The sequence below is a fragment of the Polypterus senegalus genome, chromosome 5 (assembly GCF_016835505.1).
Source record: "Polypterus senegalus isolate Bchr_013 chromosome 5, ASM1683550v1, whole genome shotgun sequence".
Taxonomy (NCBI): Eukaryota; Metazoa; Chordata; class Cladistia; order Polypteriformes; family Polypteridae; genus Polypterus; species Polypterus senegalus.
In genome coordinates, this window is record NC_053158.1 from 140169018 (window position 1) to 140313196 (window position 144179).

Below are 144179 nucleotides of genomic sequence, written 5' to 3' on the forward strand. Positions count from 1 at the left end.
TTATCTGCTCCTAATTAATTTAGCAAGTAATATTTATTTTTATTTGTGAAATCAAATACTTAAATGGCAGAAACTGTGTTCTGTAATTTTATACAGCTGGGAAGGGATGACTCAAAGAGTCACGTTACCTCTGTATCATGTGTCTGGCGATGGGCATATCGATTGTGAACAACATTATTGAGACTTTGTGAAGACAGTTAAAAAATGGAGATGACCACAGAAAAAAGAAACTCAAAATGGTATTACCAGAAATTGATGAAAAATATGAACAATCACAAAAACAAATGTTCAGATGTTCAGATTTCAGGTTTATTTCACATAGCTGCTTTTGAGTACTATGTTCATTTGGGTTTCCAGATCTTCAGATTTTGCTTTATTTAATGTTTGAGGTTACAGTTGTTCCTTTGGCTTTATGCCACCACTTGTGTAGTTTGGATTATTTAATTAATTTATCATGTTATGGATTTCTGCCTTTGACCTTTCTTAGTTAAAATAAGTTACAAATTATTAAAAAATACCTTTTGAAAAGATGGTGTTCAATGTGTTTCTAAATTCAGTGCAATTTTTTGCAAACAGAAAGGAAAAGAGTCACTAGAAAGAGTTGGGGTGCCACCTGGGAATCTCTGTTTAATGGATGCTGAACAATAGAAAAGGTGGAATAATCAATAGAACAGAAAAAGTAGAGTAAAGTAAAAAACTGTAAAGTTTGCAGTCCTTCAAGGGTCCATTGCTCCATATAGTGATGCTTACTTACTGTTTGGTCTTCTTTAATACTAGAATGTCGCAACTAAGGTTAGTAACAGTGTTGCAGACCTTTCCCTCTTCCCATGCACTCACCAGTCTCATGTGTTTGACACTGTGGTAAGGCATTTTTAAGTGTGTTAATAAAAACTTGCTGTAAAGGAAGTTATCACAATCCAATTTTAGGGCAAGAATATTTACTGGAAACAAATTTTCTATTTTGCCATGTTATTGCCATGTTTGATTCAACATTTACATGCAAAGTAGCATTATTTACAATCTGTATGTTACAAAACAAGTACCACAGCTGACTCAGCAGTGAATGTGTGCATTAGTCACTGTGTCTTGCATGCACATCTTTTGTGTCTAGGTTTGAAGTCTTGCTGACAATTGGAAGGTGCCACTTTATAATTAGATAGATAGATAGATAGATAGATAGATACTTTATTAATCCCAAGGGGAAATTCACATAATCCAGCAGCAGTATACTATGCGTATAAAGTTTGATTGTTTATTCTCCAGATACTTGATTTTATGAAAATTACACATTTAATACTTTATATTTTAGTACTGCTGCCTTATGCCTTATTATAAAGGCTCATGTTTGAAAAATCCAATTCAACCATAGAAAGAGCCCTGTCAGTATCACTTATGTAATGTTATATATCTAAATAGGACCAAGACAGATCCAATAATCATCACTACCATGTCAAATGTCATCAGAAAATGAAAACATCAATGGTCAGAACAGCACAGGATTCTAAACAATTATATGCCTTATTAAGACTAACAGGTTCAACCCCAGCCTAATTTGAACTTAACAAAAAATAAATAAATGAATGGAGTTATTTCAAATCAAAGTGCTGTTAGCAAGACAGTATGCTAATAGTCTATATGCTCTTATCATTAAAAAATAGATAAATTTTGCTCATATTAACCACTATGCCACCAGTCCACCATGTATAAAATGACTGACACCATGCTACATAGGAATGAACTCCCTAAAGTAATTAGATCTACAGACTCAATTTCTCTAAGTATTCTTTTAAAAGGCAGCTTAAAACACATTTGTTCAGGAAGTCATTTAACTTACACTGACATTCTTACATTTTCTCTCAGTTCACTACCTCTATCCAGGTTCTTGTTATTTAATTGCTTTTCAAACTTTGTTATTGCCATCAAGCACTTTGTACATCATTCATGTTTATTGTTACTTATGCTAATCCTGAATTTTGTTTTTCATGTACTATATTTATCTTCTATTTGATGTTTAACTCCTTCATGGTAATTTTTAACCAGCTGTATTTATTCAAAATGTTTTCTGTTTCTTTTTATTATTCTCTTTGATAATAGGAAAGATGCAATATACTGTAAATAAAATTTATTTTTTTTATTAATGCTAGGGTGATCCTTCACTGACTGAACTTAAAGTTATTCCTGATGCAGACATGTTGTTCAGGAAATCTGTCTTACCAATACAGTACTACAGACCCAGCATACATCTTATCTAATCAAGTGCAAAATATAAAAGGTAATTGTGTTATAGAAATAATTGCTACAATTTCATCAAAAAATAGGAAGAACAAGACATGCATTTTTTGTACAAGACAGTATAGCTTTGAAATTTGATGTACCACTCATTTCAAGAAAGAAAGACAAAATAACAACATGCTCCATAATACATGAGTTCCATGAGGACACAGAGTGTGGGGCTTAGAGGTTAATTAAGTTCCATATTGTGAATATAATTATGATTAGGATGAGCAATGGTAGCCCATTTGTATAGACAATATTTTCAATATATGCATTGTAACACACTGGTATCCTGAAAGTCATAATCTTCAAAAAGACCATAAAAGAAGGTACCTTCCCCATAGATCCATAGATGTTGTATCAGGGAATTGAAACTTTATAAGTTGTCATACATTTTGACTTATCAGATTTCCACTTCCTGCTTTGAGACAGGCAAATAAGGGTACATTGGCCTATAGGGTCCAAACATCTTACATGGCACAGATAGTTTAAGTGCATTGTTGGCATTTTCACCATAAAATTTACATAGGGAAGAACTTTTTGTGTAGGTTAGGGCTGTGAGGAAAGTAATAATTCATTGCTACTGGTGTTTTAGGTTAATGCTTGAGTATAACATTAAATTTACTCAAAGACACTGTAATGATTAGTTTTAATTTCAGATAGATAGATAGATAGATAGATACTTTATTAATCCCAAGGGGAAATTCACATACTCCAGCAGCAGCAAACTAATAAAAAACGATATTAAATTAAAGAGTGATAAAAATGCAGGTAAAACAGAAAATAACTTTGTATAAAGTTAACGTTTACAAAAGGGTGGAATTGAAGAGTCGCATAGTGTGGGGAAGAAATTATCTCACCAGTCAGTCTTAGGGCTATATGTAAAATTTTTAAAGCATTTACAGGGGTTTGACACCCAACAATGTCAAATCATTTCATCATTTCATTGCCATGATCTAGTGGCCCACTGTTTGGGGTCTTGGAGGTTGTGACATGTGACTCACTGCTGCAACAATATAAAGAGTGGCACAGTGCATTTCGAAGACATCTGACTTTTCAGATAAAACCTGAGAGCAGCAAGTGTGTTTCTTTGCTTGACGTTTAGTGCACTGATCCTGAACAACATTTAGGTTTCTCTGTAAGTTTTGGTGAAAGATAGAATGGGTCTTAGATTTAGAATTTTGGTTTCTTGGCTACATTTTGTCTGCTGGTCTCATAAATTCCCACCTGTCTGCTGTTTCTTTCTATTCATGTGACAATGTCACATGAAATAGTGGGAGACCAAACAAGGAAAAAGGTCATGAAGAAATGAGGATGGGCACACAGGAAAATATAAGTCAGTTGTCGTCTTCTATTACAAAAAACTATTATTAAAATCCTAGGGTGGCCTAATTAGATATACTGTAAATATCACTCCCATATCTCTTTTTAATACCATTTTTTGAAAATAAGAATAAACATGCGGTTTTTAGGCTATGTGGGTTTTTGGCAATTATTCAGGATTCTGACTTGTGCAACATTTGTTCTGGCCACATAGCACATTATAGGAAGGTATCAATCTGGAAATATAAAATATGTAAATTGACCAATACATACTAGAAAATATTGAGAGGTGAAGCTGAAAAAGAGATAACATTAATAGGTCACAAAGATCATTAAGGAATGTGCTGCAAGAAACACTTCAGATCTGAAACTGTTTTCTTTATGCTGATGACAGTCTTTAAATATAAACTGGGACAGATATGAAACAGCAACACACTGTATAATGATTAACAATTCTCAGTGACAAGAAGGAAACATGCTTGTGATGTGTGAGTTCGACAGCAATTTTTTTAATATGACCTTTTCTTATTTTCCCTTTTGCAGCTAAGTACCCTGATAGAAATGAATTTCAGAATACAAAGACCTACAAACTGTTTATTTTTCATCAATAAGGCATGAAAATATAAATTGTTGTTTTTGTACATTCACAGTCATCACAGCACCAAGTTTTTTTAATGCTGATAGCCTATGTTATGAATGGTCGGTGGCATCATGATAACTTTAAATAAATAAAAACGTCAAACAAAAGTGCAGGCTCCATTTGGGCGTGGGTGGTTGAACAAATGCGCTTCACTCCAGGGACGGATGGGGGTACCTTGCTGATTGTAAAGGCATGTGCGAATGCGAGCATCACTGCCTCGGAGGGAGTGGCAGATTCACTGCGTCCCATTAGAGTAGCTGGAGATAAAAGAAGCTTGCACAGCAGAACAGGTGGTAGGACGAGGTCAAAGAAAGAAAGAAAGAAAGAAAGAAAGAAAGAAAGAAAGAAAGAAAGAAAGAAAGAAAGAGGCTAAAGTGAATGAAGGCAGGTGGTTTGGAGTAAGCCTCAGGGCTACAGGAGCCTGAGTCTGAGGAAAGGGCAATCCTATTGCGCGATCGCCAGGGAGTGGGAATGGCCTGACATGCGGTGTCTCCCACAGATGGACAGGGACAGGAGCAGTTGCTCAACAATGAAGACCTAAGTCTGGATATAATGGTTGACTGCACCTGTTGGTTGGGTGTCTCCTCTGTTGCCAGATCGCATATGGGGTAAGCTGAGAAGATGTTGGCTTGTAGAAGGCGGCATTGGTGCTTGTGAGTTTTAAAGAACTGTCTCTCGGCTTTTAACCTAATTTTTAATGGATTATTTATTTATGGATGGTGTGTCAGGAGGCTGAGGACTAGACCCAGCCTGGATGCCTGAAAGGACCGGAAGGCAATCTATACGTCCCACAGGCCACGTGGGGGAAACCGCCCTGGATAGTGAGGGGATCACGGGGAAGGAGCAGGGAGGCTAAAACCCATTGGGGACCGTGGCTACTGCCAGGGGGAGTCCCAAGCTTCATAAAGCCCGGGAGATCTGCACTTCCGCCAAACCTAGGAAGGTAGAGGAAGGGCCTTCTAGGGATGTCCGGGGTGCTTCCGGGTGCTCATGCGGCACTACCGCCACACCAGGAAGTGCCGCCAGAAGAATGTCTGCGAGCACCTGGAGCATGTCCAGGTGATTATAAAAGGGGGCGCCTTCCTACAGTAGATAGGAGCGACAGTAGGGTGCTGGAGTAGGACAAAGGTCCAGCGACGGAGAGAAGAAAGGCGGCCCATGGACATTTAAAGGCCCGTATTGGACGGTGTTTGGTGCTGGAGCATTGTGTGTGGGGTAGGACTTTTTATGTATTGTAAATATATTCATTAAAAGTGTGTGGCATTTGACATCTGGTGCCTGTCTGTCTGTGCTCGGGCTGTCTATCACAATGAGTGCACTGCACTTTTAAATCACTATTTGACTTTTTCTTTTAATAAAAGCATTATTTCAATTTTGCACCTATCCCTTGCATTGTGAGTGTCCTCATTTGCCTGGCTAATCCTTGGTTACATTATTGACAGTGGCAGGATCAAGAGTCTACCAAAGGCAAACACGATCATGGAGCCAACACACACCGTCAAAGCCTACAGCGGATAGCCTAACATAAATCTGAAATGTTATGTAACATTATATGTCATGATAAAGAGGTTTTCAAGAATACTGTGAGTTAGATTAAGTGTTCTATTTGCATTACCAGCAGTAAAAGCTTCATTTGTATTCTTGCAAATACAGTGGTACCTCTGGTCACGACTGTAATTCGTTCCAAAACTTTGGACGCGACCCGATTTGGTCACAACCCAAGCGTAATTTCCCCATTGTATGTAAGTATATATTTTTAAAGTACAAAAATAGTTAATTATACCATAGAATGTACAGTTTAATAGTAAACTAAATGTAAAAACATTGCATAACACTGAGAAATCCTTGAACAAAAGAGAAAATTAACATTGTAAGAGTACGTGCTAGATGCTTTCGAACTGCTCGCTGTAAACACTTTTTATTATGAGTTTTAAGCACAGGGAAAAAAATTAAATGCCACTTCTCTTGCCAAACTTTTCAAACCATTCTCTACTGGCTATAAATGCCTCATCTTTGCCACTCGAAGAAGGATTTTTTTTTCAGCAAATCGTCATGAATCTTCCTGGCTTTCTCGCATATGATCGCCTTGCTTACGTTATCCCCTGTAAGGTGTTTCTCGTTTAACCACATTAGCAGCAGTTTTTCCACCTCTTCTAGCACTTGAGGCCTCTGCTTGGTTGACATTGTAACTCCTTTTGCAGCTTCAGCTGCTTTGTTAGGCCCTGTATACGCAAACAAAAGAAAATGGAAAACAGAGAATGGGAAATCATTGGCACTTACGAATGTGCATAGGGAAACTGTCCGCTTTTGTTCACCACCAGAGTGTGTGGTCCTGAACAGATGCAAAATTTTGGCAAACTTTTCGGTCAGAACCCGATTTGTACGTGTTCCAAAATGTTCGTGACCAGAGGTTCTACTGTACTCCCTTTGTTTTATGTGTTAACATATCTTTAGATGTTTTATTGTTGTTTTTGTAGAGTTTGAGTTATTATGTTTCACATCTTTATGTTTTTCTGATGATATGGTATGTGATTTTGTAATAGTGGACTGTCCCTTTAAATGTACTGATGTTGCTTGTTTTTGTGGGTGGAGCCCCAAGAGAAACGACCAACATGATGTCACCACTCCTGAGCCCTTTCTCAGTTTCCCTCTATGTTTGTTTATTATAATTATGGCTTTGTTACCCAGGAATGACCAGGAGTGGGTGTCAGGTGCTATCATCAATGTGACAGCTTAAAGGTCTGCATTGTAAACTTTCTAGTTACCTGAGATTGCAGAAAAAAAAATTATTTTTGTTTATGTGTGTTTTAATTAAAGAATACTCTGTTATTGATGACTCTGCTTAGATTTTTTGACTTAGGATTTCTGGTTTGCATTTGTGTTTTGATGATAGATTGGACAGACTTTTGGTTTAGGACATTGGCTCAGCATTCTTCTGGTTGCTCATATTTCAATAAGCTGCCTCCTCAAGTTAGCATGACAGAAATCAAATAACAGTAAAAAATAAACAAAACACAAAAAATAAAACAAATCAGTAAAATGTTCAAATTTGTGATGCGTTACTTTTAATACTAAAAACTGAGATATTCATAGTTAAAAAAGAAACAGAACAGTATATAATTTACTCATCTTTTTTTTTTATAAAATTTTTCTATTACAAGGTCAAGTGGTGCCAGAAATCTCAACAGCGCCAGGAGCGAAACAAGAAGTCCCTCTTACTCCCAAATGGAAAACTAGGCAAATGCAAAGATAGACAATGATTTATGTGCTAAATGGCACCTCACAGTAATGGGGCCTGTCTATTGTTGATGGTAGTCAAAAGCATACAAAAGGCAAGCAACGCACCTCAAAATGACAGTCTGAATAGCAGGCTTCAGAGGAACGTGGATGGGAGGGGAAACAATGGGTTGAGAGAGGCTGAGACACATGAGGATATCAAAGAAAGGCTTTGGATGAAAGCTGATGGTATACATAAGGCAAGAGATATCTAATATTAAATCTTGTTTAATTTATTCTGCTACTTGTCTTTGACAGGTAACATATTTAGTATACAATAATAATGTTGCAGTAAACAGTGTAATTAATTCTATTAAATATTGCTTTAAACCAGGATTTAAATGTCAAAATTAGAGTCTACATGTATGACATTTTATGATTGGATCTTACTTGCATTTTTTTTTTTGGTTTTCCAAGTTTTAATTCTGAATATATGCATATACATACAGGTTTTCATAGAATCAAATTCTGGTGTTTATTTTTAGTCTGGAAATAATTTTGAGAGGGTTGAATTTTTTTTTGCTTCTTTAGCAAAAACATTTTGTTTTTCCAGTGTAATCCACCATTTTGTGAAACAGTTGCAGTGTGTGTTGTCACCATTGTAACAAAACAGAAAGTAGCACTATGCACCTACAGGTTAGCAGAGTTCATAGATAATATCAATACCTTTGGGTTACTGTGTAACTTTGTGGTTTAATTTCACGGTTAAAACATTATGAAATTGTTTCTTGGAATACATTTTAGGGTTACTGTTTCTGGCTCAGGATAGGATGAACTTTTGTTTACTTAATTTTAGTGAGTTAAACAACATTACTTCTCTCAGTCACCTTCAATCAATTTCCGTTGCTTATTTCTAATAACATAAAAACCTTTAAAGAAAAGATAAAGAATCCAAAAAGATACAGAAAAAATCAAAAAAATGTAAAAATATTGGTTTTGTTTAGTGTTCTTTGCTTCAGTAAAATTTTCTATCATTTTTATAATTTTTGTATGCTTGGGGTTATGGAGTTTTTATTACGTTTCACCAGGTGATGTCAGTGCAACTGTATTTAAAGTGGGCTCATAATGAAGATATACATCCAAGATTTAGGATATTATAAAGAACTTTCAGATGTGTCAATGGGGGTTTCATTAAAATTAAGAGCAATTTCTTACATTCCGCTTGTGAAATATGTTTTTTTTTTTAATATAAGTTTAGACTCACAAATATTTTTTGACTTCCCAGAATTTAATCTGCCAAAGACCCTGATGATCTCTTGTACATCCTTCTCCTGATCTGGTACACAGCGTTTCTTCTGACTGTTTCTGCCAGACAGTACACATGCTTAGCTAAGGACCTGGGCATATGACATCACAGCAGCATGATCTCATGGTTTTGTGGTCAATTTAATTACAGGGAATTTTAGTTGTATGCGCAATAATTGTCTGCATTTTGCTTAAAAGGAAATACCTTTATATTTAGTTTCAGTCTTTCTGGCAATTTCTTTTCAATGATTTTTTATTAATTTTTGGCTCTTATTTGTTTCGTCTTTTACTGTCAATCTGGTTGCTGCTCTGTAAGATCACTGTTGTAATAGAATCATTCTGTTTAATATAAAAACCTTTGACCAACATTTTATTAGGAGATCAAAACTACCACAGCAGTTAACAGTGTGATATAAGAGATATATGCATTTCAGGCAGCAATGATGCTGTAACAAGATATGATGAGACATTTTCAGAAGGGCACCGCTTATTAGGCATTTTTGTTAAGACAAATGATATACATTCACATGACAACTAGCATAAATGGCTTACAGAGTCGTAAGAGGGAGCATAAAATATAAGGAACTGCCAATAAACATGCTACCTAATTTGTAAATGAGGCCTTGGTAGAAGGTCAACAGGAAGCTTGAGGGTTAGGATGCAGAAAAGGATGCCTGGCATAATGACAATCCAGGGATACAGCTCTACTCTTTTTCTACAGAGAGGAAGTTTGTACTTTGGTTCTCCTTCAGGAAATGCCATTACTTTGAGGGGCTAGGGTTGAGGGTCATTGAGAATCAGAATAAAACCAGAAACCATCAGTATAAGCTTTTTAAAGAATACATACAATAATTGAAGGCTGACCCATGCTGTCCTAAAGTGACAGCATTATTAAAAATATTATATAGATGAGCTGTTTAATTCATTCCATTGCCAGGGTAAAGTGATGCCTTATTCCTTTGTAGATGACATGGGGTCAAATGTCTACAAGTAAAGAAGGTGAATTTGGATGATACAAGTGCATCCCTACACATAAGTGTCACCTTGAGGCATATCTGTTCTGTTGAATCATCTATGAAAAACTGCACTTATAGTATTCTTCATTGTTGTTCCTCTTCCAGCCTTTTATTTACATTTATTTGGCAAGCTGGGACAATAAACAACTAGGATTTAACTGAATCTGTAATGAAACACATATGTACAGCTTCAAAAACACACCCATGAAGTAAGCCATATAAGACTGTTTAACATAAAAAATGTGTTATTAGACAGATAATAAAACCCAGAATTCACCGTTTCACCATCATAATATACTGTGCTTGGTCATTTCTTAATCTTCAGAGTCAACAGCAAAAAACTTAAAATTGCTGGAACAGACAGTGGCTAGGCAGCAATCCCATTTAAGGCCTCATTCAAGACACTAACAAAACACCAGTCATGAGGTTATTATGATGCTATACTCCTGGAGGCTGTAGGGACTAACCACAGTCCCCACAACCTTAAACTGGATTAACTGGGTTACAAACTAGATGGATGGAATTCTAAAACTGCCAAGAATTATTAGAACAATATGAGTAAAGTAATTCCAAGTACTGGTAATTCATGCATTTGTATTAAATACAGTATTACATCTATTGCAAATATAAGAGGTGTTTTTGTCACAAAAAGTCATAAACATATTAAACTGTCCCAACCAAGCACTATCTTTAAGTGAATAACAACATTTATTTCTATAGCACACTTTCACACAAGAAGTGAAGATCAAAGTGTTTTAAACTTATGTCATGCACCTTGAGCATGGAAGAAGTGGCATATAAATAAAATGTATTATTATACTGCACGACTTCTATTCATGGGTTATGTCAGATTTGCTGACTGTAGCTGATGATTGCATTGCCAGATTATGTCAGTTTAAGTGACTGAAAATCACTGAGCATATCACATTTACAGACTGTGAGATAATCGGCCCGGACACAACCAGATAGACACTGGCAGTTCTTAAAACACACATGTTTATTCATAATACAGTCCCCAAGAACCAAGTCTCGCACACACACAGTGCTTCCAGCACCAAACACCCTTGTCCCTTGTCCTTGGAAGGTCTTTCCTCCACCTTCCCAGGTGTGGCAGAAGTGCAGATCTCCTGGGCTCCACTATGCTCAGGGCACCCCCTGGCGGTGGCCACAGGCCCCAATGGGTTTGAACCTCCTTGCTCCGTCTACATGGTCCCTTCCTTGTCCAGGGCGGTTGACCCCTCATGGCCTGTGGAACGTATAAACTGCCTCCTGGTCCTTCCAGGCATCCCGGCTGGGTCTGGCCCCCAGCCTCCTGCCACAAGACTTACCAGTGCAGTAGTATTCCCCTGTTTTTCTGACAGCCAGAAGTGTGCTGCTTAACAGAACAGGTGCTGTACAAAGGGTAAACAGGTACCCCAAGTTCAGTCACAATCTTGTCCCCTTTTTTCCCCATTATGTCATGGTACATAAAACATAAGCTTTTAGATAGATGAACTGATAGATAGATAGATTATCTTTATAAGGTCCAAAACACCTGTGTCCCTTATACCTCATTGCTGCATTCTATGTATTGTACTTTGGGCCGAGCATTCATTAAGTGTCATGTTTCATTCACACAGGGCCTGTCCCTACGGTTAAAGACAAAATCAACCCTGTTAGATTTTATAGGAGCAAGTTGCAGAGTAGTTAGAATGAGTCGCTGGGTATGTTAAACCACACAACCAGCTTCATGGGAACGTACCACCAATTATGTAAATGAAACAAATGAAAATTACTGGAAAGGTTGCATAATGTAACATAGCCTTTACAAGAGAAAAAAGAATTAGAAAGAAATTAGATAAATAATAAATAAAAACTAACAAGTCAAAAAATCAAATTGATCATATACTGTACATTGGGAGGCTCAAAAATAAGCATAACTTAGGTTTCTTTTAACCACAACGAGTTTTAAAGTTTTTTTAATAGGTATAATGGTAAAAGTCAGAATCTGATGTGATGGTCATTTGGCCAGAGACCAGAAAAAATAAAAACTCCAGCCCATTGGATGTTGTAGACAATGAACCTGGGGTCTCCAATGCTCCAGCTTCCTGGGTCATTCTACATTACATAAATATAATAATGAAAAAAAACATTATTCTATGATCTATTTTATTATATTTCTATAGTGCCTATCAAAGCATAACAAAAATAATGGTTGAATGGTTACTATATAATTATGAAGAAAGTATTTCCATTATTCAAAAATATGAAGTAACACCAAGGAAATGTGTGAAACAAATTTAGAAAAAAATATTTTCAGAATTGGAAAAAACTGTTCTTAAAAACATTTTTAAGAGAAATGTTAAAGCTGCTTTTGGCAAACCTTTTATTTTGCACAGTACATATAATCCTTTATAATTTAGAAACAACTCATTACGTATGCCCTCAATGCCCTCCAGCATCCAAAAAATACAGGCTGGTATTCTCAAGGTGAGAAAATATGTTTCTGAGATGCACCATGAAAGATCACAACTTTAATTATTAACCTGAACCACTTTTTAGAAGGCATCATAATTACAAAAGTTTGCTTGTGGGAAAATAGAAAGATGTATTTTTTTAATGTATATATTTTTTAAAGTCTTACATTTCTCTAAATAGTCTGATCTAAATGCTGTATATTGCTGTAAACCACTAATAGTTCCTAAATTCTCAGCTTGCTTGAAGGCTGCCTATCAGGCAGCCTAAACATTTAAAATATAATTTTTAAAATATTAGTATGTGTTAATCTCTTCATTGCTATCACATTTGATTACACAGATTCAGTAAAATGCAAACAAGATTACATTTTAATGGGGAAATTTCTGCAATGTCTCAGACTCATAGACAATTACTGCTGTTAATGGAACAGAGATTTTAATTGACTAAATTCCAAAATCTTAATTGCTTATTTTTCCTTAAGCAGCTTCCGGATAGCAGTAAGTGCTAAGCTACTCCAAGGTTAAAATACATTTGGAAAATGTTCTCAGATAAAGAAGATAATAAAAAAATACAAATTCCTGATGTGTCAGAGTGAAAGCACTGCCAAGCTGAAATGCAAGGGTCTCAATGCCGGTTCCTGTGCAGCCGTGATAGCTTCAGGTTTGTGCTGCAGCTAATTTTATAAGTGAAAGTCAGTATTGTTAATGATATGTTTAGCCATCGCTGTTAAAAGTAAACCAAATAGATGAGCCTATGATGTCCTAGATCAGCATTTCTCAACCTTTAAGTATTTGTGACCCGTGTTTTCATAACAGTTTTAATTGCGCCCCCCTAGCATTTTTTTGAAAGGAGCCCACTAATACCAATTTGTTCTTTTTTAATTAATGATATATCATAGATGCATATTTTCTTCTACCTACTTAATTTTTATTGACATTTATCTAACTCTATATTAATTTTTCGAGTATAAGTGTGTAGTTTACGTTAATTTGTTTTGGTTTCAATGGATGTATTTTTTCATATTTTTGATTCTTGTTCTTTTTTTTTCAACATCTTCGCGCCTTCCTAGGGGGGCCTGCCCTACAGTTTGAGATCCACTGTCCTAGATAATGGAATATTAGGCAGACTGCAGTTTGTGAGGCTCAAGGACTGTGTCTCTGATATGGATGTGAGCAACACCGGAGCACCAAAAGGAACAGTCCTGTCTCCTTTTGTATTCACTCTGTATACTTCAGACTATAAATATGACACCAGGTCATGTCACTTACAGAAATTCTCTAATAATTCTGGACTAATGGTCTATATAGATAAGGGGAATGAGACAGAATATGGAGGTCAGGTGGAGGACTTTACTGCTTGGTGTAAATATAATTGTCTGCAACTTAACATCAGCAAAGTCAAAGAATTGGATATTGACTTTCATTGCACCAGAGAATTTCTATGCAGGGGTCACTATTCAGGGAGTGAAAGTGGAGATGGTGCAGTCCTACAAGTACTTGTGGGTCCACTTCAATGACAGGCTGAACTGGTCACGTAACACAGAGAGACAACAGTAGAAAGGGTCAAGCAGACTCTTTTTTTTCAAGAGACTGTGCTCATTTAATGTGGGTAGTCAAATCCTTTACACATACTACTGTACAATGTGATGGCCAGTTTGATTTTCTACACTGTGGTGTGCTCGGCTGGTAAAATCACTCCAAGAGAGACCCATCGAATCAACAAACTAAATAAGAAGGCAGGCTCGGTTATGGGATGCACACTGGACCCCCTGGAGGTAATAGCAAAGAAGGGAATAAAAACAAAACTTAGTGTCATTATGAACAATACTGCACACCCACTCTCTGACACAATGACAGTGAGTATTTTCAGCCAACTAATTATTCAGCAGAAGTGTGTCAAGAAACACTACTGGGGTTCACTTATAATAATGGCAGCATGTCTTTATAATGCCTCATCTTAGCCAATTTCTAAGTTTTCTTTCTTTTTAGTCATTCCAGTGCATATTTGAGAGGAGGCATGTTGCTTTTCATAATATAATATCATTTATTTATTGATTTATTTTCTGAGCTCTTGGGAAAAAGCCACATTTCTCACTGGAGATAAATCAAGTGCTATCCATCTGCTTATCAATGTTGCCTTAATGGTGTCACTTGGTAGTGCAAAGCATCTGCCATTAGTGGTAATTAGCTACTAATTTAAGAACTGTCTGACAGGAAACCCTACAGCCACAACTGTAACTAAGCCTGAGCCCCCCAGCTTAAAAAAATGAGCCAGTGAATACAAGCCTTTCGCTTTTTAAGTGCAATGAGACATGTGAACGAACACCTCATACACCTGAGATTAGCTGATTGTTAAATTTATCTTATTGCTCAATGGACTATGGCTTTAAGACGATCACCCACGTTAATCTCAGCCAACCGGTCACGCGTAGTATCTTGAGTACACGGCAGCTCGCTCTGATGACGGATAATCACGCGGAGGTGCAACTCAATACAGTTTTCGTGCCACCTCTTCTTTGGGCTGCTTATTACACGTGTGCCTTCTTTTCGTTAAGAGTTTGTTAGAAAAGTAGAACAAAGTAGAACATTCAGAAAAAAAATGACGCTTAATCCAAATCTGACACCTTTTGTCAACATCAGTAGTGTTTAATACCATCCCCTGGTAGTAAATGCCATGGCATACACTTGAAGGCACAGTTTCTAAGATATGCGAAATATTCACTTCTTAGCTTGCAGCCAGAGTGGAGAATTACGGTGTCTGATTGAAAAGGGAGCTAATTGGACTTAAGAATTCATAGGGGGCAGTAAAGATCACCACTTATAGCTGGCGGTTTTTTCTTTTGGTTTTCCTTTCTTTGAATGAAGAGTTTATGCTGTGCAACAAAAATGAAAACGCATTCAAGTTAAGTTGTGCTGCAACTACGGGAAATACGAAACTGACGATTTAAGGCTCAATGGAGGACGAAATGACAGGTACATCATTAATAAAACGCCGTTTCTGTGTGTCAAGCCGGAGGGTGGAGAACGACCTGTTGCGCATCCGCTACTGGAAACGTCTATTGTACATCTGTTTATTTTTAGGTGTTACAGAAAAGCGGAACTGTACATGTTTATAAAAATCGGGAGGAGGATGTTTTGTAGATTGTGTTGTAACTGATTTTTAAAGCACTGACGTAAAATTGCGCCTTGCATGTTTTGAATGCTCTTTGTACTTGTGCAGTATGTTTAATAACTCGTTTAACTTAAAAATTAGAAGATTCGCTTTTCCCTCAGAATGAGTGAAATGCCTTTTAGAATTTACTAAACTATTTAAATTCTCCTTTTCGTCCTATTTCTTGAAATTTTCTCAGATGATCTGGCATTCAACTTTTTTTTTTATTGGCTATAGGATTCCTGGTGTAATGTTAAGTTTGTTTTTTTAACTCTGAAAGGAGGGCCTAGTGCTTCGTACCCCCTAGATCTAGCATCTCTGGTTTGAATCCTGCATCTGGTCATTGTCCGTGTGGAGTTTGCACATTCTGTTTTATCTCTGTGTGGGATCTCCTCTGGATTCTTCTCACACACCCAAAGATACATGTTGGTTTAATTGATGATTCAATATTGGAAGTGTAGGCCCTGCAATTGATCAGTCCAGTCCACTGCGTCTCCCGTCCACCTCCAGATGCATGCTGGGATAAACTGCAGTCTCCACAGCCTTCACTTGTATTAAGTAAGTGTGTATGTATGTATGTATGTATGTATACACACACAGTGCATCCAGAAAGTATTCCCAGTGCATCACTTTTTCCACCTTTTATGTTACAGCCTTATTCCAAAATGGATTAAATTAATTTTTTTCCTCAGAATTCTACACACAACACCCCATAATGACAACGTGAAAAAAGTTTACTTGAAGTTTTTGCAAATTTATTAAAAATAAAAAAATTGAGAACGCACATGTACATAAGTGTTCACAGCCTTTGCCATGAAGCTCAAAATTGAGCTCAGGTGCATCCTGTTTCCCCTGATCATCCTTGAGATGTTTCTGCAGCTTAATTGGAGTCCACCTGTGGTAAATTCAGTTGATTGAACATGATTTGGAAAGACACACACCTGTCTATATAAGGTCCCACAGTTGATAGTTCATGTCCGAGCACAAACCAAACATGAAGTCAAAGGAATTGTCTGTAGACCTCCGAGACAGGATTGAGGTACAAATCTGGGGAAGGTTACAGAAAAATTTCTGCTGCTTTGAAGGTCCCAATGAGCACAGTGGCCTCTATCAGGTGGAAGAAGTTCGAAACCACCAGGACTCTTCCTAGAGCTGGCTGGCCATAAGAAGTGAGCAATCAGGGGAGAAGGGCCTTAGTCAGGGAGGTGACCAACAACCCGATGGGCACTCTGTCAGAGCTCTAGAGGTCCTCTGTGGAGAGAGGAGAACCTTCCAGAAGGACAACCATCTCTGCAGCAATCCACCAAACAGGCCTGTATGGTAGAGTGGCCAGACAGAAGCCACTCCTTCGTAAAAGGCACATGGCAGCCCGCCTGGAGTTTGCCAAAAGGCACCTGAAGGACTCTCGGACCATGAGAAACAAAATTCTCTGGTCTGATGAGACAAAGATTGAACTCTTTGGTGTGAATGCCAGGCGTCACGTTTGGAGGAAACCAGGCACCGCTCATCACCAGACCAATACCATCCCTACAGTGAAGCATGGTGGTGGCAGCATCATGCTGGGGGAATGATTTTCAGCGGCAGGAACTGGGAGACAAGTCAGGATAAAGGGAAAGAAGACTGCAGCAATGTACAGAGACATCCTGGATGAAAATCTGCTCCAGAGCGGTCTTGACCTCAGACTGGGGCGACGGTTCATCTTTCCGCAGGACAACGACTCTAAGCACACAGCCAAGATATCAAAGGAGTGGCTTCAGGACTACTCTGTGAATGTCCTTGAGTGGCCCAGACTTGAATCTGATTGAACATCTCTGGAGAGATCTTAAAATGGCTGTGCACCGACGCTTCCCATCCAACCTGATGGAGCTTGAGAGGTGCTGCAAAGAGGAATGGGTGAAACTGGCCAAGGATAGGTGTGCCAAGCTTGTGGCATCATATTCAAAAAGACTTGAGGCTGTAATTGCTGCCAAAGGTGCATCGACAAAGTATTGAGCAAAGGCTGTGAATACTTATGTACATATGATTTCTCAGTTTTTTTTATTTTTAATAAATTTGCAAAAACCTCAAGTAAACTTTTTTCAGTGTCACTATGGGGTGTTTGTGTGTAGAATTCTGAGGGGAAAAAAAATGAGTTTAATCCATTTTGGGAAAAGGCTGTAACATAACGTGGAAAAAGTGATGCGCTGTGAATACTTTCTGGATTGTGTGTGTGTGTGTGTGTGTATGTATATGTGTGTGTGTGTGTGTGTGTGTGTGTGTGTGTTTTATTTATTTATTTATTATGTTGGTTTTTATACATTATTAATGGTTCTGGGCTTCGCTCAAGGATTCCACTATTTGCTGAGATCATATGTGAGGAGTTGGGGCCCAGGAATCATTTAATATATTGTGGTGGTTTCAATCTATCTTGCACTCCAACCTACCGTCCGAGTTGGTCTTTACAGATTACTTCTCCAGTGCATCTTCAAAGCAGCAGACTCTGCAGTTGTCTTCCAAATTCATGATGAAAGCAACTTCAACTTATTTTTGTATAGCGCTCTTCACTAAGTGCAGCCACAGATTGTTGTGAACCATTTCTGGTTGAAATACAAATCTAGACTATACTAATTAAAATGCATACAGTGGTACACAAATGCCCATTTGTTGAAACACACACAGGACAAGGCAGAAACTGCTTAAACACAGATGGAAACCAAAACCAGTGACCCATTTTGCTAGCTCAACCCAAACCACCCACTTAACCTTTTTAATAAATCTGTCTCCCTCAACTGCTTTCTGCAGAGCGTTCATGCTTCTATAAAGGTTTTTTTACCTATTTGTGTAATGTTTTCCTAAATACGCTTTCATTTTGGCAGTGTACTATGACGAATCATCCCAGCACGATTGGAAAATCATCAATGTAATTCCAATAGCAATATAAACTATGAACTAGTATCTTGCATGATTGAAAATGTAATTTAAAAAAAAAAGTAACTTCCAGCATGTTGTGTCATTGTCACTGGCATTCATATTCATGATTCCCAGTTGCAGATGCTTATTCTGCATTGCAGCCTCTGTTTTTTGGATCTCCTTCAGTTATCTGTGTTTGAGTCTACTTATGTTTGTGTTCAAATCATGACTGAAGATCCACCAGGCTTTTAATTATTTCCCTCCTGTTCACTTGTATAGTAGTTATATAACTAGAGTGTTATATTTGGCCATCAGCTGTGATGTTTCCTCCATTTTATGCAATGAATGTGTTCAATTTCTAAACCACATTTTGAAGGTACTTGCTGTTAAGAAAGTTATGACAAATTCTAGGATCCTTGGTAGTTTGCGCTTTCTGTACGGTGTATCTTTTATTAGTGTTAACTGGAAAATATTTGATATTTTGTTTTGTCTGCTTATTGCCTTTTTTTGGCCCTGTATAACATTAACTGATTATTTTTGGAATGGAAGCAACATTGCACTACTCCAGCTATGGAGCCCACTGTGACTGTCAATTAGAATCCTACCATTTTAATTAGGCTTTTTTTTTTTTTGTATCAAAAAATAAATTACACATTATGCAGCTGTTTACTGATTGAAGGAAGGATTTGTGTGTTAAATGAGTAAGAATTCTATCTTTCTTGTGGTTTTAATATTTTGCTCTTTAATGTTCTAGTTATTGTATGTCCTTATTTACTAACCGGCATAAAAGGGGAACATTTTTAACCTTTAGTGATTCAGAGTTGTTTGCACAGGTGTCTGTTCTGCTCATCAACTTATCATGATCAGAAGCAGTTTAATGGAGCAAACTTCACAAAACAGTGAATGGAAAAATGAATGAAAGTATTTAAGGATTGGGGTTAAGATTGTGAACTTTTCATAAATATAAATCTCATGCAATGTTTGTAAATGTGTGAAATAAGAAAAGGAAAAAGGCCTGCTGGTTAAACAATCGCATCAATTAGCAGTAAAATTACTTGCTGATTCTGAGTTGGAATTAAAGTCAGCTGCACAGTAGGCCCCTAGGGTTGATCTTATGAATCGTTGCATTTTTCAGTGGTGGAAGGCTTTGAACCATAGAAGCACATAGATTTTGTTTAAATTACTATAAAATAGTGGAATTACTTTACAAATTTATAGACCTAATACTTGAAGTATGATTAGGTGGGTCAACAGGCAAATTTCACTCTAGAGATGGATTCTTAAACTCTGATCCTGTGGGCCTCATTTATAAAGTGTGCGTATGCACAAAAGAGGCTTGAAATGTGTATGTGCACTCACAAACATTGCAATAGTTAAATGAACTTGTTACAAGAACATGCTTATATTTACAGCAACTCTGACACATTAGTATGAGAAACTGTGATGGCAGGTTGTGAAATGACACCCTTTGATAAAGTTGGAAACTTTTTTTTGTTTACTCCTTCTTTGCCATATGCAATTTTCTTGTATTAGAAATTTGTCATTTTTTTTAATACCCCACCTTACTTGAACATTCTGGTTTATTTTTTGTGACTTCTCTCATTGTGTTAAGAATCCTAGTTTGCTTGCAAAAGCTATATATTCACGCTAATCCGAGACAGGCTGCGGGCCGATGGAAGAGGGAAAGTCTGCTAAGAAAACAAAGTTGTTCTAGCACACTGGAGGAAATGTTTGAGTTGACATTAAGGGTGAGCATGTTCATTGGACTCTGGAAGACTTTTTAGCTTTCGCCTGCTATTAGTGTCAGATTAAAACCATAGTGTAAGTTTAGTTAATAACTGGTCCCTAGTTTATTAAACCGTGGCATGAGTGCATTAATAACTGCTGCATGTGAATGTACTCTGTCAAAACAAAATGACTAATTTTGTCTGACTAAGCTTATTAACACCAACTAAAAAAATAAACTCTAGGGTCCCATTTTTTTTTTTTTTTAACTAAAGAAATGGGATGCTAGTTTCTTCAATGAATATTCATTTATATGCTTAGCAAGGTCTAACTGAGGAAAGAACTAGTTTATTAATTTTTCTTTTCTAAACACAGAAATTGAAAGTTCAGTGCGGACAAGGATGCTGATGGAGAGACTGCATTCCAAATTTTCAGAGAAGTCATGGAATGAAACGCTCTATATTGTTCACAGATGTTTGGTAAGGATTTTGATAATTCTTGGCAGAGCTGTAGGTAAACTATGATATCATTTGACTTGTTTGAGCAGGCTGCCTTCAACACCCATGGCATCCATATATCTTCAAAACCCCAAAAGCTTCTAACCATTCTGATAGGTGTCTGGCCAAAACAATTTGTAGTCCAATGTAATGGTTATTCCTGGCTCCTGCATATTCTTTAAGGATAGTGTTTTCGATGATGCACCTTGATTTGGCTAATGCTGTGCAGTAGACTTCTGAAAGTTTCTGAACATTTTAAATCTGAAGTTTTGTTCTTTTCAAAGTTTTACTAATCTTCTATCTTGGGCTATTTATTTTGATTCAATCCTAGACACCTATGTACTCACATGTTCTCCTCTAGGAACACTTTAGAGGCTCCAGGAAACCTAATAGGCAACTATTTACTGGATGGGAAGAAACCTAAAGTAATATAACTTTAATTTTAACATATTAATGACATTATAGTTGATTTTTATTATCTTTACTGAAAAGTTTTGGTGCTGCACTCTTGGTATGACCATAAACTTGCTGAATTAAACCCCTATAGGAAAAAGACAGCACATATAAAGAGTACAAAAATAACTAAGTTTTGAGCATAATCAAAAAAATACCTGTAGCAGTTCTGGCCCAAAGGTGTTGGGGAAGGAAACCAAGCAGGAATATCAATATTTGAGGATGATTTGGAGACGAAGAAAAGATTCATATTGAATTTTTTTTTTTTTTTTGATGCCTGCCTCATAGAATTGCCTCCTGTACTTCTATAGAATTTTCACATTAATCTCTCTTAAAGATCAGATATCTCATAATAGGACTTGTAACAGTCGTATTTAGTTATTTTGTATAGTGTCCTAAGTGACCTTGTTTTCAGTTTTTATATACTCCTTTATTGTGTGTCTCAAATTTTAGCTTTTAACCTTTTATACATTTTACTATCTTTTATATCTATGCCCTCAGGTTTGTCATGTAGATAGATACTTTATTAATCCCAAGAGGAAATTCACATGTGGTGGCGGAGCAATGCGCTGTATCAGTGCATGCTCCCAACTCTCTCTCTCTCTCTCTCTCTCTCTCTCTCTCTCTCTCTCTGGTAATGAGAGAGAGTTAGTTTTAATTAGTATTGCAGATATGCCCAAAATAAGCAAAGTAAAACAATTGTGACAAAAATCTTGTTATAGTCTTAAAACCGTGCATCCTCCGTCCATAGGCAACTTTCAGTCTTCTGTTTTGTCCAACTTGATCTTTGCTACCACAAGGCTTTTGAATGGAGTATTGAGACAGGTAGCATGCCTGTGGTTCTCTTTGATTTGATTCTGCTTTGCACAATATCAAAACTGGGAAAATGTATGTAGTAAAAAATTGCTTCATAAAAGTTTTGTTCCAAATTCTGATACCTAAAGAAACAGCGTCTAAAATCTAGGATAATTTTATCACTATGAGAAAAGGTTGTTGCTCTCAAAATTTGTGAAAATCTGAGCATAATTTTTATAATCTCTACTTCCTCTGTGTGTTGTTGGGTTTGGTGTGTTTTTTTTGTTTTTTTTTTGTTGACCTTGTGGACAAAATCTAAATTTTGTTGACATTTCTGCTGTACTTTTGTGTGAATTGGTTATGAAGCCAATGTGGAAGTAGTGTGTGGTGTGGTTGGTTTTTATACTGTAGGTAGGTAGGTCGTAAGCAGTCTGTCAGGTGTCTGTTAATGGTGGTAATATTTTTTGGTGGTGTTACCTAGTGCTACGAACTATTGACTTACCAGATGAGCCTATCTGAAGGAATATATCTACCAACTGTAACAGGTCTGCACTTAGTGTGATACTACAGTGACTCTGGTCTGCACTGATTTACTAATGTATTTGCTGAGCCATTCCTGATGAAGCATAACTCTTTGCTATGTGGATGCAAAGTGGGCTTTGTTGTCTGAAAATACAGCATTTTTCAGTGAGGAATAGATTAATGTATATGTAAATAGACCAACAGTATATTCCATAAAAAGGTAATTTTGGATTCTGGAAATGAAGTAAAAGGAGTTTCTGCCAACTAAAACTTGAAATCAATACCATATTACTTCAAGATGTGGTGATATAATATTGTAGGGTAGACCTGAAAGAGAACACCCTAAATATATATTTTTTGAGCAATGAAATGTAGATGATCATTTCAAGTTTGTATACACAGTACAGTGAAATTCAGACTTTCATGTCCCCTCAGACAGCTGACAAAATACAATACAAAAACACAAGAATATTTAGCATTATTTTTCATGTCCTGGGTCCTTGCTTCATGGAGTTTGCATGATCTGTCTATGTCATGCGTAGGTTTCCTCCAGGTGTTTTGGTTTTCCTCCTACAGTCCAAAGACTTGCAGGTTGGTGAAATTAAATTTGTTCTAGTGTGTTTTTGCTTGCTTGGTGGGTGGTTCATGTGGGAGTGTGTGTGTGGTCACCCTATGATGGAAATAAGGTTTTGCTGGTGTAGAAGACAAGATGAGAAAGTGTAATGTCATGTAAATAAGTAAATGGGTCTGGAGTGGGGGATGAGGTGGTTTTTGACATGTGGTGCAAAAGACAAAATATTTGAAGTAGGGTACTGTAAAGGGGATGGAGTCAGTGAGGTCAACCATAATGACAAAAATGTGGTATATGGAGGTCGTGGTGGATGACTTGTGAAGCATAGGTGTTCTATTAAAAAGGCTAAGGATGTGACAATTGGTGGAATTAAATTTGGGTTTACCCAGGATAGCCTCGTTTCCCTAGATATGTTTGCAACCTGGATGTCTTATTTTTCTTTTATTGAAAAGTGTGTGTGTGTGGGGTTGTGGGGTTTTTTTTTTTTTTTTGGTTGCTGCAAATGTTGGGGTAAGTTTGTTTTGCTCTGTGTGTATATTTCCTTATTTCATGTTTAAGAAATATCAATAGTTGTGTTTGAACAAAATTTTATTTTGATGCCTATTTGAATTCTATTATCACACCTGTACCCAGCACTGACCTCCCCAGTTTAATGCTGGTTCATTGTTTCTGTAATATTTCAGGAAAAGCCCATTGGAATGTTGGGGTCATCAGTAAATCAATTATTTTTGAACTGCGTGGCAAGTCTCCAAAAATCTTTAAATGGTAAAATGGTATTTTTGCTGGGGGATTGGGTTTCTATCTTTGCAGTTGTTTACCTTTGTTCCAAGAAATATTTTGTTACTTTCCTGAGCTGCCTCTTGTATAAGATTCATTTTAACCAGCAGCTCTGTTTTAATGAGGATATGTATTTTTTGTTTTTTTTAAAGTTACTTCCTTTACTGGCATTGTAACCAGACTGGATGCTATATCAAAACTGCAGGGGTGAGTCATTTCCTACATTACGTTTTACTTTTATTTTGATTTGATAAATTTAACTCTAATATGACAATGGTGTTTCTGTGTTTTATAATAATTCATTTTCTGGATATATATGTGGATGGGGGGGGGGAGAGAATCTGAAATGCACATGAAGTATTTTGTTATCTTAGGCATATCATCTGATATGATTTTTCTATCATTTTGTTTTAGTTGTTCACAATATAATTGGTAAATACACCATCACCATCAAAAGTTTGTGCATCTCTACAATGGAAAGTGTCTGTTCCTGCATGAGCAACTCTATAGGACTGCAATTTGTTTAGAGATCCGTGCTCATTTCCTTCCGAGAGCTTGTGCTTTCCCAGCAGAAAGTATTCAAAATTATGTAAACAAGCCAGTCATTTGGTGTCTTACATGCTTTTAAGAAAAGCTTTAGTAAAATCAGTCTCTCAATCTGCTTCCCTGAGGAAGGAATAGAAGCTAATAGACTTGAGACATGTAAGCAGGGATGGACTTGGAACAGAGAGAGCCACTGGGCTTTGAACCATTGTTTGGTCCCCACCAAGGTGTTCTGAGTGAACTAGTATGCAATGTCAAAGCTTAAGAGTCACTTAAACTTGAATAGGCAGTACACAAGAACAGCAAGTAGTGTAAAAGTATGCAGTAAGATTATGAATAGCAGTAAAAGCCTTTGACATTATGAGTGATAGAGAGGAAGAGTATGCAATGCCAAAGCTGCAAATTATATTTGATAGCCACCAGAGCACAGTATTCCATGTCAGATGTTAAAATCAAAGAAGATATGATCCATTTTCACTATCTAGTTGGAGAGAGGAGAGGGCTAGGAAAAATATTTAAAACTGTTATTCTGCCACCTTGGTTTCACAATATCTGGCATCTCAAGTGGCTAAATTAAATCTAGGGGAAAAAATGATTGGATTAAAACCCATTGGCAGTCGTAGGTTTTCAGTGGCTGGCAAATTCTAATTACTTTTGTCAAACTACCAATCAACTTTATCTGTTGCTCATTTTTTAAACAAAATACAAACTCCTTACAAGTAAGTTGAAGTGATTTATTTATTTATTTTTTCACTCCTGATCTATATACAGCAAAGTTCTCCGGTCCTGGAGGGCCACATTGGCTGCAGGTTTTCATTCTAACCGTTAATTTTTGACAAGTGTGTGTGTGTGTGTGTGTGTGTTTTTTTTTTTTGCTACTAATTAACTCTTTTCCTTTCACTTTAATTGATTTATTCCCCTGAATTTCTTCATTTCTTTCCTTAAATGACACCCAAACAGAAGCAAAATGTGAAGTGAGTAAGCCAACAGAAGACCAACTAAGTCAGGCTCTCAAACTCCAACCAGTTTAATTCCACCCAACTGCTTAATTAGGTACTGATTCTTGTTGTTAGTTTAACCCATTCTTTAATTCTATGGGGTTGTTGCTGCTCTCATTGTGCAATAGCATACATTTCTGAAATCTATTTTCTATTCTCTAAGAGTGCTGTTTAAAATGTTTTGGTGACCTGAGCAGATGAGCATTCCTGAGACCGTCCTCTTTATCAGATATTGTATGATGGACACTGTTTACTGATCGCTTTGTATCTCATTGTTTGGATGCTAATTTTTAAGGAAAAAAAAACAAGGGGTCTGAGTGTTCAAGAGCAAGTCATTTCAAATTAATTCAAAAGAAGTTAATTAGCAGCAAAAATGGTCACTAATTAAGAAGGGTTAGAATGAAAACCTGCAGCCTTCCTCGACCAGAGTTGGGGATCCCTGATATAGAGGAAGGTCCATAAGGCATTTCCAAAAAAAAAAAAAGGATTTGTTGATCAATACATTTGAAACATGCTTTTGAATCGTATGCAATTAGTGCAAAGAAAGCCAGCAGCTCATTATAAGCTATAGCCAACAACGTGAGCACCCCGTAATTTGGTTTCAGTATGCACTCATTAACAAGTTGCTGTGCACATTGATTTGGCTTTCAAAAAATTACAACTAATATGCCACCAATTATTAACAGCTTGAAATCCTGTAAACAATCTGCATCTTTCTTGTTCCCTTTGGGATATGCGATTGGCAGCTTTGAAAGTTGCCCAAAGCTGCTGTTGCAGCACAAATCATACAAAATGGTGTGTCAGAGTTTACCATCTAAGCAAAATCGTCCTCTTCTTAGGTTTTCACAAGCACTATAACATAAAATGCTGTGGATTGGGGAAGAGCTATCACTATTGTAACCTGGTAAATCATTTTCTTCTGCATGCACTTTTTGTGATAACAAACCCTATTCAACTAGCCCTGCTGTCCTTCAGCCACCCGCTGTCACTACCTGCAGCTCACTAAAGAAGCATAAGCACGGATGCGACTAGCTGTGAACAAGTTCTCGCAAATGACCGTTAAAGAGAACTTGATCATCCTGTTTAGCCACAGGATTATTTCTATGAAAAACAACAAAAAATTCATAGATTTATGGGATGGGGGGTTAAATTCACTGTAGTTTTGGGTGCTGAATTCAAAAAATGAAAAACATTTCTTTCCATTATGTAAATTTATCTGTCAATTTTTTTTTTCTCATTGATTTCTGCAGTATAAATGTTTCATTTTCACGATCATTTGTTTGAATTTTTAATATTTTCTAGTATTCTGTTTAAATGCAAAACAATTATTCAATAATAAGGTCAGAGTATTGCTGGACAACACATTGATAAGTCATAGCAGTATGTCTAAACCTGTCATTCTCCCAGCAGTGGTACACTTTACTGAAATGTAGCAAACATACCTCAGTGTGACTCCGTCATTTGATCAGTGCATTAGTAAAGGATTAGGAAAATTTTTTGTTTTATTGTTGTTAGTTCATATTATGGCCACTGAAGTCTGTGTGAGCATCCCTTGTGTGTTAAGATTTATGAGAAGTTGGTAGTAATAAGAGAGAGTGAACATAACAGGTTTTGTGAAAAGCTTATTACACCTACTTTTGGAATAAAACTTGCTGACCCAGGATAAACCAGTGGACCCATTTCAGTGTCTGCTCCATTTGTGTTGAGGAACTAAGACAATTGGCAAAAGGTAAGTAGAAGACACTTGCATTTAGTATTCTGATAATATGGTGTGAACTGAAATATTTATTGTGACAATCATTGGTTGTTACAGCAAATTTCAAGGATATAACAAAAAAGAATCAGACTTTGTTAAATCTTGGTTTTTCAATCAGCAAAAAGTACTTTAGGTGATAATGAAATTTGTCCCAACATGTTCTAGGAATGGACCACAGCTGTTTACTCGGGATGAGCCAAGTGATTTAGTAAGATCTAGGGCTTCCCAAAAATGCTGCAGAGCTCTTGGAAGCTCCTATATGTGATGTGATATGTGATTTAAAGATAATGTTATTAAATCTAGGCACAGCTCTTCCTTGGTACTGAAATACAGAAGAGTTTGTGAAGAAAGCTGGATCCTTAGTTTATTGCACTGACATAAATGCCCTAATGCAGGTACTTGGCAGAGATTTCAATGCCTAAGAATGGAAGGTATTTATGGACTCCTCTAAAAGAAGCTTTGGAGTTCTTCTTCATATTAAATACATGTAGAAGCCTGTTGCTCACTCTGTGCTTTTGAAACATATACTCCAAGTTATCTTAATCTTCTCAGATGAACTGTAATGATGTAATGTTGGGTCATGGGTGGGAACCTGAAAGTTCTGTATATCTTACTGGGCCAGTAGTCTGGACCTACAAAATTCTCATGTTGTCTCTGTGTGAGATCATAGAACCAATACTTGTATGTTTGATTCAGAAAAAAGCTACAGGTTAGTGGATCCTCAAAGCCCTGATAACACTGCATCATATTAAACTTTTAATAAGCAGTTTGTCAAATCCCTATCAAAAGATGGATCCTGTTTTACTAATTTGTGGCAAAAAGCCTCCACGTTTGTCTGAGTCTAAATTGAAAGCGGGCATTTTTGCTAGATCTGATATTAGAAAACTTAACTATGCAGAAGTCTGTGCATGTAAGTTAAAGCTAACTAGTCTATGTATATAACATGTAATTTTTAGTTTGCTAGCCCAAAAAATGCTTCAGCACATTTTGGTTCTTGAGAGTTAACAAGATAGAGAGAGAGAAATAAATACATCTTTCGGCACATCTTTAAACTTGGAAACCTTGCATGTTGTGAACTTGTAAAGACTGCTTGCTTACAATGAGGACTTATGGTGTGGAAGTCCCTTTTCATTTCTTGTGTACTGTGTAGGCCTTTACCAAATCATTTTCAGTGAATAATTTTAAAAAGAAAAAAATCTATTACACTTTTGCAATGTATGTACTTGTTTAGGAAGATCCAGATTAAAGGGGTTTAAGTAAAAAAAATCTGTGTTCCAATTTAAAGCTCCATATAACAATTGTGATAAGTAACCTTTATCAATGCAACAAAACTTAAGACCATTTGAAGAAATGATTGGTTGCAAACTTGAGACCTGTGTGGTTTTTTAATTGCCAGGTCACTTCCTCCCTGTATGAACTTTGCACTCTTAAATGAGTGTCTTCGTTCAACTGGTTGATCTAAAGTGGCCTGTAATTTTATGCAATGCACAGCAGTACTTCCTCAGATAAACTGCATTTTGTATCTTGAGTCTCTGCTCTGTGTTCATATAAATAAATATGTATTTTTTTTTTTTTAAATAGTTATTTTGTCCACCTGCAGTCCTGTGCTGAATCCAAAGAAATGTAAAGATTAATGTGCCACCGACCTGGTGATAACTAAATTTTCTTGTTTTAAAACCTACTTTGTATTGCATATCACATTGTATGGACTACAGGTCACCGATGTGATTACCAAAGTGTACAACACACTAATACTTAAAATGTTGACTTTTCAGTTATGGCCTCCACATTACAGAAAATGTATAATGAACATTTACTTCACAGATTACAAGACTGTGAGGTATGGGCCAGATGATGATGAAAAACAAGCTGAGTTTTAGCAAACGGATTAGCAGGTAACGGAAGTGTGCTACATTATGAAGAGAGTTAGGGCAGATCCCAGCTGTATTTTAAAGTGCGTTCTCCAGCAAAAGCATGGGGTTAAGCTTTTCAAAGATAAGCACACAAACTTTAGAATATATTCCTTGCCCAGAGAGAACCCTAAAGAAATGGCATGCAAGTCATGAAGTTAGGTATTTATTTAGATAGGTTCAGATTTTCATGATATGTTAGACAAATTATTTTTACACACACAAACATTTTAAAGAACTTTTCCCAAAAACTATACACAGTTTTTTTTGCTTGTTAAGAGAGCACCACTGAATGACGGAATTTCCTTTGGGCAATGTAAACAAATGACAATTAACAAATAAATAACATAATTAATGACTCGAGTCCACCATCTAAACCTCTGTTCAAATGTCATCTTGGATCATTTCTATTTAAAAATAAATAATAATTCAGATTCTAATTTATTCTAAACATTTTTGAATTTTAATGCAAACTTTAAAATATCTGTCTTTAGGCCTTTGTTTAAGCACCCCCCCGGAATATTGCTTATGTTAATAATCTGTTATTTTCTGTATGTGACCCTTGTGATGGCGATGACATGTACATTCATTTTGAAAAGTGATATAGCCTGTGGCAATATCTTTCAGAACTGCACTATGCATGATCTTCTACTTGTAGCATAAATTTCAGAAAAAATGCATTTTTCTCCAGGAACTGTGTAGGAGTAAAACTAGTGAGCCTGAACTATATAAACTTTTTTTTTTTTTTTCTCCACTTTGAGCCAGTTAAACACAAATTTGTATGCCGAAACTACAAACCAATTGTGCATAGCAGAATATGCTATAGGTAGCAAGAATACTGGACAAAAAAAAAACTTGTAGGACCAGGTCCGCTGTCCATGTATTTTTGGACAATACAGCAATCTGCTGTCTTGTATGGTGTAAAGCTCCTCGGGCAACTTTTTTATTTCTTCAAAGAGATTTTGACTTCACAGGGTCGATTATGGTTTCGATGCCATGTATGGCGTGACGTACTAGGGGAGGCAATTTATAATAAGTGGGGTGGTGTGTACAGTTGTGTGGTGCTCCAAATGTACTGATAACTCTTCAAAGTCCAAACTACTAACAGATTTGTAAGATTGTGCCAATGCTTGTGGTCAGCCAATTAACACCATTCTCACTCGAGCCCATCTACAATAGTTCCTGGGTGAATGAAAGGTAAATACCCTGGAATAGGAGCTTAAAAGTACCAAGAGCTACCAGTGGCCTAAGTTCCTGCAGTGGGAATGCCACAAATTTTTTTCAGTTTCTAAGAAGTCTCTGGTTTCTGACAGAAGTTCCTGTGGTAAGTGCCTATTGTAAAACCCACTCAATGTTGCCAAGACTCACACCCACTTTATATTGAATTGTATTATTTGCTAAGTAGGAATAAGCTGTAGATGGGGGGGAAAGGAATACATAGCAAGACAATATGACTTCAGATGAGACCTGTTCTGCTGTGATGGGATAAATTTGAACAGAAATGGCATTAATGTATTGGAGATTTGTTAGTGGTAGTTGGTACAGGATTGTTTAAACTAGGGAATGGAGGGAGCAGGAAGTTTTGCAGGGGTCCAGCTTAGAATTTCACATAAAGGGACGGGCAGTAGCATGAATATAATTTATCTTCTAATATTTAAAAAGATCTAACCATTAGTCATTTAGTCTAAACTCAACAAAATTTTGCATACCTCTCACTTGGTCAGGAAGACACCACAGGCTACATTGCAACCCACAACTAAATTGGAGGTACCTTTTTATTTATTTTACTTTTTACTAGATTGTTTTATGGGTGGTGCTCCCTGGTGGCTCAGAGTAAAGGAAATCCCAGAATAGACTAGGAGACAAAAGGACCAGAGCTTAAAAATTACTTGCCTAAGCAATGTTGGGTGCTGATGTGATTTACAAGTTAATGTTGAAAGTTCTAATAGACTGTTAAAAAAACGGAGTAAGTAATTAAAAAGTACATTAATCATGACTCTGGGACCAAGAGGTATGAGAAAGTTTTTCATTTTAAGCAAATGGAGATTAATAGGTAACATGATGAAATTGTTTAAAATTTTGAAAGGAATTGGTACAGTGCATCTCGGCTGTTACTTTAAAAATGAATTCTCCAACAAGAACAGAGGGATGTGCTTGGAAAGTTAAGGGCAGATTATGCAAATAATCATAGATTAGAATAGAATCCGTTAACCAAGTAGTGTGTTGGAAAGTAGGACTTTGGGGACTTTTACATTTTGACTTGGTGGTGTTTGTAGTATCTAGCTGAATCGGATGGATGAATTTGTTCAGCTCAATGGTCTGTTCTTATTACAATTGGGGGAGAAAACCCTGTCTGGAAACACAAGAATGTGTAAAAGCTAAAACGGATAGCCTGTGGGTATGGGATTTGAACAAAAAAGGCTGGGTCCACAAGTTAGTGGCATGATGCCCGGCTTCATTATATTTGAGCAGGATTTGATTATTTAAAACCAACAGATTGACTTAAGCCTATCATTGGGAGATTGCTATCGTGAAATAACAATCCTGAATAGAAAAAGTACTTGATCTTTAGGATATCATGATAATTCTGTGGAACACTACAGAGGAAGGGTTTTTTTCTTAGAACCCAAGTTTTGAGTAATGATGTGGGGCATGGCTTTTGTTGTTTAATGCTGCACGTGGATCTCTGAATGGACCTGTTGGGCCCAGGGGTCCCTAAAGTTCAAGAAGGACCTCATGATAACTAAATCAACTGGACTTTTGAAGTCCGGCTCTTTCTCAAATATCTATGGAGAATAAATGCACTAATAAGTCGGACAATAATGATATTGTTAATGAATTTGCAAGGAGTAAAGCAAGACAGAATTGCCTATGGTATGAAAACTGATTTGCTAATTGTTGTCATTTTGCTTGTGGGACTGGAAAGCAGATAAATGATGCCCTTAATTTCACACTTTATTGTGGGGCATGGTATTAGAGGGTTTTAGTGAAGTTATTATTGAATCCAAAGTGAGTATAGGTAATTGGGAATCTCCCCACTCCCCAATTGTCAACTCATGTCAAGCATGCAAATCCCATCCTAAAATATTGTTGTGTAAACTGAGTATGTGCTGTCTACTCGGCTTGTATAGTGAACTCCTTAGTTTGTGTTTTGAAGTCCCATAATTACAACTATTGACATTTAGTTGAATAATACACTTTTTCATGCACTGGCTAGATACTTTGGCTTTGTTCCTGAATTTAACAGACATGTATATTAGGTTGGTTTTTCTAAACTAGCCAAGTGAGTGCATGAGTGAACCTGGTGATACTCGAGTAGGCTCTTGTTGCAAACACCATGTACCTATTTAGGTTAAGCATGTAGAAGTATGTCCTATTATAACTAAAGAGAGATGTGAATTACATTTAACTAAAAACCCTTCCTTAGTGTGGGTTTATGCATTAGTGGCATAATGTCTTTGAGGTCTTGCAGCTAGGTATACTGTTGGAGTTAATAAATAAATACCTACTGTGAAAGAGGTATCGTTCATATGGTCAGTGCTTTTAGACTTCGGCCCAACTTTTTCCTCATGCTGTGATGTGGTGCAGTCTTAAGTCTGGTCCACAGAAGAGATGCCTCCAACTAATATTTTTTAAGATTTGGCAAACTTCAAGTATTTTTTCATTTGTGACATTTTTAATGGTACCTAATGGAAGTTATTGGAATTGAATTGTATAAATTTACTAGCCATGTGTGCCCAACTACGTTGCGCGTGTTAAAGTTGTGTGTGAAGGGCTCCCTGTTTAAACACGGCAGCCAGTCGTGAACTGGGCCCTTTGTTGCACAGCATTATGATTTTTTTATAAGGAAAACCAAAATTGCAAAAGAAAACCCTTGGACATTGATTCGATAGGAACGGCCTACTCGGAATCACTGTCCGAATTGTAATTATGTGGTGGTGTAGGAGCATTTCTGCTTCTGTCCGTTCACAGTCCGTCTCGTTTTCATGACGCTGTCATTTCCTCTCACGATCTCTTCTCAACCTTTCTCCAATTTTGCAGGTTGCTTTGTGGCAATCCAAAGAGTTAGGCAATATACACAGAGCAATGGTTCTAAAAGGGGGACACATGGGTATCCAGACTCTTTAAAGCACAAATAGGGATCACTTCACTGACAGGTGAGCAAGCCACGGTACAACTGTGAGACGCACAGCACTCGCCGGCTACTATGTAACAATAATAATTTCCGGAACGTGCGGTTACGTTGTCATTAATTTTACCCACTGTCTTTCTTTCATTCATATGTTATGTAGGCACGTACCTTTTATCCTCGGCAATCTCATTCTCTAACCAGGCCTCAGGAGCTAACCAGCGTAACACTGTCCAACACTGTTCATTATTCCAGGACATTGTTGACATCTGTGAGTAACAACAACATACTAAACTGGAAGGTGGAATTCGCGGACAAACCAAGATCAAGATCTAAATGAAGATCTCTTTAGTTAATTTAAAGCACAACAGTTTGTTTAGTTTGAATGTCTGTGTTTTGAGGTATGACTGGAGTATTACAGTCTTCAGTAGTATAATCCTGGAGGAGATTCTTAATGCAATGACTATGTTTTAGCTGTCTCTCTACTGCCATCTAGTGCTTCTTCTTCTAATTCATTCGCGGACAAACAAAGATCAAGATCCAAATGAAGATTCTATATAGAGATCTTAACCAGAGGTAGGAACATAATACACAAAACCTTCTGGTGAAAAGCCTCGTCAGAAAGAGCAAGCTTTTAAGTGTTCAGTTTTATGAATTGCTTCAATTTGTGTATGGAATTTTAATTAAGTTGATGCATGTTGCCAGATGTTGTTGTTTGCATCCCAAGTTTAGAATTTGTAGCTTGCTTCATCATTTATTCGTGAAGATATTTTCATTTTCCAATTGCCTAATTATTTTAGCATAAAAAATCCTTTGTTTCTTTGCTGATTTGCTCTATTATTGAAATTCTTAAAGATTTAAACATTCAGTGTCAACCAAAATCTAATAATTGAGAGAGGACACTTTTTAAGTGAATAGTCTTTAATTTTAAGTAATTCCAACACCTGCTGGAACCATGTGAAAAAGTATTTTCCCCTTACCATAAACGGAAAGGGTTGTACCAACTTTAGCTGAAATGGTTTCAACCAAATGCTCTCCGTCATTCAACCTAATTATTATTCTATAGCTGTTTTGGTGTTTTGGCTTGCTCTCCCTTGCAGAACTGCTTTATTTGATGAACATTGGGAGGTGGTTTTTTTTTGAGCATAAACCTTGTTTTATTCTTGGCTTAGTTTTGGACTGTGAATCAACCAGTCCAAAATTTTAATATGCTTCTGATGATGTTGGGTGGTGGTTTTTGTTTTGGGTTGCTGTCTTTCTGTATGGTTCAGCTATGTTTCAGCACCAGCTTCGGCTCTTGGACATAACTGAATATTCTCATCATGAATTTACAGATCAGAATTTAGTCTTTCATCATTTTATTGCAAGTCATTCAGGTTGTGAGGCAGAAACGCATCCTCACATTGGCTTGCATGATGCACTTCTTATTCCTCTTTCTAAACTTTCATTACCTGAACCTTTTGTGGAAGCCCAATATTGTTAGAAGCTTTTTTTTTTCTTTATACAAATTGTTATGTTTACCTGTTTGTCTGCCATAGGCTATACAAACAAGAAATGGGATAATTATTATTTTGCAGTATGACCTTTTACCTAATGATGAGGTTTTTGGCTAAAAACATGAAAACATTAATTAAATGAAAAATTCTAATAGTAGAAATGGGAAGAGACTAAATGTCAAACATAAATAATGTGGACCTGCCTGCTCTGTATTGACTTAAATCTAAGGGTTTCTTGTGACAGAAACTGCTCCTAGATAGAATTGTGTTGGGTTGTTGTTTTTTTTTTCTTATCCCAATATGACTTCCACAAAGCTTATCTGAAAAATGCCTGTAAATTGTCCACTTCCTTTTAGCATATACATAGCAATTTAATCCATGAGAGTAGACCATTCAGTCCATCAAACTAATTTTCGCAAATACCTAAGATGTCCCAATATCTGATCCAGATCCTTTAAGATTATCAAGGTTTCTGCTTCAACTGTATGTCTCTACTGTATAGTTTGTTAGATTCCCACATCTCTTTACATCAAGAAGTGCTTTCTGGGTTCATTACTAAATGCTTGTAACCTTAATTTCCACTAGTGTCTTTGAATACATGAGTTGCCCTTAAGTTGAATGAGTTCTCCTGAATCTACTTTTATCAGTGCCTTTTGAAAATTTTAAAATACCTGGATTAGGTCCCTGCGGAGCCTGTCAGAGTATTTATATGTCCTTAAGTCCAGGAATGCGCCTGGTTGCTCTCTTCTGTACAGCTTGGACAGAATTGCACACAATACTCTTGATGTGGTCTCGCTGATGTTTTGTATGCAGATAGTCTGAGCATAGCGTTTCTTAGGTTATATAGTTTAAAAGTTTTGAATATAAATCAACACTTTATTTGCATTCTGAATCACTTCTGCACTTTGCTTAGATGATGAATGTTTTGTCAACATTTAACTCTTCAGTCCTTTCAGAATTTGCTTCCTGCAGGACAGTGTCTCCCATCTTGTATTTATAATTGACATTCCTTTTGTACACATGTAGCACTTTGCTCTTTTTTACATTAAACTTAAAGCATTTGTACTGGAAAATTGTATTTTTCAGCTGTACTTTAATTTTGCTCATTCTTGCTGTTAAACCATTTAAATCCTTGTGCCAGCCCAAGCAGACTGGACAGGATTACACTTCTCATTTATTAGTCTGCATACTAATTGGCAGCTAGAGATGGACTGGATCAAGAAGAAATGAAAGAACCTGTAAATCCTGCACAAACACGTTGCATAAAAATTGACTTGGATCCAAATGTCCAATTTGCTGTGGCACATTTGGTTGCAAATTGATGCACATATAATATGACAGATGGATTTGAAATTGACTCTGCCATAATGCCAAGAAATACAATGTCGAAATGAAATGATAGTTTAATTATTTAACATTTTTTTCCAGCACATTGAAATGTCTAGAATTTAACACTGATGTTGACTTGCCAATTTAAGTTGCATTTTATGTTGTGCAAGCTTCTAAACTTGCCAACTTCTTTTAAACATTGTTTTCAGATTTTAAACCATCTGAAGCAAATTTTACCATTGAACGAATCGTAGTTTAGAAATAAAAAATTGTTCAGGTCAAATGTTTGCCATAAGATTTGAGAGCTTTAAGGAATGAGTGTGTACCTTTCTCATAATGAATGCTTACAGTATTTATCCATCAATAGGTTTTATAACCTCCTATACTTCTATGTGTCCTTGCAAAATACTACTTACAACTGTTCACACTCATTAATGTAGAGTGCATGAAATAATGCCCCATGACCATTTACTGGCGTAGTAAAATGTGTTTAATTAAATTTACAAATCTTGCCCTTGCTAAGCCATCATCTTGATATATATAAAATATCTTTAACTCATCTAATTTTAAAGAAGCTGAAACCTTCACTTGTGACTGGAATTATATGAAGTTCCCCTTTGAAAGGTGGGAAAAATTGTAATTGTGGTACTTTATTTGCAAGTATTATATACTGTATTATAGATCTACTTGCCCCCCCCCAAAAAAAAAAACTCTTAAAATAGTATTACATCTGTGTGGTCCTACCATCTAAATCCATGTGTTCTCTGATCTAAATAACATAATAGTCTCAAATTTGCTTAATCAATTTTAGGGGTGCAGAATCAGATCCTAGCAGTATAATGCACAAGGCAGGAGCTAGGCATTGGGAAGACACTTGTCCATCACATGGCATACTCTCTTGGAATCGTCAGTTAACTTGGCCAGTTTGACAAGTTCACTTGTGGATGATGACATTATTTACAAGCTAATGTTATTAACACTAAATGATAGTGTGAAGTTCCTACCTTCAATTGAAAAGTTCACTTTTTGGCATTTAAGAAAAGTGAAGCCTTCTTACACTTAGAATTTTGACATATGGATCTCTTTCTTTCATTACTCATTAAAAATGAGTCCATATGTTAAAGCATTTCCCATTAGTCAGTAATGGCACCTGAAATGAAATGTGTTCTGTACAAATCATTTGCATTGGATGAATTTTGGCCTACTGCTTATGATGCTGCATCAGTTAGTTAAACTTTGAGGAGATACTGTAATTGTAGAGCTCTCTTAAGGTCCTTTAACAGCATCTCCATATGGTTTAAGGCTTGACAGCCAGCTAAATTCTTACACACGGTAGTAAGCTAGCTGGTGTGCTTAGCAGGATGTGGAGTCATTGTGGGGGTGGGGGAAGCACTCCATTCCAATTTTCATACATGCAAACTTTCTAAACTGAGATCCCTTGAGAGTAAACCTAAGCTGGGTTCTTAAGTTCCAGGGGTGACACTAACTACAGGATTTATTAGGTGTTCCCCATCTGTGATAATGATTTTACTTCAACATAACAGCACCAATGCTGAGCATTGTCAGAACAGGAGAAAGACAGCCTGACCTCTCACGGATCAAGGACTGGAAACCCAAATACAATAAATGGGTTGAGGGGAGGACGCTCAAAGTTCAGAGGTAGGACACCAGACCAATGGAGGTAAAGCCTCCGAATGCACCCCCCACAATGGAGGTAATCTTTGGCAGTCAATATTTGGGCATGACTAGTTTCCAAACATGCATAGTATAACTGTAGATAAAAATAAATTTTATTGCTTTTGAATAAGAGAACATTATTCAGTCTTGCATATTAATCTAATCATAGTGCTGTCATGTTTTTGATATCACAGCATCATATATTCAAACTACACTAAGGAAATATAGTGAGATGTGCAAAGGACAATCCAGTATAATGCATTTAAAAAAAAAAAAAGACGAGAAGCTCAACCATTTGGAGCATGTTTTCATGGTTTTTTAGATTTGGAAAATAATAAGTTACATTTGAGTGCCTTTCACAAACCCAAGGTTGCTTTACATACAAAGCAGAAAAAAAAATTACACAGATGACAAAAGTTCGTAGAACAGGAAAGTTTTCAATTGAGATTTAAAAGTGCAGAAAGAGGAGCAATCTCAGAGAGACTGAGGAAGAGTTCCAGAGTTGAGGGGCTATAACACTGAAGGACCTGCCTACCAGGGTGGAGAGTCTGGTGCATGGGACAGTAAGGAGACTACTGCTTGAGGACCTGAGGGAGCGACAAGGAGTGTAAGTAGCTAGTAGCTGAGTGAGGGAGAGGGGAGCAAGGTTATGTAGAGCTTTGAAGGTGAGAAGCAGAATCTTGAATTTAATCCTTAATGGAACCAGTAACCAATGAACCTGGGAGAGAACAAGTATGGATGATAAGTAAACTATCAGAGATTTGTTTAATACTCCCTGGGCAAACATAATTCTGTAACAAGGAGAAGTACTTCTGGCTAGCATTAAACAAAGAATTCATGAATTGTGTTAAGGCTGTGTGAAGACATTTTGTTGCCATTTATTGTGAAGCCTGCTTAATTAGAACAGTTATGATGAAAACCGGGCATTCAACCGAACAAGTTGATCCTTCCTATTTGTCTAGACTTTGTCTAGTTCCCTACAGTCCAATTATCCACTTGGTACGGTCTCTAATGTATGTATGGTTCTTTGCATGAAGAAAACTTTCCAACAATTGTGTAAAATCTTCCACGCTTTTCCAAATGTCCCCTTGTTCTTTGTTGACAATGCTCTGAAATAGAATACATTTTGTTTTTGTTAAAAATTCCCTTAACTGATTTTTTTAAATTACTTTAATCTGTTTTGAGAGACTGGACCACATTTACTAGGCCTTCATGTTGTGGACGGGAGCAGTAAGAATATTTGTGGGTATGGGATTAAAAACCATCCCGCACCCAGCTCTAATATAGTATTATCGTATATAAAGAATACGTTGAAATACTTGTGTCCAGCAAACATGCAACCTAGTCAAAATCCTCTTCAACCATTATTGGTGGCTTTTTGGCATGATGAACGTTAAACATTTTTGAAAACATTAAATTAACTAATAATACCGGTCTCTATTTTTCATTTCACAAAAAAATTATTCGTACAATTGGATGTTGGTTACTGGTCATTCTTGTTTGTCATCAGTGCATTGCGTTGCCCTCTGACTTCCTATGACAAAATACAGCCATGTTGATTTACACACTAAACTGAGAGCCTTGCAACCACCAACTCCAAAAAATAATATAAACTGCTCAAAAAAAAAATAAAGGAACACTTTGAAAACGCATCAGATCTCAATGGGGGGGGGAATCATGCTGGATATTGATAGTGATATGGACTGGGTAATGTATTGGGAACAAAAGAATGCCACATTTGATAGAAATTTAAAATTATCAACCTACAGAGGCCTGAATTCAAAGACACCCCAAAAATAAAAGTGAAAAAATGATGCGGCAGGCTAGTCCATTTTGCCAAAATTTCATTGCAGCATCTCCAAATCGTACTCCGTAGTTTGTATGGCCCTCACATGCTTGTATGTGTGCCTGACAATGTCTGGGCATGCTCCTAATGAGACGACAGATGGCATCCTGGGGGATCTCCTCCCAGATCTGAACCAGGCCATCGCTGAGCTCCTGGCCAGTCTGAGGTGCAACCTTGTGGCGTCCAATGGACTAAAACCTAATGTCCCACGGGTATTCTGTTAGATTTAGGCCAGGTAAGGGTGGGGGCCAGTCAATGGTATCAATTCCTGGAAAGATTGCACAAAGTGAATGACTTGGACTGCACACTACATGTCTGGTAGCAATTATAACTACTCAGGTGTCTGCTGATTAGTGCAAGGCGAGTGAAGAATTGAACCAACTATTTTTCTACCAGCATACTCATTCTTTCTAAGTTCTTTCTTTGAAGATGCTGCCTCATACTGGGAGCTTCTTTGGAAGGAGCACACACAGGCTTCTTTGGTGACTTTTAAATTTATCATGCTCCTTCTCAGTGCAATTGTGGGTGGATCTCAAGATGCAGTGTAGTGTCTTATGAATGATGCACCTTGAGGTTTATTTACTTTCCAGTTATATTACTGTGGTTATCTTAAAGTAAGCAAATGGTACTTGAATTTTAGTATCCCTTTAGCTTGGGCTGCATGGTCTAGGCTGAAACACTTGTATGTAATGTATGTAATACAAAAAAACAAATGGGCCATTACTAAACTGAAATGTTCATATTGTGCAGAATCTCTAGCTGGGACAGAGAAGTGTGAGCTGACCTGATTAGCTTATTGCAATTAGCACGAGAAAAAAAAACTCCAACAAAGTGGAGGGTTGTTATAAATATTTTAATAAGTTCAATTAAAGACCTTTATTACTTTTTTTTTTTTTTTTGCATAACATCTAGTAGGTCTATTCCTTCCATTGCCCTTAAGCAAAATGTCACTGGCCATGATAAACAAGACTGTATTCAAATTTTAATTTCTTCTAATAGAAAATGCAAATATTTCATGTTTACATTTTCATGCGAGTAGCCAGGTGAGCCTCAGGCTTTCATTTGTTACAGAGTAATAAACTTTTGGCAGTGTTGAGATTGTACAAATAGTATGGGGGGGGGGAATAATGGAAAGCTTTTCTTCTAAATCTTTGCTAGGCATGTTCCAAAAGTCACTTCACACTGAAGAATATGATGAGAGGAAATTTGCAAATGTAACTACAGCTTACAAGAACTGGGACATAATGGTGTGTTTATAATATACTGCACACACACACACCCTGTTTATATGCTAGAGCCCCAGGCCATGCCATACTGTAATTTGCAGATCTTGCTTGTGCAGTATAACTCAAATCTTGTCATATATCTAGCACAACTGTTGCAGACACTTCTTGCCCATATGTGTTCTGATGTCAACATTGTTTTAATGTGTTAATCACTAAAATCTGCCAAATGGCACAGTTGGAGTTCTAGTCCTTAGAGCTTAATCTAAAACATTTAGTTTAATCTAAATAGTCTCCCTAAGTTTTGTGGTGTTTATTTGTGTGTGTGTGTCTTTTGTTTCCTTCTCCATCCAGCACCCTCACAATGTGAATTTATGTCTGCTTCTTGTATTGTTTAACTTCTTTTCAGTTTATTTTGTACTAAGAATGTCATAAGGCTATATATCATTGGCAACATTAATTGTTTAGTTATAATCCAAAATTGTAAAGTCAACTCAAATGGAAACACTCCCAGGATATAATCATGTGCCAACGTTTATTAAATAATCCTCATTTATATGGGGTCCTTGCTGTGGTGAGGCTAATTTTACATTTATTTAGCCTTGGAATGATGTATTGAACAGCTTGACTTCCATTTAAAATTCCCTTTGTTGGTTTTTGACTTGACTTTTTGCTTTGGACAGTGTTGTGTGTTGTGTGGTTTTTTTTTTGTTGACTGGATATTTAAAAGTTTTGGCATACAGTCTTCAATTAGTTTAACTTCCAGCTAAAATACCTGAAAGTGTAGTAGTTTGTCTGTAGGCTATATGTTTAGTTTAGTTTTTTTCTTTTTTTTCTGGAGACTTCTTTTTACCCCCCGGGCTTGGAACAGGAGAAAAAAGTGGTCACTCTACATTATCTTAAATAACTAACAAAACGAAATGACCTTAGAATTAAACATCTATTACAATTTATTGCTCCAATTACTACTTTTAAAAGCAAAAATACCTTGGTTTTAATGGGTCAACTTAAATATACGATTCCTTTAACATTTGAAGAAAAAATGTTAAGATTTTATGTTAATTCAAATACTAACTCAAGTTTCTTTGGAAAATAAGTGTAAACAATCATCTTTGTGTACAAATTGACTAATTCTTGTTCTGTTTAAGAGCCGTGCAGAACTTTTTTTTTTTTTTTTCAACCTGGTCTAAACCTACTTGAACTGTCCTTATTGTATAGTAAAAAGAAAACTGGCAAAAACTCCTAAATTTATTCCAATTTCCATATCCCTTGGTTTCACATACAGACTTAACTGTTCTGGGTTGATGCATTCCATAATTTATTGTGTTTTATTTCTTTTCAATTTTTTGTTGTATATCAATGCAGTGATTTGTGTATCACTAGTTACTTTGTATTTTTTTGATGTAGTTAGATTTAATGTATTTGTGGTGTTGGAGTATTAACAAATGTTGCTGAATACTATGTGTAGAATTTTTGTATTGAAGGCTTCTTGTGATTTTTAAATAAATGTAGACCAATACAAAGTAGTTCCAACTAACCTTAAACCACAAAAACACCATAAGAACTCCTACCAACCAAAGATTACCTAATGTAGTAAAAGGAGCAATAAGATGTAGACAATCTGGGGGGACGGGGAAGCATGCACATGGTACAAAAAAAGAAACACATGTTAGTGGCAAATCGTATGCCATCATAAACACGATTTGTTATTTCTAAATCTAGAAGCCGGGTGCAGCTTTGATCTCTGCAGCAGGTAATTCAGTAAAATATGGGTGAAGAAAGGATTTCCATTATTTAGGGTTAGGTTATGGTACTGAAGCATATTCAGTCAGAGGCTAAGATTTTGTGTGCAGAGAATAGTTTCTACTGGAGAGGGAAAGGAAAGCAGAAAGAAGAGAAGGAAAGTATACAACAGAATTTACTTATATAGCACATTTTCGTACAACAATATAGCTCAAAGTACTTTACAAGATGACAAAGTTGCAAGGAAAGAAAAACAATTAAGATAAAGCAATACTATTAAAGAATAAGTAACAACAAAACAAGGTCAAATGGCCAGGAGGACAGAAAAAAAAATCCAGTTATCCTGGAGAAAAAAAAAAAAACAATCTGCAGGGGTTCCAAGGCCAAAAGACAACCCAGCCCTAACTGGATACAGATGACAAAAAAATCTGATACAGAACGCCAAATGGGCAGAGATTATGCAAAATTCCCTAAACTATATGCATACTGACCTAAAGACTTAGAAGAGCATAGGAAACTGCAGGGATCCTCCAAATATCTTGCACAAGAAATCTTCTTATAAAATGTTAAACCATTCAGGAGCACCGAGGAATGGTGGTCCAAAAATAGATTTAATTCTTAATGGCCTACGGGCACTTTCAATAACATGGCATATATTGCAGAAACTGTTCTTGCCCAGAAAGACAAGTTGTAAAAGAACAGAAGAGGATGAGAATACAGTGGAGAAAATAGTGGAATACTATGAGACCTGACACTGATGCAAGTGGGGAAAGAAAAGAAAACCAGGCCATCAACAAGTGACATGAACAGCAGCAACATTTATTTGTATGCCACATTTTTATGCCACATTTTCACAGTGAATGTTGTTTAAAGTGCTTTACAAGATATTAAAGAGAACGATACAAGATTAGGTAAGAATATCAATAAGTAATAAAAGTAAATCTATATTTTATAAAACACACAATTCGTAGAAGGGTAGCATCCTTATTTATAATATCAAAATGTATGTCTCTAAAGGCAAGTCTTGTGAAAAGATCAGATGGCCAGGAAGACCGAAAAACCCAATGTGTTCTGAGGCCCAAAATATCATAGAACATACCAATTATAGTTATGAAATGATGTGACCAGCCCAAGAGAAAGCAAGGAATAGCCTCAATACATGGAACAGATTCATTATAGAAAATGAAGGTGTGAGAATGACAACTTAGTAAGGTAGAGAGATAGTTAGACCCTATCAAAGTGTATGTGAAATTAGCAGGCCTACGGTAATTTAAGGAATATCTGATTTAATGTTGAGGTAACGGGGTGAAGTGGTATGGAGTTTCTGGTTGTTTTGGGAAATTTAAGTTAAATATCCAAACCTCTATAAAAGGGTAGTGGTATAGTCTGAGAGCAGTTACTGTATATGCCATCTGACCAATTGCATAATAGGGTAGAATGTTTATTTGGAAAGCCTTTTTCCATTTTGAAAGAACTGAGACAGAAGAGTTCTAACAAGTTTAACAGCAGTATATGTGTCTCATGCACAGTGTATAGGGAAGTTCTTACTTGCACGTCCAATTAACAACATAAAACCTCTCCCCACTCTCCAGTGCCCTGATCAGCAAGAATGTATTAAAGCAGGAAGGATAAGATGTAGTTACTGAAATGACACTAAAGGAGAATATTTTAATAATGCCTAATTTTAAAGTGGAAGAATAAGGGGATATAATGAATCCTGAAGAGCCCAGTGAATGCTGTGCATTGGTCCTGAAGGACACTGTTGTGTTCCTCTTGGTGACATTCATATGTCCACTTAAATATTTTTAAACTTGACAGCTGTCTCTTCAGGGTCTGTCTGTGGTGGTGCGATTTGGAATAACTGTCATGGTATGCTTACGTATCAAGTGTCTTCTTGCATTGGTACTGTGAAAGCTTTCATACTGCTAATGTTAGGGGCCATATCCTCTTTGCCTTCATTTTCAGATTTTTTTTACCTTCTCATTACTGAATTTCTTCTTTTAATGACTTGTGCTATTCAATGTGAAGTATTTGACTAGTGTAAAAATATTAGTCCTACGACTAAGAGAAGAGAAAGAGAGAAATATGGAATCTGCTCATTTAAAATGCTTTAACTATTGTTACCATCCTAGTACTACAATGACATTGTTCTCATGCATGCTATACTGTTACCTTTTGAGTTTTAAAAAAAAAAGTTTTTTTTAAGAATTTTTTTTTTTATGCTGCATAAAGGAATAAAATTACAGTGCAAGTCAAGGTTGAATATACCTGCTCGTGATAAGCAGTGGAAAACCGTGTGTGTTTGCTGAGTAATATTTTATTTGTTTTTTTTTTTTTTAATTGTTCTTTAACTATCCTTTTCATATTTTTTACAGGCTGGGCTCGCATCGAAGCCCCAATGATACTGCTTACTATATTACTTCTGACATGTTCTATTTAGAGATTATTCTAAAGTCAAGTGGTGAAGTGATGGATGTCAGGGTGGCTCATCATGGGGAAGCCCCTGTGGTAAAAAAAAACTTTTTCTAACTAATATAGTTGAACATAAGTCATGGGATATAAATATTTTACTATTAATTAATTGGTTGTATCAGATTATCAAAGAATGATTTCCAAGAAAACAATGTGTATCTATCCATCTATATGTTCATAAATACTTAACAATGAGTAGTACAGCAAATGTGGAAACAAGTATTTGAGGGATGGGAAACATGCCTATGCTGCTAGTTGTGATGTCCTCAGTTTTACAGTTTGCAAGTTCTCTCTGTATTTGTGTGCTTCATCTGAGAGTCTAAAAATGTACTGTTGGGTTGATTGGTGATACTAAATTAGCCATGAGTAAGTGTGACTTTGTGTCTAATGAGGCCTGGTTGTTTCCTGTCCTTTAGCAGTTGAAATGGGGAGGAGGGGGGCATTGTCATCACATGAATGCCTTGATTGTCTGTAAGCAATACAGACATCCACACAGCAGTGTTTACATTAGGAGGGCATATTCTTGTTCTTCTATTGCTGCAGGTTTTTAATGTACATAGTGTGGAACTTTCTGTAAGGTTGCTGATGCCTAGCAGTACTGAGTATGGGTAAAGTGTGTATTCTTAGTTTTTTATGGTGTTCACTTGCATTAAATATGCATAACAAATGTCTCAGACATTTCATGCTTGTGGATTACTAATTTGTGTGTGTGTGTGTGTGTGTGTGTGTTTTTTTTTTTTTCCCCCCCTCGATCTCCAGTAATTGTGTACCGTGAGGTGCAAATGAGAGAGAAGTACCAAAGAAAAGCTGAGGTGCCAACTGGTCTACCCTGTTTACTGCAAGTGTCCAAAACAAAGAACGAAAATAAGAGCATGAAGGGGCAATATATCCTTTGATCTCCGTGGCTCCTGAAAATTATTGGCTCTTTTGAGCATATCCGTCATACAGGTCTCTGCTCCCTCGACTGAGACGCCATCTTCCAGAAGCCCTTGAATTTGTCAACCAGACTGGAAGAGACATGGTTTAGTTGAGTGGGGGTGTAGCCGAGGTGCCCTCACTGGGTGGCTTCTCGGAGCTACAGAGGAGAAAGGAGATAGCATTGTTATGATTGTGTTCCCCCATCTTTCCCCGGTGGGGTATTGCATACCTTTTCTGAGCCTGGAAAGTGATCCTCTGGTACCCATATGAGATAGATTTGATCTATAGCAACAGTTTTGGATATAGTATGTTTGTGGTGACCTGTGTGACAATTTAAAAGGAAAATGAACATACAAAAGCTAAAACAATGGGCATAGAAAGATCACAGTAGTTCTAAGTGCTATACATGTGTTTTATGCTTTAAAATCTGTAATTTGTTTCACTTTCAGATTTCCAAGGAGTTGACAGAACTTTTAAGGTAATATAGTTGCTACTTCTAATAATAAAATACCTTTTATTTATATAGCACCTTTCCCATACTCAAAATGATTCACAGTAATTCAGAAAGAACTGGGTATAATACAACATTGAAAACAAATAATATCTGCATAAATACTAAATAAAGAATAATCTTCTTTCGGCTGCTCCCATTAGAGGTCGCCACAGTGGATCTTCTTCCATATCCTTCTGTCTTCTGCAACTTGTTCTGTTACACCCATCACCTGCATGTCCTCTCTCTCACCACATCCATGAACCTTCTCTTATGCCTTCCTCTTTTTTCTCTTACCTGGCTGCTCTATCCTTAGCATCCTTCTCCCAATATACTCAGCATCTCTCCTCTGCACATGTCCACACCAACTCAATCTCGCCTCTCTGACTCAGTCTCCTAACTGTCCAACTTGAGCTGACCTTCTAATGTACTCCTTTCTAATCCTATTCATCCTTGTCACACCCAATGCAGATCTTAGCATCTTTAACTCTGTTACCTCCAGCTCTCTCTCCTGCATTCTGGTCAGTGCCACCATCATATAACATAGCTGGTCTCACTACCATCCTGTAGACCTTCCCTTTCACTCTTGCTTATATCTCTCTGTCACAAATGACTCCCGACACTCTCTTCTCCGCCCATTCCACCCTGCCTGCACTCTTTTTCACCACTCTTCCACAATCCCCATTACTCTGTACTGTTGATCCCAAGTATTTAAACTCCTCCACCAACTCTACTCCTTGCATCCTCACCATTCCACTGACCTCCCTCTCATTTACACACATGTATTCTGTCTTGTTCCTACTGACCTTCATTCCTCTCCTCTCTAGAGCATATCTGCACCTCCCCAACCTGCTCCCTACTATCGCTACAGATCACAATTTCATCATCAAACATCATAGTCCACGGGGACTCCTGTCTAATCTCGTCTGTCAACCTGTCCATCACCATTGTAAATAAGAACGGGCTCGGAGCCAATCCCTGATGTAATTCCACCTCCACCTTGAATGCATCCGTCACTCCTACTGCAGAACTCACCATGGTCACATTTCCCTCGTACATATCCTGTACAACTCTTACATACTTCTTTGCCACTCCCGACTTCCTCATACAATACCACGACTCCTCTCGAGGCACCCTGCCATATGCTTTCTCCAGGTCCACAAAGACGCAATGCAACTCCTTCTGGCCTTCTCTATACTTCTCCATCAACTCCCTCAGAGCAAACATCACATCTGTGGTGATCTTTCTTGGCATGAAACCATACTGCTGCTTACTAATCATCACCTCCCTTCTTAACCTAGGTTCCACTACTCTTTCCCATAACTTCAATTTTATCCCCTTGTAGTTACTACAGTCCTGCACATCCCACTTATTCTTAAACTAGCAAAATGCCTGCGCTTCGCAGCGGAGAAGTAGTGTGTTAAAGAAGCAATGAAAAAGAAAAGGAAACATTTTGAAAATAACATAACATGATTGTCAATGTAATTGTTTTGTCACTGTTGTGAGTGATGAGTGTTGTTGTTATATGTATATGTATATGTATATATAATATACATATCTATACATATACATACATATATACACACACAGCTATTTCGTATCAGTGCAATACGCTGCTTGTTAAAACGGATGACTCCCGCTCTTGCGTGCAAGTCTGCGTGGATATTATGAACTATCGTATTTGTTCAAGTTCTATTTAAATTTTAAATAGAAGGAATTTTTATTTAGTCGACAGAAATATCTTTGGTAGGAATGGTAAAAACAGACAGGAATATTATTCCTGAATAAATCAACTCAAACCTTAAACAACTTATAATATTTTGCTCTCCATAAAAATATATCCTGGCTAAATTATACAAGTTAGAAATAAAGTAAACATTAAAAGAACAAACATTCAAATTTCTTTACTCTTATGTAATTTTATATAAAAATAAACTTAGATTTTAAATATCCCAAAAGATTTTGCTCTCCATAAAAATATATCCTGTCAAAATTATACAAATTCAAATATGAACATGCTGCATAACAAAACCTGGAAATATAAATAAAATGTGTTCCTTTCAGCAATAACAAATCAAATCATTCAGTTGTCTTTGCTCATATGTCATTTTAGAGCTGGACGCCTGGCATCTTTTTGGCAACAGGTTTGTTTCTGTTTGGTGTGAGGTTCTGTGTTGTGGAGATTCTCAGGATGGATTGCAGGTGCTCATCAGTGAGGCGACTCCTGTGTGCTGTTTTGTTAGTCTTTATCACTGAGAAGAGCTTCTCACACAGATATGTGCTACCAAACATGCACAAGGTTCGAGCCGCATGTAGACGGACTTTTTTTGTTCTTCAAAGTCACCAAAGCGCCGTGCAAACTCAGTGCGCAGTGTGCTCAGTTTATCAGCAAAGTGCGTATTTGGGAACACCGTAGTGACGACTTGGTTTAACATTACTTGGCAACAGGGAAAGTGGGGCAAGATGGACTGGTGCATTTGTGTCCCCCATAAAAGCAGCTTCACTTGAAATCACTTTGTGATTGTGCACGGTAAAACGTCCGCTGAAGTGTCAGATTCTTATTTAATTCTTCTGCTTTCTGTATCTTCTGGATTGCATTCAGGTTACCCTGATGTTTTGTCTCATAGTGCCGTCTTAGATTAAATTCTGTAATTACAGCCACATTAGCTCCACAAATGAGACACACGGGTTCAGTAAACATATACTCAGCCTCCCATCGGTTTTTAAAGGCTCTATTTTCAGAATAAACTTTTCTCTTCATCGTGTGAGCTAGCTTGCAATAACTTGCAGCATCATAAGCTAGACTTGATTAACGCGTAAGTGTTGGCAAGGCAGCTGAAGCGCTGCATTATGGGATCTGTAGTTTATTGTGTTACCAGCGCTTCATATACCCGGCTTTAATAACAATAATACAGTATATAAAATGATCTCGGGCCGGATATAATTACACGCCGGGCGGATGTGGCCCGCGCCCTTGAGTTTGACACATATGGACTAAATAGAACTTGAAAAGATATATTTTTCAAATGTGATCGCGCAATTCAGATAGAGTTGACGCAAGACTACAGCCTGCATGCCTCAATAAGTCATCCTCCCTCGCTCTTACTTTTTACCGCTCATCTAATGAATACACTGAGTATGGCTTTACCAAAACAATCATTGATGGCTAATAAAGTATCCATTATTCGAGTATGTAGATCGGGATATATATATATATATATATATATATCCCGTGATCGCAGCGAGAAGTAGTGTGTTAAAAAGCTAGAAAAGAAAAGGGAACATTTTAAAAATAACGTAACATGACTGTCAATATACAGTATTTGTTTTGTGAGTGTTACTGAGTGTTGCTGTCATCAAGGATTTGATTATCATTATTTCTTTCAATCAGGTTCGTATTTGTAGGATGTGTTGTGTTCAAGTTACATTCCGTGTTTGTCAATCGCTGTAAAGATGACAGGTTTCATTCATCGATTCGTTTCTTACTGCATCAATAAACAGCTCGTCTTCTTCTTTATCTGAGACCTGACACACTGCATGCACGGGTTTTTTACACTGTCTTCCTTTAGCGGGACATTGACTTTTTCCAACGTGTGCTTTGTTTCCGCAGTAGCTGGATTTATGAATATGCTTGTATGTATCAGACGCTTCATATTTTTTGCTGCCTTTTCAATTGTGTAATTCGGTTTTTGTTCAGCGCTCTTTGGAACTGTTGCTTTTTATCTGTGCACTGCGTCAGTTCACGTGAGCCACTCGGTGTACATGCATCGAAGGTTCCCAGCTGTGCTGGTGCCATCTCGTGCTATGTCCATGGCTGTATTTAATGTTACCTTAGTCCTGGCACTTAAAACTTTCTCTCGCAGTTTCGCTGAGTTTGTGCCAAACACCACCCTGACCATCTCATCTTCCTCTCCATAAGCACAGTCCTTCACCCGTGAATATTTACCCGTGGCAGTTTGCTATTGGATTGCCGCTGACGGACGGCCTTATATGGGCAGGCACTAAATTACAAACGCCAGCGCAGCCTGTCTATGAACTTAATTTAAAGTGTAGGTTTACATCGTGCTTTGTTTCCGAAGTAGCAGAACTCATGAATATGGTTGTATATGTCACTTTCGCCGCTTCTTATTGTTTCGCTGCCTTCTCAATTATATAATGCATGTTTTCTTCAGCGCTTTTTGAGGTCTTCCTGGTTTTCTATGTACTGCGTGATTACGTGGGAGGCGTGATGATGTCACACGAAACTCCGCCCCCACGGCGTTCAAGCTCATCTCCATTACAGTAAATGGAGAAAAACTGCTTCCAGTTATGACCATTACGCGTAGAATTTCGATATAAAACCTGCCCAACTTTTGTAAGGAATGAACCTGCCAAATTTCAGCCTTCCACCCACACGGGAAGTTGGAGAATTAGTGATGAGTGAGTGAGTGAGTGAGGGCTTTGCCTTTTATTAGTATAGATATTGGCACCAGTACACTTCTTTTCCTCTTCTCAGGCACCCTCTCACTTTCCAAGATTCCATTAAACAATCTGGTTAAAAACTCCACTGCCATCTCTCCTAAACGCCTCCATGCTTCCAGGTCTGTCATCTGGACCAACATTTCCATTCTTCATCCTCTTCACAGCTGTCCTTCCTTCCTCCTTGCTAATCTGTTGCACTTCCTGATTCACTATCTCCACATCATCCAACCTCTTCTCTCTCTTTGTGTGTGTGTGTGTGTGTGTGTGTGTGTGTGTGTGACAGGGTAAACAATGCTTTTCTCACCCCGGAAGCCCGTCGCTCTTCCTATGACGAACTTCCGGGTCATAGGGCACGAAGAACTCTTCGGTCCTCCCTGCAGCTCTCTCTCGTGGCCCCCATGGCATCCAGCAGGGCAGTGCATAAAAACTCCATTGTCCATGATGCCCTGCTGGTGGTCTGGGGACCTCCATTCTGCAAGGAGGGCTCCACCTGGCGGCTTGGGGTATTGACCGGGATAAACAGCCGACCATATCGGAAAGTGTCTAACTGCTTGCTTAATTATTAACCAGCTTTCCACGAAGTATAAACACCTGACAAAATATATATGGGGCATTATTACTCCATTCCTAGTTTGTCACTTACATTAAAAGTAAATATTTCTAATGTGTGTCCAGTTTGTACCAAGCAAGGAAAAAAGCAAACTGTCTAATGCTTAGTGTTGATGTCATCAGGATTAAATTAAATCAAAAATTAAACTTACTGTTTTTTGTAGATCAGTTTGTCCTTAGCGTATATACATACATTATTAAGTAGCAGTAGACAGACTCCTATCCAGTCACTTTTTAAGGCTATATTTGACTGCATTTTAACACAAAGCTTTTTTGTGTCACACTTTAAGTGATTTGTGCAGCCATCTCATTAGCGGTTCTGTGTGTCGATGAGTGTAGCACCTACACTGAAAGATATGTAAAGGCGGAAAGGGGAGAAAATATCTATGAAGACCGGTTCCTAAAGTAGAAAAGACAAGATTGGAGAATGCAAATGGGTGTCTTGATGGCTGTAGCAGTCTCAAGTGTGTCTCCGAGGATTGAGGAGCATCATCCTGGAGACCGGATCAAGCCTGCTGAACATTGGAAAAGAGCAGGAGTGGTTTAAGACTCGGATAAACTCTGTGGGTACTGATGGAGGTGGCGTGGGGGATGGATGGACTCTGGTGACTCTTGGAAAGTGAATGACAGATGAGGCAAGTGGTGCCAAGTCAGCTGAGCATTCAGGGAGTAGAGGAGATGGAGAGGTCTGCTGGACAGGATCTTTTATGAAAGAATAGTTTTGGTTTTATTATGGGATTTTAGCTAATTATTGATTTACCTCTTTTGCACTGTCTTATGGCTGACTATTTATTAATGATAATTTGAACTGCACCATGACACTTTCATTGTTTAAACATGCACTTTGCACTGTTAAATTTTTGTTGTCTCCTCACTTGCCCTATTCCCATTCTTGGTTACAAACTAATGGTGTCCTAGACAATGGATGATGCCCATGGCTGTGGGTACAGAGCATCACAATGCTCGTGCACACTGTTAAAGTAATAAAACAGGCCAACTAAATTTCTTCTCCTTGAATGTGCCAAAAGAAACCACTGTTCTGCAAAAGTTGTGGAACAAAATGAGAGAACCTTTTCCAAATAAAGCCACACATTGTGCATTGTATGTTCTGAACTAAGATTGTTGCACTAAGAATTAAGGCCAAGGATATGATTTAAGGAACGGCATAAAATGAGTGGACACCTAAAGTTTGTTTAATTTTGACTAGCCTGAGACCTTGGATCCTGCATATATAGGTATAACAAAAGATAAAAAAAATCATAAATAATACACTACTTGTATCTAGACACTGCTTTTATTGTTTTAGTCACGTTTTACAGACATAACAAATGAGCAGTCATTTCTAGCAAGGAATTCTGTATAGCAGTACTTCAATTTGTTGTTGGATGCAGACATGGGCTGTTTGATTTAAAGTGCAGCAGTCCATCTTCAAGTGAGGACGTGTAATCAAAAGGGACACTGCCCTAGCAGATTTGTCACTGGTGACTATTCGGGCCTCATATGGGATCCACTCTGGCAAAGAGGAGAGAGTTTAATGACAAGGGTGAATGTAGTGTGGCTGAAATGAAGAAAGGCTGCTGCAAAATGTAGATGCCCCCATAGTCTGAAGACTGAGTGGCTGCTAAACAAGAGTTTTAAAGATAATTTCATTTTGCTTGACTAGTTAAGGTGTTCATATTCCACAATCTGATTCATCAACCTAAGTTCATATCCGGGCTCCAACTAAGAGGGGCACTGAATGAGCTGATGCTGATGACAGCAGTGTATATACAGCTCTGGTTAGAGGGGTTAAATGTATTGGCGTAGATTAAGTGTGTGTGGTGTGTTGTGTGTGTTTGTGAGTTTATAAAAAAAAAAAAAAATTGTGTTCATTATTGTTGTACATTATGATCAAAACTAACCCTCTTGATAATCTTAGTCCTATTGTGACTTGTATATTATAGTTGAGATTATGTCACATCTGTGCTTTAAGTCTTATTTTTTACTTGATATGTCCGCTGCTCCAAATGGCGGATGTAGACCTTGAACAACTTCCTTATCATTCCTCATGCTTTTCTGTGGTTTCCTGTTTTCCCCACTACATCCTTTTTGGTTGTCTATCACCCTTTGTCAAGAGATGTAGCAATGTCATAACATTAACCAAATAATAACTGAATAGTGTTGTGGAACAATTTTATAAGCATCTCTTAATTACTATAAATGATGATAGATACAGTACAGGAATAAATGGCTTCAGATTTGTAGATATGATTTTTGCCTTGGTTAGTCTGAATGTTCACCTTTCAGAATTGGTGAGATTTAACAAGAGGAAAGAACTTCCTATTAAGTCAAATAAGTGAATATTTTATGCCTTTACACTAAATGTGAAACATTCTGTTTTTACAAGACCACTTGCAATTCCACCTGGAGCAAAAAAAGTAAATGAGGATTCATTGAGTGTTTTGATAAATCTAATGTAGCCCTAGCATTACAGTCTGCCTTGTTTTAGCAAACCAATTTTAATTTCATTCTTTATTCTCCTCTTCCCTTTTATACTCTGAGTTTCCAGAACACTTAAATGTTTATTGTATTATTCTAGAGTGCAAGATCTAGTACCAGGGTTTTGTTTCCATTTTTAGCCCAAACCTCAAAAAAAAAAAAAAAATTATTGGAATGCATTTGTGAAACTTCATGGCTCACTTGACATTTGGAACCTATTAGACTTTTATGAGGGCTTGGTGATGTCATAATCAATGATCAGCTTCAGCCCATGTTGAATATCAACAAAAGTGGGACACACTGTTTCAGGGATGGCATAAGATAATATAAAGGGAAACACTATTGTTCCCTTTATTTTTAAATTTCTTACCAATCTTTCAATTCATTGCTTTCATTTGATATGATCAGTTTAAGTATAGCATCACCTTTAGCTTACTGGTTTGTAAGGGAGCAATACAGTTTGTTTATGCGTGTATTTTTTTTTTTTTAATAAATAAAAACGCATGGAACCTTAAGAATTGACAACCTGACAGTCAATATGTGTTTTAGAGTCAACTTTTATTTGACAGGGTTAGTCTAAATCCTACCTGACTTCTTACCAAATAATGCAAGTCACAATAGGACTAAGATTATCAAGAGGGTTAGTCTAGGGCAAACAAAATGTTTTGGTCATAATGTACAACAATAATGAACACAATGTGTGTTGTGTGTGTTTTTTTTTTTTTTACACACACAACACACCACACACACTTAATCTACTCCAATACATTTAACCTCTCTAACCAGAGCTGTATATACACTGCTGTCATCAGCATCCGCTCATTCAGTGCCCCTCTTAGTTGGAGCCCGGATATGAACTTAGGTTGATAAATCAGATTGTGGAATATGAAGTACAGTAAGTCGTTTTGTAAATTCCATTTTGGCTAACTATGGAGTTGCATGAGGCCAGAATCTATTCCTGTAAAGCTGGCTAGAAGGCAGGAATTGACCTGGACTAGACACAAGTCAATTATGGATAAAATTCCTTCTCTCACACAAACTCCACCACACGGGCTCAATCTAGAGTTGCCAATTAATCTAACCTAAATGTCTTTGATGCGGAAGAATTTGAAGAACCACGCAGGCAGTTGAGAAGCACGCCATTTTTACACAAACTATGAACAGGCTAGATCTGAATCAAGGAGCTGTGAGGCAGCAGCATATGCAAATACATGAATCCGGACCGAATTCAAACCAAGTACCCTAGAGTTGTGAGACCACAATGCTAACCATTTTGTCACCTTGACTTCCACTGTTCAAATTTATCCCTTTAATTAGATGGAGCTGGCAGGGGCCTTAATATTTCCCCATGTGATTTGTTTTGTTATCTACTGTAGCAGCTGTACAAGTAGCAACTACTATATTACCAACTGTGTAATTGAATAAGGAACACTGGTGTTACGGACCTCACAAACAGAAGAGAAGCTCCTCTGTCTGATATCATGTATGTGTTACATACCATGACAGAATGGGGTGGCAAAGGCCAGCAATTGTGGCTGACTTTGTCATACCTGTTAACTCTTCATGTAGCATCAGCTCCTTGAGGCAAGACGTTATTGGCTGTCCGGTAAAGAGGCAAGTTCAACTGTGCATGAAAATCAGTATACAGCTGTGTAATCTGACATGCTCAATGATTTTTTTTTTCTTTCAGTCATGTAAACTAACCAGGGCAGACAATGAGATTAGCAACAATAGTGTGCAAGTATGACACACCCTATGAATAGAAGCAGCATATTGTGACATCGGCTTTAGTTAGCAATCTCCTTGGCTTCTCTGTATGATGGTTATTCTGCAGTGAATCCTAGTGTCATACTGATGCTAATATCTCATATCTGTTTTAGTGGTACACTAAGCGGAACTTGTACAAAGTGGCATTGGCACCAAACCCTAGAACAGGATTTGGAAAATCATACAAGAAAAAGTTGTAATATCTCACAACCTGGATTGCCACAATTACTGTACGTTAATCCCTATCCTCCAACAGGTTAAACAAGATTATTTTGTGTTCAGCTTTACTTTAAGTGCTGAAATGGTTGGAAAATCACTAATACTGATGTATAGTAGCTAAAAGAAATGCTTTCTATCCCAGTTTTATCTATCCTTAATGTTAAGAAGGCCTTCATCGTGTGATTGCATGATCCTATTTTTTTGCAAGCCAGTAACTGAAATTTGTAACAAAGCAGACAAATAGACCAATAATTTTGTCTGATTTTAAGCCTTTTTCCATCTACAGAGCAAGAAAATTTGAAGATTTTTCAGAGAAGTTGGAAGGACTCTGCTCTCTCTACAATATTGCTGGGGATCGGTATTTTGTTCTGTGTGTTCTTATGTATGTGCACTTTCAAATTGGAGGGAAAAAAAACAATATTTTATTTTATTTTAAAGTGAAACCAAGATTAAGGTTTTTTCTGCACTACAATCACTTGAAGCTGACCTGATGAAAATGTCTCAGTTTCCAAGGTAAGTCATTGCTTAATAAAGAGAAGGTAACATAATTTTACAGACAAGTTAAAATCTCCACATGGCACCTTTAAATCAAAGTCACTGAGCATTGCACATCTGGTTTTGTAACTTGCAGAACCTCGTACAAACAAACTAGATTAAATGCTATTATTTTTATTGATTCAAATTGTTACTTAAACCAGTTTCCCTTCTCTGTTTGTTGCAGTCCTGGAAAACCTCAGAGATGATACAAGTTATTTTTTTGTCATACCTTCAATGCTTACAATGAATTTCTGGTCTCCTTTGTTTCAACCACATTATGTACTTTTTTTTTGTTTGTGTACTCTCATTCTTCATCTCTCACTTCTTAAACTTATACGCCTGATATATCTAACTATAATATTAATTAGCTCCACTCTAGTCATTTCACAGCTTTTTCGATTCCTCCAAGAAATCGCCTAACTATTCCCATATTGGGCCTTAATGAGATGTATAATTTTTGCCCCTTCTCTTTCTGAACACATTATGGTGTTGTAGTTTTAACTTTTAAATGGATGCATTTTCTATTTTTACTTCTCAATCTACAGTCAATAACCCATAATTATAAAGTGAAAACATGTTTTCAGAAAGACGTGTAAATTTGTTAAAAATCAAAAACTAAAATTTATTTTTTTATAATTATTTAGACCCTTAATTCAGTACTTTGTAGACTGGTGGTCCTTTGGCAGCAATTACAGCTTAAAACATTCTTGTGTATGTAAGCTTTACACTCCTAGATTGGGGCAGTTTATCCCATTCTTCCTGGCAGTTCCTTTCAGCCCTGTTGGACGGAATGGAAAGCATCTATAACTTGCCATCTTTAAGTTTTTCCACAGATGTTCAGGTGTAGCTTGCCTACTCAAGGATAATTGAATATTTGTCCCAAAGCCTCTCCAGCATTGTCTTGGCTGAAAGCTTCAGGCTCATCATTGTGCTGAAAGATGAACCAATGCCCAGCCTGAGGTAATATGCAAGTATTCTTCAAGGACCTCTGTGTTTTTAGCTGCCTTCATCCTTTCCTCAATTCTAACCAGTCTGTGTCCCTGCTGCTGAGAAGCATCCTGTTATCATGTTGTTGCCATCACCATGAAACAGTGTCGTCATTGGGCAGAATTTCAAGCCCTATGTCTGACAAAGAGTTCAGTTATTGTCTTTCGTCATGCTCTCTGAGTCCTTTTAAATGCTGTCAATGCCTTTTACTCAAGAGTGGCTTCAGTCCAGCCACCCTACTATAAACACCTGATTGTCAGAGTGATGCTGAGATGGTGATCTTCTGATATATTCTATCATTTCAGCAGAAGATGTGCGAAGCTGTTGTAGAGCAACTATTGGTTTCCTCCCTGATTAAGGCCTTTCTTGCCCAGTTACTCAATGTGGCCAGACTGTAAGGTCTAGGATGAGTCCTGGTGGATCCAAACTTTTTCCATTTCACAATTATTCAACTATGCTCTTGGAAACACTCGAATTGGTTTAATATTCTTTCCATAATCCTATGCCATACCACAGTTTGATTGTGAAGGTCTACAGAGAGCTCTTTGGACTTCATGGCTTGTTTTTAATTCTGACATGCAGTATTAATTGCGGGACCTTATATACAGTGCACAGGTGTGTGCCTTTCTAAACTATGTCCAATCAATTCAATTTTCCACAAGTGCATACTAAGTTCTGTAAACATCTAAAAGATAAAACTGGTCTGTACTTTACTGAGTAGACTTGGTTATGCACAATCTGTATCTGAAATTTTAACTTCTCTACCACAAACCATTTCTGTGAGATCTGTTTCCATAAAAATGCAGCTTTGAATTTTTTTTTTTTTAATTAAGTTAAATGCTTCTTTTCATGGCATATGTATGGGTTTTTTTTTCTTAAATGCCTGAACTAAAAAATGTCAGTGTTCTTTGTTCTTAATGTGTTGGGTGTGGTGGAAGCATCCCCAAATCAAGTATATGGTAGACCTTTTTTTGCGCTCTCAGTAATTTTTTTTTTCTCGCTCTCTCTCTATTCCTATTCCTTCAAAAATAGATAGGAGTTTATGTTGTGAAAGAATAAGCTTTTTTTTTTTTTCTTTTTTTTTTTTAAGCTTTGATCTTTGTCATAGTTTTTCCCACATCTCCACTCAACTGGCATGTACACGGTCAAACTGACTAATTCTGGCTGTAGCAGGATGTAAAACATCCTGACTTCAGGGCTCCATTTATCAATATCCTTACAAAGACAGTGAATTTTATTCACATACTTAACTGTGTATTTTAAGAAGTGTAATCTACAGCTGCAATTCAGTCATTGCCTTCACTGTACTGCATGGCTACAAGTATGAAATAAAGGCTATTCCTTCCATCTTGAGAACAGCTCAACTGAATTTATCTTTGACAGTTTGGCGCTGCGAGCAGTATCCTGCCTTGTCCACCTCACCTATGGCAATGGATGAGGTAAGACAGTATTTTTCTGTCAATTTTACAGAGTTGGTGACTTTTATTGTACCATGAAGATATGTAAAATATTTAAAGCATCATGGCCTTATACACCTACACATTCATTCAAAACCTGTAGATTTTGTCAATTTTATGTGGTGACTGGGAAGGCTGGGATTCTAATGACGTGCACAATGCCATCTAGGATGGGAAGTGACAGTCTCTTTTGGTTGTAGAAGGTTAGAAAGATGCCTTTTTTATTGTACATTTGTCTTGAGCAGGTAAAAGGAAAAAATATGCATACATCCTTTATTTGCCACAATTTTCTTGGCAAAATTGAAGATCGAAAAGCACATGGAAATAGTTCAAAAGCTTCTCTCTTACTACTTAACACAAGTGCAATGTGTCATTAAAATGATTTTTTTTCCCTAGAGAATATGACAGCCCTCTCTTCCACCAGGATAGAACTCAAATGGAGAGACATTCTAGTGGAAAGTGGATTGAGTTTGTTACGAGACCTCTCTTTGGCATTTCACTATGAAATGCCATTGGAGGATGAGTATACCAAGTGACCACTGTTTGTAAGTGATATACATTACACAGATGTTTTAAATATCATTGATTTTTCTAAAATATTTTGTCTAAACATTTTAAAAATATATGACATTATTGCTCTCTAATAATGTTTTCATTTTAAACTTTTTATCTCTCAAAAAAGGAATTCGGAACCCTCAAATCTATAAAGAACACCTAAAATGTATGTAGCTAAAAAGTTGTGTGGTGGTTTGTTTTTTGCAGACAAGCAGGATGCACCTGACCACAGTTTGGAGTGCTAAAGCAAAGGGGCTCAATATTTTAAATTAATGAGGAAATCCTTTTTTTTTTTTTTTTTTAAATAAATTTGCAAACAATTTTGAAAACATATTTTAATGTTGTAATTATGGGTTATTGAGTGTAGATTGAGCACAAATGGCAAGATTATCTATCTAATTAAAGTTTAAAATTAGAACACCAAGTGTGCAGAAAGTGAAGGGGTCCGAATACGTTCTGAATCTATATTTATGCATCAATTATAGGCAACGATGAAGTTAATAAAACAGACTTCTCATTGTAAATTTTCAGTTACATATTTGGACTTGGTTTATAGAGCTTTTCTTAATGTTAGGTGGAATCCTGGTTAAACATGTTCTTTTCTTCAACTATTTCTAGCCTTTCTCTTTAGTTTTTATACTTGTAAGCACAGAAATTCCTAAGCCGCAGGAGGAAAGATTTAGAAAATTGTAACAGAATTACAAGTTTCACAATATGAGGATGTTCATTCTTCACTCCTGTACAAAATTTATCAAGAACAAATGAACACATCAATGCATTGATAACCTACACTCACCTAAAGGATTATTAGGAACACCTATTCAATTTCTCATTAATGCAATTATGTAATCAACCAATCACATGGCAGTTGCTCAATGCATTTTAGGGGTGTGGTCCTGGTCAAGACAATCTCCTGAACTCCAAACTGAATGTCAGAATGGGAAAGAAAGGTGATTTAAGCAATTTTGAGCGTGGCATGGTTGTTGGTGCCAGACGGGCCAGTCTGAGTATTTCACAATCTGCTCAGTTACTGGGATTTTCACGCACAACCATTTCTAGGGTTTACAAAGAATGGTGTGAAAAGGGAAAAACATCCAGTATGCGGCAGTCCTGTGGGCGAAAATGCCTTGTTGATGCTAGAGGTCAGAGGAGAATGGGCCGACTGATTCAAGCTGATAGAAGAGCAACTTTGACTGAAATAACCACTCGTTACAACCGAGGTATGCAGCAAAGCATTTGTGAAGCCACAACACGCACAACCTTGAGGTGGATGGGCTACAACAGCAGAAGACCCCACCGGGTACCACTCATCTCCACTACAAATAGGAAAAAGAGGCTACAATTTGCACGAGCTCACCAAAATTGGACAGTTGAAGACTGGAAAAATGTTGCCTGGTCTGATGAGTCTCGATTTCTGTTGAGACATTCAAATGGTAGAGTCAGAATTTGGCGTAAACAGAATGAGAACATGGATCCATCATGCCTTGTTACCACTGTGCAGGCTGGTGGTGGTGGTGTAATGGTGTGGGGGATGTTTTCTTGGCACAGTTTAGGCCCCTTCGTGCCAATTGCGCATCGTTTAAATGCCATGGGCTACCTGAGCATTGTTTCTGACCATGTCCATCCCTTCATGACCACCATGTACCCATCCTCTGATGGCTACTTCCAGCAGGATAATGCACCATGTCACAAAGCTCGAATCATTTCAATTTGGTTTCTTGAACATGACAATGAGTTCACTGTACTAAAATGGCCCCCACAGTCACCAGATCTCAACCCAATAGAGCATCTTTGGGATGTGGTGGAACGGGAGCTTCGTGCCCTGGATGTGCATCCCACAAATCTCCATCAACTGCAAGATGCTATCCTATCAATGTGGGCCAACATTTCTAAAGAATGCTTTCAGCACCTTGTTGAATCAATGCCACGTAGAATTAAGGCAGTTCTGAAGGCGAAAGGGGGTCAAACACCGTATTAGTATGGTGTTCCTAATAATCCTTTAGGTGAGTGTATATACAAGATGCATTTTTACTTCATAATTCAGTACAATGTTTTCCTTTTATTCCCAGGCCTTGATTGGTATGTTGGGCTCAAGAAAATTTAGACTAGGTGGTAAGAATTGCTTAATCATATAACATATATTTTTTTTTTTGTCTGTGTAATTGTTATAGTTTAATTTTTAACTCATTGCACAGGTTAACATTTTTGAGAGTGAAACAGATGTTGCAGTGGCCGGCATACTGTATGTATTCAAAAATATGATGTGAAAAGTCATTGTGGTTAGAGTTTTCTATGTGAAGGTTGTTGAGAGTCCCCATCCCGTAAATGTGGTATTTCGCACATAAACTTTCTGTAACCTCTTCTTTTGTATAAATTGTGTGATGGTTCTTGTTGTAGTCCTATGATATACCTGAACCAGATTCACTTACTTACTCATTAATTTTCTGATGCTTCATTTTCTTTTTCAATGGTTGGGAGTTGGAACCTTTTCCTGGACAGCATTAGGCACTGAGCATGAGCCTTGCCCAAATGGTTCACTGATGACTTAGTGCCATGTATAACAGACACCACTTGCTCACTCTGAGCCTTTTTAGATGTGATATGAGATTATCTTGTATGGCTTTGGGGTGTGGAAGGAAGAAGAAACTTGGGCACCACAGCTCATACATAATGTATAACCCTGGAAGATTTCGGTGAGAGCTGTTTGGTCATGTTGCTGGATTGCCCCATAATTTGGTTATAAAATAAATGGATAATTTTATTATTTATTTAGTTACATGACATGATACACAATTTGTAAAAATATTGATTATACAGTAACCGTGTGCCCATTTTAATAATGGGCCACCTTAACAAACTGATCTAAATAAAAGAAATATTTTTGAAACTCTTCAAATTCATGCTTTCATGAAAACTATTATGCTAACCTTCTTCAAAGGATGATTTAATTTTTACTTCCTCTCATTACTATGGTAGTATTTTGTTAGTGTTCTCCAATAACCTTTATTTATATTTCTCCAGTTTTTACTTTTTCTGTCAAAATTCCAGTTGTCCAAAAACACAGAAGACTGACTTTGCAGGTTCCTCTTGTGGTTGTCTAGTCCATAATTTTAATTTCATTTGGTTGACTAAGGCAGACGGTTCACTGTGACTCCAGACTTGATACAGTCCTAAATGGGAGTGTTGGAAACTTGACACCAAGACAAGAAGGTAATTTTAACTTCTACTACATTTTCTGGTGGCATCTTTTAAGCTTCATGTTGCTGCAGATCCTTAAACAAATAGTACTGGGTACTGCAGACAAAAAAAGGCTTCCATAATATACTGTATTTGAAAACTGTTCTGAAACAATTTATCTTTTGGATGTGTACTTAATTTAAAAAGTATAATTTTGTGTTTTATATGACCCAAATTACTTTGAGAGCTAACAAGAAACTGTTACAACAGTGATTTCTGAATAGTTTGGATTACTGCCATTTGCAATTAATGATTTTAAACTCTTTTAAGGAATAACAGTCGAAGCTAAATGCCATCTATATGTTAGATTCTTTTTGTTATCTTCTGATTTGATATCTAAGTGACCAGCACAAGCCATGGCAAGACTGTAGTGGTGTTCTTGCAGGAATCTTGGATCTTTTAACCCATCTTGAGTTATTGAGAGCTATGGCTGGTGTCTAAAGAAAGACGGTGCACAAACTTCAGCAGCATAAACATCTGGTGGTAGCTGCTGCTGCGTACACTTAGCAAATCTGAGGGATTATGCATGCAAAAAAAGAAATTGAGATGGATTGGTAGGAAACAGGTTTGCAAATTGGGAGACTAAAATGAGTTTTGTTTTGCAGCAGCTAAACAATATGAGGATTTTTTGTGATTTCATGACCTTGAGTGCTACACAGCAACTTAGAATTTAAGAATACATCCAATATACAGTAAGGGCAGTCTTGCACTATGCTAAGCCATTGGAATTGCTGAGCCTTTTGTTCAGACTTTGAAATATTGGGTCTTGTTGAGTCAATGGCTCTGTGACCTTGGCAATTTTCCATTCCATACATATCAGTTACAGAGTTGGTGACTTTTATTGTACCATGAAGATATGTAAAATATTTTAAGCATCGTGGCCTTATACACCTACACATTCATTCGAAACCTTTAGATTTTGTATCAAATGTTCAATGTAACCTTGAGGCTTTTTCAGGCATTTGTTTCACAGTAACATTTAGATACTACTAACACTCTAAAAAAATATTTTACAGATTCTGCAGCAAGAATTTTACCTCTACCTCCGTGGGAAATCCTTTACAATATAAATGTGTCCTGATTCCACCATAGGGGTCCTCACATGGGAAAATTTTGAGACCTGCCATTTAAGCTAAATTGCACATTATTGGGGTAGTTTAGAAGGACCAGATTACCAAGGGTACAGCTCCCAAGGATAGGGTACTGGCTGATTTGAACATGGGACTGGAGTTGTAAAAATTCTAATTCCTGGTTTTCAATTGTTTTGTTGTGAATATTTTAGTGTATGTAGTGCACAATATCTAAGAATGTGAAACAGGCACAATTTTATATTGCTGAGGATCAAACAAAATATAAGCCATGCCTGGCATTTCCAATTGAGTTAACTTAAATGAGTTTATTGGTCAGCAAGAAACGCAACTTATATTCTGCTTTGTTCTCTGGTGATTCAGTACATCAAGTTTATTATTTATCTATTTTTGTTTTATCGAAAATGTTTTCAATATGGTCCATAAAAACATTTTTCTCACACATGTGGCCATGTAACCCAACCTACATGTCCCTGGGATGTGGCAGTAAAACCCATGAAGAAGACATAGGGAGACATGGGTAGAACGTACAAATTTTACACACATCTCCAGACAGAATTCCATCTCCGGATAATGGATCTGTGAGGCAAAAGCGTTAACCATTTTGCAAATGTGTTTTAACCATTAAAACAGATCTTTAAATATCATTGAAAACCTATGCAGTTATCACTGCAATTCTCCATTAAAATTTCCCCGATCATGGAAAATCTGTTGCATGGTTGTAGTTACATACCCTGATGTTGTTTTTATTACATTTTGAAAGTACAGATGCATCATAAGTATGTAAGTACACTTGTTTTTGGATCAGTGATAAATTGTTACAAAGTACATTGTAATTATATACACTGTGGAATAACAATGACAACAGAGAAATTTAACTATAGTGTTACTTTGTATTATACAGTAAGTACGGAGTAATTCAGTTACACTGTACTTATACAGGTAATTGCATAGTAGTTACAGTGTAATTATGGACACTTAATGTAAAGTGTTACCGTTTAATGTCTTCATTTAAACATTTATTTGAAGAAAATGTGAAATTTCTCCTTTTATATTCCATTCAAGCAGACACAAACAAAATGAACATGGAGACAAATAGGGTTAAAAAAAATGTACACAAACTCAAATTTTCATTTAAAAAATGTATAGCTCCTTGATCTGACCAAAAACTTTCTCACCTCCTGGGATTGAGTGTTGTGTTTTTTGTTTTTTTTTTGTTCATGCTGTAGAGCACTAAGAAGAAAAATCTCTTCAGCAGTTTGTGTGTGTGTCTGTCCTCCAGGAAAATCTGCATCTTCATAATTGCCATCTGGCATACACTTATCAAGTGTTTGTTGTCCGTTCCAATAATTTTAGCTGTATGGTAACCTGAAGGAGGTTTTTAATGATAACTTATCACTTTCAGCTCTATTGTGGTGTGACAATGGACTGGATCTCACTACAGTGAAAAGGCAGCATGAGATCTATGTCCACAATAAGTTTAACATCTGATTTGGGATAGATTATTTTTATGTATTAGTGTATAGATTATTACTGATATCAGGTACTAGATATTTAAATTCATTAATTATTTATAAATATCAGACATTATTTCAGGAGAGTGTATTTTGGTGAATAGCATTACATAGAAAAACTGTTGCACAATATAAAATTCAACAAGGCTTGTAAAAATGTCCTGGTTCTCTGTAGGTAAACCAATGACTGTTGAATATTTTGTGTCTCCATATGACCAACTGGAGGATCCAGTCATGCACGGTATAATCATTTTTTTTAATTTTTTAAAATATGTTTGACTGTGCCATGTAAAGGACTGGCACCCAAGCCAAGACTGTTTTCAGGATTGCCCTGTAGTTCTGAGATTGGCCAATGGCCCTGGAATAGAATAAACCAGTTCAGAAAATGGATGTTTTTAATGAATAAGTTTGAGATCTGTGATTTAGCATAGTACCATTTTTTACTCAATTTAATTTAAGGAAAAGAGATAGCATAGCAGACCTTTTAATAAGGCAAACACCCTTGCTGCTATTTATGTCTATTGCTTAACCTTGATTATTTAAATTGAAGATCTGAGATCCATTCTGGTGCTGTATGTCACTGCTGAAAGATGATTTATTTTAAATCAAGGCCGCTTTGGAGAAATTCTCCTGGTGACTGTTGAAGGAACGAGCTTGACGTACAGGCTACCTATTTCACCTTTGCTTGTGGATTCAATGGAGCACAATGATGAAAGGTATGCTTGTGTGGTGAGTAAATTGTGTCATTGATATACAGTGTATCAGCGCTGTAGACGTTTACAACATGCTTTGGCTTTTTTGTCATGTGAAATTTCTGTTTGTTTTTTAGTTGATGGTTGTGCAGAATTCTATATATTGTATAGAAATTCTTCAGGCAAGTTTTTTTGGAAGTAATAGCAAGTTGCATGCATCTATTCAGTGTTAGCAGAATAAATGTCTCAAAGCGACAGAATGGAGATCCAAGCAAGGTGGGATTTTTTAACCCCTCCCCCTGCCTTTTTTTTTTTTTTTTCATTGTTTTGTTCCAATATACCTACTATAGGGTGAGAGGATGTTACTCCTTGATGCACAACTATCATTCAAAAGAGAATTTTCAGGTTTAGAATATCTCAATTCTTCCTGGATAAGGGACGAAGAGATATTTTGAACAGTTCATCCCACACGAATGACAGGTGGCAGTACTCCTCCAGCTGGACACCTGCATGGAAGGGTGACCCAGTTTGGTATCGCGTGGCTTGGACCACCCTATTTCAGGGAGTGTCTACATGATCTGGAAATGCTTCCTGCATGCGGTGCCATAAAATCAGAAGGGCTAATGGGCCTGACATAAAAGGAGACACCCCACCTCGTGGGGATTCGGGAGCAAACTGGACGATGCTCACAAAGGAGACTCGGAGAGCTGGAGGTGCTTTATTTGTTGACATAGTGCTGGACTGATTGTTTTTTGTGATAAGGTACTGCTACCAAATAGCATTTTTATTTTATTTTAACCGGGGGCCTCAGGTATAAATGGTGCGTATGCACAGAAATGTTGCATAAGAACGTTTCCACGTTCAAATCGTGATGTATAAAACCTAAACGTGGCTTTATGCCACGCACATTTCCACGGTACCTTATATCCTGTTGTACGCAAGTTCTCTGCTCAGTTTTGCAGACTGGCGGCACCCAGCGTCAAAGCAGTGCTACTGTTCATGTGTGGTTTATCTTTCTTTTTCTGATCCACGCCCCTGACACAGCTTTATAAATAAACTGAAACTAGCCACATATTGTTTATTAGTTTAATGCATCTGATTGTAATTAACCTATAACAATATAATGGTCCACGGAATGGTCAAACTATTCCAAATATCATAACTGCTTTAATGTTGTTACTCTCACTGCACCTTCTTCTTTCAGCTGCTCCCGTTAGGGGTTGCCACAGCAGATCATCTTTTTCCATATTACTCTCACTGCACCACTCGGAGCAGCTGATCAGAAAGAGAATTATCGGTATACAGCATCAAGCACACGCTGCCTCAGCCATGCTTCCTATTTGAACTGCTTCTCTCATGGCAAAAGCTTCAAACCTTTCCTGTATGGACCTCACGGTTCAGAAAGAGTTTCATCCCAATAGTTCTAAACGCACTCAATCAGTCCATCAACTGCTCCTTGTAGAACTGTTTGTACTTATAAGTACAATCACCTCACTGTAAACTTGCACTACAGTTATCTTGCACAACCTGAGCCACTTTATAAAGCGTGTATTTACATATGATGACGATATCATTTTTAAGATGAAATGCAGCAAAATATGTTTATTATAAAGAGAAAACTTTTTCATTTAAATAATCTATATTGTTAATAATTAAAGGACACGGTGTTGCTACGCTAGCAAGGATCTGGCGCTTCACTCACGGATTGTTCCTGCTTTGCACTGTATGCCTTACTGGGACTGGTGTGAAGGATAGAATAATTAAACATGTACTACGAAGATATTTCAATGTTCCTTAAAAGTTTTGAAGAATCGGCGTTATAAGCTTACAGATGGCTTAACGTCTATTACAGAGCTGATTGTGTGGCGATCGGTTACTTGGAGAAAGAAAAGGAAGGACAAGAATTGGCGGTTAGTACATTTGAAAGAGACCATACTGCAGGGCGGCCTTAGGTATGTGCAAACTGTGCACCTGCACAGGGCCGCCAAATCCCAGAGGCCGCCACGCCAATATATATTGCATATAAAACAGAAAGAGAAAATAACGTCACAGCTAGAAACGCAGAGGCAAATTTCGGCAAAAGTTAAACACTTGTCATGAGCACGAGGCGGCTATGCAGTGTCCGCAATGGATTTGGCCATCCACCATGCCTAAGATACCATATTGACATTGGTGAACGAAGGGGCCACCGATTTGTTCTCTGCCCAGGGCTGCCACGAGCCTAGAGCCGGCCCTGAGTACTGCTGCAATAAATTATTTCATCGAAGGTCACGCACAATCACTGCTCCACCGTGTTCCCATGTTTAATAACATGCTTTAACTCCTATCATCATGAAAATGATATCACGTGTACATCTCAGTATTTTAGTTATTCAGAGAGCTGTAATATCACGAATGTAATGGATTCTGTGTCCTGTCGGAGGAAGAGAAAGCCGGTTTAAGAAGCATGTAGTGATTCACACACACCGAGCACATAGAAGAACACAAACAAAACAAAGCATTTAACGTGCTACTTTAATTACAATGTGGTTTGAGAAACTGGTTGATTTAAATGATTTTAAGATGAAGTTTATGATGTTCTACTTTAATGACAAAATAAACTATGTGATTAAAGTGGAAATTTCGAGATTGAAGTTGACATTTCATGCTTTTTCCCCCACTGTGTGCTTTGCTTTTTTTTTTTTTTTCCCCTCTGTACCCTAATAAGCTTTCATATGACACTCAGATGGTGGGCTACGACTCACCTTTTCACGGTGACTTTGATATCTGACAACTACTTTTTTTTTTTTATTTCGGGCACTGTGCGACTTTGAACTTGAGCTTTTGAGTTTCTCTGACACGCTATGTCAGTCAATCATCTTCCTTTTGTTGTTTATACCACTGCTTAAATCAACACGGTACGTTTTTCCTTGCCTCCACTTGGTATTCGCTAAAATTCTTCCATTTTCCCTCTTGCTTTTCAAAGAGGCATAATTCTGGGAGGAGTTGGTGTGGGACAGCAGACGCATATACAAGAGCGTTACTTTTCACGCTAACTGGAATTTATGTAGTGGAAGAACGCGGAAGTTGGGGAACGCACAGATTTATGCATCTGGATTTTTCTGTGCGTAAGCACATTTCGGCTTTTGTGCTTGCCTCATGTTATAGTGTGAGTTCTATGCACGGCGTTATGCATGAGGCCCCTGGTGTGCAAATGAGTTGTCTGGTGTTTTGGCTCTGGGCACCCCCTAGTGGCTACAACCTAATATAAAAAAAATGCTAAGAGTTGTTTGTCTCTCATGTGAAAACTAGTGAATCACTGGGCCTTGATCCTTGATTTTGTTCTTAATCACATGTAATGTGACTGGAGGTGCAGGCTACCTTGCCCAAATAATTGGACTTTGGTCCTTCTTAGTACAAGTGGAGACAAAGGTGTATACAAACAAAGAGTTGGAGGTATGGGTTCATTTGCAGTGTTATTCCCAGAAAAGAACAAAAGCCCAACTACCTGGCAGGTTTAAAGTATATTAAAAAGGGAAAAATCGCATGACATTATTGGGAACTAAGTGGGGTGTTCTACTTTGTTAGAGATGCTTCTTATGGGACCATGGGTCAGAGTGTTTTGCATGTGAGTATATAACTATTTATTTATTTAAATAAAAAAATAAATACATATTATGATTTTTTTTTTTTATAAGTTTAGTTTTGTACAAAACCATTAACAAGTTGCAATGATATAAAGCAGTTATTCATTTCTGGAGCTGATGAATTAGGTTAAGTGCCTTCCATATTCTCACACAGCATGTCAATGGTGTCTGTTAACTACACAGTTTTCTACTTTGCAGTTCAGTACCCCTGCCACTAGGTGATGCTGCTTTGGTCCAAATCCTTTCTATGTTTTCCGCTTTGTACTTGGATACCTTCAGTTGGTAGGTCAGATGCTTGTGTGTTCAAAGGCATCTTCGTCTGAGAAGTTACGCACAGCTAAATCATCTGTATTTATTTGAAGTAACCATTACAAGTGTTTAAGAGTGTAGGATGACTTTGACCACATGCCTGAAAAGTGTAGTAGGAAATCAAATTATCTCAAGGTGCTAAATCTCTACGTAGAAGGCTCTGTGTGCACTTTGCAGTGTAGAAGTTTCCTTCAGTGGAAAATTCCTTGCATTCATTGTTAATGAGTTGGACTTTGGCTCCATTTTGATTCAAATTGTAAAAATGGATCTACACTGCAGTTTGACAAAGATTGGAGTGGAGGATACAATTATCTATCTGCAAAACGAGGCTTATTTTCAGCTAGACAAAGCTGGCAGTTCTGTGAGAAAGGTGTTCTTTTTTTTTTTTTTCTCCCCCAATTTCTCCAGTACCTTCAATAGCATCCTATTAAGGGGTGTGGTCACTCAAAGTCAAGAACGACAAGGAAACGGACACCAATATAGAAAATTTAAAAAGCAATTTCTTTATTTTTAATGAGTTAAAGAGACTGCAGCCCCCCGCCTCCGAAGAGACTGAAGCCCCACCACCACCCCACCCGCTCATTGCCACTGGCTCGTCAGAACAGAAAGTCTGTTAATATAAGAGAACATTCCTATCTTTTATTACCTAGCTTATTCATTAGCCATACAGAAAAAACATGACAGTTCATTTTGAGGTCATACATAGATTGCTTTTAAATTAAGGTTACATCCTTATTTGTTACATGCAAAAGTGCACAGAATTTCTTATCCAAATAAAGTGCTATTAGGGCGCTCACATACCTAAGAAATACGCTGTTATCAGCACAACAAGACCAGTTTAAAGCAGTTTCTTACAGTTGGCATTTTCTCATAAAAGAATGCAAATTATCTAATAATTCTGTGCACAAGCTTAATTCTTTTCTACCTAAATGAAGAACAAGTCATATAGAAGTAAAAATCGTATAGCTCCCTGCAACATGATTAATACAAAATATAGTGTTTGTATTTGTAAGGTAACTACTTATAATCATTACAGTTAATAAAGTTTTTTTATTTCTCGGAGTAAGCGAAGAGATACACAGGTGCATGAGCTCATGGTGTCCTTGATAATGGACAATCTGTTGGGCAGACCACAGTTTGTAAGACTCAAGGACTATGTTTCTGAGATGAATGTGAGAAACACTGGAGCACCACAAAGAAAAAGTCCTGTCTCCATTTCTCTTCACTCTGTACACCTCAGTTTAGAAATAACACCAGGTCATGCCACTTATGGGGTGTATTGATAGGGAGATGAGACAGGAGTCGGGTGGAAAAGTCTGTTTCTTGGTGCAAAGAAAATTGTCTGCATCTTAACCTCAACAAAGTCAAGGAATTGGTAATTGACTTTCACCGCAGCAAAGATCCTCTATGTCCAGTCACTATTCAAGGAGTGAATGTAGTGGTGGTGCACTCCTACAAGTACTTGATGGGGGTCCACATCAATAACAGGTTGGATAGTCTCATAACCCAGAAGAACTATATAAGAAAGAGCAAAACATTCATTCCTTTAATGAGGGTAATGACATCCTTCACATGTTCTATAACTCTGTGATGATCAGTGGGACTTTTTATTTATTTATTTATTTTTTTTTCTTCTTTTCTATACTGTGTTGTGATGGGCTGGTAACATCAGTTCAAGTCAAAAGTTCAAATCAAAAAGCTGATTAAAAGAGCAGGTTGTGTGCGAAGGAGAGAATTAAAACAAAACTCGTTTTCATTCTAAACAATGCTGCACATCCTCTCTCTAACACTCTACCACTGAGAAATTTCCATCAAAGAATTGTTCAGCAAGTGTTTCAAGAAATACTACTGGAACTCCTTTATATCAACATCAGTATGCCCGCGTAATGCCTCACGGGGACCACCAAGTCAAATGGTGTTTTTTTTTTTTTTTTCTTTCATTTTAGTCATTCTGGCATGTGTTCAGACCTTTATTTATTTATTGATTGAGCTTGTGTAAAAAGCTCAATTTTCCCCCCAGGGAGAAATACATTTGTCTATTCATTAAATGTCTGCCTGATTGTTGGAGTTGCTGCATAAAACACAACCATGTGTAACGGATGCTTCCTCTTTGTGACTGGTAGACCTAAGGTTCATGGAATGCATATCTAACAGTCTCCTTTTAAAAGCCAAAGCACTTTAAAGTTCTGTGGTCAACCCCAGTTTGTCTGGTTTAAACAAGATTGTAACATTTTTATTCATTACCATTTACTTTTGTAATATAACAATTTTAAATAAATTCAACACCAGTTGTGTAAGTCTGTAGTAGATGGACCAAGTGGGGTGTCTACAGTTTTGCCAATTATGGTACAAAATCAGTCATTCAGTTTGACATGGTTGTAGTGGGTCTGATTAACACTTTTTCATTGTTGCAAACCATTTTTACCCCATAAAATGTTAACATGAATAGAATCATCTGTTTGATTTTTGACAATGATTCCATTGTGTAAACATCTACACTAGTATGAAGAAATATTTCGGGTAAAATTAAATAAATGTACTGCAGGATGTGACAACAAATAAAGTAAAAACTTGAAATGCGAGCGATAATAAATACATACTTACTGCCCTTATGCCCTCTGGCGTGTAGGGCAGCAACAAAGTTCATCCACAGCTGTCTGTCCTTAGCCATCGTTTCCAGTGAACACCAAATATAGTTCAAGGCTTTCATCTTGTTCTCCGCCATTCCTCTCCAGGTTGTTTTTGGTATCCCACAATTCCTACGTCCAATTGCATTTGTTTAATATACAAGTACTTATTGTAAGTTCTTCTTTACATAAAGACTAAATGAAGTCCATTTTAAATATGTAACAGGTCAAGAAACCTCTATGAACTGTTCATTTATTGTGATCAATTTGACTTTGTGTTTCCCTTCTCCAGGTATTCAAATGTAGGATTTTAAACTATTAGTAGTGTTTGAATAGTGTGCTACAGCTTATTTTAAAGTGTTACCTTTTTCAAACTGATAATTTATTTTAGAAAACATCCTTGCTAATCTGAGGGCATCTTTATTGCTCTTCTCTTAGAGTGTCTTTGTTCCCACCTTTGGATGATGCAGTAAGCATGGAGCTGCCAGCCTGCTTCTTTCTGAAGTTTGCCCATCCTCTTCCTGTCCTCTCCATTTTAATTGAAAGACTACAAAGTTTAACAGGTCCTTTTTTGTTTTGGTGGTTCTTTGCAAGTTACAAATCTGTGTTCTAGTACTCAATGCCTTTACAATAGGTTTCTTATTCAGTATATTCAAGTTTTACACAGGAGATGAAAATCTTATACTGTTTTTGATTGCTTTCCATTTTTTGGGGGCAAAATTGGAATATCATATAAATCAACATTTATTACCTAGAAATAATCACAAAACATTAATATTAGAATAAAGGTTATATAGTCAGTGGAACATTTTTCAAATTAACCTTTAGAGCAAAAGGGAAGATTATGGTTCAGTCATGGAGTATTCTGCAAATCATTGACACTGAGATGCATTTTCCAAGTGAACTTTTTATTTGCTCATCTGAAGAAACTATGACAATTTCTGAATTATCTTAATACCGAAATGTTAAACTCATTTTAATAATGCTATTTCTTCTTTGTATAGTCTTTATTTTATTAGGTTAATTTTATTGTGATGGTAGTGACACAATGGTTAGCACTGCTACCTCACAGTCACAGGAGGCTCTGTTTCAACCATCCCCTGTCTGCACTGGACTTTATATTTTCTCCCCATATGTCAAAGGGCCTGTGGTGGGCTGGCGCCCTGCCTGGGGTTTGTTTCCTGCCTTGCGCTCTGTGTTGGCTGGGATTGGCTCCAGAAGACCCCCGTGACCCTGTAGTTAGGATATAGCAGGTTGGATAATAGATGGATGGATGTCAAATGGTTTTTCTTCAGATATTCCAGTTTTCAATCAACATGGCTTATTAAGTTATTGGGCAACTTGACAAAGGTCCACTGTGGTGGGTGGTATGCTTTGAGTATAGTGATGTGTGAAGTCTGGGATCTCACCTTGTGCCTGAAGCTCTCAAAATATGTTCTGGCTATCTGCAACAAAGTTAATAGAGTTTAGTAAATGGTGGGATGGATGGATTTTAATATAGAAAATGGTTTCATAGGATTTGGAAGACAGATGGATTTTTTAAATTAAATGTCTTCTTCCTGTAGATCTTCCCTTTCACTCTTGCTGAAATTTTTCCTTTGTATGACATAGTAGCACAAAACATCAATCAAACCTCATGGGTTCAAATTTTGTGCCCAGCTATTTCCTGTGTGGAGCTTATACATCCTCCTCATTTCTGTGCGGGGTTTACTTCCACCTTCCCTAAGATGTACATTCCAGTTTAATTGGTAATTCCAGACTGGTTTGAATGTTGGTGTTATAGTGGGCCTGTGATGGACAGACTGGCTGGGGTTGTTTCCTGATGTAAACCCCACACCGATTTTCCAACCAACCCCCAACCCCCACCAGCCCACAGGTGCAATATATCTTTCAGCTTCTGTGACGCCAAATTAAATTAAGTACTCTAGGCTAGAAAATCTTACGGTGTAATGTGTTTCTGTTTTTAGCCATGAGGTTTTGCTTTGTATTTGCGTAATTAGTTTTAAATTCCCAGTGGTGCCAGGATAGGTAATGACTACCGGCAGCTCTGAAGTAGATAACCTCATCAGAAAATGGATGGATTGTGGATTAATTTTAAATTTTATAGTGAGTTATATTTTATATTTTTAGTTTTAATTTACTTGGTGTATTTACTTTGAGAAAAACATTACTGGTATGGTTTGAGAAAATATGACTGTTACTAAAACCAAAAGAGTACTGATAGTTTTAATTTGCTTTTTCTAAATGAAGTCAAAATGCAAAAACCTGTAATGGCATATACATCTGTTTATCTCTGTTGGTATAATGTTCAAAAATAAATTAATAGACCTGAAGCTAAAAGAAAGTGAGTATTATGTTACAAATTAAGTTAGAAAATGTTATAAAGTATAGAAAGTAACCTGAACATATTAAATGGAGTGACAAAGGTTTTATGTGCAAATCTTTAAGGAAATTGTTTTTATGTAAGATAAAGAATTCGTATTTTTACTGAATGGAACTCTCAAGTCTACAGTAAAATTCCACCTTTAAACTTACACTTTCATTCATCAAGTTCAGTGCACATTGATGGAGTAAGTATTGGGAAATGGTAACAACTTGTATCTGTTACTTGATGAAGGGTGGATTAAGACCCCCACTGACCCTGGGTGATGTAGCTTCTTCACAAACAGTTGATCATACCATTACCCATGCAATGTGTGGACTGGCATTTTTCACTCCTGATTTCAGCGTGAGACGTGTTTACATTGCTCCCTATATTTACACCCTTGACCATCTCTATCCATTGTCCACCTCTTATCCGAGGTTGGGTCACGGAGGCAGCAGCCTAAGCAGGGAAGCCCAGACCTCCCTCTCCCCGGCTACCTCCTCCAGCTCCTCTGGGGGACCCCCGAGGTATTCCCAGGCCAGCCGGGAGATATAATTCCTCCAGCATGTCCTGGGTCTGCCCTGTGGCCTTCTCCCAGTGGGATATGCCTGGAACTCCACAACCCCAAGTGAGGCATCCAGGGGGCTTCCCGACCAGATGCCCAAACCACCTCAACTGACTCCTCTCAATGTGGAGGAGCAGTGACTCTACTCGGAGTCTTTCCTGGATAACTGAACTACTCACCCTATCTCTAAGGTAAAGTCCAGCCACCCTGCAGAGAAAACTCATTTCGGCCGCTTGTATCCGTGATCTTGCTCTTTCAGTCACTACCCAAAACTCGTGGCCATAGGTGAGGGTAGGAAAGTAGATCGACTGGTAAATCGACAGCCTCGCCTTTTGGCTCAGCTCTCTCTTCACCACGACGGACCGTTGCAGAGCCCGCATTACTGCGGATGCCGCCCCACTCCGTCTGTCAACCTCCCACTCCATTCTTTCCTCACTCGTGAACAAGACCCCAAGATACTTGAACTCCTCCACTTGAGGCAGTAATGTGTTCCCAACCCGGAGAGAGCATTCCACCCTTTTCCGGCATAGAACCATGGCCTTGGATTTACAGGTGCTAACTCTCATCCCTGCCGCTTCACACTCGGCTGCAAAACTTTCCAGAGCTGGAGGTCACTGTCTGATGAAGCCAACAGAACCACGTCATCCACAAATAGCAGAGACGAGATTCTGAGGTCACCAAACCAGACCCCCTCCGCTCCTTGACTACGCCTAGAAATTCTGTCCATAAAACTTTTATGAACAGAATCGATGGCAAAGGGCAGCCCTGGTGGAGTCCAATGTCAATAGGAAATGAGTTTGACTTATTACATGCAATGCAGACCAAGCTCCTGCTTCTCCTGTATAGAGACTGAATGGCTCATAACAACGAACCTTGTACTCCATACTCTTGGAGCACACCCCACAGGATGCTTTGAGGGACAAGGTCGAATGCCTTCTCCAAAACACAAAACACATGTGGACTGGTTGGGCAAACTCCCAAACCCCCCAGGATCCTGGCCAAGGTGTAGAGCTGGTCCAGTGTTCCACGGCCGGGACGGAATCCACATTGTTTCTCTTGAATCCGAGATTAGACCATCGACCGAAGTCTCTTCTCCAGCACCCCTGAATAGACATTACCAGGGAGGCTGAGGAGTGCGATCCCTCTATAGTTGAAGCCCATCCTCCGGTCACCCTTCTTAAAAAGGGGACCACCACCCTTTTTTGCCAATCCAGAGGCACTGCCCCCGATGTCCATGCAATGTTGCAGAGAACTGTCAACTAGGACAGCCCCACAACATCCAGAGCCTTGAGGAACCCAGGGTGAACCTTGTCCACCCCAGAGGCCCCGTCACTTCGGAGCTTTTTAACTACCTTGGTGACCTCGGTCCCTTGACCATCTCGACTCACAAATACTTCATCATTACATTGAGCAGGGAATGCAGGTACTCCATTTCATCAAGCAGGGTGTGGGTTGTATGGGAGAGGGGCTTTATCAGCTTAGCAGTTCTACTCGTCCTCAGAGATAATTATAGCCAGTGGATATTCCGTTGTGTCATATTTGGGTTTAGTTTTAAGTCCCCCTGCTGTCATGGAACCCTGGGCATGAAATCAGAAAATGGTATATACACTGCATTTATATATAAATAACGTTTTCAAAGTCCTCTTCCAAAATACCAAAAGCAAAATATAGAGCCATAGCCTTTAAAGCAGTTAGGGGCCGTTATGCTGCTCTAAATCTTTTATTTGGTAACTTTTTCGTTTTAGAAATGCTTAAATGTTTCATCCACTGTTAACAGTGAATTTTACATAGGAAACAACTTTTTCTGACTTGCAGTTATACATATTGATCCAGATTTAAAAAAAAAAAAAAAAAACTTTTTCTATTCACTTTTGCTGTAATACTTTTAACTGTGTCTCTATTGTATTGTTTTATAGTAAATGAAAATGATGAGATGTCTTTGCAGATTTGCAGGACAATTTCAGGGTGTAGTGAGCATTCAATAGTCAAACCTCTGTAATGGCTTACATAATTGTTTCAGAATGCCTGCTTTATGGAATATCTGTGACCGAGTGCCCTTTCTACTGATGTCTCAGTACTTTAAGGTTTTAAAGCTCTCTCATACTATTGCATGAACATGAAAAGGCTATTTATTTATTTATTTTTTTATTATTTTTCTCCATATTTTGCTCTTCCGTGGCTTCCATATTGTTTTAGGTTATAATAAAAACAAATTTTAGCCAATTTAAATTTTCTATAGGGATTTCAACATGGAAATATTAACACACAGTAGCTTATAACTACATTCCATTTATTACAGATACTTCAATGTAGAAGGGTGATTTTATAAGATGCAGTTGCTTATTATTTCATTCCTTGTACTTAATGATGAGGTGCTGGTACAGCAGATTATAAATTTGCTGACACCATGCAATTATTGATCATGGTTTTTCAGTAAATGTCTTTAAGCAGATGTAGGTACAGTATATGATCTAGTCTGCTACAGTGGCTTCAAATGAGTCATAAGACATATCTTGTTCTTCTCAACAGCTTCCATACTCTTAGTTATTCCTGGAAGCAAGAAGCAATATACGATACTTTATCTATGAGGTTAACACATTCCTGTGTGTGTCTTATCAGAAAAAAAGTGAAGCTATTTAGTGCCTGAATACTATTATTCTAATAAACCACATTAGTCAATGGGTGGGCATCTCTGGCAGTGTCTTAGAGAATTTTCTAACTGTTAAATAAGGATGGAACCAGTTTTGTTAATTGTGGTGATTGTAGTTCAAAGATCCATGATATTTAATAACAAAAGGGTCTATTCCAATAGAGTCTAGCTGCAGTCAGGACCGTTTTAGGCCTCTGACAGATTCAGCGACCCAGGACATTCTGAGGCTTGTAAGATGACGCCCGTTAGATGCATCTCTTTTGACTCCACCCACTTTTCACGGCCATCCCCCCGCCCACCCCTGTGTTTGCGGTACACTTTTGTGCTAAATGTACTATTAAAATAATGGTGATAAACTAAATGTGTGTGCAAAAAAATATTTATTATAAATAAAAAAAGCTTCACCAGGATAAGCTGTCATGCTAATTTAACAGACATCTCTTCATACTTGCTGCGAGGTCACAAGCCATCCCCAATGGGTACATACAACCGCTCGGCTAACAAACGACTCAAACTACTACTTTATGCCTCTTCGTGCTTGTAACTGAGTGAAGCATATAGTTTATTCTTCAACTTCTTCCTTAGCATTTCCCATTTTTATATGGGGGTTGACCTTCTGAAAGCCCATGTAGATCCATTGTCACAGAGCCACTACTCCATTGAGTGCAGCATATAACCAACATATTAAAAAGTGCAGTCTCATGAATGAGACATGGCAAACTCCGATATAAAACGTATACTATAAAATGCAAATTAAGTTTTTTTTTTTTTTTTGTTTTTGTTCAATTTCTTTCTAATTATGACACCAAAACCACTGCTTCAGATGCAGAACTGAAAGACCTTGATAGTTAAGTTTAATAAATGCTGAATACACGTTTGAGTGCAGGAACTAAAGGAAACTGAAATCGTCATGAGAGGCATGTCATATAGGCGTCGGTTCACTAGTGAAATGGAGGAATGGCTCCAGAAGGGGACGTTTTAATTTATGGACCTCATAGTGTCTGAAGTGCTTAGATCTGTCCGAGGTCTAAAACTGTCCTGGCTGCAGCTGGACACTTCTCGTCTATTCTGGGCCCACTGTTATTTTCAATCTGTATAATTCCATTAGGCAAGATAATTTCAAAACACAAGGTGAACTACCACAGCTATGTAGATGACCTGCAGCTTTATTTATCTATAGTGCCTGATGATCCTGACGCTCCAAGCTCTTAGACCCAATGGAAATAATGAAGGTATTAGAAAAAAAAAAAAACTTGATCCCTTAGAATTAAAAGTCAAGGCAGAAGTAAAACTGGAAAACGTTTTTCCTAGTTGATTCTGGGGTTTGTCAGGGGTGTGTTCTTGCTTGTATGGACTGGGTGTTGGGCAAGGTCATGGGGTCCTGAGGCTGTGGGGCATCTGTTGGTGAAGAAAGATTCACGGATCTTGACAATGCTGTGATCTTCACGGAGTCAATAGAGGCTCTGATCGGGGCACTCGAGAGACTGAGTGAGGAGTCTGAGTGTCTGGGCTTGCAAGTGTCCTGGATAAAAACCAATATCCAGGCCTTTAATGACCTCCTTGGCACAGCTATCAGCTGTGTCTGTTTGCGGAGAGAGTGTCGACCTTGTTGAGAGGTTTACTTACCTTGGCAGTGACATTCATGTCTCTGGTGACTATTCCTATGAAGTCGGGTTGGGAGAGCATGTGGGGTCATGAGGTTGCTGAAAAGGGGTGTGTGGCGCTTCTGATATCTATGCAAAAGGACGAAGGTCCAAGTCTTGAGTGTCCTGGTGCTTCCTGTCTTGCAATATGGTTGCAAAACATGGACATGAAACTTAGACCTCTTTTTATAATATTGCAAGATGCTGAGAAATTAATTCAGGCTTTTGTTTTTACTTTAATCTAGCCAACTAATGCACTCTTAACTGGTCTACCTTAGAAAGACATCAATCAGTTGCAGTTAGTCCAGAATGCAGCAGCAATAATCCTAGCCAAAAAAAGAAAATCTGAGCATATCTTGCCAGTTTTAGCATTGTTACGTTAGTTACCCATGTTCTTCAGAATTGCCTTTAAAATACTACTAATAGTGTATAAAGCCTTAATCTTGCTCATTCCTGTCTTGGAGTGCCTATCCCCCTACATTCTAAGCCGTAACCTTAGATCTTATAATAGTGGTCTGCTTATTATTCCAAGAACCAAGCCTAAAAAGAGTGGTGAGACACCTTTCTGTTGTTATACATCAAAGATCTGAAATACATTGCCAATAGAGATACACCAGGCTAATACAGTATATAATTTTAAAAATTGCAAGAGCCTCTTTTTTTTAACTTGGCCTTCTCATAACTACAATTTTTAGTTTTACCCTTAAAATATATATGCATAGAATTATCATAGTTTTCAATGAATCTGCAATCTTTATTAATGTTTTTTTTGTCTGTGTTTTTTTACGGTTCTTCTGTGGTGGCATTCTATGGCATCACCATCTGAACAAAGTCATGCGCAGCCACCTGTGGTGTTTGAATTAAAGTAGATACCCAACCTGCCACGAGACTCGCAATGTTGAATCCTCAAAGATGAAACCTAAAACAAATTCAAACATTTATGTGAGGCACAATATGCAGTGAGGACAATGTTTTTACCTGGATGCCCTAAAAGATTTTTTTTTTTTTCTATGCACCTTGGTCAACTGAGCTTATCAGCCCTTCATTAAGAGACGTAAAAGAAAAAAAAGACAATTCTGTATAGTGTATATACTTGTTTTGTCTTGATAGAGTAATATTTTACTCTAATTTCCCCTATTGTATTATTAATATGTAGCCTTTGTCAGAATTCCTCAAATCTCACAAACTTACCACTGTTTATAAGGGATTGTACCATATAACTTCTCCCCACCTTCCCTTCTACATTTATAACGTAAAGCAATTAGTTTTAGTAAAAGACAAGCAGGAGTTATTACACGTAAAATGTATTATTGATAATATTTATAAATAATAATATACACAGTACATTTGAATATTGGCAACCATACAACCTGTTAAATGGTGATGTGTAGTTTCAGGCAGCACTCAAACTTGTTAGTTACTTAAAATGTCTCTATTTAAGGCATCATTTGTGGTCAACTTTCTTTAGAACAGGCTGCATGCCCTTCTCAATATGGCTGCCAAGCTGTGCTCTTCATTGTGTTGTCCTTTTCAGCTCATGGTGTGAGTTGATCTTTCATCACTTGGTCAGAGAAAGGCGGGGGGGGGTGGGGGAGTAAAGCAAGCAAATTTATAGGTTTTTCTGTCCAAACCCCTAGAGCCATTAGGGCGTCATGGTACTTTAAAGGCTTCTGATACAAGCCAATTCCCAACAGCCATACTTCAGACCAATGGGGGGACAGAATACCTTCACTCCTGCCCTTCAAACCATGTGTTAAGGTAAAGCTTTCAGTTAGGCAGCCTGGCTTTCCTGAGGGGGTTGACTGAGAGACTTCAGCAGAGAAATATTAGCCAAATTTGTTTGAGGCACTTCCCCCAACACTGTTGTAAAATTTACAAGAGACTCATTCCTAAAAGTGGGAAAGGAATTCTTAAACCATTGCTGTTATTATCAATAATGTAAAACTAATATTGCTTTGCTTTGCCTAAGTTACAAATAAAGACATACAAAATATTTATCAACTTGTATGGAAATTTTCACATCATAACAATACTATGAGGACTCTCTCTTTCTCTTGATTACATACTGTATCTCTTACGTAGTGTAAAGTGTGCATTATTTTTCTTATCTAATTTTATTTTTTTGCATTTAATTACTTTTTGATAACTTGTACAACTACATTTGTATGAAAATATGTTATGGAAATAAATGCTGCTGTTGCTGTCACTTTTATTTCTTACCACAAATCTGTTCTTGTTTGAAAGCTACATAAAATTTTCAATATAGAAGCTAAAGCCTTTATTTCAAACTTTATTTCTTGTTCTTGCAGTAACTTCAAATGAGGATGGTGCTCCTTAAAGTTGTATGTGTGATCTTTAATGGGTGATGTGTTCAGTCCTTGAGCCACTGACCTTGAAATAGTGGAGTCAGGAGATCTGTTTAGGACAACCTCCAGAAATACTGGTGGTTCTTTTTTTTTTCCCCCCCTGTTGTCCTTTGTATACCTCCATCCATCCATTATCCAACCCGCTATATCCTAACTACAGGGTCATTGGGTTCTGCTGGAGCCAATCCCAGCCAACATAGGGCGCAAGGCAGGAAACAAACCCTGGGCAGGGCACGGGGATAGAATGACAAAAGGCCTTATCAGCTACATAATGGGTTTCTACACAGCAAATCCTCTCCTATGCTTCTTCTAAGGAGATGACAAAGAAACACTCTATAATGTTACATAAGTATGAGTTAGCGTATCACCACACTTAGAACTGAAGTTCTTCTAGTGCATGGGACTCCCTTTTTCTCCCCTCTGCTTGTATCTATATTGCTTCCTTCAGAATGAGTATGTGTGCCCATTAATTAATAGATTATTGAAATCCCAAAGGATTTTTTTTATTTTCAGATGTTTATATAATACTAAGCTGTGTAAAAAGCTCGGGCTCCTAGAAACCATGAATTCTGGCACTCAATCCATTAATTGCATCAGTTGTGCAGTAGGAGCTAAGCGAGTTTCTCTTTTCTCAGTGGTTTCGTTTTGCCGATGTGCTCGCTTCTGTTGTCTATCATTGACTAAGCAAGTTTCTCCCTCTCTCTCCTTGGAGGTTTCGTTTTGCCGACATGCTCACCTTGCTATTAGCCTGCTAAGCGAGTTTTTCTTTTCTCGGCGGTTTCACTTTGGCATCAGTCTGTTTCTTTGAGCCTCATGCTGTTGCCTCACACTTCTGTGTCGGACAGACACACAATACTTCCACGCATAGACGTTTATATATGAGATTTTGAGCATTAAGGAGGTGCTAAATTGAGCAATCTGAACTGTTGGTTTGTGCCATATTATATGACCACTAAATTAAAAACTAACAATACATTTGTTTTATTTTTTGTAGGAATTTCCATTAATATGGAGCTACATAGGAATATTTTTTTTGAGCTTTTGATAAAAACTGTACTTAAACAGAGGAAGTGTGAAATACAAGATATGAGCATGCAGTCTTATTTTTTACAAGTAAGTGACTTATTTGAATGTAATTTAAATTGCAAATCAAAATATATTGAAAATTGAATATACAGTATTTCACTTCATAGTTGTGTGGGTATGTGTTTTTATGTGTGTGTGTGTGTGTGTATATATACAGTATGTACGGCTGTATATGTACATATATTGCATAGTTTACTGTCAAATAATGCAGAGTGTACGCTACACACACGTACACACTCAAATGCTCCCCTTGCAGGGATTGAACCTCGGACATCAGCATCAGAAACGAAGTCCCTTTACACTGCGCAACGGCGTGTGGTTCGTTTATTTGACAGCCTGTAGATCGGAGTAATTATATTCATTGCATTCGCAGACCAACCACATGCGTTAACTGGTAGGTAACCCCCCATACAATCGGGCAGTCAAGGGGTAAAAACTTTTGTAGAATATGGCAGAACTGTTTCAAATCCTATGGTATCTTCTGCCGGATTGAAATGGGACAAAGCCCAGCTGGGCAGTTGGGGTGTATAATACCTGTCATTAGGCAAAAGGTAGGAGCAATACCTAGAAAGTCCATTGCAGGGTCATTGCATGCTCACTAGGGCCCATTCAGCTGCACAAATGCATTTCTTCTAATCTGAATGTCTTGGACTGTAGGAAGAAACTTGAACATGAACCCAGAACACAAATGCAGCTCGCTCTTATTGCGAGGCAGCAGTGTTACCACTGGACCAACACAAAGTATGTCAGTTGTATTAATGTTAATCCCAACATGTTTACAACTCATTAGCATCTTTACCTGTCTCTGTCAGCCATAGTACTCTTCCAAACAGCATTGTACTGGGCCACTATGTTGCTAAAGAAAGTAAAGTCAAAGCGAACTTTATTGTCATCTCAACCATATACAAGTATACAGATATATGAAATTGCGAAGCTCAGGGTCCACAGTGTAACAACATGAAGTGCAAATAAAAATTTAAATCAAAAATAGAATTTAAATTTAAAATTTTAATTTTAAAATTGAAATTAAAACCCAAACATGACAAGACATTGTGCAAAGACAAGACAAAGAAGTAGCAGCAATATTGACGTGTAGTAAGCAACATGAAAATTGATACAATGTATGGTATTATGCAATCTAGATACATTCATAAATATATTTCATAAATATGTAATATAATAAATAGATATAGATAATACAGAAATTATCAGTGTATGATAATAGTTTAAGACATGTGTAAGCAATGACAGGTCAGAATGTTTCACAGCATGTCAAAGTGCAATGTGCCAAATTAAACGTCAGTATGAGATTTTCAGTTCTGTCCTACATGCACACTGGTCTTTGCAGGAAAGTGTTTTTTAGAGGTGGTTGAAGCAGTGTGAAAGATCCCAGGGGGCAGCATGGTGTTAAGGAGTCTGACAGCTTTGGGGTAAAAATTATCCGCAGATCTGGCTCTGATGCTGCAGTATCTTCTCTTGGATGGCAGAAGTGTGAAAAGTCCATGTAAGGGGTCCTGCACAATGCTGCAGGCCCTGTGGACACTGTATTTGTAAAATATGTCCTGTAGTGAAGGGAAAGGCACACCAATAATGTTCTCTGTTGTCTTCACTATCCTTTGAAGGCGCTTGCGGTCGGATATGTTGCAGTTGCCATACCAGACAGTGATGCAGCTGGTCAGAACACTTTCAATGGTTCCTCTGTAGAACATGGTGAGGATGGAAGGGGGAAGACTTGCTTGCTTGAGCTGCCTCAGGAAGTGTAGTCTCTGCTGGGCTTTCTTCATTAGTGATGATGATGTGTTATGCATCCACGTAAGTTCCTCAGTTATGTGCACACCGAGAAACTTGGTACTCCTAACAGTCTCCACATCTAATCCGTTGATGCTGAGTGGGATGTGGGCAGGATGTGATTTTCTGAAGTCCACAATTATTTCTTTTGTCTTGTGTACATTGAGAGAGAGATTGATGTCTTCACAAATGCAGACAGCTGTTCCACATCTCTGTATGCTGTTTCATCATCCCTGCTTATCAGTCCCAGCACCGTGGTATCATCCACAAACTTGATGATGTGGTTGGTGTTGTGCATGGCTGTGCAGTGGTGAGTCAGCAGGGTGAAGAGCAGTGGATTAAGCACGCAGTCCTGCAGCGCTCCAATGCTCAGTGTGATGGTGCTGGAGGTGTTGCAGCCCATCCAAATTAACTGGGGCCTCTCTGTCAAGAAGTTCAGGATCCAATTGCAGAGGGTGGTGTTCAGGCCCAGCCTGCTCAGTTTTACAACAAGCTTTTGAGGGATGATTGTGTTGAAGGTGGCACTAAAGTCTATGAATAACATCCTGACATATGCGTCTTTTTTTTATCCAGTTGTCCGGGACAGGTGAATGGCAAAGTATATGGCATCCTCAGTTGACCTGTTTTGAGCAGTATGCAAACTGAAGAGGGTCAAGGGAGGCAGGGAGATTAGTCTTTATGTGTGACGTAACCAACCTTTTAAAGCACTTTATGATGATTGGCGTGTGAGTGCAACTTGTCGGTAGTCGTTCAAGCATCTCACTGATGACGTCTTAGGCACTGGTATGATGGTGGTAGACTTGAAGTATGTTGGGTCTGATGACTGGCTCAGAGATGTGTTGAAGATGTCTGCGAGGACAACAGCCAGTTGATTGGCCCATTCTTTCAGCACACGGCCAGATATGTTGTCAGGTCCTGCAGCCTTGCGTGGATTGACTTTGGATAGAGTCCTCCTCATGTCAGTTATGGAGAGACAGAGTACCTGGTCAGTGGAGGAAAGTGTTGCTTTTCTCGCAGGCTTTGCTCTCAACCCATGCGAAGAAGTTGTTCAGCTCATCCAGTAGGAGGCATCACCATCAGTGCTGTGTCAGTTGGGCTTGTAGTTTGTAATTGTCTGAATGCCCTGTCTCTGGTGCTGCTGAATTGTTTGTTAATCCTCTGCGCGTATGCCCACTTAGCTCTCCTTCTAGCACGAGACAGGTTGGCTCTGGCCACTCTGAGGGCGGCCTTGTCTCCAGATCTGAAGGCTGCATTTCTGATCTTGAGCAGCGTGCACACTTCTCTCGTAATCCAGGGCTTTTGGTTGGCAACATCCTTGGTAACGGTAACATCCTCTATGCATTTGGAGATGTAGCCAGTCACAGAGTCTGTGTGCTTCTCCAGATTGATGGAATCACCATCCATAGCAGCCTGACTGAAAATGTCCCAGTCTGTCAATTCAAAGCAGTCTTGGGAGAGCTGAAACAGCACCAACCTGCCACAGTCTGATGTTCTTGTGGGCTGGTTTAGTTTATTATCTAGCTCAAAAACTACTGTGTCATAAAGTGGGATGGTATGTAAAAAGGTACTGTTTAGGTCTGGATGGAATTCTTGTAATGCTGGATGTTATTTTTGTCAAGCAAAAAAAGAATTGTTTACTATAATGACGGGGATGCTATATTTACAGTACATTACCAGGTCTCAATGCCAAGTTGGAATTAGTTGAAGAAATCCAAATTTGATATAGGTGGTGTTGACATGGTCAAATGGCCTGTGCTGTTACATTCTGCATACATGGAATGTATGTACTTACACTGCATAAACCACACCTACATGTCTGAAACCTTTCATACACACACTATATTTAAGTAAACAAATTTCATTTACCCTTAGGATTCTCTTGAAGCTTAATACACGTTTTTTTTTTTTTTTTTAAACCTTTATACGTATAGCTTAATAATTATTCCCCCACCACTAATAAGAAGTACATTGTTTATCCCTTCGGTAGTAATTCCAAGAGATTCTTGAACATTGATCAGACAGTCTTATTTTAAAAGGATAGTTTTAGTTGTTTTGGAATTCTATTCATTTGCATATGAGCACTTCCAGGCACTTTGGTTAACTTGAACATGCTTACAGTAATCCTTTTAGATAAAACCAATCAATAAATTAATATACAATCACTTGTTTGAAATTCCTGAAGTGTGGTGGCTGCTTTATTACCAAGAAGTTAAAAGCCCTCATGGCTGCAATTATTCTAGATGCTATATGAGACCGTGAACCATATGAATGAATAACATTTTTTTTCATGCAACTGTATATCTCTAAGAAAGATCAAAAGAAAAAAAATCATGTTTTCATTATATTAGCGAATCCTTTAAATTGAAAATCCACAGAGGTGGGTAGCTTCTATCAGCCTCATTTCTTTCATTGTTCTCTCCTTACTTTCTTGTCCTGAGAATGCTTAGCAGCTAGATTATCTCCTAATAGATTGTCGTCGTCTTCTTTCTTACTAAACAAACTCTATACAAGTCATCCCTGGCTCTGATTGTTTTCACTGCTTAATTTATTAACCCTTTTTTTAGTATATCAGAGGAAAGATTTCCAAAGCGCCATGTTTCAAGACTTCTTGGGTTGCAATCAGTAGGAGAAGACATTTTCGTTCTACCTTTGTGCTTCATATAATGCTTAATGTCTTTCTTGAGCTTTCATTTTCAAATCAAGAAATATAGTTTGGAGATCATGTTTTATAAATTGGCTTAGGGCTCACCCACCGGGTATGGGATTCAAACCTATGATGTTGCATCAGTGAGACCGGAGTGCTGGGCACAATACTGCTATTGCCAATAACTACTATAGTTTCATACACAAGCTTCTCTGCAACAGTATGCTCATTTAAGCTGTATTATTGTACTTTTTTTTGTATTAAATTTATCATTCTACTAATGGTTATATTTAATAGCTGCTTTTTGTATTTAGTGGCTCCTTTTTCCTAAATAAGGAAGGGCTACTGACTGCTTGGCCCACTTGGTTAACTCTACAGAGATTATGATCTCTTAATCCAGTTCTTTCTTCCTTTTGAAAAGGATGATCATTGTTAAGGTGAAAAAAATCACATTGAGTGTATAACACAAATGTATGGTATCTGGACTTTAATATTATTTTGCAAAGTCTGTGTCATTCAAATGACTTTCACCAAAAAAATTTAGTCTCTTCCAGGTGATGAGGTCCAAAGCTATATCCTTTCCCAGTATGTCCCTGGAAACCAAAAGGGGCCAATGGAAGGTGTTCTTCTTAGCAAAATTCCATTCAGCCATCCAGAACAGGTTCCTGCTATCCTAGAAGTGCTCCGCCATCAGTGTGCATTCAATACCCTGTTAAGCAGTTGTATCTCTACAAACAGGTCTGACTGCGGTAAGCCATGTGCCTTTAATAATAATGCAAATGGAGAATAGCAAACAAACTTGTAGTGTAAAAGGAACTTTAACATACAGTAACCTTGTCAAACCTACTTAATCTAACTCTGAGTCAGCCTGGCAGAGCATCTTTGAGAACACGCTATTTAGCCCAACAAGATTGCCAAATTCCATTCATCTAATTTTTTCCAAAATAAAATCAAGTCCAATTTTTTAAATTACTACTCTGTACCACTTTCGCAATTTGTTCCATGTGGCTATGGTTCTGTGAGTGAAGAAAAACTTTCTACTGTTTTTCTACTGTGTTTATTATGTATTTGGTATTGACTCGAGTAGTTGCTCACATAATTCCATTGTGAAAAAAACACTAACAACTGATTTGATTTGAAGGTTGATGGAACTATTAGAGTAGAATAACACTAAGACAATGGTTTATTAACTAACATGCCAAAAATGGCATTTCAGAAGGCACAAAATGAGGATAAGCTATGGCAGCAACTTACCCAATAGATTCCAATTCTTGTTCATCAAAAATAAGGAGTCCTTTCTTTGTGCCAAGGAATACAACCACACTTACTGTATATTTGGACCTAAATGGGTAAAGTCCAAGAGTCTATGAAATCATTCTGTTGTGTCATGGGGTATGTTAGCGTGGCACATATTCAGTTTCTTGATATGAGTAGCTCTACATATCAATTTCACAAGTTATCTGAATATCTTTATTGGTCGAGTAACCAACCATCATGGCAGCAGTGTACCACATGTGAATGGTCTGTTTCAGAAGGATTATGGTTCATGTCTTAAAGGTTAGGATTATCTAAATACGAATGGGAATTCAGTTTACCATGATGGCTGATAACAATCGAATTCAGAGAATCATTGAAAGTAGAAATGTACCTGAAACTAATTTTCAATAATTTGGAACAAACTGGAAACCACATGAGCTGGTGTTCTCATGCCACACACTTATTACATTGTGAAGACCTTATTTTGCCAATTTTAATGCTTTTGGCATTCTGAAAAAAATGAGCCATTTTCAAACTCCCACTTAACAAAACATACTTGGAGTGCAACACTGGTGGTGGTGATATAAGCAGATGTTGAGAAAGGAGAAAGCCCACAAGCAACTACTTTATGTGGTATTTCTTTCTGTGTTGAAACCTGTATGGCAAACTTCATCCTAGTTCCAGATATCTGTGGTATGATTAAGAGCAGTGATTCTTAACCACTGTCGGGTCGTGGGCTGTCGACAGTGGGTTGCATGTTGCTATTGTTTCTAATGGTAGTGCGGTTGTGGTAGGTTGCCACTCTGACTAGATTCCCCAAGGGGGACAAAGTGTCACAAAGACACTTGCATAGGAAAAAGTGGGTTTCAACACCAGAAAGCTTCAGAAACACTGAGGTACAGCATTCTGACCCCTGTGAGAAATCTAGGATTATGTTAGTCACTTAACACCCCAGAATTGAATAGTATTTTTTAACTAATCAGCAAATGCAAATATTCAGTGAAGCAGCCCTCTTCTGCTACAAGAAATCAATTTCTGGAAGCTGCAAATTATAAAATTCTGTTGTAATATGAATTGATTTAAACCATTAAACTCCCTTTCAATTATTCTATTGAATCCTAAGTATATGGTGTTAATACCATTTAAATATCAAAGACCACTTAATCCTATATCCCTTTTAATCTGAAGTGATGCTTTCATAACATGTTTTAAACAAAAGTGTTCTAACTTCAAATCAATAAATAGCACAATATCCATTAAGCAATACATTGCCTTTCATTTTGCTAATTGGATCCTACTTACTACACTGAACTCTGGTCTCTCAAGATTTTTTTGGTTTGACGGAAACGTTTAGTGCTCTGTTTGTGGAAGGTGGGACTGGCATTCATGGAAAATTTGTGAAAGTGGACATTGTGTAAAGAGTTTAAAAGGAAGAACAGAATCAAGCTGAAATACTTCAATTAATATGCTTAGCTGAGATTGGCTTTCTCCTCTTCATTGACATAAGAAAATACAGCAGAGTCTGATGTAGTATTAAAAATGACACCACAATTAGATGAACGCTAAACCCCAAGGCAAATAGACCAGGGCCATTATAACTCCCAAATCTTTGTAATTATCTTTGTGGTGTTAGATGACATTCCCCGTGTGGAAGAAGTCCTATCTAAGAGTGGATTTAAAACACAATTAAAGTCCCCAGCCATTATAATTTTATGAGTGTTCAGATTTCGGAATGGATGCAAATTTTGCATAAATTCCTTATCAACATTAGGTGCATAAAAATTAATCAAGATCTTTTTACAGTTAGTTAAGTCTCCCATGACCATTACATATCTCCCTTCAGGATCCAATACTACATCTGATGCTACAAATGGGACTGTTCTATGTATGAGAATTCCCACACCTTTAGTTTTCTAGAATGGAACATTTAGCCAGTCCAGTCTTTTTTGCAGCCGGAACTGATCCTTGTTTAGTAAATGGGTCTCCTGTAAAAATACTATTTTAGCGTTTAGACTTGTAGGGTGAGAGAGTACTTTCTTTCTCTTTTAATTCGTGATTCAGGCCTTTAACATTCCAGCTCATGAAGTTAACTGTCCCATCATGGAGACATTGATTCTGAGTTTTTGATGTCATTTTATAGTCTTAACTGGAAGTGAGACAGCTTCGGCCTTAATTTCCTATTTCCCCAAGAGTTATTGCCATGCAGCCTATTACGTTGGTAGTTATAATTCTAAAGATTAAAAGGATAGATTAGGTATAGATCAAGCCTGCTCTCTTTCTCTCCAACCCACCCTTCCTTTTTGCCTCCCCACGTGAGGCTAGAACCCACTTTACACAGTCCCGGTCCTCTGACATACCCAGAGACAGAGCACGTCCAAAGCAACACAAGCCCCCACGCAGCGGCGTTTTAGGGTTAAAAACTAGAGATCTATTACCAATATAATCTAAAAAACTGTGCACTTACAATATATATAATCTTCAGCAATCTTAGTGTATTAAGATAATACACCCGGATAATAAACCTGGGGAATGGTGTTAGAAAGTGGTCCAGAATAAGCATAATAAGTCTTAATGCAATAATAGCAATAACAATAATCCAAGGGTATGATGTTGAACTGTCTCGTTTAGGGTAGAGAGAAAATAATTAGCTAATAAAAAAAAAAAAAAAAAAAACTAATTAAGCACAATAAAACATAAACAGATAGCACCCGAGTAATGAGTGATAATGAGAATATATAATGATAAAAACCTGTATTTTAAACAAATAGATCAGACAGTAGATTAATTCTTGCCATATCATTAACAGCCATGACTCACTATTATGTATCAGAATAGTCCTGGGATCAGCTTTCTTAATTCCTTTTCTGCTTCTTCCTTGCTAGTGAAGACATAGAATTGACCCTGCAATTCCACTTTCAGTTTGGCAGGTTGCAAGAGGCTGTATTTGATGTTGGCTTGCCGTAACCGCTGTTTAAAGTTGTAGAAGGCTGCGAGTTTAGTAGCTGTTGCTGGAGAGAAGTCAGGGAAGATACGAACGTGGTTGTTTTCATATATAATCTCTTGCTTGTGTCTGAGGAGTGCCATCACCTCTATCTTAAATGATAATCTTTCAAAGCGAATAATAAAAGATCTAGGTCTAACAGTATTTGATCCGTGTACGCATATAACTCCTACCTCTAAACTAACGGATAGTTTTTATCTTTTAGTCATGAGTGTACTCAACAGCTGCTCATTTAAGATTTAATTGTAGTCCCAATTGCATTTAACTCACTTTTATGCTCACTATTTTTGTAAATTATTTTATTAACCGTTTGATGTATTAATTCTCTGCCATTGGAGATGCATTCTCTGCCACAGTTACACATGTAAGCAATTTCAATATACTCTATATGTGTGATGGTACTTTACTATTACAGTCACTAATCTGTAAGGAACATGCAGGTAAGAATCTCTTTGTAATAAATGAATTGAGATATACCAAAAACGATTTAAAAAATGCAATTAATTCTTTCTGATATAAAAGTTGTGTAATGTATCACTGGCTTAAGTTGTGAAAGATAATTAAATGCTCCATCAGACTCCAGAATGTTCAAATTATTTTTAAATGAAATTAATTTTAAATTAAAACTGTTGGCTTTCATAATTTCACAACCTTTTCCTTTCTTGCTTTTAAGTTTCTATTAAATTCACAAGCTAGGCAACAATCCTTACACTTGGCACATTAGAAATATTAAGTATTCTTATACTTGAGCTTACTTTATTAAGTAATTAAGATGAAAAATAGGTTTACATTCTAAATTACTACACTGTCTTTGCATTTGCTACATTTTTGTCAGTTTCCAAATGGATATGAAAATAATTGGGAGTTTATTCCAAGAGTCAGTGGCCACCATTTAATAGATGTAACATATTTTCCTGATGGTTGCCTTGCATCTAGACAATTTTTTTATGCCCATGTGCAAGTAAGACTTTCACTGTACTTTGTACAGTGTGTTTTTTTTTGTTTTTTTTTTAAAAAAAACAAAAAAAAAACAAAAAAACATGACCATTACTGTGACAAAATACTGCAAGTGACCTTATAGATCAGGGGTTCCCAACCTTTTCTTACCCTGTGACACGTTTTTTGAAAGATTTCCACCCACTCTGTTTCATTCAGTAATTTGGGTTTATACTTCTACCTTAATAAAGCGATTTGACAAAGGGGAAATTTTAAAATAGTCTAAGAAATCATAATAGCTGCTCCTGTTAGGGGTTGCCACAGCGGATCATCTTCTTCCATATCTTTCTGTCCTCTGCATCTTGTTCTGTTACACCCATCACCTGCATGTCCTCTCTCACCACATCCATAAACCTTCACTTAGGCCTTCCTCTTTTTCTCTTACCTGGCAACTCTATCCTTAGCATCCTTCTGCCAATCCATATACCCAGCATCTCTCCACTGCACATGTCCAAACCAACACAATCTTGCCTCTCTGACTTTGTCTCCCAACCATCCAATTTGAGCTGACCTTCTGATGTACTCCTTTCTAATCCTGTCCATGCTTGTCACAACCAATGTGTCTCTGTCTCCTGCTTTCTGGTCAGTGCCATCGTCTCCGACCCATATAATATAGCTGGTCTCAATACCATCCTGTAGACTCACTCTTGCTGATAACTGTCTGTCACAAATTACTCCTGACCCTCTTCTCCACCCATTCCACCCTGCCTGCACTTTTTTTTTCTTCCACCTCTTTTCCACAATCTTTACTCTGTACTGTTGATCCTAAGTATTTAAACTCCTCCACTTTTGCAAACTCTACTCCCTACATCCTCCCCATTCCACTGACCTCCCCCTCATTTACACACATGTATTCTGTTTTCTTCCTACTGACCTTCATTCCACTCCCCTCTAGAGCATATCTCCACCTCTCAAGGGTCTCCTCAACCTGCTCCCTACTCTCACTACAGATCACTTATTTCAAATTGACTAATGATGAGCAGATACTTTAACAAAACACACTGAGTTGATGAGAACAGTTAGTTGCTTGAGTAACGCTCGGGTTTAACGCTAAGGAGGCTATATAACAGAAATCTTCGCAACTTATTGGCCGCAGCAACCCTGAGCATATGGGTCAGCAGTGTTCTCCCTAGCGTCTTTTAGCCGGGCGCTCGGCCTGGCTAACTTAATTGAGCGCCCGGCTGTCATCTTGCATGACATTGCACAGGCAGATTAATAATCTGCAGAGATGGCAAGGGACGAGCAGGCAGGTTGGCAAATACTTTAGAAGCAGGATCACAAGTGGGAGAGGCACAGAGCGGGATACAGTATTGCCGATCACTAAATTCTGAACAAGCTAATAGCGGGGAAGAGGCGCAGCAGAGTTCACAAGCAAAGAGTATGGGGAGGTGGGCTTTCGAGAGGGCGCTGTACATGGTAATAGCGGTGGCGTAGCAGCTTAATACAGCAGCAAAGAGTATGGGCGAGAGGGGGCTGTACATGCTAATAGCAGAGATGGAGCGGCAGCTCACAAGCAAAAAGGATGTGGAGGTGGGCGGGCGAGAAGAGGATTGATTAAAAAAACGAACTAGTGGAACAACCTGTCAGAAATCAGAAAAAGGGTGTCAGGAAGTGACATCTCTGTTCTCAGTGTCAGTGCAGTCTGTGTTCTTGTTCAGTACATAGCAAACCAATATATACTGCATATGTGTATGGACACCGTTCTCATTCCCTACCACCTTTGCTAATCATTCTTGAGGCAGATTGAAGACTTAAATACCAGCTTAAGTGAAAAATTAAAGAAAACGTACTAAGTAATTGCAACACAAAAACTAACAATCAGTTTTAATGCAAAAAGAAGAGAAGCAGCGGGCTGCTAGGGTGGAGAAAAGAAGAGCTGCTCAGGAAACAGCAAGCACATCGGCCTCTGAGCAAACAAATGCTAAACAGAGAGTATGAAAACTAGGAATGCTCAAGTTAAGCATTGCACGATACTGCATTATCGTGCAGTACGCTGTTATATATTCAAGGCATTCATAGTCTGAATCACAATCTGATTGTATGGGTGGTTACCTACCAGGTAATGCTTGTGGTTGGTCACCAAGTCGGCTAACATCCATCATATATAGTGCATCCGGAAAGTATTCACAGCACATCACTTTTTCCACATTTTATGTTACAGCCTTATTCCAAAATGGATTAAATTCATTTTTTTCCTTAGAATTCTACACACAACACCCCATAATGACAACATGAAAAAAGTTTACTTATAGATATAAGTAATAGGTCTAAAAGAGGTCAGAATTAGTTTTGTATCAACCTGCAACATGATTGATGGCAAAGCGGAGACTATAACCAACACACTGTGTGAGACAATGGACATTCTAGGATTGAAAACTGCTAATATAGTTCGATTAGGGCCAGATGGAATGGCTGTTACGATTGGGAAACAGAAAGGTGTGGCAAAACTGCTTAAAGATAAAATATTTGGACTCTTTGTCAACTGCCACTGTGTAAAACCACCGATTGGCCCTTGCAAGTGCCCAAGTAGTAGCTGCTGTACCTTATTTAACAAAACTGAATGACAGGCAGGCAGCTGTTCTATTTCTTCCAAAATTCTTCAGTTAGGATGGCTGGTTTTTAACAGAAATCCAAAATACTCTGAACATTACCCAGATTGAGCTGAAAATGGCCAGTGACACAAGATGGCTGGCTGATGACTTTGTAGTACAGTCACTACAACCGTGTATGATGAGTGCCATAGCTGTGCTGAAAAGGGAGGCCACTGAACGAAATGACATCAAAGCTGAAGGATTAAGCAGATGTATTAAAACCATACAATTTTTGTTTCCTCTCTGATGATGCTTTCAGACATATTACCTTTGTTGTCCAAACTATCTAAGGCTGGGCAAAGGCAAGATGTCAATCTTACCGAAATTGAGTCAATTTTGCACCCCACAAAAGACACTCCTGGGAGATATTTTCAAAGCCTTCATCATTGTTTGGCAGAGGAATGGTCAGATCTCTGCATTCTTTATACAAAGAGTGAGGTAATGTCATTCAAAACTGCAATATATGATAAATACCTAGAGACAGTTGTCAAGCCAGTTATTTCCAGCTTTTCAAAAGTTTTCAATGCAGAAACTCACAATTCAAGTGAATCTGCTGAAATTCTTTTCGATCATTACTCCAAAGTGGTAGCCCTCCAATTTTAAAATTTGAAAGTAGCAGGCAAGAATGGACAGTTGCGTCCAAAAATGATCAGAAGTCAATCATACAAAGACTTCAGTCCAAAACAGATTTTACTAAAAATGACGACATCAGAGCTCTCAGTCGTTTCCAAATTAGCCAAACTAGCTCATATTGGGCTAGTGATCCCAGTGAGCACAGCTGAATGTGAAAGGGGTTTTTCTGCCTTTTAAAAGGATCAAGACATGTTTGAGAAATCACATGAATCAAAGCACACTAAATAATCTCATGCTGATCTCCTTGGAGGGCCCAGATCCTGGGGACTTTGATTATGGGAAAGCTGCAGGCAACTGGGCCTCTAGGAAGAAAAGAAGAACAAATATATTTTACTGAAGACCCCTTCTGCATATGCAAGTTGGCTTTGAAGAATATTTAAAAAAAAAAAAAAAAGAAATTTCATTAGGTTTCCCATACTTTTTTTCATTGTTTTCACTTTTCTTCCTGACAGCAACAATACTTGTGCCTCTTGGTTTGTCATAACAATTTTTATTTAAAATTTTTGTTAGGGTTACCGGATCCTGAATTTGATACTTCTTAAATTTAATACAAATATTCTGGTATAAGTGTCAAACCTTAAAGTCACATTGAGCACTGGAAAATAATTAATAATAATAATTAACAAATAAAAATAGTGCACATTTAATTTTCCCCACCATCAAATTTCCACATCCCGCCCCACCCGGCTACTTTTTCCTGCCACCTGGCTGGAAAAAATTTCTGGGGAGAGCACTGGGTCAGTAAGATGTATTCAACCAGATGTATAAAATTTAAGTATCTATTAATTTTTGGTATCTGCTTATCCAACTCTGGGTGACCTGCAGCTAAGCTTGTTCAGCACCATCAAGCACAAAAGAGGATCCAGCCCTTGACGAGGTGCCTATCCATCGCACCAGTACTTGCCAACAGCCATTTTCTGTATGTATGTCAACAAAGACGTAATAAAAAAATTAACAATTCCTCACTTTTTATAGTAACCAGCTGAGTTAGTCAGTGTGTTGGCCAGGTGAGAAAGTGGAAACTGAAAAAGTAATTACAAATAATATACTATAAAACCTTTTGAATGTAAAGTATTCGTGGCAGAGCGATGGGTGCTGAGGAGGCCTCTGTCAATCATGGAGAATCCACTGAACAGTATCATCTCCAGACAGAGGAGCAGCTTCAGCAACCGACTGCTGTCACTGTCCTCCTCCACTGACAGACTGAGGAGATCGCTCCTCCACCACACTATGTGACTCTTAACTTTTACCAAGGGGTGGAACTGAACATTATACAAAGTTATTGTCGGATATACCTGCATTTTTATCAATATTTAATATTGTTTTCTATCAGTATGCTGCTGCTGGAGTATGTGAATTTCCCCTTGGGATTAATAAAGTATCTATCGATCGATAGTTTTGGAGTGCTTCCTTGTACACAGTATTCTAGTGTTTTTTTTCTTCTGATTGAATCTGTATTTCATGGTTAAAAAGGCCAAGATGCTTTCTGTGGCACCCCTGCAAAAGAACCACCTCTTTCAACCCTCACAAACATGTGCAGTTTTTAATATCTGGAAAAAATTTGGAATTAACTTGCTTAGAGATCTTTATATAGACAACATCTTTGCATCCTATGAACAATTACTTTCCAAATTTAACTTTCCAGCTACACATTTCTTTCACTATCTTCAAATCAGGAACTTTGTTAAACAGAACCTTCCAGATTTTCCTCATCTTGCACCCTCATCCACGCTGGAAAAATTATTGCTCAATTTCAAGGAGTTAGACTCCATCTCTACAATATATAAAATCCTTTTACAATCCCTTCCTTTCAAAGATCCAAGAGGACACTGGGGAAAATGATCTCTCAATTAATATATCAGAAAAGGAGTGGAAAGTAGCAATGCAGAGAATTCACTCGAGCTCCATATGTGCAAAGCATACAATTATACAACTCAAAATTATATATCGAGCACATCTGTCTCGACTAAAACTCTCCAAAATGTTTCCAGGACATGATCCAACCTGTGAACGCTGCAAATTAGCCCCAGCCTCACTAGGTCACATGTTCTGGGCCTGCTCCAAATTAACATTATTCTGGACAAAAATTTTTAATTACCTCTCAGACAGTCTTGGACTCAATCCCTCCTAACCCATTAACAGCTGTGTTTGGGGTTCTTCCAGAGGGGCTTAAAGTGGAGAAAGACAAACAAATTGTGATTGCATTCACTACACTTTTGGCACGCAGACTTATTCTGATAAACTGGAAGAACCCAAACTCTCCTCTTTTAAGTCAGTGGGAAACTGATGGGTTATATTATTTAAAATTGGAAAAAATCAAATACTCAGTTAGAGGATCTGTGCAGACTTTTTCAAAACATGGCAGGATCTAATCAGTAATATTTTGAAATGATTTTATAAAGCACAGAGAATTTGTTGATTTAGGTATTTTTAAAAGCCTTAAATTTTACACCGTTTGGCTTGCTCTCTCTCTCAAGGGTGGGGATCGATCTGTTCTTAGCATAATTCTTTTTTTTTTTTTGTAAAAACGTGATTGCTATGTATTGATTGTAATAAAATTAATAAAAAAAAAAAAAAGGCCAAGATGCTAACAAGTGTACCACAAACCACCTAAGTGGCATGGTTTCCTCGCTCAATAGGTCACATGTTGGGAAGGTGGTGAACTATATGTCAAAAATCTAAACTATGGTGCAGAAGTGCTTGTGTGTCAAAACTCAAGTCTGTACATAAAGAACAAGCAGATACAGTATAGAGATGTAATGGCCAATTAGGGGTCTCATTAAAAATGGCAACTGGTTAGAGAGTCCATTTACATCCCCTATGGCAGGCCACATTCAAGTTCGAAAGCCACCTGCCTGAGGAATCAGATTAGTAACAAAAAATTTTTTCAGCAACTGACCATGAATTTGTATGATTCAGTTTTGGCTGTTACTACCAGTAATTAAAATGTGAAATTTTATTAATATAATTTTTTTTTGTCAAAGAAAATACCTGAATATTTTGTACTGAAGTTTGCATTTTGGTATTCTGTCTTGTGCAGCAGTCCCTGGAGCTCGGCACTTTGAGGTTTATCCTTCATCTGATATGAGCTTCTGTATCACCTTTGAGCATCCCACCATGGTGTCTTTAGCAACAGGTATGTATTGACTAAATCCTACACAATATTGGGGAAGGGAGGGAGGGGAGGATGGCAGCTGTATAATTAGAATCTAAGGTCGCATTCACTAGTTTAATTTTGACAGTGAACTGGTCCCAATAAGGGCTGGTTCTTACCTTACACCCGATGTTCTTGAGATAGGCTCTATCCTTTGATTATGTAGGCATGGAAATGTTAAGTATACTATTAAACTTTTGACTTTTTAAGACCATTAGCCTTATAAATAATGATTTTTGCTCCATTCCTGACATTAAAATATTTGCTTTTAACAGTCTTCCACAGATAGCATGGATAGTGTAAACATATTTTAATTATTCCATGTCCTGCGCTACATGTACCTTCAGTGCCTTTCCTTTGTGTTTGTGTGTTTCTCAGTCTCTCTAAACCTTGCACTCCCTTTCTTAAGCATATTCATGTAAAGACTGCTTCTCAGACTGTCATTCTTTTTGAGACATCTTTCTCTCCTCCTGTCTACTTTTTATATTTCCCATCTTTAAAGGCAACTCTTAGTGTGCCTTGCATGTTTTTACTCCTCCTCATGTGTCTCTCATACTTGCACTTCCTGTTTCGATTATTTCATCAAAGCCAACTGGCTAATCCAATTGCTCTGAGGGACTAGAAATGCACGCACGCACACACACACACACACACACACCTTTTAATGTTTTATTATATAGTACATGTAGATTAGTAGAGGATTTTGGGATGAAAGACGTGCCCTGATGAGTTTGCTGTAGTTAGCAGTGATAACTTACAGCTGCAGGAGACTGGGTTCAGTTCCTAACCTGTTTGCAAGGTGGTCTTGTGTCAGTTTTGGGTTTTACTGCACAGTTGTTTGTGTTTCCCACCTCACAACTCCAAAGTCTTTGGCATGAATCCTAGCCCAGCCATTGTCTGTGGTTTGTATTTCCTCCCAATGCCTAGGTTTTTGTCAGAGGAGCTCTGACTTTCATCTCGTATCCCAAAGACATTCATAGTATTTGATTGGCAAATCTAAACTGGCTTAGCAAGACTATTTGCCAGTTAGTGGAGCCTGTGCTTGACTATCGTCCCAAGGTTTGCTTCTGTCCCACACTCAGTGCTACAGTAATGGGTCCTGGTCTCCCTGAATGGTGAACTGGATAAGCAGGTTAAAAAATGGACACATGGACAAGGGCCTCTTCTCATGCTCCAAAGACATGCAGGTGAGGTTAAATGTTGACTCTAAATTCTCCTGGTGTGAGCAAATGCCAGCGTTTATCTGTGATAAGCTGGTGTCCCTTCAAGGGATATTCCTTGTCACGCAATAAATAATTAGCAGAGGTGGGAGAAAACGAGGTGACATACAGAGCTGATTGTTCCACACAAAAAAGCACCTTTTAAAAATATTTAGTGAAAAATTAAGTGTAGAATCACAAGAAATAAACTATCCTTCTGCAACAAGTGGTCAGATATTTCCTTAAAAGAGTAAAAGGCATAGTTTAGCATTTTATTATAAAATTTGGTTAACATGCATCAAATGAGTCATCCAGGACTTGGCCGGATGGTAGCTGGAGATCCAATGGTACAGCAGGGTGTTAATGTTTCATGTCAGTCCCTTAGATCAGTTTAGTTCTGTGCTGTCGTGCCCAGTCCCACCAATACTTTGTTTCTTGACTTGTTTCCCTCCTACAACCCAAAGTCGTGCAGACTCTTCTGTCAAATAGTCCTGGGATGAGTTTGCTGCTGGCTTGTTCCTTGTTTCCATTCCTCCACTTTTAAATAATCTGAACTAGGATAAGCAGGTAATGGTGGGTTGATAATCGACAGGGATAGAATATACTTTATACTTTTCTAACTATTTAACATTTTTTTTTTTTAATGTAGGCAGTCAAGCCTATCATCAACTCCTGCTGCTTATTTTATGAAACTGCATTTTTGACCATTGTATTAAATCACTGTTCTCTTTCAGCAATATGCATTTAGTACTAGGGTGCTGTACTGTGTTAGCCATTATGAATGTAGTGAAAAGCCAAGCAATATGACACCTTTTTATTGGCTAACTAAAAAGATTACAATATGCAAGCTTTCGAGGCAACTCCGGCCCCTTATGCTTGAGCTTTGTACTTTCGTTTAAGAGCATAAATGAAGCAAAAATGGAAAACATTTTAGATGGGACAAGGCAGCAAATGCAGCTCTGTTTAGGAAGTCATTTTTAGCAAACTAGTTTTATACATCTTGTAATGTAGGGTGCTAAGTTAAGGACATTAGTTGCTTCATTTTTATTTAAATCTACACCAGTCAGCCACAACATTTAAACCACCTGCCTTTTATTATGTAGGTTCCCCTCGTGCCACTCGAAACAGTTCTGACCCATCGAGGCTACGACTTCTGAAGGTGTCCTTTTCTATCTGGCACCGAGATTTTATCAGCAGATCCTTTAAGTCCAGTAAATTGCGAGGTGGGGCCACCATGGATCTGACTTGTTTTATCCAACACATCCCACAGATGCTCAATCACAATGACATTTACCTGCATTTGTATCACTCTTTAATTTAATATTGTTTATTTTTATCAGTATGCTGCTGCTGGAGTATGTGAATTTCCCCTTGGGATTAATAAAGTATCTCTATCTATCTGGAGAATTTGGAGGCCATGTCCACTCCTTTGTCATGTTCCTCAAACTACTCCTGAACACTATGTACAGTGTGCCAAGGCACATTATCCTGCTAAAAAAGCCATTGCTATTGGGCAATACCATTGCCATGAAGGGGTGTGCATGGTCTGCAATGACTTTTAGGTAGGTGGTACGTATCAAAGTAACCTCCACATGAATGCCAGGACCCAAGGCTTCTCAGCAGAATAGTGCCCAGGGCATCATACTGCTCCACTGGCTTTCCTTCTTTTCATAGTGCATTCTGCTGCCATGTCTTCCCCAGGTAAATGTTCGTGTGTATACACCTGGCCCCGTACACATGACCTAAAAGAAAATATGATTCATAAGACCAGGTCACCTTCCTCCATTGTTCCATGGTCCAGTTCTGATACTTGCATGCTCACTGTAAGCCTGGGAGTGGACAGGGGGTCAGCATGGGCACCCTGACCAGTCTATGGCTATGCACCCCCTAGGCAGCAAGCTGTGATGCACCTTTCTTTCATGGCCAATGTTAAGTTTTCAGCTATTTATGCTACAGAAGCTCTTGTGTGGGATCGGACCAGACAGGCTAGCCTTCTCTCCCTACATGCATCAATGACCCTGTCACTGGTTGTCCTTATTTGGACCACTGTTGTAAGGTGCTAACTGCTGCATACCTGGAATACCCGACAAGACCTGCCATTTTGGAGATGTTCTGACCCAGTAATGTAGTCCTCACAATTCGGCCCTTGTCAAAGTCACTCAGATCCGCACAGTTGCCCATTTTTCCCTCCTTCCAACACATCTTCAAGAACTGACTGTTCATTTGTGGCCTAATACTTGCATATTCCACCCCTTGACCGGTGCCACTGTAACAAGATAAAGTTATTCACTTCACCTGTCAGTGGGTTTAATGTAGTGGCTGATCAGTGGATATACTTGGTTTGATACTTTTAAACTGATTTGAGAATGGGTGGAATAGTACTTGCACATGTATGACATAATCACTGCAATTCTTTTAATCAGGTTATGTGGAGGAAGAGGCTTCCCCAGCAGTACTGGGCCCAAAGCAGCACCTAAATAAGGACATTATGCCAAGTCCATTGTAAGGCATTAGTTTGTCAGACAGTCAGTCACTTTCTACCCTACTTTGTCCTGAACAGGGTTGTGAGGGTGCTGGAGCCTATCCCAGCCAGCGAAGTGCAAAAGCAGGAACAATCCCTGGACATGGCGCCAGTCCATAGCTGGGCAAACACATATACACACACCCCAACCATACACTAGGTGTAGTGTTGTTGACCCAATTTGGACTTTTCCATTAGCCTAACTGAGACAGCTTACGGTTGTGGAAGCAAAACCAGAGTAACTAAGAAGAACTTCCACAAATACTGTGGAGGAAATTAATAAATCTAAGGTTAAGCATAGCAGTCAATGTTTGTTCAAATTGTAAATACCTGAGTACCAGACACCAATTAAGTCTCACTATTTTTCGGAGATGCAAAGTTTTGTGGCTGGCGCTTTCCATACTGTAACTTTCTCCTGTACAGAACAGAAACTCGCTAAGCTGATTACTATACAGGTCATTCTTATTATTTGTTGAAAACATAAATTGCTTTTTGCAGCTGCATGTAACTGTAGCCTGGAGTCATATAGAGTTCACAGTAAAGTAAGTTAATAATCCCATCAATCAATATGGCTAAATACTGTGCAGAAAAACATGACACACAAGGAAATTTGCATAGAAGAAATCCAACAATGTAAAGTTAGCATGCAAACCACACAAATGGCAACCAGGCTGGGATATGAACGTGGTCTTCTGAAGCTTTGAAAAAGCAACACTTTGTGACTAGGCTACCCAGGTCAGTAAAACATTAACATCATAAAAGAGTTCAGCCATATTTACATACAGTAAGCAGTCTTAGATGGTTACAAGCAGCCTGTCCCTACCTTTTAAGTATAACAACAACAACATCATTTATTTATATAACACATTTTCATACAAATGATGTAGCTCAAAGTGGTTTACAGGATGAAAAAAGACAATTATATAAGAAAATAAAATTAGGCAACACTAATTAACATATAATAAAAGTAAGTTCTGATGGCTAGGGAAGACCAAAAAGCAGCCTGTGGACTGGCGGTAAAACTTAATTGGGAGATGCCAACATGATGTTCCAAAGACTTATAAAAATAATAAAATTAATATTAAACAGTTTACTAAATAATGTGGACCACATTTGCAAGTCAGGAAGCATTTTGCATACTGTATCTTGGGATGCAAGGTGCAAAGAAGAATAAAACATTCACAGATACAAGTTCTCTTTGAAAAAAGTTGAGTCGGTGTACGCATAACTGGCACATTTCTAATGCTACATTCACCAACGTATATACAGTCATGGCCGAAATTATCGGCACCCCTGGAATTTTCCCAGAAAATGCACCATTTCTCCCAGAAAATTGTTGCAATTACAAATGTTTTGGTATACACGTTTATTTCCTTTATGTGCATTGGAACAACTGGGAAAATTCCAGGAGTGTCTAATTTCAGCCATGACTGTACATGGTAACTGTATTCTTCACTTGCACCTTGCAGCTACTGAGTGATACCAATTCAACCACAGGGTGGGGTAGCTCAGGCACCTCCTTTTTATATTTTCCTGCTGCCTCATGGAACTATTGGCTTTAGTTCAAATACTATGGTTGTGCGTAATCTAACCTGGATACTGTGTATTTTTTCATACTTGTGCTTAAAGTGTGAATAAAGTTATTGGTAGTTCAAGAATGTGTCTGTGTGTGTGTCGGTGGACCCTGCAATGCGCCAACCATGAACAAAGCCTGGCCAGAGAGAGACATTATTTTAATTAAAATAAATAATTAAGGGGAGATTAATTACCCAACTTTCCATTAAACTATTTCTCTCACAAGTGATTAACCATAACATAGCTTAAATGCTTGAGTTTCCACAGAGGTGAACTACTACATGGGTTTATTTTGCAAGCAGGCTGACGAAAATGACTGAAATCCGAAAGAGAAATAACAGGAGTGAAATCAAAACTAAATGCAGATTTTGTTGTTTTTTTTTTTAAAATATATTTTCAGTAATTGTGAACGTAGTCAGCTCAAGGCACATTCATGGCACATTCTATAAGTCGGAAAAAATGGAAGCATCAATGGATGATTTTATTTCAAGGGTTCTTCAGCGGTAAGTATTCCCAATTTCATCAAAAACATTTGCCTAAAAATGTGGTTTTCAACGAGGATTTTAAAGTCCCTTTCTCCTCTTTTGTCACACGTAATATGGGACTCTGCATTAAGGCACTGACCTATAATGGAAACTTTTACATCGTGCTAGATGGGGGGGAAATTATACATTTAATTTGAGTAAAATCACTTATCTTTCAAATGAAAATTGATATTTTTGTAACTACTAAATCAAACATGCCAATATTTAGCACTAGATGCAAAGTACTGCTATCGTATTTATTTTTGTCCAGAAATACATCTTGTTGTCTTCCAGTGCTTTTATCACTTTGTGTGCAACTTCCTCTTATATATAAGCTTCTTTGTGAGTGTCATCTATATTTTTCTATGGACTAAAAGTTTACTCTTTTTTTTTTTTTATATATAAAAAAAGTTTGTTAGGACTGGCTCTGGATTCATTGAAAGCCAAACTGAAATAAATGGACTTGGGTATTAGTAGGATGAGTGAGTCTGCTTACCAAATGCACCTTATTTCCCCCAGATCAAGCCTATAATGTACACTTAAATGCACCTGTTCAAACTATTAAGTACAACTGGCCTACTGAGTTTGTGATTGAGAATTAGGCTTTTCTGAAACGCTTTCATTACACCATACATCTTTAGGTGACTTCAATGGAAAATTCTCTCCCTGCCTCCCATATAATGCTTATTTTATATATAGCTAGCCTAGCACAGACTGACTCACTGTTCCCAGGAACTGTGTGCCCCAAAAGTATATTCCTGCTGCCCTTAACCGGGGTATATGAATCAATCTGAATTTTCTTTTAAGTTTCTTATGCTACCCAACCAACTTACTCTGTTTACATGAACTTGCATTGCCAGCATTAGAAACCTAAAAAAAAAAATATGATACATGATTGAGTGGACTTGCATATCAACCTTTGTCAGATTTTTTTTTTTTTCTTCCCCTTCTGCAGATGCATGTCCATCCCCGTCACTATGAGGGCCATTTGTAGAAAAATGCACAAACTGAAGAGTGATTCCCTTGTTGAAGCATGGAGTCCATGCCAACCTGAAGCCGCAACCAACTAGCTGTTCTCACGTTTATCATTCGTTCCATACTACTTCTTACTCCTTAAATATTTGAAGAGTAATATGAAATAAAATTTGCCTTGTGCTTAAGGTTTTTTTTACTGTCTTGGTAAATACAGCATCTGTCATCTGCAGTAAAGTGGATGTATAAGTGGCAAAAATCAGAATTAGTATTTTCTTAATGTAAAGGATTATAAATGTGTAAATTGAGACTGACCAATTTAGTCTCTAAAAGAAGACACCAATTTGTCACATTTTTTCATTACTGATTGAGCATTCCTGAAATGTAGGCACTAAGGTGCAGGGGGCCTATCTGTAAGATCCATACTAAAAGTTTGCTTATGTTCAAAAGGCAAACGCTCCATAAGCACACATAAATCAGATTTTATAAAACTATGTGTATGTTGTGTGCCACCTCAAGTTCCTTTATAAATCTCACATCAACTTAGAACAATGTGTTTGTGTATGAACTTTTACCCACTTCTACTTTTGAAAAGTCGTGGGTTTTTTTGGAGTATTTTTTACCCAAATCACCAAAAATTTGCCCATGTTCCTCTGTAATCTTATTACAAACTATGGAAGAACAGAGGGGGAAAAAGGGCATAAAACAAAATTCAAGTGATTGTAAACTTGAGTAATTACTAACTGAAATGGAGAATCGCAAAAACATTCTTTTTGTTGGTCTGTCTACTGGAGTCACAAGTAAAAGAAAAAAGAGGTGGTGGGGCAACTAAGTAGAGCAATGTGCCATCATGCAGTGCACAGCATGAATTAATGCAGACTTTATGTGCAGAATTGTGATATTATGAACCACCTTATTGAACTTTTTTTTTTTTAATTTGACATTTACTTGACAAACTGATTCTATGTTGCAACTTGTGAAAATCTTTATATCAATGTACAACATCCAAATGTTTCTGAAATGCAATTGTGCTTAGGCCGTCCATGTTTCTGTGCTATGTTGTGCAGCACTGCACAAGTCCTCACAATTCAGTAAACTTGTATGGGGCTGTAGAACACCATGACACCATTTCAAGTACTGCCCTCTACCTTTTAATTAACCAATGGTATATTACTGATCACATGCAGGAGTGCTATGCATTAGATCTCCTCTCTTGTGGTGTATCCACTATCAGTTTAAAGAAAGATTATGCAAACTTTTTAGAATCTACTAAACTTAACTGCAGTCCTATCAATTACACTTACCAATAAGCCAACCATCTATTACTATACTATTTGATAAAATATAGGAATCGTGGGTTGAATTGTGCAATAAGTCACATTTGAGCATCACATACTTTGTACATTAATGAAAGTGCTTTCTGTTTAAAACAGCAACTCCATTCTGTGACAGTGACTTTATCACAGCATGTGATTAATCAATTGTGCCAATTAAATTAGAAAAATCAATCAATCAAATGTCTGACTAATGTGGCTTTGAGGTGACCCAGAAGAACTTGACTTTTTTTTTTTTTATTATTAAATCTAATAGTAATGTGGGAAGCAGACTGTAGGGTCATGCCGTGTTTAATGGTTGGACTTCATGGTAACACTGTTCAGCCTTAAGCACACTCAGTTTAATATTCGTCCATTGCTTGTATTTTACCAATTTGTCTGTTTTTTTTGCTATGGGTGTTTCCTCCACTTATCCCCTTTCTCACTTCTACTCCTTAAATGCAAGAACATTTCTCCACATGTGATGGAATTGTCCCACTGTCACTCCCAAATGGCTGATGTTTTAAATTCTCTCTCCTCCATGCTCTGTCCAAATTGTCTCACCTCATGATTTCCTTCTTCTATACCTTTCCACACTATCTCTCAGCCCAAAACAGCAGAGGTTATTCTCTCAGTGTACCATCTCAGCCAAATAGACACTTGGCTGAAACCTTCATTCTGTGTCTGTTGACTACTGGAAGTCTTTTTTTTCTATATCCTAACTTTTTTTTTCTTGAGCTCTCTGCAAACCTCAAACAATGACTTTGTCACCTGGTTTGCGGGAGATTTGTTATCTGGTGTCTAGGGCTGATGGGAACTCTTCCTCTTTGTTGGCCTTTTCTTTTTTTCAGTCGGGCTGGTCCAGTACACTTTTAAATTTATCACACAGATTTCATTTAGTCACTTTTGCCAATTGTAATTTGGAATATTACATTTCTTACAGCAGTGGCTCCTAAACTCAGTGATAATTGATAGTAATTGATCGCAATAAGATGGTCTTTTTTTTATTATTCTGAATTCAGAAAAGCACAGCAATATTTTAATTTATAAAACATTTTAGAAATCTATTTTTGCCATAAATTTAAATAGTTAATTCTTGTTTTTCTGAATATTCTGTCCTTTTTTTCTATGTAGTTGGATCCCTTCATTATATGCCAAGAATCACAACTGAAAACAAGCACAGCAGAGTGATGGGCACACACAGAATGATTAAAAGGCTGCATCAGACCATCCAACCCACTCATTAATAATAATTACATAACCAGACCACCTGAAAAAGCAGAATGAAAATCTGGATTACAATATTTAGTTTAAAAAAAAACTCCCCAAAATACTGGGCACTAGAAGCTCACTTAATTTGGGAAGGAGACCAATTAAAAACAAAAGTTGGTTGGAATAAAAACCTGCTGTCTCAGTAGGTACCCAAGACTGAGCTATTTCCTCACTAAGTTGGAGTCAGGTGATTTAATTTTTTTTTGTTACTTTATACATGCTCATTCTTTCTTTTTGTATTTTTTTTAATTCAATTAAATACAAATCTGTTCCTAAAAATAAGTATTCCTATGCAAAACACATCAACTTGATTTGACTTAACTCAAAAAATCTGTGGCAGATGTTTCATTGCAAATCAGAACACTTCATAAAACAGGACAAGCAGAAGAAAAGCACACATTGAAACTCTTGATTATTTAAATTACTACTGCAAATGATATTTGAAACATCCAGTAGCTTGGGCCAAAGACAAGGCTGGAAAAGAAGGTCAAGGGCCTATTATAGGGACATTCAATTTACTGGACTTGTCTTGGACCTTTGCCAAATGTTTCAGAAAATCATCCAAAAAAAAATATTTCATGATATAACATACAAATTCAATAAGCCACACTGTACATTATACTGTGCTAGCAGGTCAGTGTTGCAGAATAATCATAAGCAAATACAAACAAGTATGACAATTGCAAAGTACTGTAATGGAGGGTGGAGAAGATGCCAGTGGTGAGTGGAAACTGATTATAACTTAAATGCCCAACCCAACCTTGTACAGATCTGGCACATGGGCTGGGATATAACAAGAAAAATTCGAGAGTTTTGGTGATTTTTTTTTTTTTTTTAACATAAAGATGTCATCCATGCATTACTCAAAGTTGAGTAAGTTGGTCTGACAGAAGGACTGCATTCCTGAAAAGTTCCTGTCAATGTCAGAATGCTATTCTAATTCCCACAGGGCTTTCACTACTGTGACAAAGTAAACAAGTTCTGCTCAGAAAATACAATGTCTAAAACTTTGAAAATCTGTTTTTGTTCTACTTTAATAGAACATGTCATTTTGTCTAACAAGTGAATATTGCTCAAAATGCACTTAAAATAAGGCAAAGCAAGTTTTATATGAATATTTTTAAGGTTACAAATCTTTCTCTTCTATTTCTTAAAATAAACATTAGAAAAATGAAAAATGCAAAATGATATGTAAATTAATAAATTAATTAAAGTAACATTGAACCACACACAATTATTTAAGAAAAACTACCGCGCTGCATCCACAACTGCCAACAGGTAGTAGCTGAATATTGGAAAAGTAATCAAAGCTCTCAGCCCCCATTATACTAGTCCACATAAAATGTTCTCTTTTAGCCCCACAGCTTATTTGTATTTTTAAACCCAGAGTATTGTACAGAGGTCTCTGTGACAGTTGTGCCTTCCTATTGGTGCCTTACCCCAGCAAGGATGCAACACCAGAGGATAATGAGAAAAAAGGTCTTTATTGAGAAAAGCAAGTGCTTTCAATTAGAAGCTGAATGAAGCCTAATGCAAGTAACCTAAGTCTTGAGATGCAGGGCTATCACAATAAAAAGCATTGGTATACAATAATTACATGTGTATGCATTTCCATGTTGTCCATGAGTGCACTTAAATATAGTTAAATACATAAAGCTGGCTGAGAAACCCTAGCTAAATGCAAATTGTTTTCCTCACTCTGAATGGAAAAAACTAAATTGATCCTTAACAGCTTATTAATACAATTTTTGATTTCTTGTCATCCCTGTCAATCATACTTATAGTTCACCCAAACCAAAACATAAAAGTAGATTTGCACAGCGCCCATGACCCCACACGTCAGCTATTAATTTTATTTGATTGCAAACCAATATTTTTTAGGCAGACCTGGAATCAGGTTTTGGTCTACAATGGTGAAAGGTTCATAAATTTTCATAAAGATTGTACGTTCTGAGTTAAGTGAACTGTGCCTGTTGCTACAGACAGGGGTCCATGCACAGTTTTCCCACAATTTTACCAAAGCATTAACCCTTAAAACCTTTTGTATTTGTTGTATGCAGTGGAGGCAGCATCCAATGGAAAGGGGATATATTTATTATACGTAAGTTTTATATATTATATATAAAGAAAAATATCATCTGCTGCAAGTGGGTAGAGAACCTATTGAAATCACTTCAATTCAAGATACTCGACTGTTTACACATCTTCCCCCCACAATAAAGGAAAAGTGAAACATGGATTACCTTAGAAAGTAGGTTTTTATATTTGTATAGATTCTTTTAACTGTTATCAGAACACCACTAGAAGCTATGGCATATAAAACAGCTGATACATTCATTTAGGAAAAAACATTATTCACCCAGTGTTTCAGATATTTCAGAGAACATGAAAGATGTCAAAGACTACAGTCTGACCAAAACACTGACCTCTCTCTCTCGGCTCCACCCCAGGAATAGACTCTTTCAAAGCTGAAGGAATGGGTGCAATCAACCAATAAGCTTATGGTGCCCGTTTCCAATTCTAATTACAAAATTCAATGCACTTAGAATCTTTTAAAAAATGTTTCCTGTTTGCTTTTATGGTTTGTGTTCTTAAAAAAAGCACTTGTTGCCCTCTTTGTCCTTTTTCATAACAAAGTCAGAAGTACAAAGGTTCAGCAACAAGGTCTGCTCAGTTACCTCCTGTGTCCAAGAAAAAGTGTGGCCTTTTCATTACTAACCTAACAGATTTTAAAAAGTTGCCTGCATGTGTAGCTATCTTAGCACAATACCTTACTGTACACTTCAAGGATGCCTTTAAAGTCACTAGCTATATGCTTATTCCCTGCCACACCATAATATTGTTGTGGGGAAATAAAAATAGGACAGAAAAAGTTGACTTGATTTACTGATGGCTTCCACATTTACCAAAGCAAGAAATTCAATTTCTAAAATTATTGCTAAACTCATTCATAGTTAGGAGTATAGGATATTTTGTATGGCAACAAAATGTATCCCAATAAGAAATGCTTTAACTGGTGGCAAGGAGAGGCACGGATGCATACAGATTGTTTCACCTTCCTCTCTCTTACTACAGAATATTAAGGAAATGACAACGTGCTGTATGTAACTTTTAAAAAATATGAACACTGATAGGCAGGATGTTTATGGCAAACTGTGTAATTAAAAATCACTGTAAAAAAAACAGCAATTGTTACAAAAGTACATTGTATGAGTTCCTTATTTCACATTTACCTGAATTGTCCCAAGATGTTTAATATGCTGTAGCAGTTCTGCTGGAAGATTTAATGCACTGGCTAGTTCATAACACTGAATTAAAAGATTTGCTACATGCTCATTTTCAGAATCTGATACTTTGTGAAATGTCCGACATTCAACTGATTTGGAAAATAGATTTTGTTTTTTACAATGTTCTCTGTCAAATTCATTGTCCAGTTTGTTGCATGGATCCTCTACAGAATTACCACAACATCCACAGCTGGTTTCCTGTACAACAGCATTTAGTTCCAGGAGCTCAATATCATCTGTAACTTCACTGACATTTGTTTCCTGTTGAGAAATCTTTAGTCTCTCAAGAAGCAGTGCCTCCTGGTCAGCAGCTGTCTGAAGAAGCTGCTTCAAATCATCAATGACCCCGGAATCCATTTTCTGCATTTGGCACCATGACAGTAAGGCACTAAGCAAAACACAAAAGAAACAGACCCATTGAAAAAAACATTACAAATAAGCAATTCAAAATTATTTTATAGAAGATTCTTTTTGCTACACAGGAATATAGAAATAATATGCTTAATTTCAAGGGAAATACTGGGAACCTGCTCTCAACATGCAATAACTAAGGAAATGTACTCCTCATATTTGTGTTTGAAGCTTACAGTACTTTGAACAAGGAGTCATACAAAACATAAGCACACTGATAATTAAGAGCAACCAAAAAATGTCTGATTATCAAAATTACAAAGGTAACAATCATTATAGAAATCTTTTCTTTTGTAAAGAGATGCAGGCTTTGTTGATAATGATTCTAAACTGGCCCCAATATGGATTTGTAAATGCTAAATTCTGGGATAGACAACTTTCTGTCACAGCTTTCATCTGGAATAAAACAAAATCTCTCAAGTTTATGTATGAAAGCACTTGCACCAAAAAATTATTGTTTGTTTAAACCACTACTGTAACTAAAAAAGCATACATTTAAGTTTTTTCATAAACTTGCCCTTGTTTTGAAAACAAATTTGATAAATTACTACACATCCCTATTAGCGAGTGCGACAGATTTGCTCCCTTCCCATCACAACCTCAGATCTTTTTCCACATTAAAGAACAGGAACAAGTTCAAAGACTGTAGTACAAATATCGTTTATGTTTACTTATACTAATGCGTATAAATGGAATTAGGGGTGCCTATACTGTATATCAAATACTACTGGCATGTAAGTAGTTGCATTTGGACTGCAATATAATCTGAATCCACACTAGACAATCATGAGTAGCACGTCCACTTAAGGGGCTGTGGTCACTGAAAATGCAGTTTATATTTCTTTTAATTTAATTAAACATCAAGGACGCACAAAAAATTGTGATGTGGTTATAAGAACATAGGTTCAGTACTTCACAAAACACTATAAAATATACCTTTGTATGTACTGCAATTGAATATGTCGGATTCTTCTAATCAAGGTCAGTAGGCACAAGACAAAATACACGCGTGTGAATGAGAGTGAGGTCAGTGGAATGGTGAGGATGCAGGGAGTAGAGTTGACGAAGGTGGATGAGTTTAAATACTTGGGATCAACAGTACAGAGTAATGGGAATTGCGGAAGAGGTGAAAAAGAGAGTTCAGGCAGGGTGGAATGGGTGGAGAAGAGTGTCAGGAGTGATTTGTGACAGACGGGTATCAACAAGAGTGAAAGGGAAGGTCTACAGGACGGTAGTGAGACCAGCTATATTATATGGGTTGGAGATGGTGGCACTGACCAGAAAGCAGGAGACAGAACTGGAGATGGCAGAGTTAAAGATGCTAAGATTTGCACTGGGTGTGACAAGGATGGATAGGATTAGAAATGAGTACATTAGAGGGTCAGCTCAAGTTGGACGGTTGGGAGACAAAGCCAGAGAGGCAAGATTGCATTGGTTTGGACATGTGCAGAGGAGAGATGCTGAGTATATTGGGAAAAAGATGTTAACAATAGAGCTGCCAGGGAAGAGGAAAATTGGAAGGCCTAAGAGGAGGTTTATGGATGTGGAGAGAGAGGACAGCAGGTGATGGGTGTAACAGAACAAGATGCAGAGGACAGAAAGATATGGAAGAAGATGATCCGCTGTGGTAACCCCTAACGGGAGCAGCCAAAAGAAGAAGAAGAAGAAGATGTACTGCAAAATGTGCACTTCACTCTCATACAATTTATTTTACTGCAGAAAGCAACATTTTTAAAGCATTTTTTTTATTTAATATTCAAGACATTCTGGCTATATAGAACATTTTTTTCTAACTGAATGTTACATGTTTGCTAATTATCTTTTGACTATTTTAACATCTTTGACTACAAATGATTTTAATTAGAAATGGCAATACTGTTGCTTTAAAACTTTAATTCCAACTACAAATTCCACATGTGTGGTATTATATTTAATCTAAACCCCAAAGTGATCCACAGTACATACATAGATTTATGCTGGATTACAATACCACTGTACACATAACTGTAATCATATTGGTAATGACAGCAAAACTACTGTACGGAGAATGAAACTTTACTGTGCTGAGACTTTTAAACACAAGTACAGTACAACTACCGCAGAACGAGCAAGTCATTTATGTATATTTCTTTGTTAAAAAATTAAATAAGTGAAACCCAGATGATCCATAAAGAAACAACACACCATCATAATTACAATTCAATTTCAGCATGTAGTCTAATGGTGTTGTTAATTGTATTACAACTTGTAGTTCAAATACATCTTACAAGGTTAATTTATTTGTGGTTATGCTCAACTAATTCAGTTTTTTCCCTCAAAATGCATGGCATTTGTGGTTTTAATGTACCCCTTATATAGCTACTAATTTCTTTATAAATCAAAAATTCAGTTTGTGGGATGAAGAGTACTAGAAAGGAATTACAAGAACAACCCGTAAGAATTACAGTAGTAGTTTAATGTTTGTTCCATTTCTAGCATTTTAGGTTCATATTTACCTTAAAATCCCCTTCAACTCTCCAATGATCTTCATGCTAGTAGCACCAGCTACATACCCTTGATTAAACCCATTCTGAAGTGCAGATTCTTTACCTGCTTCAATTCCATCCCGATAACCATCCTGCAAAGAAAAACACCGCAGGGTCATTTTAAAATATTTTTATATTGCACGCTCAGTTTCTGATTTGCGGGAGGTTCTTAGTAAATTTGGCCACTTGAATTGTTGTACTAGACAGTGCACAACCAACACGTTTTGGTTAAATCCTCTAGTAACACTCTTAATTTAAATGGTCAGTCTAAGCTTTCAACTCGGCAACGAGCTTTGAACAGTAACCCAAAGAATAATAATGTAGATAAAAGTGGCCAAATTATTTTTTATGTGCAAAGCTTCACGACACACTACACTCTCTGAAGCAGGGTAAGGAGCTTCACCAGCACAAAGAGCCTCAAAGTGGGTTAGGGGAGACAGAGCCGCTTCCCTCCTGGAACCAACTGATGCAGGTGCTTTAGATCAAGCTAGTACAGCCAAACTGTTATTTGCACCGCGGACCCTGAATAGATTTTTTTTTTCTGAATTTACAACCAGAGAACAAACGTTAACCATAAAGGATTTCCTCATTATAAATGTTTTTAGGTTTTAAATCTGATAACGCCAGACAGACATGCTCCTCTAAACATTTTAATGACTTTATCAGCAAAGGTACATTTATAATTATCGAACACAATAATGCCAGTCTCAAGAAACTGACCTGACACTGTAAACATCAAGCTGGCAATCTTGTTTATCAGCTGTTTTATACCCCTGAACAAGGTTCGACTTGGTATTCTAACTACATGTTCAGGATAATGACTCCAGCTTAAACTTAAAACTTACTCGCCTACTGTTGTACCATCTGCGTTCAAACTGGAGGCACTTACCTTAACACGTTTTTCCATATTACATCGCCATTCGTTCTGCTGGGGCTGCATATCATCCATATATTCGTCAAAAACATCCTCCCCGGACGACGACATCGCTTGCACCCACGACATGACTCTCCAAGCCGAGCTTCTCAGCAACAACTCGGCGACGTCGCGTTGACGTCATCGCCATGCGACAAATTTTCCGCGAACCGCGCAAGTCGCATCAGTTGAATAACGAAGCGATTTGAATTGCTGTAAATTAAAGTTTTCAGATACGAATAAAATGTTTGTTTTATTTACCGTATCGTAATTCTGCGGAAGGTATGAAATGCAAATGAATAAAAACTTTTTCAACCTTTGACATTTCACCTACAAAACAAGGCCAGTAAAACGTGGATGGCGGCTAAACGCTATTTTTTTCACCAGAAACAATAGATTGAATTAATGAGGTATACTGTTGTTTACGTTCAAATACATATGGAATTATGAAATATAACATAGTAATAATGTGAGGGGAAGATGACGCTAAAGATATTTCCGCCGACATGGCTATGTCCCCGTTTTGTTTCCAGGGGTGTGTGTAGAGTGTGCGGATGTACTCCAGTTTGGACAGATCTTTGTTCATTGTAAAATGGATTTTCACATCTCTGTTTCTAGATTACCGACTGGAAAGCAGGATAATCTAGAGAGTTATGTAAATAAATGTATGCATTTGAAAGTCAAAATAAGTGGCAAATTAATATTTGTAATTTATATATAGGATCCAATACGTGAATCTGATTTCCCTAATCAAAAAATCGACTGAACATTTTTTTCTACACGTCAAACGAAGGTGAATTTGAAATGTTATGCTGACATCTAGTGGAAAATACTAACACTGCAAGCGATCATTTTTAATGTATTTCTCAATTCAGCTCAAATGTTTTACTGTGATAAAACTAATATTCAATAAAGAAGAAAATTAAAATTTCTTATTATTAATTCCGTAAAATGTTATAATGCGATTCCATATATATATATATAAAAATCACATGATAAAGATTTTAAAACGTTGTAATCTATCCATCCATTATCCAACCCACTATATCCTAACTACATGGTCACGGGGGTGTGCTGGACCAATCCCAGCCAACACAGGGCGCAAGGCAGGAAGCAAACCCTGGGCAGGGCACACACACACCAAGCACACACTAGGGACAATTTAAAATCACCAATGCACCTAACCTGCATGTCTTTGGACTGTGGGAGGAAACCCACGCAGACATGGGGAGAACATGCAAACTCCACGCAGGGAGGACCCGGGAAGCGAATCCGGGTCTCCTAACTGTGAGGCAGCAGCGCCACCGTGCCGCCCACATTATAATCTCTCTATCTATAATCCATTCATGCATTACACAGTTCAGGTAACGTCTCCTTTTTTTCAGCACATACTGCATAGCAGTTAGTTTAGTTTTTAATATAGGAGTCATCCAAAGTTACATGCTAGTTTAGTGTTTTGGGGGTTTCATGTCCCGATATCTTCTATGGTAATAATGTTTGCACTTAAAAATAATAAATCTTTAAAGGGCACTTTACAGGGTTGTGTGGTTCCTCATAGAACTATTGCTTGGGAAAGAACCATTTCATTCTTAGAAGAGTTATTTGCATATGAAGTTGTTTTTTTGGGCTTTGAAACAGTTGCTAATATGTGGACAAAACATACATATTTAATGTATTGTAGGCAACATAGAAGGATACTAACAGATCAAGAAAATCTGAACTTAGTCTTTGTTATTGTATGCAGCAAAAACCCTTTTGAAATCATGAACCCATTGGTGTTTCATAAATCTGTATTCATCTGTTCATGGCTAAGTATCGAACTTCTTAGATCAAACTAAAGGGTTCTTTCTTAAACATTCAAGTGGATGGTTCTTTTGGGAACTAAAAATGGTTCCCCTGTTGCGTCGTTCAGAAGAATCACTCTGGCATCTTTATTTTTAAGAGTGTAGTGAGGTGTTGAGGATTTTGCCCTACCCCATTCCAAGTGCTTTATTTGGGTGAACTTTGAGGCTTTAGGGCCATATTCAGGTCTTGACTGTGCATGATGTCATCCCCTGATATTTTAAATGATCCCATATCCAAACCATAGCAAAGTGTTATAACAATCTACTATATAATAAAACTCTATTGTTTGCTTGTGTGTGTGTCCAGTTCTTTCCGGCAATCTGGTCAGTTTTGCTTTGGTTGCTCAGTCAAATGCAGTGGAAAGGAAGCACCACAAAAGACAGGTTAAGAAGCATGAGGATACCATGGAAAGGTATAGTACGAATGATGAGAGTCGCCTTCAAGAATCAGAATTATCCACAAGAATACAAATGCTGTTTTCACAGTGAGTAATGGGCTCCTGTCAACCATTGGTTTTACTCGTGCAGATCGGAAAGGAAAAAGAGGCGGGGGCTTGGCAAACATTTACTCGAGCCGGTTAAAATGTAAAGATGTCAGTTTTGGTAAGTTCAAATCCTTTGAGTATCTCGCCATTGTTATCCATGAAGATTCTCAAGTTCTAGTATTATCTGTGTATAGACCTCCAAAATTCAATGTGTCTTTTTTTGAAGAATTCTCTGACTTAATGTCAATTTTAAGTACGATCTCACTCCTAATAGTTGGCGACTTAAATTTTCATATAGATAATCAGTGTGACCTAAAAGTAAAAGAATTTATGAACCTCCTGGACTCTTTTGATTTGAGACAGCTTGTTAATCAGCCTACACATAAAGCAGGTCATACGTTAGACTTAGTGATTACTAAAGGACTAAAAGTTGATATAAAGCAGATCATTGATATTGGTCTATCAGACCATTTTCTTCTACTTTTTAATATAGAAATAATGATAGAAAACACCATGAGAAGCATATTGTTAAAAAAGCTTCTTTGACTCATCAGCAGCTTTAAAACTTACAAACATTCTAAGCAATCAGTCCGTTTATAGTGCCAACTATAATAGCGAGGATAATGTAAATAGTAAGGTGGAAAGATTTAATACTAAAGTGAGAGCTGCTGTTGACATAGTTGCACCTGAAAAGACAGTGAAAAAATCTTCTAGCATTGTTATACCATGGAAGACCCAAAGAGTGTCTGATTTAAAGAGAACATGCGTAGAGCTGAGCGTAAATGGAGTAAGACTAAACTAACTATCCACTATGAAATATTAAAAGTTAAAATAACAGAATACAATAACACTGTCCGTCTTGAGAGGCGCTGCTATTTCTCTAAGATTATAAATAACAATGCTAGTAATCCCAGAGTCTTATTCTCTACGATTGATCGTCTACTAAACCCAGGTAACTCAAAGGAATGCCTCCTAAGTACTTCCAGTAAAACCTGTGAGGCTATTGCTGTATTTTTCAACCAAAAAATTAATGATATTAGAAATAACATAGTATATCTCCCCAACACTAAGGATCCTCCTAAACCCCAGCATTCCGTTATAAACAAATTAAACTCTTTCACTAGGATAGATTTACCTGATTTACAAAAATAATATCTCAATTAAAACCCTCCACCTGCGTCCTTGACCCAATACCAACAAATTATTTCAAAGAAGTATCGGGCGTGCTAATTGATAATGTTCTTGACATAGTAAATTCGTCATTAGATACGGGGGTCTTCCCAGACTGTCTTAAGACTGCTGTAGTTAAACCCCTACTTAAGAAACATAATCTTGACCCTCGCTCTTGAAAATTTTAGACCCATCTCTAACCTGCCCTTAAGTAAAATTCTGGAGAAGACAGTCATTATGCAGTTAAATGACCACCTAAATAAACATGCTATTCTTGATAAATTTCAGTCAGGTTTTAGAACAAATCACAGCACAGAAACTGCACTCGTTAAAGTAGTAAATGATTTGCGGTGAATGCAGACAGAGGCCATTTATCTGTTCTCATCCTCTTAGATCTGAGTGCTGCATTTGACACCATTGATCATAATATTCTTAGAAATCGCCTTAGTCAATGGGTGGGCCTCTCTGGCAGTGTCTTAAATTGGTTTGAATCCTACCTGACAGGGAGAAAATATTTTGTTAGTTGTGGTAATTACAACTCGAAGACACATGATATCCAATATGGTGTTCCACAAGGCTCTATCCTGGGTCCGCTGTTATTCTCAATCTACATGCTTCCGTTAGGTCAGATTATCTCAGGGCACAACGTGAGCTACCACAGCTATGCTGATGACACACAGCTGTACTTATCAATAGCACCTGATGACCCCGATTCTATTGATTCACTAACACAATGTCTGACTTGTATCTCAGAATGGATGAATAGTAACTTTCTCAAGTTAAATAAAGAAAACTGAAATCTTAGTGATTGGCAATAATGGATACAATGAGGCTATTAGAAATAAACTGGATACATTAGGATTAAAAGTCAAGACGGAAGTAAAAAGCTTAGGGGTAATTGTTGACTGCAATCTGAATTTTAAATCACATATTAATCAGATCACTAGGACAGCATTTTTTCACTTAAGAAACATAGCTAAAGTTAGACCTCTTATATCACTGAAAGATGCTGAGAAATTAGTTCACGCGTTTGTTTTCAGTCGACTAGATTACTGTAACACACTCCTCTCAGGACTACCCAAAAAAGATATAAATATAAATTTGCAACTACTGCAGAATGCAGCTGCTAGAATCCTAACTAGGAAAAGAAAATCCAAGCATATTTCTACAGTTTTGATGTCGCTACACTGGTTACCTGTGTCATTCAGGATTGACTTTAAAATTCTGCTTATGGTTTATAAAGCCTTAAATAATCTCGCCCCATCTTATATATCGGAATGTCTGACACCTTATATTCCAAATCGTAACCTCAGATCCTCAAATGAGTATCTCCTTAGAATTCCAAGAACAAAACTTAAAAGTGGGGAGGCGCCTTCTGCTGCTATGCAGCTAAAATCTGGAATAGCCTGTCAATGGGAATTTGCCGGGCTCATACGGTGGAGCACTTTAAAAAACTGCTGAAAACACATTATTTTAACATGGCCTTTTCATAACTTCACTGTAATCAAAATTCTGATACTCTGTATGTCCAACTCATTATAATAACTATTCATGGTGGCTCTAAAATCTGTACTAACCTTTACTCTCTCTTCTGTTTCCTTTTCTGGTATCCTTTTGGTGGTGGATTGCTCCACCACCATCTACTCAAAGCACCGTGATGTTCCAACAATGATGGATGGATTAAAAGCCAGAACTCTGTATGACCATCAACATCAAGTGACTCCGTAAGAACCTTAACTACAAAGAGGACTATTTAATTTATGTTAGGTAGAATGCCCAGATGGGACTGGGCGGTCCCGTGGCCTGGAACCCCTGCAGATTTTATTTTTTTTTCTCCACCCTGGCCATCGGACCTTACTCCTTTTCTATGTTAACTAATATTGTCTTATTTTAATGTCTGATTTTGTCTTTTATTTTTCTTTTCCTCATTATGTAAAGCACTTTGAGCTACTTTTTGTATGACTATGTGCTACATAAATAAATGTTGTTGTTGTTGTTGTTGTTGGTGATAGTCAAAAAGTGGACAGGAGGCATGCAAGATGCCTCAAAATGTGTCTGAAAATCAGTCTTTATGGAGTAAGTGCTGGCCAAGAGAGACAGAGACACATGCAGATAGTACCAAAGAAAGGTGTAGGAGGAATGCTGCAGTTGCAAGACAAGATATTTCTAAATCATTCACTTGCCTGTGTTTGACAAGTAACATAGCTAGTACAGCATAACATTTTCAACCTTACTTAATCCAGTTCAGGGTTATAGAGGAGCTTGTTCCAGCATCTTTAGATTTAAGAGAGGAAACAGCTGTGGATAGGACACCAGTTCATCACAGGCTTACATGATGCCCACCAGCAGTTTCCCAATATGCACAACTTTGAGGAAAATCCTCTGAGGCCTGGGAAGGATGTGTAAGTTCTACATGGACAATGGCCAGAGCTGAGGATGCTGAATCTTTGAGGCACCACTATACATAGCACCACTGTACTGCCCCAGAGGTATGCAGGAATAAGTATAAAATATTAACTCCCTGAAACATGTATTTTGTAACAGGAAAATGGTAAATTACAGTTTCTACCTGCTACAAAACAGAACTAGCCTTGTTAAAAGATTTCGTTGATTTCAAATGTGTTTATATGTTTGCTGGAAAGTTAATATTTCAATTTGGTATGTTTGTTTCTTCCTGGATACAAAAAGAAAAAAACGGCACATGGACTGATCTTTTTCAGTTTGAGATGGCAAAACTGTTTTTTAACTCCTTAATGTGAGCTTTTTGAGCATTCTTAGTGCATTGATGATGATGTTAGATGTTTAAGAACTAAAGTGGAATACAATTTGGATTCTTTGCCTTCATATCACTTTTATTCTATGTTCAAAGGGATGTTTGAAACAATTGTTAAAAAGAACAAAATAAAATTCAACAATGGCATAACTCCCTTGATTTTTCCAAAATAGCCCTATTGCCTGTATCTAAATTAGCATCACTCTTCTGCACCCCTTTCACACACTTTCTGCAAAGTTTGCACTGTTCACCTGCAAGATACCTTTCACACTACTACATCTTTTTTGCACCTACTTAGGACAACTTGTGCATTGGATGGATTTTCTCCCAACATCTCCACCGTGTCCACCACACAGCCATACACCCAGCTCTACACCCAGCTCTCTCACGTCTGGCCCTTTTACCTCCAACAGTCGTCCTGATCTTTCTTTCTTTTACTTTGAGGCCTTTCACTTCCAAACTGGCTTTCCTTTTCAGTATCTTTTCCTTCAAGTCCTCTTCATCTTTTGCCGACAGGACAAGGTCATCAGAAAGAGCTCCAATTTCAGTCTTTCATGTAATTCTCTGGTTACCATAAACCTTTCACTATCCCTATTTACTTTAACTATCCACATTTACTGTCTGGACCATCGTTCAGGCTTCCTCATATACTGACATCACTGCAGACACTCACCATTCATCCGCAGCTTTTTTCTGAAAGTCCAACTCACCACCTTTTGTGCCTCCTTCTCAATAAATTTGAAAATGCATCCCTTCACCAGATGCTTTCCTGCACTTGTTTGACAACAAAAATGTCTTTCTATGGTGTTGGAGAAATGAGCAGAACTTTTCTGAAAAGAAAACAACTTTTCCTCTGATATTTAAGAAGTGGACCTTTAAAATATTCCGTTATGTTAAAAGTTGCTTGGCTAAGCATACTTATTCACTAAGAATGTACTTTATCAACTATAATGCTTTGGTATTTCCTTAAGAATGACCTGATAATTAGTTTAAGTAGAAAGTGTAATTATCTCTGCTATATTGGCTATAGGTGTTTTTGCTGCCATCTATAACGAAAAACTTATACTACAACACACATCTGTTTTTTGTGAGTTACACAAAGATATTGTACTGTTGGCTGCCATTTATGATGTCAGAAGCATGAGCTACAGCAACTCATTTTTAGAATCATAATTTTAGTTTTTTGAACTTGGATGTGCACAAGGGTACTACTTACAACCCCTGTTCATAATTGCACAAGCATTCCACACTATAGCCTTCTGACTCTAGTGACAGAGGCATATGGGCTCTGAGAGAACTTTTTGGAGACAAGAAATATAATTATAAAAAGGCAAAGTTGTGCTGGCGGTAAGATGACCACATCATACCTTGATTATCTTTATCGGATCAGTAAAAAGCTGATAAGTGGAGAAGATGGCTGCTTGGGTAAAAGTCAATGCACGAATGCACTGACTTACGGCTGCAACTTGAAACAACGCAAAAAAGGGCCTCCTGGAAAAGACTAAAGATCTAGTAATACCAGGCTTTATAGGGTTCCCATTTTATTTTGCTTTTGTTTTATGTCACTATCTATTTGATCTATAATACATGAATAAATGTGTAACTTTCACCTGTCTATTATGGTGCTCTTTCTAATTGCCTGTGATTACAGGAAGGAGTTAGTGCTGAACTACAGTACCTGAAAATGTGGTAAGAGTATGGTATTTAAGGCATTTAGTTAAGGTCTACATAATAAAGAGTATAAAGAGAAAAAGGTTCACCCTATGAACCTTCCGAAACAAAACACTGAGCAAGAAATAAAAGTTAATTTCATTAAATTTCACCTCTTCTGTGACCCGTTTCTCTAGCAGTATCTAAACCACCTTCATTATTTGTTCCAAAAGCATACTCCAATCACCCTTTCCTTTGTATATAGAAATGAGCACACTTCCTTTACAGTCTTCCAGGACCTTCTCCTCACAAATAATCATGTTACACGGGTCTGTCAACCTTTAAACTACAGGAAAACAGTTATAAAAGTGGAACCACAAAATAAGATGAAGATTTGTGGTGCCTTGTGGCAAAAACCATGTTTAATGAATCAGCCAGCTAGCTACAAAACAAAAGTACATAGAAAAACAAATGGGAACGCTTCAGGTTAAAGTTATGGAAAGTCACATCTAGTGAAAAGTTGTCACACTCCAGCACTGGTCCTAGACAGAATGCCAAATTGCAATGTTGTGGATTGTTAAATACAAGGTGAAGAGGAGAAGGTGATGCCAGTAGTCTCCGTGCTGAAGGTCTTTCATTGTATTGGAAAAAGGGAGAAGGGTGGTTACCAATAGTTCCCTTTTAGTACCACAGTGAAATTACCAGTCGCAGGAAATCTGAACATGCCCACTAAGGAGATGTGATGTGTTGGGCACAGTGAATAAGAAAACATCAAGAATCATGTCTGGAATGAACATACTGTGACCCTGAGTCAAACATGGAGATAGTCACCAACAAGTGTCTGGTGAGGATGGAGCTAGATCAGATGGAGCTGTCAAGAATGAGAAGTCACATGCAAAGCCAGCTTTGTGAAAACATCCAGACATAAGACTTTGGTAAAGGAAACTTGCCTGTGGATTGTCAAACAATGATAGTATATACTATAGTTAGACAGACTTTTATATTGAAACATACTTCTTAGTTATGTTGTGAGTCCTCTTTCATTTGGGACTGGCTCTCAGAACATTCCCTAGGTGACTGTGGTGTGATAGATAGGGGGCGCTGTCATCCCCTTGAACCCTCAGACCAGACGCCAGACACCAAGTAAAAGTCCAAATTATAAATTTATTCAGACAATAATGTGCACAAAGCACCCTCCACTCCACAATACTCATAAACAATAACAAATAATCCACTCAATAATCAATCCTCCTCTCCCAGATGCGTTGTTCCCTTCCTCCTAACTCAGCTCCACCCTGGGATCTCCCACAATCCTTTTTATAGTCCTTGACCCAGAAGTATTTCTGATCCCTCAGTCCATGTGATTCTTAACACTTCCGGGTCAGGTGAAAACTCCTTTTCTTCATTCCAGAAGTACATAATTTCCTCTGTTGCTGTGACTAAGATGTACTTCCGGGTTATAGGGCAAATAGCAGTCCCTGGGCCTCCCTGCAGCGACCCCTGGCGGCCCCCATGGTATCCAGCAGGGCTGTGCATTAAAACTCCAATGTCCATGAGGCCCTGCTGGAATTCGGGGAATCTCCATGTTGCAGGGAGGGCTCAATCTGGTGGCCTGGGGGTATTGGCCAGGATGAATGGCCGGCCATATCCCACAGTGGCAATGCCTACAAACCCTCATCTGGGTACCATGCTTTTAGATTTCTTTCCTTGTTTTACAAGAAAGTCTCCTCAATGTAACTAAGAGTTGCACAAAGGAAGCTTTGAGTTGTGTTTGTATATAGCAGGGGAGATGTTATATATTCTTACACCATGGGAGTTGGAAGGTTTAATATATGAGAAGGATATGAGAGGCCTAATATATTAGTCATAGTTCACAAAAAGGCCATACTACAGAAATGTTTCCAAAGGCCCACAGGATGTTGGAATACACAGCATCATGTCTGGAAACTACAAGTCATGGCAATATAGAGATTATATTTAAATGCACGTTTTCAAAGCTCTAAAGAATATGTAACACACAAGGAGATGATAGATGGTCTCCTGCTTCCCTGTAGTATTCCCTGTTTTTTTCCGTATTATTCCTGATTATTTATTTACTTTTTCATTTTATTCGCCTCTATTCATTTCACTGCAATGTTTACTACAGTATGATGCCTTCCTCTCAGTTTATAGGATACTCTGTGCCCAATCTTCATCTCTTGTCAGAAGTTTTTCTTAGTGGCTAAAATAATGAGTACATGTTTACAAGTGACTGAAATACATGTAGACACATTATTTGGTTCACCTTCTATTACAAGTTAAGGAGAAGAAAAACCTCAGGGTGAAGATGCTTCTACTTTGAATCATTAAGAGACAGAGAAACTGTTTTGGACATCTAATGAAACTATTTGGACATCAATGGAGATCTAAATATGGAAGTTCCCATGGTGTCCAGGAGCCTCAAATTAATCCTTTAGATGAGCCATTTAAGCCCTAGCTTAAGAATGCTTCCCAGTATGTGCCGAAAATCATGGAGGATATGTAGAAGCTCTGGTGCTAGTTTTGCGGGGTGGTCTATGGCTACTACACTCTCAGACCATAAAAATGGAGAAGTGGGCTCCACACACGCTATGCACACTGCATAACTGGTCCACAGCTCCCTCTGCAGATGTGGAGGATTCGTAATAGCTGTATGGAAGTTTTCCATTCTTTCATCTTGCTTGAAGTCTAAATAGGCAATGCTATTATCAAATAGTGCCTCTTGCTATTCTACTTAATCCAATTCTGCCCTGAAGGAGACCAGAGCCTTTCCCTGTAGCATCAGAAACCAGCACTTGACAGAGTGACTGTCCATTGCAGGGCCCGCTAAGACATATACTGAAACTCTCACAGAACCAATTTAATGTTGCCAAGTAACCTAACACAGACATGGGGATATGGGAGGAAAAATGAAATAAAGAGAAAGAACCAGTGCAGACATTGAACATGTAGGTGTGGGATTCAAGCCCTTGACACTGGATTAATGATGAAATGGTTCTAATCATAGTGCTCATTTTGGTTTCTAATTACTTACTGCTTGTCAATGTAAGTCTATATTTTGTTAACATACACAAAGAGTTGTTATACAGATTCAAACAAAGAGACAATATTTTAGTGAGGAGGATCAAGAGAATAAGAAGGAGTAAAAATACATGGAAAGTTCATAGCCAAAAGTCAGATAACACTATTACCAAACACAAATTGAAACCTAAAATACAAAGCAAACATACTGAGAAACAAAGATAAAAAAAACAATAAAATTGCACACAAAATCTTTTAAGAGACTATCTGCCCACATGCATAGGAACTGAATGTCAGTGGAAACTTTTAACTTTTTGTACTGACATCTCATGTTGCGACCCACGTGACCATGCCCATATTGACTGTGACACACATTATAGCACCAGGCTCACAAAATGACACCAGAAACTGTGTAATCTCCAAATCCTTAAATACATTTTTGACTGAAGATTTACTTAGAAATTTTAAATATCCATGCTCAAAACTATATAGGTTGAAAATGTAATTTTTAAATTAAAATCAGAGCTAATAAGAGTTAAAAACAAAGCCACACAATAACAAGTGGAATGCAGAAAAAAAGTAACTTTCTTTTATAAAAAGTGTATTTATTTAATGTGGTGAAGTTGTGATAATTTGATGCATTTATTTATCTTTTCAGGAATTGAACAAAGTTGGCACTGCTAATTTGGTAGACTTTTAGTGACAAACAATGTCAGATAAGAAAGCTGATTTAATGGATGCAGAAATCCAGCCTTGCCCTCAAATGCATTCCAGAGTGAACACTAAAATGAATGGATGAACAGCAGCTATACAGACACCTTGATCAGCCCTGTACTTCATCTGACAACAAAGGTGTACATCAGAGTTGAGTTAACACCTTTCCAGAGACTCCTTCAGATGATAGGCAGTCCAAAAGGGCATTCATTTTACCACAAAATGAACTCTGGCTAAACATGATGGACAAAATAATGCACCTATAAGCAGGCACAAGATCTGTAACTGGAATTCCAGGAATTCCCTCAAAACTAGGTGCATTCATCTCTTCTCTCTATTTTGGTGGAGCTAAAAGCTGATGATCCACTCTCTTTTAGGTGAGAAGTGAATCATTCTGCATGGAGCAAACAGCTCACAAGTATTCCTTGGCTTGGAAGCTACTCTCCATAGACAATGTCTCCCTCTAGTGGGCATTTTAAGCAATTATTGGGAGTTTCATGCTTGGGAACTCTCAAGTTCATAACAAAATGAACTTCCATAAAAAAAAACAACTTTTCAGCAGTTCAGTACAAAAGGAACTACAGTTTTTGAAGGATTCTCCAGATACGGTGGATGGTCATTTCCGTGATCATTATCAGGCTCTGAATAAGTGCCTATCTCCTATCATATGTTAGAGTATGTATAATAACCTCATAGGCATTTAGGATAAATTGGTCAAAGTCTCAGCTTTTTTAGCTAGAATATAGGATTTACAGGGTGGTGACAATTTTGACAATCTGGATGATGAGGTTGAAATGGCTTTTTTTGTAACACTGAATACCTTTTAGAGGCATTGAGGCTCAAGGAAAGCCGACCACTGCCCCTAAAGTAACAGCAGCTACTTGTGCTTTGCATGTGCTTCCAGTCAACACAAAAGCCAAGTTTCCTGTTTTTGCCAGTGTTTCAACCGTTTCACCTCTTCCAGTTTTTTTCTCTACTACTGTAACATCGTCCACCCCAAGGCATATCATCACATCTATTCAGCCTTTTGTTTTTTTTTTTATACTGTTGTAGTAAAGGAACTTAAACTCCTGAATTCGCGTTTAAAATATCGTCTCTGAAAGTCTGCTCGAAGTGTGGATGTAACACCCAAGGCCACCAGGAGCATGGTCAAGCTTTCCAGAAGTTGCAGGGGATGCTCCAGAATATGAGTTTGGAGTTGTTGCCTACAGCCACATTCCCGGGAGAGGACACTGTGTTGCCTTTCACTTTGTTCCCAGGGGAGCCATTTTAGTTTCTCCAAACTCACCTTCAGTTTGTCTATTCCAGACTGTCTGCTTCAGCTGGGTGGTGGTCATCCTGCCCTCCAGTCCTTGCTGCCTGGAGGTGGGGTTCAGCCATTTTTGTGTGATTGGCTGACAAATAAACAGACAAGATCCAATAAGAGGGTTGAAATGAAGTCTTTATTTGCAAAATTGATGAGTAATATCAAATGAAGAGGAAAATTTCAAAAGGCAAACAGAAGATATTATGGATTATTCTATATAAATTATTTAGATTTATGTTTTTATTAAGAATTCTTTTTGTGAACTAAAGGCCTGTACTTGTTAATTCGTAGGTTTGGAATGGCACAGTGGTAATGTAAATCAAATAATTTTGTTGTTTAAGTACTGAATTCAAGTTCACTGTTATTATTGATTTCCTCCTTATTAAAATACTGAGAGAACATTTGTGTGTCATCCTTTTATTGTAAAGATGCTACATATTTGCATGGGTGTAGAGAATGACTTAAAAGTAATGTCATTAGAAATAGGATTACTTTTTCCAGGAAGTAATGAGTAACATAATCCCATTACAATTTTAGAAAACCAATTAATAATCTGTAACATATTAATTTATTTCAGTAACTATCACAACTCTGGTTGTTTTGTAAATTGATGTCTTATTCATACTGAGCATATATAGCTTAAGTATTTACTGAAGTTTTGAAAAGTGGCTCATAAGAGCAACTCTGAGAGTCATTCCCCAATAGGCAAAACCCATTATTTATGGACGAACCTCCAGATTATATTGGACCCTGGACTGAATCTTGCCTTTTTGAATTTAGACAATTTCTCAGCAAACTGGATCAAAATTCAGATATTTAAGTAAAAAAGCTATTTTTAGTATTCAAGCAAAAATGTATGGTAAATGCACAAAGAGAGTTAAATTATCAAAAAGAAGACAAAAATCAGTGTGGAAAATGAAGGCTTAGCAATTGTAAGGAAATATAGAATTAAAGCAAAAGTTGTTAGGCAGAGCTCAAGTCCAAGCATCACCCTCCTACTCATGCAATTCCTTTTATAATGATAGCTAGAAGTTATCTGACTAAAAGCATTGCTTTGCAGGAAACAAGGAGAACAGCTTTTTAGATTATCAATGCTGAAAGCCTTCGTGTATATCTGAAGTCATTACATAAAAACACTCATCAGGGCCGTACCTGATATGCATGCTTCACTCTCAGATAGCAGTTGGGAGCTGAATTACAAAGCACTTTTATTAATTATCTTACTAACAAGCTGAGCAAGATATTACCATGCCAGCTCCTCCAGGCCCATCCTGGTACAGATTTCTTTGAATAGAATACATACAATATAACCAATCTGCAAATTTTCTAATGATCTAAATTTTTTAATTAATTGTGCTTATTCAACATTTTCCAAATGTACAAAAAGATGAAATGGACTGGCACATTGTCCAGGGATTGTTCCTGCCTTGAGCCCAGTGCTGCCACTAGCCAAACTGGGGTCTAAAGCAGAATCTTTCTCTTGGGCTCCACAAATTCCCCAACCTGCCCCTCCCTCAATCCACTACATTATTATTTCTTATAACAGATTTAATTTAAGCAATACATATTGTAATAAAAAGCATGCAGGGACTGGCATCCCAGTCAGGATTGAACAGGAATCCTTACCCAGCTGGGAGGCCACTGCAATGGATGGACCAAGAGAGATGAGGACTGCTGATTATTTTCTCCCCCAGTACACTAAGTAGCAGCCTCCCTGGTTGGATGCCACAGGGCATGCTGCGACCTGTAGTCCTGTGGGTCAACCCTGTTGGGTTCCGTGAGGGCTGCCAGGGGGAGCTGAAAGGACTCACAGTGTCTACTTTATGGGATTTTTGATTGACCCAGAAGAGCTTTCATTGCAGATTGCACTGGCACCAGAAGTACTCACTGGTCCAAAATAAAAGGAGGCACTCGACCTAATCCAGGCGAGTTGGAATTGGGTGGAAAAAGGACAAAGTTCACCTGGGGGAGTGGAAGGCAAGAGGAAAATGAGGAGAAGTATTGTGTGGTTTATGTTGAGTTTGGTGCCTTTTGTACAAGGTATTTATGGTAATAAACCTTTTATTTATGCTGGAACCGATGACTGTGAAGTTGTGTCTGTGGTTTGAGGTGCTACAACGCCCCCTACTGGTCACAATATATAAATAATAAAAAATAAAGAATAACGCATCACAAATTAAACTAACTTTTTCAAATAAATAAAAAAAAAACTTGAAAGTGAATGCTTAGGGGTTTCTTCAGATTGTTTGTTGCATATCACAACAACACATGTCTACATTTTCTGGGGGCAAAGTACTCTAATAGGTCATCAAACGGCAGCTTCTGCGCAAGGTCTGAGTTAATGCTGAGGATAGACCAAGCTACTTATATGTTCTTATGCCATGGATGACCTCAGGTATGTCTTGATGAGCTTCAGTTTGGAAAACCTTCATTTAGCAGATGCAACTATAACTGGAAGGGTTGCTGCAATCCTTAGGGCAATCCATAAATTTGGACTTTAATGGTATTTAATGACAATAATATACCAATCGATTGGTTTCCTATTTAATAATAATAATAATAATAATAATAATAATAATAATAATAATAATAATGGTCCAGGGAATCAATGTGTTGTTACTCTTTGTTTTCTATATAGCCAACAGTATCACTTGTGACATTATACAGCAGCAAAAACAATGTTTTTTCTACTACTACTACTACTACTACTAATATCACTAATAATAATAATAGTAGGAAGAAGAAGAAGATACTACTTGCAAATAAACACTACTGCTACTACTACTGCTAAAAATAATAATATATAAAATACTACCACTACTCTACTACTACTACTAACAATAATAATAATAATAAAATAAAAACTACTAATACTACAACTGAACATGCTTAATAAACTTACTTAATGCAGTAAATACAGAGTCAAAATGAAGTTCAATATTTAGATATTTAAAAATTCAACATGTGACTATATCTCCTACACTTATGAATTTATGTAAACTTCATTTTGTCCTTCCAATGACATCAGATAGCAATATGAAATTAATTAAATCAGTAATATTAACTACCAGTAAAATTAACAAACATTTTAATGTAATGTGAGCTAGTTGCTCTTTTTGTATATTTCCACAATTCAGCTAATAACTAATTAGTAGCTAAGAAAGCCTGTATGGTGGTAAAATTTACAAAAGTGTTTTCACTGCAACAACTCTTGGAGCACTTCATATGCTGACTAACATTAGCAGCCCTTAACAACATGTAAAGGTCCTGAGACCTACATGGCGGTAATAAATAATCCTCAACCGTGTGTCAAGTAGAAATATCAAATGATATATGTTAAACTCTCAAAATCAAAATTATTACACACTAGCAAAATACCCGCGCTTCGCAGCGGTGAAGTACTGCCTTAAAATTTTTATTAAGAAGAAAATTAAACCTTTTTAAACGGAGGGAAAATATACCAATAATTATTTGTTAAGGATCTCTTTGTATACCACATTGTGAGTTCGACCCTCCAGTTGTAATATGACCAAGCTGTGCGCTGGGCTTACTCTTGAGCATGCAACATACAGGTATGGCCATGTGAACAGTAATCTTGTTTCAAATCTCACAGCTTGGATTGCTGCTGTCATAATCGGTTTGAGTTTCATGGTTTGTTTCAATTACGACAGTATTTGTAGGACTTGTGTTGAAGAGACATTCGGCATCTGTCAAGCGTTGTAAGTATATAACCGGTTTCATCGATAACTTCACATCCAGCTTTTAAGAGTTTAAACATTCATAAACATCAAAGTGTCCACTACTGAAATCGTCACCTGTCAATCTAAGATGTTTATATTTGGTCATTTCGGTACACTTGAAAGCAACAACCGAACAATTCACCAGCAGCCATCAATTGACATGCAGATGCATAGGTGAAGGGCTTAAGCATGTCACTCTTATAGTGCTCCTGTGTAGTATTATTATCTCCTGTTCCGTCATCAGTCCACACCTTGAACCTGTCCCAGTCATTCAATACATAAGACACAATGGTCCTCCGGATATCAAGAGTGAGACTTATTTGGCCATGCAATATGTAACAAAGAGAATGGAAAAGGTAGGTGCCATCTCCGGGCATGGAAACCACTCTGTAAGTGACAGTTCTTTGATCAATGGTGATCACCTCAATAGACATGTTAATGGGGGTACGGTTTGAATGATAAAGGAAATGGGTACCTGAACAATGTGAAGTAAGTCTAAAATACCTACACAATAACTATTATCATAATAAATGAACAATAAAACAGCGGAGAAGCCGTGGATTAAATAAAAAGGCTGTAGTTATCAGCAGGGAGACGTGAATCCCATGGCGAAGCAAGGAAGGGAATGTAGAGACTGGAGTGACGGACGGCCTTATATAGGCAGGCAGCCAACAACGTGGGAGGCGTTGGGATGGGGGATCCAACGCCGCCTCACACGGTGACCGAGCTGCAGGCTATGGACGTATATATGTACGTAAGTAGGATTCAGTTAGCGTTGGGAACCCGCGTACCAAATTTCTTGAAGATGGGCCCATAAGTAACAAAGACAGTTGGAAAGTTCAATATGGCGGCTGACAGTGGCGTTATACCACCGAAATAAGTACGTACATTGGTTTTGGTTAGCGCAGGGAAGCCGCCTACCAAATTTCGTGAAGATGGGGCCATGAATAAGAAAGTTCAACATGGAGGACGTTGTTGACCGTTATCACCGTTACGCGTAGAATTTCGAAATGAAACCTGCTTAACTTTTGTAAGTAAGCTGTAAGGAATGAGCCTGCCAAATTTCAGCCTTCTACCTACACGGAAAGGTGGAGAATTAGTGACATTGGAAAATTCAATATGGCGACCGACAGTAGCGTTATACCACCGAAATAAGTACGTACATCGGTTTTGGTTAGCGCAGGGAACCCACCTACCAAATTTCGTGAAGATGGGGTCAGCCTTTTACCTACACGGGAAGTTGGAAAATTAGTGACGTTGGAAAGTTCAATATGGCGGCCGACAGTGGCGTCATACCATCGAAATAAGTATGTACATCGGTTTTGGTTAGCGCAGGGAAGCCGCCTACCAAATTACGTGAAGATGGGGTCATAAATAAGAAAGTTCAACATGGCGGACGTTGTCGACTGTTATCGACCGTTATGACCGTTGCGTGTAGAATTTCGAAATGAAACCTGCTTAACTTTTGTAAGTAAGTTGTAAGGAATAAGCCTGCCAAATTTCAGCCTTCTACCTACACGGGAAGTTGGAGAATTAGTGATGAGTCAGTCAGTGAGTGAGTGAGTGAGTCAGTGAGGGCTTTGCCTTTTATTAGTATAGATAATAGTATTGTTGCTCCATTGTAAACTCCAGCAAACCACTAACTTTAGTGTAGCAGCAGCTGATGTAACGTTAGCTAGCTTACTCAAAGTAAAACAAATTTAGATTTCTAAGCATACCTGCAAGTGCAGCACGGTCTGCTTCTTAGTGCTTTCATTTTTTTCTATGTTCTGTGTTTCTTTTCTCTTCTGTGCTCCTCACCAGTGTTGACTTCAAGCCGTCTCTCTCTGTTTGTTAGTGGAAAATTGGTGCAGCATGACGTTAATTTGATGATTCATGAAACAGCAAAAACCTCAGCTCTTTGCCATGTTCAGGAGGTTGTCTTTTTACATTATACTTCAGTGATATTATGCAATACATTATGGTTATAAGATTTGGGATGGGCAAGGGTTATCTCACAGGTCGTCCAGTGGTAGTGCTGCTGCTTTGCAGTAATGAGACCGTGGAAGATTGTGGTTCGCTTCCCGGTTCCTCCTTGTGTGGATAGCACTTTGAGTACTGCGAAAAGTGCTATATAAATGTAATGAATTGTTATTATTATTACCTGACTCAAGTTAAATAAACCAAGTGACAAAAGCAAGACATCCAATTGTCTGAAGGTCAGACACAAAATCTTTCATTAGCTAGAAACTTGTTGAAATATGTTGGTTACATAGACAAAGAGACAGTAGTTATATCAAGTGTTGCACAAATTTGAATAAGATGATAAAAAGCTTGCTGCTGGTCTCACACCTTCTCACAGACTGTCAATCATAATGCCTTTACATTTGAGTGTTGTCTTGTTGGAATTCACCCATCCAGTCAGCCTTTGGAATTTTTCCCCACAACTAAGTCACCTAGACACAGCTGAAGAACAAAACCTTCAGCCATAGGTCACAAACTATCCTGTGCTGTTGCTGCACTAGAGACTCTTGTATGAAGATGTTGATGCATTGCCTTTTTCAAGAAGTTAAATGGGCATGAAAAGTCAAGTACTATTTTTCTCTGATGTTCCATATTTTTGCCCTCTGCTATCTACTCTGGGTGTCTTTTTGGGATAACAATTAAGTTGTGATAAAAAAGGACCTATTATTCAGGGAGTGTGGCCCCTTCAAAATACAGGTAGTAAAACAGCTAAATAAATATCAACATAGAGAAAACCTTTGTAGAATATTTTTGTTATATTTCATTTATAAATGTGGTGGATCGGCAATCTTAAATTGTCCAAAGTGGGTGCGTGTGCCCTGCGGTGGGCTGGCACCTTCTCGGGATTTGTTCCTGCCTTGTGCCCTGTGCTGGCTGGGATTGGCTCCAGCAGACCCCTGTGACCCTGTGTTAGGATGTACTGGGTTGGATAATGACTGACTATAAATCTGGCCCTTGCCCTAATAACAGAACAATGCATAGTCATTTTCAAAGAGGAACCTGGGGCCTCATGCATAACGCCGTGCGTGGAACTCACACTATAACATGACATAAGCCAGCGTTTCTCAACCTTTAATGTATTTGCGACCCGAGTTTTCATAACAGTTTTAATCGCACCCCTAACATTTTTTTGAAATGTAGATGCATATTTTATTATGCTTACTTAACTTTTATCGACATATATCTAACTCTATATTTATTGTTCTAGTATCAGAATGTAGTTTAACTTAATTTGTTTTGGTTTCAACAGATTTTTTTTCATATTTTTGATTCTTGTTTTCTTTTTTTCACATCTTCGCGCCCCCCTTTTTGTTACTTCGTGCCCCCCTCGGGGGCCTGCCCCACAGGTTGAGAACCACTGACATAAGCACAAAAGCCGAAATGTGCTTACGCATAGAAAAATCCAGCTGCAGGAATCTGTGCGTAGTCCAGCTTCCATGTTCTTCCTCTACATAAATCCTGGTCAGTGTGAAAAGTAGCGCATGTGCACGCTCCTGCCGTCCCGCCCCAATTCCTCCCAGAATTACGCCTCTTTGAATATGCAAATCAATATAAATAGCCCTTAAGCTCAGCCTTCTGTGAAAATACAATGGGAAAAGAACGGTGGAAAATATAAGAATTACAGCAAATACCAAGTGGAGGCAAAGTAAAAACATACTATTTGTTGATTTAAACAGTGGTATAATCAACAAAAGGAAGCTGATTGAGTGACATAGCATGTTGGAGAAACTTGAAAGTTCAAGTTCACAAAGTCGCACAGTGCCTGAAATAAAAAAGAAGTCACATATCAAAGTCGCCATGAAAAGACGACTTGTAGCCCACCATCTGAATGTCATATGAAAGCTTATTAGGGTACAGACAAAACAAAATAGGCACACAGTGTGAAAAAAGCATGAAATGTCAACTTTAATCTCGAAATTTCCACTTTAATCACGTAGTTTATTTTGTCATTAAAGTAGAACATCATAAACTTCATCTTAATATCATTTAATTTACTAGTTTCTCAAATCCCATCGTAACTAAAGTAGCATGTTAAATGCTTTGTTTTGTATTTGATCTTCTATGTGCTCTATATGTGTGAATCACTACTTGCTTCCGTTCTTTCTCTTTCTCTGACAGGACACAGAATCCATTACATTTGTGATATTACAGCTCTCTGAATAATTAAAATACTGAGATGTATACGTGATATCATTTTCATGATGATTGGAATGATAGCATGTTATTAAACATGGGAACACAGTGGCGCATCGATTGTTCATGTCTCACAGAAGATGCGGCTGTTGCGCCATGCGCAACCTTCGATGAAATAATTTATTGTAGCAGTACTGTCTCTTTCAATTGTACTAACCTGCAATTCCTGTCCTTACTTTTCTTTCTCCAAATACCCAATCGCCACACAATCAGCTCTGTAATAGATATTAAGCCATCTGTAAACTTACAACGATGATTCTTCCAAACTTTTAAGAAACATTGAAATATCTTCATAGTATGTGTTTAATTATTCTATCCATCTATCCTTCCAGTGTTGCGCCAGCCTCAACAAATATACAGCGCGAGGCAGGATCAATACGTGAACTTGCTAGTGCTGTGGCACCGTGTCCTCACATGTTTAATTATTAACAATACAGATTATTTAAATGTAGTTAAAGTTTTATCTGTATAATATAATCAACATATTTGGCAGCATTTCATCTTAAAAATGATATCGTCATCATATGTAAAAACGTGCTTTATAAAGTGGCGCAGGTTGTGCAATATTATAACTGTAGTGCAAGTTTACAGTGAGGTAATTGTACTTATAAGTACAAGCAGTTCTACAAGGAGCAATTGATTGAGTGCGTTTTTAGTTCTTGGGATGAAACTGTTTCTGAACCGCGAAGTCCATACAGGAAAGGCTTTGTAACATTTTGCCATGTGAAAGCAGTTCGATAGATAACATGGCTGCTTGATGCTGTATACCGATAATTCTCTTTCCGATCAGCTGCTGCTGTGATTCCCCACTCAGATACAGTGATAAAAATAATCCGAGTGGTGCAGTGAGAGTAACATGGAAAAAGATGATCTGCTGTGGCAACCCCTAACGGGAGCAGCTGAAAGAAGAAGAAGAAGGTGCAGTGAGAGTAACAACGCTAAAGCAGCTATGGCATTTAGAATAGTTTGACCATTCTGTGGACCATTATATTGTTTCTGGTTAATTACAATCACATGCATTAAACTAATAAGCAATATGCGCTTAATTTCAGTGTATTTATAAAGCCGCATCAGTAATGTGGATCTGAAAAAGAAAGGATAACCACACAGGAACAGTAGCACTGCTTTGACGCTGGGTGCCGCCAGTCTGCAAAACCAAGTGGAGAACTTGGGTACGAAAGGGTATGAGGTACCATGGAAATGTGCGTGGCTTTAAGCCAAGTGTAGGTTTTATACATCGCAATTTAAACGTGGAAACGTCATTATGCAATTTTTCTGTGCGTACGCTCAGTTTATACATGAGACCCCTGGCCTTTAAAAAAACACGTATGAGTCAACTTAAGGGAGATACGCATTGCAAAGGCAGTGCAATGAAAGAAATAAACAGAGCAGAACTCACAAACTAAGCAGGTCTTTGGCACTGTATCATTACTTACTTCAGCATTTTAAGGAGTCTGCCTTGTTTGTTTAATCTATCACAAAAAATATTTAGAAGATATGGAGAGAAAAAAATCCATGAGAAAATTAATTCTGAACAGCATCTTAGAAGTCTGTCTAATGGCCTTGTTAGTTTATTGCACCACACCATTCCACTCAGCTAAGTACCGTGCCACCTGAATATACATGAGGACAATCTATGTATTTATTTTATATTTCATAAAATGCTGAATTTGAGAAAATAAATAGTATAGCCTTAAACACTCAGAGGATTCATATTTAAACACATTCTTGTTCCTGTTTTAAGTGATGTCCCAACCAAGCCTTTAAGAACGTTATTGTCAGAAAAAATGAATGTCTACAGTACACTAAGTTGACCACAAGGTGGCACTGCTTCCTATGTAGTGAGTATTTTCACAAAGGGAATACCATCTGTGAGAGGTCGGTTAAATTTGATTGTTGATTTAGAGATACAAGACACATATCACACATTATTTATGTAAAAAAAGTTATGTTTATTTGTATTTTGTTAAGCCAACACTGTTTGTTCTATTATATATTAAAAGTTACTGTTTGTGAAGTAGCTCTTCAGGAAGCATGATATCAATTTGTCTATCTCTTTTTTTTTAAAACAAAAATTAACTGTTCTGTTCTTTATTACCCATGAACTTCAAGAGGACAAGTGGATTAAAAGTTAATAGATGAATGCACTATTATTACTTCACAATGCCTTTCATTCATGACCTGTCATGTCAGATGTTCCCTGGTTTGCTGTGGAGCAATAATTCCTATAATATTGTACCTCCCCTTCTCTTCTGCAGGTTTAGCCTGGCTGATATTTGTGTTATTTCGCTACATGCCAAACAGCTAGTGTATTGCAAGTAAATCTCTGTCCTAATTTAAATTCAGTTTGAATGTCAGCTGGTTGTCATTACGGACCACATTTCCAATGGCCCATTCACTTTGTGATGTCTTATAAAAATTCAGAGTCACAGGGGCTGGGGCCTGTTCTGATAGGCATTGGACAAAAGGCCAGAATCAACCATTTACGGTAGAGCGAGTCCATTGTAGGACACTGATGTGTGCAGACTTAAAGTTGACTTAACCTAACATCTTTGGCATATGGGAAGAAAAATGGACTACTTAAACAGACACTGGGAGAATGATTAGAACCAGTAACAGTTCACGCTGCACCCCATGCTGCCCTCCAGTCACACTTAGCGCAGGTTATTATTTTTTAAATTAATTCTTGAGAGTTTTGTAACTTTTCTGACTATGCAAGTTTATATTTCCATAAGGTGTATTTCACGCACAAAGAAATGTGTAAGGCATGTGTTATGGTGATCATCAATTATAAAAAAAATGTTATAATATAAAAATACAGCAATTGGTGTATTTTTCAACAGTTCCATTCTTGTAAATTAAAAAAAAATCTGACTTTTGTAACCTTTTTGGAAGATAGTACAGTAATGTGTATGAATATACAGCTTTGCTTTTGAAAGAAAGCCATTTTACCACAATACCAAACCCAGTCACTTTTAAAACGTATTAAAGCCACTTAAGTCTTCTTTTCCATGCACAGGGTTCTGATCTGATGTTAACCTGTTCTGCTGGTTGCATTTCCTCTCACGCTTCTTCTCTATGTGCTCACCTTCCATACCCAGTTTTTAATTTTAGAAATGAAGCAAAGCATAGGCAGGCAAACATGTACGCAAAGGGACTTGGACGTTTATTTATTAGAGATTAGTAGACCTTGACGCTAAAGCAACTGGAAGTGATGCTTTCTTAGCGGACTCCCCTGCCGCACATTTGCACCAGTAATGTAATGTAATGTTAAGCTGGCTTCATCTCTTGCTTTCAAGAAAATTATATACCCCATAGCTTTACAAAAACAGACACTATGTCCAACAGCATCTTTAAAAAAAATACCTGCAACTCTTTGTGCCATTGTGAGCAAGGTTGCCAAACAGCATTACAGAAAATTTCAATGACCGTCTTGTTTTCCTTGATGCGGCTGGAGACAAAACGTGGGTTTAACCTTGAAATGTCCTAGATGATAGAAATCCTAGGATTCAAGGCTGCACGATAAACTGCTGTATTTAACTGCAATTCAATAGAAGTCTCTAAAGCCTAATTCTGAAAGTACAGGATTTTAGTTGTGATGAATGGTTGTGCCGGTGAGCTTTTGTCAATGCTGATTAATACATTTTCAGCACTAACTTCAAGATGATATAGAATTTATTGATTGACATTATTGTAACTATTGATAGTCAATTAATGCAAAATGTTTTCAATAGTAAAGGGTGGCTAATCCGGACAAGGACTAAAGAAAAGAACTGAGTCATAATCACAAATGTGTGTATTAATATTGTTACTCAAATGTAATTTTAACAGCTGCACATAAGAAACATTTGCTAAGGAAAATGCAGACATATCACCTTAGTTTGAGGTTACTTCACTATATATATTTAGCAGTGCATCAGATTTAATTTTTTTTTATTATAATACATTTTTAAGGTTAGTGCATTGCATTTACCTTTGTGTTACTGTTTCACAAACTGAAATAGAAGTATTTGAAGCTCTTTTTTAAGATCATCGTATTATTTTGACTGTTTTAAAATATATAACTATATACCTGCATTCAAACAGTGAAATGCAAACATACATTTATTGAAGTACAAGGTAGGGATGCACACTTGCAATGCTGTAAACAGAAAACTCACTGGATATTTCATTATTGCCATATGCCGTTGTGTGAATGGTGGGAAGATTGCAAGACCCATAGTGGCACGCAGGAAAGGACAATGTCAAAAGAGAGCTGCTGATGAGAGAAACACATCTCAACTGGCAAAGCTGTCATTCTGCACTTCAGTCTGAGGGTCCCGGGTGCAGTAAGCCCTGCATTATGGGATACCCTGGCTTGGGATCAGGACTGTAGGATAAAGGCGGCACTAGATAGAAGAGTGTGGCCTTATAAAGTATTATAACATGAAAGCAAGCATATAAGCTAACCGGCAGATAAAACAGGGAGGATGCTGCCAGGATGGTGGGTTTTACTTTCAGAGCAAGTGCCCAAGAGATGCATACTCAGGGACGCAGAAACGAAAAAAGTGGTAATAGGACATGATAGGTAATGTAAGTGACCATACGTCCTGTACTTCGCCGGGTAGACCAGTATAAAAGGGCTAAGTAACATGTCCTCTCGTATTCTTTAATATTCTTTTCTTTACCAGGACATCAATGCACTTTTCACATTACTTTTATTGAAAACAGATAAAAACCTGTTTTTCAATTTGTATAGTTTTGTTACATCTTACAAGCATCGTTCCCTAATGTGTTTTAATAATAATAACTGCCCCCACCACCCTTTTATAACTGTTGGATGTTCTTAGGATTTATTTTGCGATCTTTCTGAACCTCCTACCTTTCAATGTACTGTTAAGATTTGTTTTCTATTTCTATTTTTAAATGTTTCTTTTCCCTCATGTAACACTCATGGTTTTTTTTTAGATCATTGACTTTGCATCTGGCTTGTTTGTGTTGGATTCTCTTTTCACTTTAATTGTTAAATAATATTTTGAACCATATTGTATTTTCATGATTGCCTCCATTTGAGGCTTCTGTTGTTAGTGTAGTAGTAGTGCCATTCATTCTTTCGGGCATTTCCCTTACATGTCATGACTTTTGGATAACAACAAGTTAAAAGGTTGTCCAACATTTTACTTCCTTTTCTGAATTGTGGATTCAAAACCTCTTTTCAAAATGATTCTTTTAAAATAACGTTCTCTTCTAAATGTACTTTTTTGTCAAATGACCATAATTTTTGTCTCACATTTTGGCATCGGTGCTCGTGCTATCGGTGGTGCAATGGGTAGAGCTGCTTCCTTGCAGTTAGGAGACCTGGGTTCGCTTCCCAGATCCTCCCTGCATGGAGTTTGCATGTTCTCCCTGTGTCTGCGTGGGATTCCTCCCAAAGACTTGCAGGTTAGGAGCATTGGCGATCCTAAATTGTCCCTAGTGTGTGCTTGGTGTGTGTCCTGTGGTGGGCTAGGGATTTGTTTCCTGCCTTGCACCCTGTGTTGGCTGGGATTGGCTCCAGCAGACCCCTGTGTTAGGATGCAGTGGGTTGGAGACTGACTGACTGCTCATCCTATTGATCTCTCAGTTTTGACCATTTTTGTTTAAATGTCCATCTCGTGATTCTCTCTCTAAACTTGTCAGTACACTGACTTAACATGTACTGTAATTAACACGTGAAAAAGGGGTATCTGAAGAAGAAACTAAAAACAAAGCGAAGCCCATGACTGTGTTACGTCACCATCATGTGACTTTTTAAGGCAGCCATGCAACATGCTTGTCATTCTAGTGTTGGGATGCCGACCTTCAATTTACTGTATGGGTCATCTTGTGTATTTTTAGTTTAGGTTTGAATTATGCAAATGCCATTTGACTACAATTATTCTACAATTTTTTTTTTTACTTTTACCTGCCCCTAACTCTTTCTTTTCATCTTCCGGATATTTTAACTCAAAATCCACTGTTTTGGAAGGTCTTGAGCGGTAGCAGGTTTTGTTTGTTTGACTGTTCTTTTCTTAGTTTGATTTCTCCCTAAAATTAAAAGCTGTTTGTGAGTGTTAAAATCAGCCCATCCACATATCTGTGGAATCTGTTGATGTTGGACATACACCATGGCACGCCTTCCTATTATATTTTAAACAAAGATATATTTTATTGGATTATTCAACTTCTTTATTACATTTTAATTAATAAATCAATGCATGTTTTATATTCTTTATTTACAGTTAGGTCCATAAATATTTGGACAGAGACAACTTTTATCTAATTTTGGTTCTGTACATTACCACAATGAATTTTAAATGAAACAACTCAGATGCAGTTGAAGTGCAGACTTTCAGCTTTAATTCAGTGGGTTGAACAAAAAGATTACATAAAAATATGAGGCAACTAAAGCATTTTTTAACACAATCCCTTTATTTGAGGGGCTTAAAAGTAATTGGACAATTGACTTAAAGGCTATTTCATGGGCAGGTGTGGGCAAGTCCATCGTTATGTTATTATCAATTAAGCAGATAAAAGGCCTGGAGTTGATTTAAGGTGTGGTGCTTGCATGTGGAAGATTTTGCTGTGAACAGACAACATGCGGTCAAAGGAGCTCTCCATGCAGATGAAAGAAGCCATCCTTAAGCTGCGAAAACAGAGAAAACCCATCAGAGAAATTGCTACAATATTATGAATGGCAAAATCTACAGTTTGGTACATCCTGAGAAAGAAAGCAAGCACTGGTGAACTCAGCAATGCAAAAAGACCTGGACGTCCATGGAAAACAACAGTGGTGGATGATCGCAGAATCATTTCCATGGTAAAGAGAAACCCCTTTACAACAGCCAGCCAAGTGAACAACACTCTCCAGGAGGTAGGCGTATCGATATCCAAGTCTACCATAAAGAGAAATGTAAATACAGAGGGTGCACTGCAAGATGCAAGCCACTCATAAGCCTCAAGAATAGAAAGGCTAGATTGGATTTTGCTAAAGAACATCTAAAAAAGCCAGCACAGTTCTGGAAAAACATTCTTTGGACAGATGAAACCAAGATCAACCTCTACAAGAATGATGGCAAGAAAAAAGTAAGGAGAAGACGTGGAGCAGCTCATTATCCAAAGCATACCACATCATCTGTAAAACACGATGGAGGAAGTGTGATGGCTTGGGCGTGCATGGCTGCCAGTAGCACTGGGACACTAGTGTTTATTAATGATGTGACACAGGACAGAAGCAGCCAAATGAATTCTGAGGTGTTCAGAGACATATTGTCTGCTCAAATCCAGCTAAATGCAGTCAAATTGATTGGGCGCCGTTTCATGTTACAGATGGACAATGACCCAAAACATACAGCCAAAGCAACCCAGGAGTTTATTAAAGCAAAGAAGTGGAAAATTCTTGAATGGCCAAGTCAGTCACCTGATCTTAACCCAACTGAGCATGCATTTCACTTGTTGAAGACTAAACTTCAGACAGAAAGGCTCACAAACAAACAACAACTGAAAGCCGCTGCAGTAAAGGCCTAGCAAAGCATTAAAAAGGAGGAAACCCAGCATCTTGTGATGTCCATGAGTTTAAGACTTCAGGCTGTCATTGCCAGCAAAGGGTTTTGAACCAAGTATTAGATATGAACATTTTATTTCCAGTTATTTAATTTGCCCAATTACTTTTGTGCCCCTGAAATAAAGGGATTGTGTTAAAAAATACTT

General features: G+C 37.7%; 2 protein-coding genes across 3 annotated transcripts; one reads left to right on the forward strand and one right to left on the reverse strand.

Moving 5' to 3' along the window:
- Nucleotides 1-14647: 14647 nt before the first annotated feature.
- Nucleotides 14648-106016, forward strand: zgc:111976 (uncharacterized protein LOC553663 homolog). 2 transcript variants are annotated; one of them, XM_039753403.1, is made up of 17 exons: nt 14648-15203; nt 20371-20474; nt 23517-23598; nt 23763-23817; nt 44636-44768; nt 46100-46128; nt 55961-56032; nt 56113-56187; nt 62344-62420; nt 65225-65290; nt 65660-65765; nt 72742-72866; nt 82887-83005; nt 87955-88159; nt 98929-99024; nt 104738-104840; nt 105817-106016. In XM_039753403.1, exons 1-17 carry the CDS (start codon nt 15185-15187, stop codon nt 105929-105931), a joined length of 1581 nt encoding a protein of 526 aa, XP_039609337.1. In that variant the 5' UTR covers nt 14648-15184; the 3' UTR covers nt 105932-106016. The 2 variants fall into 2 exon arrangements, with proteins under 2 accessions (XP_039609337.1, XP_039609338.1); XM_039753404.1 differs by lacking the exons at nt 14648-15203; nt 23517-23598 and having other exon boundaries at nt 20388-20474.
- Nucleotides 106017-109883: 3867 nt separating this feature from the next.
- On the reverse strand, nt 109884-115740 carry otulina (OTU deubiquitinase with linear linkage specificity a). Its single transcript, XM_039753405.1, has 3 exons — nt 115531-115740; nt 114612-114733; nt 109884-112093 (listed from the first exon to the last, which is right to left on the reverse strand). The coding sequence occupies exons 1-3, from the start codon at nt 115642-115644 to the stop codon at nt 111637-111639; spliced, it is 693 nt and encodes a 230-aa protein (XP_039609339.1). The 5' UTR covers nt 115645-115740; the 3' UTR covers nt 109884-111636.
- Between the last annotated feature and the right edge of the window lie 28439 nt (nt 115741-144179).

Bases quoted from the DNA above. Each gene is read 5' to 3' on its own strand.
- zgc:111976 (XM_039753403.1), top strand. The intron at 23,599-23,762 runs GTAAAATGGTAT...TTTTTTTTAAAG, and splicing joins TCTCCAAAAATCTTTAAATG to TTACTTCCTTTACTGGCATT. The intron at 56,033-56,112 runs GTATTTTGTTCT...TTTATTTTAAAG, and splicing joins TACAATATTGCTGGGGATCG to TGAAACCAAGATTAAGGTTT.
- otulina (XM_039753405.1), bottom strand. From the start codon at position 115,644: ATGTCGTGGGTGCAAGCGATGTCGTCGTCCGGGGAGGATGTTTTTGAC. The intron at 114,734-115,530 runs GTAAGTGCCTCC...TTTTCTTTGCAG, and splicing joins ATATGGAAAAACGTGTTAAG to GATGGTTATCGGGATGGAAT. The intron at 112,094-114,611 runs GTAAATATGAAC...TGTTTTGCTTAG, and splicing joins GAGTTGAAGGGGATTTTAAG to TGCCTTACTGTCATGGTGCC.